Consider the following 129,835-nt stretch of genomic DNA (forward strand, 5'->3'; position numbering starts at 1 on the left):
GGACCGCTATCGGTCCACAATACATAGGGTTGCCGTGCACTACTGCTGACCGCTGCCCTATACTGCAGCAGTCCTTCAGCGGTATAGGGACTGACGCACAGTCTGCTAAACACTAACACACAACCTGCTTGGTCCACAAAAGTTTTTATAAGGACTGGTAACTTGGTATAGGGTGCTACGGTACATAGGCCTGAGTGCGTTACAGTCTGCTGTTCTGTAAGGACCGCTATCGGTCCACAATACATAGGGTTGCCGTGCACTACTGCTGACCGCTGCCCTATACTGCAGCAGTCCTTCATTGGTATAGGGACTGACGTACAGTCTGCTAATCACTAACACACAACCTGCTTGGTCCACAAAAGTTCTTATAAGGACTGGTAACTTGGTATAGGGTGCTACGGTACATAGGCCTGAGTGCGTTACAGTCTGCTGTTCTGTAAGGACCGCTATCGGTCCACAATACATAGGGTTGCCGTGCACTACTGCTGACCGCTGCCCTATACTGCAGCAGTCCTTCAGCGGTATAGGGACTGACGCACAGTCTGCTAAACACTAACACACAACCTGCTTGGTCCACAAAAGTTTTTATAAGGACTGGTAACTTGGTATAGGGTGCTACGGTACATAGGCCTGAGTGCGTTACAGTCTGCTGTTCTGTAAGGACCGCTATCGGTCCACAATACATAGGGTTGCCGTGCACTACTGCTGACCGCTGCCCTATACTGCAGCAGTCCTTCATTGGTATAGGGACTGACGTACAGTCTGCTAATCACTAACACACAACCTGCTTGGTCCACAAAAGTTCTTATAAGGACTGGTAACTTGGTATAGGGTGCTACGGTACATAGGCCTGAGTGCGTTACAGTCTGCTGTTCTGTAAGGACCGCTATCGGTCCACAATACATAGGGTTGCCGTGCACTACTGCTGACCGCTGCCCTATACTGCAGCAGTCCTTCAGCGGTATAGGGACTGACGTACAGTCTGCTAAACACTAATACACAACCTGCTTGGTCCACAAAAGTTCTTATAAGGACTGGTAACTTGGTATAGGGTGCTACGGTACATAGGCTTGAGTGCGGTACAGTCTGCTGTTCTGTAAGGACCGCTATCGGTCCACAATAGATAGGGTTGACGTGCACCACTGCTGACCGCTGCCCTATACTGCAGCAGTCCTTCAGCGGTATAGGGACTGACGTACAGTCTGCTAAACACTAATACACAACCTGCTTGGTCCACAAAAGTTCTTATAAGGACTGGTAACTTGGTATAGGGTGCTACGGTACATAGGCTTGAGTGCGGTACAGTCTGCTGTTCTGTAAGGACCGCTATAGGTCCACAATAGATAGGGTTGACGTGCACCACTGCTGACCGCTCACCTATACTGCAGCAGTCCTTCAGCGGTATAGGGACTAAGAGTTTTGTCACAGGGTCATTTAAAAAATGACATGCAGAGGAAGAGGCAGGCCCTTCCGCAGGGGTGGTAGGGGTAGGGCAGGAGCAACAGGCTTGAGCCAAAGTGGGAAGTTGCAGAAGGTGCGTTCAATTACTTTAAAGGATGCACCAGACTTGGTTGAGTGGCTCGCTCAGCCTTACTCTTCTGCACCCTCCTCATCCTCTCGATCTGCACCCTCTTCTTCACTCTCTGCTATGTGCACCCCCAAAGACACTACCACCAACAACACGACCACCACCACCACCACCACATACCTTCCGCTTGAGTCACTGGAATTATTTTCCGATCCATATCAAGAGGACATTTCTGATGCGCAGCCACTCTTGGTATTGGATCAGGAAGAGGAGGTAGCAACAAGCGCTACTCAGCAGTCTGACGCCAGTACCCAGATCAGCCCAAGGAGGAGGTTGGTCCCCGGTGTTGCTGCCTACTCTACTTATAGCGGTGGGGAAGGTGACGTTGATGATGACGTGTCTAGTGATGTCACGTGGGTGCCCACAAGAGAGGAAGAGGAGGGGAGTTCAGAGGGAGATATGGACCAGCAGATAGGGAGGAGAAGCAGCAATGACTTACATTGCACAGCAGGGACAAAGCAGACTGCAAATGTATCAGGAGCGAGTCATCGACCATGTACGGTCACATCTGGCGCTCCCAGGACACCGGCACATGGCTCCGCAGTGTGGGCTTTTTTTAACGTGTCCGCTGCTGACAATAGCGTTGCCATCTGCAATCTTTGCAGTCAACGCGTTAGTCGCGGTAAGCCCAATACTCACCTAGGGACGACCGCCTTAAGAAGGCACATGAGCAGCCATCACCGAGCCCAGTGGGAGCAACGGAACACACAAAGCCACACTGCAGGCTCTCACCGTCCAGCCTCGTCTTCTACTTCTCCTTCTCCTCTCTCCTCACAATTGTCCTCCACTCCACCTTCCATCACGCCAAGCTCACATTTTTCTGCAAAAAGGCAGGCTTCCGTGGGCCTAATGTTTGAGCGTAAAAAAATGATGACGCCGGATAACCCTCTTGCCCAACGGTTGGCGGCTGGCTTGTCAGAACTCATAGCCCGCCAACTACTGCCATATAAACTGGTGGACTCGGAGGCCTTTCGCAAATTTGTGGCCATTGGAACACCACAATGGAAGGTCCCAGGAAGGAAGTATTTCTCAGAGAAGGGCATCCCAGAGCTATATGGCCATGTTCAGCGGCAAGTGAATGTATCTCTGGCACACAGTGTCGGTGCCAAGATACATCTGACCACAGACACGTGGTCTAGCAAACACGGGCAGGGAAGGTATATCAGTTTTACTGCCCACTGGGTGAACCTTCTGACGGCCGTCAAGCATGTAACCCGTGGCACCCGTGTAGATTTGGTTTTACCGCCACGGATTGCATGCAGGCCTGACTCTTCTTCTCCTCCTCCTACTCCATCCTCCTCCCTCTCCTCCTCAGCTGCCTCCTCCTTTTCCGCTGCTAGCGTCTCTTCCACTGCACCGCCCAAGCTCCCCAGAACCTATTCCACATGCCAGGTGAGACGTTGCCATGCCGTGCTGCGTCTGTTGTGCCTGGAAGCAAAGAGCCACACTGGCCCGGCACTCCTTTCAGCTTTGCGTTCACAGGCAGATGAGTGGCTAACACCGCTCAATTTGACAGTTGGTAAAGTGGTGTGTGACAACGGTGCCAATCTGCTTAGCGCATTGAAACAGGGCAAAATCACGCACGTGCCGTGCATGGCACACGTCTTAAACTTGGTCGTGCAGCGATTCCTTGTCAAATACCCTGGGGTCCAGGACATCTTGCGGCAGGCAAGGAAAATCTCGGCCCATTTCAGAAGATCTTACACGGCCATGGCTCGCCTTGCTGACATTCAGCGGCGACACCATCTGCCGGTCAGACGTCTTATTTGCGATTGCCCGACGCGATGGAACTCAACCTTCTATATGCTTGATAGGCTGCTCCAGCAGAAACGTGCAGTTAACGTCTACCTGTATGAACTCTGCGAAAGAAACGGTTCTGGGGAGCTGGGTTTTTTTTCACCGCGCCAGTGGCTGCTCATGCGCGACACATGCAGACTTCTGCGGCCATTTGAGGAGATCACCAAACTGGTCAGTCGCAGCCATGGCGCCATCAGTGACATGGTACCTTATGCCTTCTTTCTGGAGCGTGCATTGCGTCGTGTCATTGATCAGGCTGTGGAGGAGCAGGAGCGGGAAGATGAGGAAGTCGCAATGCTGGATGAATTCCCAGGGGGGGCTACTCTATCTGAGACAAGTCAACAACAGGAGTCTGATGAGGAGTCAGAGGAGGATGGTGCCGGGGCGGATGAGCAGGAGCAAGAAGAGCATGCTTTAAACCTTTCTGGGATCCCTGTTGTGCGAGGATGGGGAGAGGAGAATGAAGAGGACGACATTATCCTGGATGATGAGCAGGAGCCAGGCCACCACACCGCTTCCACTTTAGTGCAAATGGGGGCCTTCATGCTCCAGTGTTTTAATAGGGACCCCCGTATAAAAAGCATGAGGGTCAAGGACCAGTACTGGGTGGCAACGTACTTAGACCCCCGGTACAAACACAAAATGGCGGAAATGTTACCGCCGTCGCAGAGGGCTGTCAGAATGCAGCACTTCCAGGCCTTGCTTCGAGAAATGCTGCATTCTGCTTTTGCGTGCGCTGGCAGAGGAGCAATTCCCACTCCCAGAGAAGGATTTGCGGGTACCAATCCAACAGCGCCTGCAAGAAGAGGCCGGTTTGAAGATGTGTTGGTGACTTCGGATATGAGGTCATTCTTTCAGCCGACCCATCGACAGGTGTCATCCGGATCCAGCATCAGGGAACGCCTAGACCGTCAGGTGTCCGACTACATTGGGTTAACGGCCGATGTGGACGCTCTGAGGAGTGATGAACCCCTAGACTACTGGGTGGGCAGGCTTGACCTCTGGCCAGAGCTTGCCCAATTTGCAATCGAACTGTTGGCTTGCCCCTCATCCAGTGTCCTGTCCGAAAGGACGTTCAGCGCAGCAGGGGGGATTGTGACCGATAAGCGTACTCGCCTAGCTCACCACAGTGTTAACTACCTCACATTTCTAAAAATGAATGAGGCATGGATCTCGGAGGAATTCAACACATGTGATCAGTAGACCATGTATATGTCTATAAACAATTTTTGGAATCAAGCACACAGACCTTCTTAATTCATTTGGCTCACTTCCCTGACCCAAAAAAGCACACCGTACTATATGCCCCTACCCTCCTCTTTGAAGAGGTTGAGCGGTGTCATATTTCTACTGGGGCTGCTTATTATGAGGGGTTCCCACCATCCCTGTGCTGTGCTGACTTCCTCCTGGGTGTTCTTATTATGAGGGGCTCCCACCATCCCTGTGCTGTGCTGACTTCCTCCTGGGGGTTCTTATTATGAGGGGATCACACCATCCCTGTGCTGTGCTGACTTCCTCCTGGGGCTGCTTACGGTGCTGCTGTCAGCGCTGTATGTCACGGAGCTGCTGTCAGCGCTGTATGTCACGGAGCTGCTGTCAGCGCTGTATGTCACGGAGCTGCTGTCAGCGCTGTATGTCACGGAGCTGCTGTCAGCGCTGTATGTCACGGAGCTGCTGTCAGCGCTGTATGTCACGGAGCTGCTGTCAGCGCTGTATGTCACGGAGCTGCTGTCAGCGCTGTATGTCACGGAGCTGCTGTCAGCGCTGTATGTCACGGAGCTGCTGTCAGCGCTGTATGTCACGGAGCTGCTGTCAGCGCTGTATGTCACGGTGCTGCTGTCAGCGCTGTATGTCACGGAGCTGCTGTCAGCGCTGTATGTCACGGAGCTGCTGTCAGTGCTGTATGTCACGGAGCTGCTGTCAGCGCTGTATGTCACGGAGCTGCTGTCAGCGCTGTATGTCACGGAGCTGCTGTCAGCGCTGTATGTCACGGTGCTGCTGTCAGCGCTGTATGTCACGGAGCTGCTGTCAGCGCTGTATGTCACGGAGCTGCTGTCAGCGCTGTATGTCACGGAGCTGCTGTCAGCGCTGTATGTCACGGAGCTGCTGTCAGCGCTGTATGTCACGGAGCTGCTGTCAGCGCTGTATGTCACGGTGCTGATGTCAGTGCTCTGTATTACGGTGCTGCTGTCAGTGCTCTGTATCTCCTGCACCCTCTTGTTTGCCTACCCTGGTCCCTGACCTTCCCTCTCCTCCATTGCCTTCATTAGCTCCATAGTCCTGAATTGTCAGAACAATTTCCCAAATAAAAAAAAAATGCTTGTAGTTATCGATCCCAAATTCACCTCATACATGTATTATGCTATTGTCCAGGTGGTGGGACTACGTGCTACCCCCTAATAATTACCCCGTGGCCGCAAATTCGACCTAAAGGTTTGCGAAATTCGCCTCCCATTGAAGTCAATGGAGCCCGCGGCGAACGGTCGTTTTCGCGAACGTTTGTGTCCGTTCGCGTTTCGCGTTCGCGAAACGTCCCGTCGGAAGTTCGTCCATCACTACACATGATTGGATGATAAAATCAGCAGAGCTTCTACTCATTTCAGATCTACCCCTTAGATTTAGAACGACTGCACTTCCAAGTGTACTTTCAGTGCAAAGGGGATTTGCCTTTTGTAAATAACCCCCACTATATTTCTGGCACATCAGTTATTTCTCTGTACCTGCAGCATGTTTAACCACTTGCCTACTGGGCATTTTTACCCCCTTCCTACCCAGGTCAATTTTCACCTTTCAGCGCTGTCACACTTTGAATTAAAATTGCGCAGTCATGCAACACTGTGCTCATGTGAAATTTTTATAATTAGTTTCACACAAATAGAGCTTTCTTTTGGTGGTATTTAATCACCACAGGTTTCTTTCGTTTTTGCTAAATAAACGTAAAAAAAAAATTCAAGCTAATTTTTCTCCTTCACTGATTTGTGCTGATGAGGCTGCACTAAAGGGCACTGGTCAGGAGGTACTGATGAGGATGCACTGATGGGCATTAATAGGGGGCACTGATGGGTACTGATAGCTTGGATATGTGACACTGATGCGGAGGTACTTATGGGCACTGTTGGCACTTATTGGCAGCACTGATTGGCAGGACTGGCGGGCACTGTTGGAATTGCATTGATAATCAGTGCCCTGATTATCTGTGTAGATGTCCCTTTTTACACAAGCCGGTTATTGGCTCGCCTCTCCTCACACTGACAGCGTGAGGAAAGGAGTGCTGATGACCTGCTTGTGTTTACCCCGTGATCAGCTGTGATTGGACGCAGTTGATCATGTGGCTCTTTACCCCGATCTGTGATCGGCCGTGTCCCAAGAACACAGTGATCACAGATTGCGCCTCACTGGGCAAAATCACGGGAGTCCTTCATATGACACCCTCCCAGAACTGTCCGGCCGCGCTGTAGCCATCATTCGGCTATGTACGCAGTCAGCACATGGTTAAAAGGATGAAATATGGAGAAATGTGCATGTATTAAAAAGATGTACTAAATATGTCTTTTTTTTTTTTTTTTGTAATTGACATACTCTTTCATGCTTGTGCTTTTCTTCCACTTGTTTTGGTGTCACAGAGACAGCAAGTGAGGTGAAACCTCCTCATTAGGCAGTGGATCCACCCAGCACACTTTATGTATTTATCATTAACAGGCGCTCAAAACAGTAATGACACTGTCACAATCACAGAGACATTTAGATTTAATTAATGCTTATTAAAGTGTGCAGACGGATTTCCTTCAGTTTACCCGTTAGAGTCAAAGACCACTGTGAAGTCTGACAGAATCTCTAAGGCCGCGTACACACGCGCGGACTGTTCGCCCAACTTTGTCCATCCAACAGTTTCGGCGGACAGTCCGCTCAAACTTAGCATGGACGGACATGCCCACACACGACGAACGAACAGTTTGCTGAAACCGTGCGCGATGACGTTTCGACACGTACGACGGATCGAAAATTTCGACGTCCAATACACTGCAATGCAACCTTCCGACGTGGAAATCCTTTCTGAGCATGCGCGAGACTTAGTTGGCCGAACAAGCCTACACACGAGCGAACAGTCCACTGAAACCTTGTTTCAGCGGACAGTTTTTCGGAATTTCCGTAAGACCTTGTTCGTCCAACTGTCCGCTGAAACTGTCCGCTGAACGCCCACACACGAGCGGACTGTCCGCTGAAACACTGTTCAGCGGACAAAGTTGGGCGAACAGTCCGCCCGTGTGTACGCGGCCTTACTCTTCTTTTCTTTGCCAAAAACAAATTGTAATGCTAGTCTCTAGTAATGGACACAGCAGATAGCTGGAGCTTGGAACTCAGATGCAAAGATCTCTCCACTATTCTTCCCAAGAATGAATGTAAAGTTGGTTGACAACTCAACCTACCGGCATTAATACAGACTTGACATATCAGTTTACGTGGAACAAAACAGACCCATTCCTTATGAATATTAGATGTAGTGTATGTTTATCATGGTAATGGGCATTTGTATAATGCATCTCCTTTCACTTGTTCACAAAGTACAGTAGTATGTTTGCCGTTTTTTTAAACCATGTTGATAGCTATGGTAAGAATATAGATATAATAAAATTAGGAATGTTATAACTATAGCGGTCAAACAATTGACACAAGAATAGACACATGGACATTATAATTTTTATTTTTTTGCGTTTTCACCTGCATCCAATTTGTATAACATGCTTTCAAAGGAGCCGGTTCACACATGTCCAGGACGGCCACAGTGCGGTTTGGAAAAGGGTCCTGTGCGTTTTTGTGTCTGGTTCATATGCGAATTCTGGGAATCGCACCTGTAACGGTGAACACAAATGCACTGGATTCCAGACTACAATCCGCAGCCAGACATGTGTGAACCCAGGCTTAGTGCTTCCACCAATCACCAGATGTGTTCTCATCTTGTACATGTGACCCACAAAAATGAGTCCCCTTTAAACTTCTTCTGCCACGCTATAGCTGAATGACAGCTACAGCGCAGACCTTAATTGCCAAGAGGCAGTCATGTGACATCCTACCATGCATGAACAGTCTGTGCGCCCCCGGAGGGGCATGCTCTGTAGTCACAGAATCTATGAGACTCAGAGTAGGGGGCCGTTCCCGGTACCTTACCACAAGATGAGCTGTCAGCCAATGACAGCTGATCATGTGATATAAACAGAAGCTCGGTAATCGTTTTTTTCCCCCCATAAAAACCGATCACAGGCTTCTGTCAGACGGACATCGGTACCTCATACAGAGCGCTGCGGCTTCCTCATCTGTGCCCACCAGTGCCACCTACCTTTGCCCAACAGCGCCACCTATCAATGCCCACCAGTGCTGCCAATCAATGCCCATCATTGCCTCATCATCAGTGCCACCGATCAGGGTTCCCTGTCAGTATCGCCTACCAATGACACCCATCAATGATCATCAGTGCCGCCTATCAGTGCGACCCATCAGTGCCGCTTATCAGCGCCACTTGGGTGCTGGAAAATGTTGTGTATGTGCTGGATTGCAAATTATGTTGGTAATATGGATACTGGTGGGTATGTAAGATTGCAGATCTCACTGGCAGCATGGCTACTGGAAAGTAAGCTATTAGTTTAGTTGAATGCAGATATCACTGGTGAGAAGGATACTAAAGCTGGCAATACACTGAAAAAATATATTTTTTCACCTGGCTCCTTTAAATTTTCAGATCGAAGGATGCTGGGCAGGAGGGTGCTGAAAAGGCCACCTATGGCTTTAATGTCAGCCAGATTATCGGGAACCCACCAAAATGTGCTGCTTGTGTGGTGGGAGTGAAGTGTGTGTGCAAAGGGAAGATCTTCCTAGTTTCTCCTATTGCCTATGTGTTCCCGATATCAATGGCTTAACCTTCTGTGTATGCAGGAAGTCAGTGGTTTGAATACCTCTGGGGGTTATTTACTAAAGGCAAATCCACTTTGCACTACAAGTGCAAAGTGCACTTGAAATTGCACTGAAACTGCACTTGGAAGCACAGTCGCTGCAGATCCAAGGGGGACATGCAAATATAGCACTAAGCCCCGAAGGAGCTGCTGTTTTTTTTTGGGCTTACCGTTACCCTCCGTTCTCCTTGTTGCACGTCTAGGGGATGTCCCGTGGTAAATGGCCCAGTAAATTGAGACTGACAATAGATCCACTTGAATGGATTTTATTTGCAAAACTCAGACAATTGAACAGTCTTTCAACTTGGGATCAGAGGGTTGAAGTTCAGGTACTCTTAGTGTCAAAGTCCAAAAACGTTAAAGAACTCGCTTACTTTGACTGCATCCAGATAATAGCCATTCGCAGCTGGATGATCACTCAAGTTGGACAGTCCCTCTCTCACAAGGCCTAGCAGCCAACTTGGTGCTTACTTAGGCCGCGTACACACGGGCGGATTGTCTGCCCAACTAAGTTCGTCAGACAATCCGACAGACAGTCCGTTCAACTTTTGAATGAACGGACTTGACCACACACGATGAGCAGACAGTCCGCCGAAAGCTTGCGCGATGACGTGTACGGCACGTACGACGGGACTAGAAATTCAACGTCCAATACACTGCAATGCAACCTTCGGCATGTAAATCCTTTCTGAGCATGCGCCATACTTAGTCCGTCCAACTTGCCTACACACAAGCGGACTGTCCGCTGAAACCAAGTTTGGACGGACAAAATTACGGAAATTCCGAAAGAGTTAGTCCGCCAGACTGTCCGCTGAAAAAGTCCGCTGAAGCCCACACACGAGCGGATTGTCCGCTGAAACACGGTTCAGCGGACTAAGTTGGGCAGACAATCCGCCCGTGTGTACGCGGCCTTAGGAACAAAGTCTTTGCCATAGATGTTGTTGTAGAACATGTAGGGAAACTAAACTTAAAACACTTGTAGGATACCTGGATCTTTCAGCCTGCTTGGCAATATCCACAAGATCGGATTCTCTCGGTTACTTCAGCCCTTCCAGACTCTTGTAAGAAAACCAATCCGTACATGTTGTTCTTCTAAAGAGTCCTCCCCTGGAATGTTCGAAGTACACTGGGTCTCTCCGGAACCGGAGACGGCACCCAACCACCTCAGAATCCTCCTTTAGTTTCCTTGCCTTGGGCTAGCCAACTCCAAGACATTAAAGTCAGGTGGATCCGCACCCCAGGCCATAGCCTTCCTGGGGCTGGTCAGGAGGACCAGGACCATGTAATCAGCACCTCATGCTGGACCAGAACCATGAACCACATGACATTCGCATCTTATGTACCCTCTCCTAGAAGCACAGCGGGAGCGCCACTCCCACTGGGCGGGCTCCGAGAGAGAGTAACTTAAGCGCCTGACCAAACCCCAGTTCCATGCCTGCCAGAAGAGACAGTGCCCCCTGTGGCCAGGCTGAACATCTCGCAGTCCATGATGCTGAGGCCCAATTTAGATAATTACACCCAAACCAAACTGCAGTTTAGGCAACTTTAATTTTAGAAAAACCAGCGCATGCTCTTCAGGAGCCGCCTCTACACAAGGAAAAAAAAAAACTGCATTTTAGCTTGCACATGATTGGATAATAAAATCAGCAGAGCTTCCCCTCATTTAAGATTTACCCCTCAGATTTACAGCGACTGCACTTCCAAGTGCACTTCGCACTTGTAGTTTGAACTTGTAGTGCAAAGTGGATTTGCCTTTCATAAATAGCCCCCTATGTGTACTGTCTCTCCACCTGCATTTTGCTTTATGTCTGCAGAATATGGGTGACTTCTGGAAGTGTATTACGTACTATGGATGCATAGGGTAAGGATTACACAACCCTCTTCTTCTTCTACCCTTCCTCTCCTAGAACCTCAGCATCCTTTAAATAAATTAACATTGCATTTCTCAGAACATATACATTGAGAATTTTGAAAAGTTGTTGTATTATCAAACCAAGACATACCGTTTATTCAGATTTTACAGTTGCAGAATGATCCTCTGGAACTTAAGGCTTTCATTTGTATTGATTGTGGCTTAGGTGGGTGCTGGAACCTCTCCCACAATGATTTGGTCACTGCTCACTTCTAAGGTAAGTGAAATTTTAGATTCATTCTTAACCTCCCTGGCAGTATGATTCAGTCTGGAATAAGGTGCTGAAAGCGGTACAATTATTTTGCATGGAAATCTGGCGTTTTATTTTGTAGTCCTGTAATTCTTAGGAATAACTCTCTTAAATCTCTTCAAACCAGAGTCTGGCAGACATCCTGGGTATGATAAAGTTTATAACATAATAAAGAATAATAAAAATTATTCAATAATGTAATTAAATCCTAAAACACTGAAAAAGGGACACGTTTTGGTTGCTATGGACAATCTCCAAATTTCAGACAGAAAAAACAGTATTTATAATATAAAAGTGCATACAGGGCACTGCACAGACCACTAGGGACAAAGGGGTGTGTATTTTGTAATACAGCACTGTAATCTGTAAGATTACAATGCTGTGTGTGTTTTGTGTCTTTTTACTTTTTTGAATTTTGATGCCGTTCTCCGTTCCCGTGCGCCGTAACGCCGCAGGGAACGGAGCTCGGCGGCATTCGGCACTATGAATCGAGTGGAGGACAGCTCGATCACACAGTGCGGAGGACATCGCTGGATCCAGGGGACAAGGTAAGTAACTCTCCCTGTGTCCTCCCCTGCATCCAGCGAAGCGATCCCGAGTCTGGCTCGGGGTTACCGCTCCTGCTAGTAAATTCCCAACCCGATCCAGACTCGGGATTACCTCTAGGGGGGTTAATGAGGTCCTAACCACACTGATGGTTTATAATACAGGCATACCCCACTTTTAAGTACACAATGGGGTTTATTTACTAAAGCTGGAAAGTGTAAAATCAGGCTCACTGCTGCAAAGAAACCAATGAGCTTCTAACCCCAGCTTGTTCAATTAAGTTTTGGTAATAAAACCTGGAAACTCATTGGTTTCTATGCAGAAGTGAGCCTGATTTTGCACTTTCCAGCTTTAGTAAATAAACCCCATTGTGTACTTAAAAGTGGGGTATGCCTGTATTATAAACCATCAGTGTGGTTAGGACCTCATTAAGAATGAATCTAAAGTAGTGTTGGGTAGCAAACACCTCCTGCACTTTCTGCCATACTGGCACTGAGCTATGTGAAAGGCTTCTAACATTTATTTGTGATACCATTTGGTGTCCATTGGGAAGCCAAGGGTGTTTTCACTATCTGACCTCTGCTGTATATAATGAACCATGTCGTGAGATATCAAAATATCACAAAGCCGACTCTTGGCTAGTATTTTGATAGGAGCCTAGGGACCCTTGGGTGATTATGTCTGCCACTGTATCAAGGGTGATTGAAGAAACAACTGCTGGGATCATCATGTTTCTGTGCCACATTCAGTCTTTTCTGTTTGTAAATTGCACAGTTCTTGGAGAACGTTTGCGCAGCTGTATTTATTCAGAGGTTTCATTCCCAGTGGAAGGAGATTTCTAAGGTGAGAAGGTTTTCTATTTGCACCACCACCATAGTAAACAAACAAAATAACACTGACAATTCTAAGAACAGTAGTTGTTACAGCATTGCCAAAAGGAACAGCTGGATGAATGGATGGATGGATGGATGGATGGACGAATGAGTGGATGCTGAAATATTATTACAAGCAAACCACAGTAGTCTTCTGAAGATAGGGAATTTTAGTCATTAGTTTATACATGTAAAATAGCTCTAATCAAGATTGTTCAATGCTTACGTTCTGGATTACTGCTCAGGACAAGAGACCAGTTTTAACTTTCCCTACAAATTAAGACTAGGGAATGGATGGACTTTTCCCTGAGATGAATTCACACTATTTTCATTTGCACTTCTATTTTATGGAAACATCAAACTATGAGAGCCGTACAACCTTGGCGATGAGCTCGTCTAGCGTCCCCTAATTTTTATTTGAGATATTTTGCATTCAAACTGGTTATGATGAATGGCTACATCATAAATTAAAGCGAAGTTCCGCCCTAAAGTGGAATTTCCGCTCATCGGAACCCTCCCCTCTCCATTGCCATAATTGGCATCTTTCAGGGGGGAGGGGGTACAGATACCTGTATTACCGGGTATTTACGCCACTTCCTGCGGGGCCCCCGCTGTCTGCTGGGAAAAACACGTATCCGCAGTAGGGAATCGGGAAATAAAGTCGCAAGGCTTCACTTCCTGATTCCCATGCCCAAAATGGTGGCGGCAGCACCCGAGACCCGAGTGCCAAATTGCAGTCACTTAAATCTAAGGGGTAGATCTGAAATGAGGGGAAGCTCTGCTGATTTTATCTGCAAGCTAAAATGCTGTTTTTTATTTTCCTTGCATATCCCCCTCAAATCTACAGCGACTTTACTTGAGTGCACAGTGGATTTTTCTTTAGTAAATAACCCCCATATATCTCAAAATACTCTACTATTCCTATATGCAGAGATGTTACAAAGTAGGCATAAAGTGTTGGGACCATCTACCCCCCACCGAGGAAATTTTTAAATCTTTGTTAATTTGGATTCCACCCCACCACTCCTCAAAAACTGAGACACGCCACTAAAGCACAATTAGGCCTCTTAAATGGTAATCTCCTACAGATCACTTTAGAGACCTTATTATTAAATGGGTTTCAAAAATAAGAGGATTAGTCCTCAATTCAGAATAGTGGGCAGAGCCATGCAAAAAAAATTCTTTATGCACCAAACACCCAAATGTATATTGAGAACTTCTGCTGTTTAATGCAAATATAGCCTTGTTTTATAGAGCCATTTATTCCAAACTGCACACAACTGTTTCAGGCTTGTTGGCTATCATCAGTGTATATGGGAACCATAGCTTGTATGAAGTAGGGCTTGAGATGCAACGAGGCAGTATAACTATTATCATAGTTAACCTTAAAGCAAAAAAAAATTTCCTTACATACAGAGGTGAGCACAAAGTTTATACTTGCCTGATCCTCTGGAAAACCGTGCTCTCCCACAGTTCAGCGATGGACCATTTTAAAAACCACCAAAGTACGGGGGTGCCAAACCTGTCTTGTGCGGGTCGGGTCAGGGATAAAACTAGCAGTTAACCAAATGCACAGGAAAATGTTGTTTGCCTGGAGTTCAGCTTTAAGTTCAGGACAGTTGGTAAGTGCGCTTACAGTCACCACATCACCCTCCACTCCTCCTTTAGCAGTCATATAGTCACGACATCACTCACCACCCTCTGAAGCTATATAGTCAACACATCACCACCCACGCCTTATAGCCACCATATCACCATTCCCACCTTCACCAGCAGCCTTATAGTCACCATATCACCTCCCTCTTTTTCCACAGCAACTGTATAGTCACCCCACACCCTCAGCAGCCTTAGGCCTCGTGCACACTGGACGTTAAAATAACATTATAAAAATTTACATTTTTTTCAATGTTTTTGCAATAGCATTTTTTGGCGTTTATTAGCGTTTTTGTCTGCATTATCATTTTTTTTGTTTTGAAGAAAAAAAGTTAAAAACATTTTTTTCAATGGATCAAGAACGTTAAAAGCTGGTGAGCCACGGTTTTGAGCATTTATAGACGTTTTAGTTTTGGGGGTTTTTTTACTGCTCAAAAACGCCACTGCCCAAAACTTCTGATGCCAGCCTATGTGTGCATGGACACATAGGATAACATGGAGAGTTTAATGACTGTAGAAAAAAATGTCTACAGCCAAAAACAGCTGCTGTAAAAAACTTCAAAAAACGTCCAGTGTGCATGAGGCCTCATAGTCACCATATCACCTCCTGATTTCCCCAGTAGCATTAGCTCATGCATTTGGCTGTAGACATTTTTTTTCTACAGTCATTAAACTCTCCATCATGTTATGCTATTGGGGTTATTTACTAAAGGAAAATCCACTTTGCACTGCAAGTGCACTTAAAATTGCACTGAAAGTGCACTTAGAAGTAAAGTCGCTGTAGATCCGATGGAAACATACAAGGAAAATAAAAAAACAGCATTTTAGCTTGAACATGATTGGATAATAAAATCAGCAGAGCTCCCCCTCATTTCAGATCTACCCCTCAGATTTAGAGTGACTGCACTTCCAAGTGCACTTTCATTGCAAGGTGGATTTGCCTTTCGTAAATAAACCCCTCTGTGTTCATTCAGACATAAGGCTGTTATCAGCAGTTCTGGGCAGTGGAATTTTTGAGCAGCAAAGAAAACCACAAAACTAGTGGGTTCTGATAGATGTTTTTCAGCTGCAAAACACTCATACGCTGATAAACATCGATAAACACTCAAAGGTCGCACACCAGTGTTTTTTAACGTTTTTGATCTATTGAAAAAATAATAATTTTCTTCAAAAACAAAACCGCTAAAAGACTAACGCTAAAAAACGCTATTGCAAAAACGTTGAAAAAAGTTGAAAAACTGGCTGCAAAGCTACTAATGTTTTTAGAACATTTATTTTAACGTCCAGTGTGCATGAGGCCTGATAGTCAACATATTACACACACACACACACACACACACGAACCTGTGGAACTCTGAGACAAGATGGGAGATACACATACAGTGTTTATTCACAGACCGGCAGGGCCGTATCAACTACCAGCTATCCTTCACCCCTCATAAGAGTGTCTCTGTTACTCAGAGTTTATTATCCTTCCATTTAGAGTACCCGCCAAAGATATTAAGAAAGGGAGTTTCAGGAGACGGAGGAACAGGAATCACAGCTTGCCGGTGTTCTGACTAGAAGTGTCCCCCCATCAATAGCTGGCAGCAAGGTGCCATGGGATAATTGGTCCGCAGAAATTGAAAGTGAACAAGAGCGTTAGATTGGATTGTCAAATATAACTATTGTTTGTATTGTTATTATAATATGATATTATAAAATTAAAGTGTTTGCTGAGACCATAGATTCCATGCTACCTAGCACCTTCTTGTCAGAATTCCCCCCTTGTTTTGTTATACAGTATGGAATGATTAGCATTGTGTCCTGTACTAATATATCCCGTGTATATGAAAATAATGGAAAAGGTCAAGTGTCGGCGTTCGGTCACAAATGGATCAATCTGTTCGGTCAGCACTAATATTTATGCTGGTGCATGCAGTTCCACATACAGTAGCTGCTTATATGTTCAATCAATCTTAATTTTGCAGGTCACTGCAGTCTCTAACAACCACTCCAAATTCCTCACTGTATATGTATCAAATGAAGATTTTTGGAGCCCAACTAAACTTTCAGTTTTAATCAGCTAAATACATATCCAGGAGCACCAACAAAAGGTGTTCAGTGTCTTTTCGTTTGTTTTCTTTAGAAAGCAGCCAGAGCCAATGTAGAAAAGCCTGTCCCCTGACAGCATACGTCAGAGAAGGACTCTCGCTCTCTGTGTGGAAGCTGTGATCTTCAGACATCTCAACTCTCCCGTGAGTCGTGGGAGTCTCCCACATTTGGGTGCGGGCTCCTGGGTCCCCGCAAAAGCCAGGCGATCTCCCAGCTCAGCAACACATGTGTATTGGAGCTGCATTGCCTTAGTGTGTTGGGTTGACATTTAAAATGAATGCTGATACATGTATAGTGTGTTGTGGTAACGTATTGCAGCAGAAAAGTATGTTATTACCCTAGAACTTTACATACTGTTTGTTTTATTGCATCTAGAATATATTTGCAATTTGGAAAAGCCCCCTGTACTACTTAGGTGCAATTCCAGTGTTATTTTGGTGCCAAAGAATATTAAACAAATCTTATCAAAGTTGCATGCAAGTAGCACCTCATCATCGCACTGAAAATCAGATCAAAATGGTATCTCAGCAGTGTGAACCCAGCCTAAAACACTTTTAATTATATATTTAAAGCCCCTTTCACACTGACAGATCGATCAGGTCCCTCTGTGAGTTTTTCAGGCGGACCCGAACGGATCGTCTATTGCTCTCTATGGAATGTTGGATGTCAGCTTCCGCTGACACCTGATCCGATATGGTCTGTTAAAAAAAACAGGTGGATGGGAAAACGCTCCCCATCCCTCCAGCAGATCGGAAGACAGTCGGATGGAAATAAACAAGCAGTCCATTTCCATCTGTCACCGCTTTCTGCTCATCTCCTTCTGTGCTCGTTGGATACTGAGCTGTGGAGGGGCGAGGAGCGGCCATCACAGACTCTCAGTGGCCCGCTGAGACGGGTGTCAGTCCAGGCACATGGTGGATCCAGACTTCCATTGTCGGGATGATGCAGTGCCTGGTCTGATATCTGTGACGTCAGCAGAGAGCGGACTTCAGACCGTTCTCCGCTGAAAATGGGAAGAAAAAGAGGTTCAGATCCACATCCCCAGTACAATGTGTAAAAACAAAATTCCTCAAGAATGGGACTTTGGAAGACCATGAACACTCAAAGAGTAGAAATTATATATAAAACAACACAAATGTATTACAAAGAGTAAATAACATCATACAACATGAGTAAAACTGAAACACATAATATACAGAAACAGTCCACAAATGGATAAATGGAAGAGGCCCAAACCAACTGTCAGGGAGACAGATGAAATCCGACATGTTTCAACAAGTGAGGTAAGGTTCTTCTTCAGGGAAAGGCTGATGACTTCCAGGTGAATACAAACAATCTACAATGTTAATATAGACATAATTACACATAGTATTCAAAGTATCACATATTTCGTAGACTAATCAACTTGATCATTGTCAGTAGACTTTGAACAGAAAGACATGAATATTTGTATCAGTACTGACCTCATGTGTTACGTGTTTCAAACGATGGAGATCATACGCTCAACATAGAAGAGGAGAACCGAGATGCCTAAGAGGGCATCAAGCAAGCCAGAGCAGGATGGAAATAAATAATGTCCAGGTGGAGCCCTCCAGCATCTGAGAACTACCTCCCAAAAGGGGGGTCAGAGCACTCATAGATGACAGACCAGCACGGATCTGAATGTAAGACAGAAGGATGAGAACAGGGGAGTAATATAATAGACTAATGCACAAAAGAAACTAATGCACACAGTAAAAGAACACTCATTAGCGTTAACCATATATACAGTATCAAAATACACATACCTATCCCTTTAGAGCTTGTAGATTAAATTTTTCGTAGCAAAAGTTCTTTCACAGACCCACATCACCTAAAAATGGCCACTAGTATTTAAATGAAGCTCCGCTGCAGAAGGAACCATACAGACCTCCCATACTTCAAGGTTACTACCCCCGATATGGAGGGGCTGGTTAGATAGATAACCAGCATTCAACCTAGGACCAAAAAAATCAAATATAGTGTTCATTTGTACAATGCAAGAAAATGTATCCTAGCATTATGTTACAAAGAGGGGAAAACGATCCCATCATTGTACAAAGGTGTCACAAAATATGCTGGCCCTTGATCTTACCTAGAGGGTGTCGCAGGTGCAACGATGCCCTATGTCTCCAAAGTGAAGCCAGGACCATACTAAACTGCCAGGTTTATATAAGGGCCAAGATGAAAGGAGGGGTGTGGTGAATATACTTCACCTGTGATGATCCGTCTATGATGCTCCATGGATGGCCCCCCTAAGCCGGCGGTGCACCACGCCATGCCGCCAACACAGGTGTATGTGGTCATGGTGATGTTGAGCTGCGGTGCCACCCGCCGCCACCATCCTGGAACATTGCAAATTACATCACCAAGAGCAGATGGCGCAGTGCAGTGTGCTGCGTTGTCCACCCACTAATGCAACCGGGGCTTGGAGACGCATTACCCAGGCGTCATATCTCAAACAGGCCTGGGTACGTCAGATGGGAGAGTGGGAAAAAACAGTACAGGGGGAAGCAAGGGGCATGATAGTTAAGCACTGGAGAGCTTATAATATAATACAACTGCACTCAGGAGAGAACTGAATCTAATAAATCAATATTTGTGGGTTATAGCAAAATAGACATAGACCCAACCATTGAAGCCTATAAAAAAAACTACAGGAAAAAAGAAAAAATGAAAAAAGAGAAGAAAGAAACGAAAAAGAGCAAAAGGAAAACCAATCTGCAAACCAGATATTTATTTGGATTTTTGGCACATGAGATCAGTATATGACCGTGTATATACAGTAGTTCAACTCAAAACGGTACCATTATTCACTGAAAACAATTAATTCAGTTAGTTGGAATCAAACACCCGTAACATGTATAGCAAATTTAGCAGCAGTAACATAGGTACAAAGACCAACAAATTGTTAGACATATTGGTGGGGGACACAAAAAAATGCCTATATAGCTATTTATTCATTCTCTGGACCGCCCGAGACAAATCCCTCCAAAAAAGGCTTGTAGGAAATCGTCTCATTAAGGCCCGGAAAAGTAGTGGCATTGAGTCTAAAAATCCAATGCTGGTCCTGCTGCAAAAGTTTCTTATTCCAGTCACCGCCTCTAAGGCCTGGGTGAACTTGGTCCAATATTAGGAATTTTATCTACGGGAAAAGACCGCCATGGAAAAGAGTGACATGCAGTCCCAGTGGCAGATCTGGATTGCATGATTGCATGCTATGGATATGCTGGTAAGCTCTCTGCCAAAATTCCATTTTGGTCTTATCCACATAAAAGCAAGAGCAATCACATTGGAGTAAATACACCACGCCTTGAGTGCGACAATTGGCAAAGTGTCTAGGAACAAATGGAGTTCTATTTGGAAGATCTGGCTGCGTTGAGGTGTTCATATATTGACAATACCCACATCCTCCACAGCTGAAGGTACCAGGTCTTTTACAGGGATCACTCCCACCTTGTATAAACTCACTCAAGACCAATTTGTCTCTTAGAGATCTAGCTCTCCGAAATGTGAAGGCTGGACATTCGGGTAGACAAGATCCAGCAATAGAGTGAAGTGTTAGAACGTGCTAGTATTTGTTGATAATTTTTTTTTTAACATTCCTGCTGGTTATGCTGCGTACACACGATCAAACAAGCGGGTGGAAAAGTCCGGCAAACTCAAGTCCGCCGGACAATCCCCCCGTGTGTAGCCTCCGGCATACTTTTTTGACCCGAAAGTACGGCGGACTTAGAAAGTAGTTTTGCACTCCAATCTTCCCGCCGTACTCGCATTTCGGCGGACAATACGGCCGTGTGTGTGCCAGTCCGCCGTACTTTTAAAATGAGCGGACTTTTCCCGCCCGGAGAAAAGTCCGCTCATTTCGAGAGGGTCTCCAGGTAGGCGGGGCCCGCGAAGGAGACGTCGCTGGCCCCGCCACCTGGTATGGACTTAAAGGGGAACCCCAACGCCGAAAAAAATTGGCGTGAGGGTCCCCCTGGGTCCACATCAGACCCTTCTCCGAGCACGCTACCCGGCCGGCCAGGAAAGGGGGGATGAGCGAGCGCCGCCCCCCCACCCCAAAGCACCTTGTCCCCATGTTGATGAGAACAAGGGCCTCTTCCCGACAACCCTGGCCGTTGGTTGTCGGGGTCTGCGGGCGAGGGGCTTATCGGAATCCGGGAGCCCCCTTTAATAAGGGGGCCCCCGGATACCGGCCCCCCACCCTATGTGAATGAGTATGGGGTACAATGTACCCCTACCCATTCACCTGTAAAATAAAGTACAAAAAAAACACAACACACAAGATAAAATAGTTTATTGCACAGCTCCGGGGGTCTTCCGTCTTCGGGGGTCTTCTCGCCGGACTCCTCCGCTATCTTCTTGTAGCTCTTTTGCTAGCGGAGGAGTCCGGCTTTCTTCCTCGCCGCGGCCTCTTCTTCCGACTTCGGGGGTCTTGTCCCCCCTCTTCGGTTCTTCTGCCGGGCCACCGCGCCTTCTTATAGCTCTTTTACAGGTGGTGGCCCGGTCTTCTGTCGCCGCCGCCGCCTTCTGTTCTTCTCTTCTTCTTCTTCTTCTTCTTCAGATGTTGCCTCGTCGAGTCCTCCGCTCACAATGGCTCTGACCGGGCACGCGGCGACTTATATAGGGACATCCCGGATGATGTCCCCGCCCATTATGGTGTCACAGTCCCAGAGGATGCTGGGACTGTGACATCATAATGGGCGGGGACATCATCCGGTGATGTCCCTATATAAGTCGCCGGGTGCCCGGTCAGAGCCATTGTGAGTGGAGGACTCGACAAGGCAACATCTGAAGAAGAAGAAGAAGAAGAGAAGAACAGAAGGCGGCGGCGACAGAAGACCGGGCCACCGCCTGTAAAAGAGCTATAAGAAGGCGCGGTGGCCCGGCAGAAGAACCGAAGAGGGGGACAAGACCCCCGAAGTCGGAAGAAGAGGCCGCCGCGAGGAAGAAAGCCGGACTCCTCCGCTAGCAAAAGAGCTACAAGAAGATAGCGGAGGAATCCGGCGAGAAGACCCCCGAAGACGGAAGACCACCGATGACGGAAGACCCCCGGAGCTGTGCAATAAACTATTTTATCTTGTGTGTTGTGTTTTTTTTGTACTTTATTTTACAGGTGAATGGGTAGGGGTACATTGTACCCCATACTCATTCACATAGGGTGAGGGGCCGGTATTCCGATAAGCCCCTCGCCCGCAGACCCCGACAACCAACGGCCAGGGTTGTCGGGAAGAGGCCCTTGTCCTCATCAACATGGGGACAAGGTGCTTTGGGGTGGGGGGGCCGCGCGGCCCCCCCTTCCCCAAGGCAACCCCCATGTTGAGGGCACGCGGCCTGGTACGGCTCAGGAGGGGGGGGGGCGCTCGCTCGTCCACCATTTCCTGACCGGCCGGGTAGCGTGCTCGGACAAGGGTCTGATGTGGACCTGGGGGGACCCCCACGCCGATTTTTTCCGGCGTTGGGGTTCCCCTTTAAGTCCATACCAGGTGGCGGGGCCAGTCTCTTTTCATTCGCGGGCCCCGCCTACCTGGAGACGCGCTCGAAATGAGCGGACTTTCCTCCGCGTGTGTGGGTGAGTCCGTTTATTTCAAAAGTAGGGCGGATAGTACGCTCTATTAGTCCGCTGAAAAAGTGCAGTGTGTGGGCAAGTAGCCCATTCAGAAAGTCCGACGGACAGTCTGGCGGGAAGTCCGCCAGACTAAGTCCGTCGGACAGACGGCTACGTGTGTACGCGGCTTTAGAGAAATGGGTGATGATTCTTAAATGGTTGGTATCAGGTTGATACATTTTAGTTTTGTATAATAATGCTTGCCTATTTTTGGTAGTGACTTTTTTAAAAGCTTGCTTAAAGTGGATTTAAACCCAATGTCATCCTTTCTAAACTACTGCCATAGGGGTTATCTATAAGGATATACATGCCTCCTGCATGTATCTTTACCTGTCAAATGTCTCCCCTCTGTCTGTTATGAGAACCGAAAAACTGCAGATTCTGTGGGCGGGTCTGTTGTCTGGAGCTCGGTGGGTGGAGTCGTGATGTCAGTAGACTCCCCACCCACCTCTACACTCCCCTTGTCAATGTGCATTTTTTCCTGTGTATTTCTTACACTGAACTTCTGCTATGATCTCTAACATCCAGTGAAAAGAAAGGAAAGTAACCACATGACTTCAGCACAGGGGCGGATCCAGAGTCTAGTCTCGGGAGGGGCACTGCTATAAAATATGTTTTTTTGGGGGCAATTTATATGGGAAATGGCTGGTATTTGCGCTTCAATCATTACGGCACCATGGTTGTTATGGTGTCAGGATGATTGAAGCGCATTATTTCTATTAATACATTGTAATATAAAATTAAATGGTTCATCTCACCATAATGCAGAATCAGTGGGAGCCCTGAGGATGTCACTTGCCATGTCGCCTGCCACCAAATGTGGATTGTCACTTGCCACGTCACCTGCCACACATTGCGGATTGTCACTTGCCACGTCACCTGCCACACATTGCGGATTGTCACTTGCCACGTCACCTGCCACACATTGCGGATTGTCACTTGCCACGTCGCCTGCCACCAGATGCGGATTGCCACGTAGCCTGCCACACATTGCGGATTGCCACTTGCCACGTCACCTGCCACACATTGCGGATTGTCACTTGCCACGTTGCCTGACACACATTGTGGATTGCCACTTGCCACGTCACCTGCCACACATTGGGGATTGCCACTTGCCACGTCACCTGCCACACATTGCGGATTGTCACTTGCCACGTTGCCTGCCACACATTGCGGATTGCCACTTGCCACGTTGCCTGCCACACATTGCGGATTGCCACTTGCCACGTCACCTGCCACACATTGCGGATTGTCACTTGCCACGTTGCCTGCCACACATTGCGGATTGCCACTTGCCACGTCACCTGCCACACATTGCGGATTGTCACTTGCCACGTTGCCTGCCACACATTGCGGATTGCCACTTGCCACGTAGCCTGCCACACATTGCGGATTGTCACTTGCCACGTCACCTGCCACACATTGCGGATTGCCACTTGCCACGTAGCCTGCCACACATTGCGGATTGTCACTTGCCACGTCACCTGCCACACATTGCGGATTGTCACTTGCCACGTCACCTGCCACACATTGCGGATTGTCACTTGCCACGTTGCCTGCCACACATTGCGGATTGCCACTTGCCACGTAGCCTGCCACACATTGCGGATTGTCACTTGCCACGTCACCTGCCACACATTGCGGATTGCCACTTGCCACGTCACCTGCCATACATTGCGGATTGTCGCTTGCCACATCACCTGCCACACATTGCGGATTGTCACTTGCCACGTCACCTGCCACACATTGCGGATTGTCACTTGCCAGGTCACCTGCCACACATTGCGGATTGTCACTTGCCACGTCACCTGCCACACATTGCGAATTGCCACTTGCCACGTAGTCTGCCACACATTGCGGATTGCCACTTGCCACGTAGTCTGCCACACATTGCGGATTGCCACTTGCCACGTAGTCTGCCACACATTGTGGATTGCCACTTGCCACGTAGTCTGCCACACATTGCGGATTGCCACTTGCCACGTAGTCTGCCACACATTGCGGATTGCCACTTGCCACGTAGTCTGCCACACATTGCGGATTGCCACTTGCCACGAAGCCTGCCACACATTGCGGATTGTCACCTACTGTGTCACTTTTCTGCTAAGGTGGTCTTTTGTTGGGTCCCAGAGTGAAGATAGGCAGCAGAGAGATGATGCAATCTCTCTGCTGCACACAGCTTCCTACACAGTGAGGGCAGGACTGGAGGGATGCAGGGCAGTGAGAGATGATGTCATCTCCCTGCTCCCCTGCCTGCTGGCTTCCTGATTGGCCAGCAGCCCTCCTAAGCTGGCCAGCTGCCCCCCCCCTCACCCATCCACTCAGCGCGGGTACCCGCGGAACCGACCGCGATTGGACCCGTGGAACCGGCCCGCTGGTACCCGCGGAACCGGCCGCGATTGGACCCGCGGAACCGGCCCGCTGGTACCCGCGTAACCGGCCGCGATTGGACCCGCGGAACCGGCTTTGCTGTCATCAGCTGCCAGTATTCTCGGAGGGGGCAATTGATCCGTTGCCCCCCCCTGGATCCGCCCCTGCTTCAGCATGCCCATTTATGCTGAGGTAGGGAACATCCAATCCTGGCAGAGCAGCAGAAGAAAGGAGTGGGAGGGAATTCAAAAATAATGCATGTCTCTTAGGCTAGTGCACGAGATATGTAAATCACTTGTCACTCACAGCAAGGGGGAGGATTTGACAAAGTTTTTTTTCTGTTTGTCAAGATTTATCTCGCTAACTAATAAAAGAGGATTGCTCAGAGCTGGATTAACTCTTTGTGGCAAGACTGGGCTCAAATGATAGTAAATCTTATACTCTACATTATGACATAAAAAAAAAAAAATTTGGGTTTACATCCACTTTAAGGCATTTATTAGAATACCCCCAGGCTTGCAGTCTCACTTTAAGTTTATCTGCTTCCTCTTTGAATGTAATGTCATTTGAACAGTTTTGTCTGATGCGGAGATGCTGTCCAAAAGGAATTGAATTGACCAAGCTTCTAGTATGGGAGCTAGTGGCATGTAATATGCCATTTCCTGTGGTGGGTTTACGGTAGAGACTAGTTGACAACATACCTTACTTGTCTTTGTGGATATGTATATTTAGAAACTCAATTTTAGCTGGATCACAGGACGTGGTAAAACTAAGATTTAAGGTACTGATATTAAGACGCTGCACAAAAGTATGTAGCAGCTCATTGGAGCCATTCCAAACTAGGAAAATGTTGATGACACCACAAGGTCACATGGTTGTAGAGTGAGGCCAATTCATCTAATCATACGTTCCCACTCCCCCAGGTACAGATTGGTGTAGGATGGGGAACAGCAAGTCCTCATCGCTACGCCCTGCACCTGAAGGAAGTGGGAGCCATTGAAAGTGAAATAATTATGACATAGGACGAAGCCTAGTGCATCAATGATAAAGTTGTTGAATTTACGATCAAACCGGTTCTTTTCAGATAGAACTTGTTGGATGCAGGATAGGCCCTTATCGTTTGGAATAGAGCTATAGAAGGCTGAAACATTGATGGCTGCAAGGATCGCATTTCTTGGACCCTGTAGGCCATCAATGTTTTGAAGAAGATGGATAGTGTCCCGTAAATAGCTTGGAATACTCAGAACATGAGGGCGAAGGTGACCATCCATAAATTTACTGAGTGTCACGTACCTGGTCGGAAGTCTGAAGTGACGAGGTCGGCCTCCCTTGTATCTCCAACCTGGGTCCCGCTGATGATGGAGACAGAAGGACCCAAGGGAAAGGAGGAACACGAGTGCCTGCAGATATAGCTCAGGAAAATTGCGCCAGGTGATGCGACTTTGGAGATGCAGGAAGTCGCAGCAGGTCTCAGGAACGGAACTGGGGACACCCGGATGACAGCTTGGAGCCGAACAGGAGACAGGAGCATAGTCACAGGAATAGCTGGGTTCGGAAGCAGGCAGGCAGCAAGGTACCAAATCATCAGGCAGGAGCAGGGTCAATCAGGAAGCCGAAGTCAGGAGCCAGTAGTTAGAGATAGGATCCAGAGCCAGGTCAGGACAAGCCAAGGGTTCAGCAATGGGTATCAGTCAGGGAATAGCAGGTATAACAAAGAACGGGACTGGAACAGCTGAAGATCGGTCAGCATCTGCTACAAGTCAGTGTGCCCCTTAAATAAGTCCACTGGCACCAAAAGGAGCGCGGATGCTCACCTAGGAACGCGCACATCAGCGCACACAGCGACGCGCATTGGCGCGCGCGTTTGCACACCCACGATTGACATAGTCTCTTGTGCGCATATGCGTGCGCATATGTGCCTGGAGCGCAATAGCAGTTCTCTTACACTAAGGTTCTCAATCAGAGAGCCATTGTCAGGGCTGGGCTCAGCTCTTCCTTCTCTGAGCTGGCCGCTCAGCTGTCTGCTAATTGCCAGCTCCTATCTCTTCACAGTGACTCACCTGTTGATGATATGCTGCTTGTCAGTCCTGCCTACTTAAGCTGTCCAGTCCAGATGATCTCTGCCTTTGCCTTAGTCACATCTCTAGAGATGCTCTCCTGTGTTCCTGTTAAAGCCTTGCTTGCTTGACATTCCTTCTGGCTCCAGATGCTGCTTTCTGTTCTACTATGCTGTTCTCTGGCTCCCTGACGTTTTGGATTGTCTGACTATCCATTTGGGTTCCTGAACTCTGGCTATGTTTTGACTATGTTTACTCTGTTTACCTTTTTTTATTATTATTAAACAAGTGTGATTTAATTGTACATCTGTCTCAGTCTGATTCATGGTTTCTGAGACCCATTGCCCGATATGATGGGACGACCCGATGGGTGCAACATACTCTTGTGCAGTTTAGGTAGTGCATGAAAGGTTGGTGTGTGGAAAGCGAGTGCAAATAAATTCCCATTCATTCTTGGAAATTAAAGTATGATAGAATGCAGCGTCTACTAATTTATAAAATTCTTGCTGAAATTTGTCAATTTTAGTTGTAGTAACTGGTAAGTACCAGGATTTATTATTCAAGATTTTCATACACATATGGATATACTGATTGTTATCGAGAACCATTATATTGCCCCCCGTGTTGGAGGACTTTATAGTGATTGTCGAATTACTGGATACATTTTGGAGAGTCAGTCTGCTGTTCAACTACAGAAAGATTAGAGGTCACGTCTTGTTTAATTTTAATGTTTCTGATTTAGTTAGTATTAAAGTGGAAGTAAACCCATCGATTTAAACAGTTAAAAAAAAAGGCATGCCGGGAATGCTAACTGCACATTGGCTGTGCTCTCAGCCAAACTATCAAACCATCCAATGGCTGGTGTCATAACGAATCACATGTACAGCACCATAGCAGTTGAAGATTAAACAGAGGCAAAGATGGCAGCTTCCTTGGCTGAAAACGATAGGGGAGTTTACTTCCACTTTAAGTTTAACAAATGCAAGAACATTTGGATTTAAACCCAATGCCGGAAATTTATCTGACTTCTTTTTGGCATTGAGTAGAACAGTAGATACATTAGGGGATGGAGTTTGGTTGAGCTTCTGCAATAGATGCTCAATATCTATACAATTAATAAGATCAGGATTAGGATCACTTTCTTCTAGAAGGGCAGTTAGGTTGTCTATTGCTTATATTTCTTGGGGTTTAAGTGATTTTCCCTCTTTGATGGTCTTACAGTAAAATTGTTTAAGGATAATTTTCCTTGCGAAAAGCTGAATGTCCTTTATGGCCTCAAACTTATCAATATCCTTGTTAGGACAAAAGCTTAGACCCTTAGTGAGCATGTTTGTTTCAATATCATTATGCGGATATTGTGATAAATTGACCACATTAAGTGAACTATCCTGTACCGATGATAGCCTAGATGTATTTAGGTTGGTGTATAAGGGTTGCTCCTGACCTGGTACCAAAAAAATACCTTGCGTAGAGGTAGACAGTAATGATAATTTGTGTGAAAGACCCGGGATACCAGTAGATGTGTTGGTACGAGATGCCATCACCATGTTAGGGATAGAGGTAAGAGAACCATCACCTTTGGGGTTACCTGACAGCACGTGCACACTAGAATCACCATCATATCCTGGATCCGTAAGGCCGCGTACACACGGGCGGACTGTTCGCTCAACTTTGTCCGCTGAACAGTGTTTCAGCGGACAGTCCGCCCGTGTGTGGGCTTTCAGCGGACAGTTTCAGCGGACAGTTTGACGGACAAAGTCTTTCGGAAATTCCGAAAAACTGTCCGCTGAAACTTTGTTTGAGCGAACAGTCCGCCCGTGTGTAGGCTACTTTCGAAATGAGCAAACTGTTCCCGCTCGGAGGAAAGTCTGCTCATTTCGAGCGCGTGTGAAGGTAGGCGGGGCCCGCGACGGAGACGTCGCGGGCTCCGCCGCCTGGAATGGACTTAAAGGGGAACCCCAACGCCGAAAAAAATCGGCGTGGGGGTCCCCCCAAAGTCCACAACAGACCCTTGTCCGAGCACGCTACCCGGCCGGCCAGGAAAGGGGGGCGAGCGAGCGCGCCCCCCCTCCTGAGCCGTACCAGGCCGCGTGCCCTCAACATGGGGGGTGCCTTGGGGAAGGGGGGGCCGCGCGGCCCCCCCACCCCAAAGCACCTTGTCCCCATGTTGATGAGGACAAGGGCCTCTTCCCGACAACCCTGGCCGTTGGTTGTCGGGGTCTGCGGGCGGGGGGCTTATCGGAATCCGGGAGCCCCCTTTAAGAAGGGGGCCCCCGGATACCGGCCCCCCACCCTATGTGAATGAGTATGGGGTACAATGTACCCCTACCCATTCACCTGTAAAATAAAAGTACCCAAAAAAAAAACACAACACACGAGAAAAAATATTTTATTGCACAGCTCCGGGGGTCTTCTGTCTTCGGGGGTCTTCTCGCCGGACTCCTCCGCTATCTTCGTGTAGCTCTTTTGCTAGCGGAGGAGTCCGGCTTTCTTCCTCCCCGCCGCCGGCCTCTTCTCCCGACTTCGGGGGTCTTGTCCCCCTCTTCGGTTCTTCTGCCAGGCCACCGCGCCTTCTTGTAGCTCTTTTGCAGGCGGTGGCCCGGTCTTCTGTCGCCGCCGCCTTCCGGTCTTCTGTCGCCGCTGTCGCCGTCACCGCCTTCCGTTCTTCTTCTTCTTCTTGTTCTTCTTCTTCTTCTCCAGGAGATGTTGACACGACGCTCTCTCCGGCCGGAATGCCAGAGCCGCCCTGCGCTGCCACTTATATAGTGCCAATGGGGCGGTGTCACATGGTATATGTCACATGGGTTGGTCACATGGGTTGATGTCACATGGGGACTATGACATCGTAAGGGGGCGGGGTCACCATGTGACATCAACCCATGTGACCAACCCATGTGACATATACCATGTGACACCGCCCCATTGGCACTATATAAGTGGCAGCGCAGGGCGGCTCTGGCATTCCGGCCGGAGAGAGCGTCGTGTCAACATCTCCTGGAGAAGAAGAAGAACAAGAAGAAGAAGAAGAAGAACGGAAGGCGGCGACGGCGATAGCGGCGACAGAAGACCGGGCCACCGCCTGCAAAAGAGCTACAAGAAGGCGCGGTGGCCCGGCAGAAGAACCGAAGAGGGGGACAAGACCCCCGAAGTCGGGAGAAGAGGCCGGCGGCGGGGAGGAAGAAAGCCGGACTCCTCCGCTAGCAAAAGAGCTACACGAAGATAGCGGAGGAGTCCGGCGAGAAGACCCCCGAAGACGGAAGACCCCCGGAGCTGTGCAATAAAATATTTTTTCTCGTGTGTTGTGTTTTTTTTTTGGGTACTTTTATTTTACAGGTGAATGGGTAGGGGTACATTGTACCCCATACTCATTCACATAGGGTGGGGGGCCGGTATCCGGGGGCCCCCTTCTTAAAGGGGGCTCCCGGATTCCGATAAGCCCCCCGCCCGCAGACCCCGACAACCAACGGCCAGGGTTGTCGGGAAGAGGCCCTTGTCCTCATCAACATGGGGACAAGGTGCTTTGGGGTGGGGGGGCCGCGCGGGTCTGTTGTGGACTTTGGGGGAACCCCCACGCCGATTTTTTCCGGCGTTGGGTGTCCCTTTAAGTCCATTCCAGGCGGCGGTGCCCGCGACGTCTCCTTCGCGGGCCCCGCCTACCTGTACACGCGCTCGAAATGGGCGGACTTGCCTCCGCCTTACGTGGGCGAGTCCGTTCATTTCAAAAGTTGAGCGAACTGTTTGGCAAACAGTTCGCTGAAACAGTCCGCTCAAAAAGTGCCGTGTGTGGGCAAGTCCGCTCATGCAAATTTTGAGCGGACTGTTGCGGCAACTGTTTGACGAACAAAGTTTCAGCGAACAGTCACCGCGTGTGTACGCGGCCTTAGTCTCTTTTTGGATTACTTTTCACAAGAACCACCACCTTGGGAATTCCTTTTCGTTTTGCTTGATTTTTTGAACCTAGAGGATTGGTAAGAAGAAGCAGAAAGTGATGAGATAGAAGAGGCATCTGAAAGATGAGACTCCTCATTTTAAGATTTATTATAATAGTTTGGTGGAAATATTTTCTTAGGGTATATTGGAGTCCAGACAAAAGATCTCCCCTCCCTAAAGGCCATTATGTCTCTTTGCAGTTTTTTCTCTTTTTTAATCAAAAGTTGATGATTAAAGTTTTCTAAGTGTTCACTTAGTTCTTTATCCAATTGAAAATATGCTGAATGGTCCTTATAGTGGGAGAGCAAATTGTAGATGGACTCCAGGTCCCTATCAATCTCTCTCGACCTAATGGCATATTCATCCTTTAGGAGCAGCATCATGCCATAACAGAAGATTCTGTTCTTAAAAGAAAGACTTATATTCTCCATAGTGGGGAAGATCTGAGGACGTAGTCCAAGAGTAGCATCTCCAAGCCCTGGTTGTGTCAGTGGGTGGACAACGCAGCACGTTGCGCGGTCACGTGATCAGTGGCGGTGACTGCTCTTGATGTCATTTGCAGTGTTCCGCAAAGGCATTGTCGGTAGGTGGCGCCGCAGCTTAACATCACCATGATCACATACACCTGTGTCAGCAAAGTGGCGTGATGCACTACTGTAAAACAGAAAACTAATAAAAAACACAAATTATCCACAAAAAAAGTGAAATAAAATAAAATGAAATAAAAATAATTTTGCAGCTGCTGTATAAAAGTGCTAAGACTTCAAAAATTGCTATACCAGTGAAAACAGCGCTAGCAATGGTAACTACATAAATATACTCAAAAATAAATATCCATCATGATCGTGCCTAAAGTATCCTCATATGTGCAAATGATAAAAAATATATAGTGTCCATCGAAATTAGTTAAATAAATAAAGTGTGCAACAGGCTAAACGTGCAACATAATAAGTGCAAATGATAAAAAAATATATTTATAGTGTCCATCAAAATTAGTTAAATTAATAAAGTGTCCAACATACTGAACGTGCAACACAATAAATCCCCTTCTTGGGCTGAACTCACCACCCAGGCAACCGGAGCTGATTAGGCAAATATATGAACTGATGAGATTCCAAAAACCAACAAATGCACACCGGATTGCAGAGGGATTTTCATATAAGTGTTCCACTGATAAGAAAAAAGGCTAGATATGGTGAAATATTGCAAAACTTCTTTGAAAGAACTGCGCATAAAGCGCTACTTACAGGATGCAATGGAAAATCGAACATTCAGAGAAAAACTTCCACGACCGCCGATCAGCTAGCGTGCGTTCCACGGAAACAGGAAATGGCGTCAATGGCTAGACTGTAGACCGTAAATTACGTTGACGCATTTCGCCCCTCCTCCAGGGTGTCATCACAGCCATCATGTAAATAGGATCAAGAAAGGATATAGACATCATAGTTTGTCTAATAATTTTAGATTATTTCATGGGCGTGTTCCTAGTGTTCTAACATTCTGTGGGATCAATAGAGTGGAGGAACATTGGAGAGGTTCCAATCTTAAAAAAATCGATCCCTCAGAATGAAACACAATGGATCCATAGATTGTGTACTTTAAGTCCCCAAGGTATCAACATTGATCTTGATTTAAATTGCTTCCTGTCTAATTGGTAATACTTGTAATAGTAATATTAATTCAGATTTAAATTGATCCTGTCCAATTGACAATAATTTAATTTCCTCACCATTTCAGGAATATTTTTTTATTTTTATATTTATTTTTATATTTATTTTTATTTTTATTCTATTTTTATATTATTTTATTTTTATTATATTTATATTTTTTATTTTATTTTATTATTTTTAAGATTCCTGACATGATGAGTTTGTTTACACGTAAGATAATAGTAAATATAGTATAGTAAACCAAGTCCTGATATTATTAAATTGTCTGATATTTTTTTATATATTTTTTATAAATATTTTTTCATTGTTGCTCATGTATTTTATTTCAAATATTTAAAATATGCAAAAACGGATGTTTGTTACCCTTTCTTTGTCAAATAAAGTTTTACATAATGCAATGCAAACCAACATGATGATGATGCAGGATATAGAGTGATATTACTTCCTCTAATCATGATTGGCGTTTGCTCCACCTTGTTTAGGAGGAGTCTTTTACGTGTAATTTGTATAAATGTCACTCTCTATTGACTGGAAGTGATGTCTGTGATGACGCCCTGGAGCAGGGGCAAAACACGCCAACGTAATTTCCGGTCTACAGTCTAGCCATTGATGCCATTTCTGCCTCCGTGGAATGCACACTAGCTGAGCAGTGATCGCGGAAGTTTGCTATGAATGTTTGATTTTCCATTGCATCCTGTAAGTAGCGTTTTATGCGCAGTTCTTTCAAAGAAGTTTTGCAATATTTTACCATCCACCATTAGGGCTCCACCTGGACATGATTTATTTCCATCCTGGGGTGGAGCTTTAGAATGTGACGACGTCACGAATCAGCTGGCTGGCTTGTTTGAAGCGCTTTCTATACCGCTCTTGTTTGGATGTCAGTGCTATTGAGAAGTAAACCACTTTTTAACCAGTTCCCGACTGGCGCACGCTGATGTATGTCGGCAGAATGGCACGGGCAGGCATATTGGCGTACAGGTACGTCCATTTTTATATGCCGCCCTGCCATCGCATGCGCGCCGGTGGCGGTGCGCTCACATGCCGGTCGGGACCCCCGTGAGTCCAGTCGCGGGTCCCGTGGCCTCGATCGGATACCCGCGCTCGTCTCACGGGGAGGCTGAACTGGGAGATGCCGTTGTAAACAGCATTTCTCCATTCTGCCTAGCAACAAGTGACGCTGATCTCTGCTCCATGTGATTGGAGCAGAGATCAGTGTTCACTAAAACAAAGCCCAGCCCCCCACAGTTAGTAACCCGCCCCTAGGAACACTTAACCCCTACACTGCCACCCCCTGGTTAACCCCTTCACTGCCAGTGTCATTTACACAGGAATAACTGCATTTGTATAGCAGTGATTGCTGTATAAATGACAAGGGTCCCAAAAATGTGTCAAAAATGTCCGATGTGTCCGCCATAATGTTGCAGTCACAATAAAAATCGCTGATCACCGCCATTACTAGTAAAAAAAAAAATATTAACAAAAATGCCATAAAACTGTCCCCTATTTTGTAAACGCTATAACTTTTGCGCAAACCAATCCATTAATCGCTTATTGCAATTTTTTTTACCAAAAATATGTAGAAGAATATGTATCGGCCTAAACTGAGGGAAAAAAAATTTTCTTTATATATTTTTGGGGGATATTTATTATAACAAAAAGTAAAAAATAATGTGTTTTTTTCAAAATTGTCGCTATATTTTTGTTTATAGCGCAAAAAATAAAAACTGCAGGGGTGATCAAATACCACCAAAAGAAAGCTCTATTTGTGGGAAAAAAAGGACGTCAATTTTGTTTGGGAGCCACGTCGCACGACCGCGCATTTGCCAGTTTAAAGCGACACAGTGGCAAATCACAAAAAGTGGTCTGGTCTTAAAGCGGAGGTCCACCCTAAAATGGACCTCCGCTCATCGGAATCCCCCCCCCTCCGGCGCCACAATCGGCACCTTTCAGGGGGGAGGGGGGTGCAGTTACCTGGATAATCCAGGTAACTGCACCCACTTCCGGGCTAGCTCTCTGCGGAACGGGCGTAGGTTACGCCCCCGTTCCGCAAGCGCCCGCCCCCTTCAGCAAGTGCCCCGCTGCCTGCTGGGAAACACACAGCTCCCAGAGGCAGCGGGGACCGTCCGGATTGCGCCGCGCGGCTCGCACATGCGCAGTAGGGAACCGGGAAATGAAGCCGAAAGGCTCCATTTCCTGATTCCCATACCCAAGATGGCGGCGGGACCCGGCAGCCGAGCGAGCGATCGGCTTCGGGTGCTGACATCGCGGGCGCGCTGGACAGGTAAGTGTCACTATTTAAAAGTCAGCAGCTGCAGTATTTGTAGCTGCTGGCTTTTTAAAAAAAAAAAAAAAACGCGGAGTCCCGGTGGACTCCCGCTTTAAGCCAGCAAAATGGTCCGGTCTGAAAGTAGTTAAAATAGTACTGCACCATGAAGCCTTTCTCTTCTATCTAATGATACACCTTTGCTTGGAGTGTTTTCCCTTTGGAGGATCCGGAGACCAGTATCGCAATGGTTTGGAGGAGGATTTCTGTCACTGCTGATTGCTTCATCTGCTGACGATTCCAATCCTTGTGTGTGCCCATATGATCTTTATAACTTGAGATCCACCTGATCTGGTAAGCGGTGCTGTTTGCTTTTAAGCATTGATGAACAGAATATCGTCCTTTCCAAAAGTTTTCCTCATGAAGTTTTGGATATAACACTCATAACATTTTGTGGACTACTAAATGAGAATGCTCTTTCTTTTTTTCAGATATCGCTACTAATTGTTTAAAAACACAGTCATATTGTTACATTGTTGCATCGTTTGGCATTGTTTGGTAACATTTATTCACTTTCACTTTCTTGGTTTGGACATTTTTCACAGTAGTTTTTGGACTATAAAAATATAGGATATGTTTCACTGTATGATATTTAGTGTTTAACCCTATAACTTAATTTTTGGTACTTTTTTTTCATTGATCATATTAATATTTACATTTTTTGGTTGCGCATTTTTCACTTTTCTTACTTATTTCCATCCTGCTCTGGCTTGCTTGACGCCCTCTTAGGTGTCTCTTTTCTCCTCTTCTATGTTGAGCGTATGATCTCCATCGTTTGAAACACGTAACACATGTTACACATGAGGTCAGTACTGATCTGATACCAATATTTATGTCTTTCTGTTCTGTCTACTGACAATGACCAAGTTGATTAGTCTTCTAAATATGTGATAATTTGAATTCTATGTGTAATTGTGTCTATATTAACATTGTAGATTGTTTATATTCACCTGGAAGTCCTCAGCCCATTCCTTTTCCCTGAAGAAGACCCTTACCTCAATTGTTGAAACGTGTTGGATTTCATCTGTCTCCCTGACAGTTGGTTTAGGCCTCTTTATCCATTTGTGGACTGTTTCTGTATATCATGTGTTTCAGTTTTACTCATGTGTATGATATAATAAATAATACATTTGTAATAAATTTGTATTGCTACACTTTACAAAGTGCACAGTCTATTTGCCTTAAAGTGTTTGTTAACCCACAGGGTTAACTTTACATTATCCTCTTTGTTGATTCATCCAATGTCTCCCCTGTGACTGCTTTATTAAAAATGCAGCTATATACCTTGTTTACTGATTGCAGATCGGCGATCACGTGACATGCCGCCTCTCTCTTCTCTCGGCCTACAGCTCTCTGCTCACAGAGCTATGAAAACCGAGCGATTGGCGGTGTTCGATCTCTCGGTTCTCAGTATAGAGGCGCCGGGGGACAGATGCAGCATTGGACCGATGTTGCGTTGAGTTGCCAAAGAGCTTGATTTCGGTCTCATCTGACCACAACACTTTCACCCAGTTCTCCTCTGAATCATTCAGATGTTCATTAGAAAACTTCAGACGGGCCCGTACATGTGCTTTTTGAGCACGGGGACCTTGTTTGACGCTGCAGGATTTCAGTCCTTAATTGTTTTCTTAGTGACTATGGTCCCAGCTGCCTTGCGATCAGTGACAAAATTCTCCCGAGTAGTTCTGGGCTGATTGCTCACCGTTCTCATGATCATTGATACTCCACGAGCTGAGATCTTGCATGGAACCCCAGACCGATGGAGATTCACAGTTATTTTGTGTTTCTTCCACTTGCGAATATTCACACCAACTGTTGTTGCCCTCTCACCAAGCTGCTTGGCGATGGTCTTGTAGCCCATTCCAGTCTTGTGTAGGTCTACAATCTTATCCCTGTCCTTTATTAAAAAAAAAAGAAAAAAAAAAGGTTCCAGCGGTGGTAATCCACTGTTGCTATCCAGCGACGGATGATCATCTCTCTGGGGTCCCAAGTCCCCAGTGACGTATGGGTGACCCCGCCCCCCCTCTGATGTAATGGAAACCTGAGGGATCTGGGGGTCCCCTTGTTAAAGAAGGCTTCCAGATTCTGATAAGCCCCCCGCCCGTAGACCACCACAACCACCGGCCAGGGTTGTGGGGATGAGGCCCTTGTCCTCATCAACATGGGGACAATGTTGAGGGCATGTGGCCTGGTACGGTTCAGGAGGGGGGGCGCTCTCTCATCCAGCCAGGTTGCGTGCTCGGATAAAGGGTCTGGTATGGATTTTTAGGGGGGACTCCACGCCATTTTTTAAAAAAAATTGTCATGGAGTTCCCCTAAAATCCATACCAGACCTGAAGGGTATGGTATGGATATTTGGGGGGAATCCCACATCATATTGTTTTACAATTTGACGTGGGGCTCCCCTTAATATCCATACCAGACCTGAAGGGACTGGCAATTGAATTTGGGGGAACCCCACGCTTTTTTTTTTTTTTTTTAATCAGTAACTTTCAATGACTGTTCTCTGTATTACGGGCAGCCGACAATTCATTATAGCTGCGAGTGATTTTAAATGACTTTTTTCCTGCAGAAATGACACTTTGTGCAGGGACAGTTCTAAGCATGGGAAACATGCGCCCCTTCACAGGCATACTATACACACCCCCCAGGTATGAAATTTAAAGGAATATTACACTTTTATTGTTTCACTTTAAGCATTATTAAAATCACTGCTCCTGAAAAAACGGCAGTTTTTAAAACTTTTTTTTGCATTGATACATGAGGCAGGAACCAGGTCCCCAAACACTTTTTATGACAATAACTTGCATATAAGCCTTTAAAATTAGCTCTCTTGGATTCCTTTTTTATCGGTGAGAGCTGGCCAATCCAAGATTGCGGATACTTTTTGGGGATCCATCATGATTCCCTAAGTGGAGATAATTAACCCAAAAAATTGGATGCTCTGCTGTTCAAAGTCGCACTTCTCAGCTTTGGCGTAGAGTCTGAGAAGTACACTCTTGACATGACCTTGGTGTATCTCTAATGAGATGGAAAATATCAAAATGTCGTCCCAGTATGCGACAATGATGTCAAGGAAGTCTCTGAAGATATTGTTGACAACGTTTTGAAAAGTGACTGGTGCTTTCCATAGGCCGAACGGCATGACCAGATACTCATAGTGACCAAAGCGGGTATGAAAGGCAGTCTTCCACTCATCGCCTTCCCTGATCCAGACTAGGTTATAGGTTCCTCCTAAGTCAAGTTTGGTAAATACCCTAGCAGACTTGAGTCTCTGAAAGAGTTCGGGAACTAAGGGCAGGGGGTAGTGGTTCTTTACTGTGATCTTATTTATGTCACAGTAATCCACACATGGCCTCAGGGACTGGTCTTTTTTTCCACAAAAAATATACCTGCTCCTGCCAGTGAAGTTGAGGGGCAAATGAACTCTTTCTGTAGGTTCTCTTCAATATAGTCCTTTAGAACCTCTAACTCACGCTCAGACGTGGGAAAGATAAGTCCGAAGGGAATTTCTGCCCCCGGAAGAAGTTCAATGGGGACAGTCATATGGTCTGTGTGGTGGAAGGTTATCTGCACCCCGTTTACTGAACACATCCAGGAATTCATGGTAGCATTTAGGGACTACTTGACACAGTTTGGTATGCGATTCCAAACATAATAAAGAAGCAGGAGGTTGAGGCAGTGCTGCACAGCACTGTTTCTGACAGTAAGGTGAAAGGAACTCTATTCTTCCAGATTCCCAGTTAATATGTGGGTTGTGGGCCTGCAACCAAGGGAGGCCCAAGATGACAGGGAAAAGAGGTTACGAAATCGCATCCAAGAAAAGTAGTTCCTGGTGGTTAGTATTGGTAATAGTTAGAAGTGGGGGAATCTCTTTGGTCACAAGTCCTGATTTAATGCAGGCTCGGTCTGCCAGGAACAAGGTGAGCCCTTGGTTCTTAGGTTGTAGTGGGATGTGCTGCTGGGCCAGATCTAGGACAGATCAATGAAAAAACTGCAAGGTCACGAATCAATGATTGCAGTCACCGTCACGGTTCTTCCCGGAAGCTGGAATTAGATAGGAAAGACTATGGGAGCTGAATTGGCAGGTATGTTGGGTTGTTTAGCTGAAGAAAGTGAGAGGCATCTACGTAGCTTAACCAGGCAGGTGTGTACATAGTAACCAGACATCCAACAGTAGAGACAGAGGTTGTTCATCCATCTACGTTGGCATTCTTTGGGGGTTAGTGATGGGCGGATCAAGCCCAACTACCTTGGTTCAGGTGCCTCTGGAACAAGCGCAGCAGGCCTGGGTGCTTTGAGTAACATCCATGTTGGTCTGAACTGCTGCAAGGATCTCTCAGATCTACGCTCGCATAACACTTCCATAATTGGCAATCGATTTGTATCCATAGCGCAATCAAAGTCTCTAGTGTGTTTGGTACACCTACCCAGGCCAGCTAATCCTTAAGTTCCCATGGGAGACCCAAATGAAACCAGTGACGCAGGGCTGCATCATTCCAGTCGGTGTCTGCACGCCGTCTGAAATCCGTGATGTAATCTTCGACTGGTCTGCGACCTTGCTGAAGGGAATGCAAAGCAGATTCAGCAGTGGTGGTTTGTTGCATGTCATTGTACAGCTGTGACATGGCTGTAAAAAATAGTTGCAGGGTATTTAACTGTGTGTTGTCTACTTCCAGTAGCCCAGGACTGTGGTTCTCCTTGGAACAGGGAAATGGTAAATCCCACCTTTGTAGCTTCTAAAGAAAATGTCCTTGGCTGAAGAGCAAAGTAGAGCTGACAGGCATTGAAAAAGGCTCTAAACTTGCTATGGTCACGGAGAACCACTCGGGGACTGTAACTCGAGGTTCGGGGTAGCATCATTACTGGAGAGCTGGCAGAGACCCCAGTGGATATAGCAGGCACAGGTGTGGTGGAGGATGCAGCAGGTGTAGTCAATACCTGAATGCAGCACTCCAGCTGAGTATAGCCTTCCTGCAGGGATGTCACCGCCTGGGAGAGTGAGGCAAGATGCTGGGAGATTACCTCCAAGGGAGAGGATCCTCCTGCAGGCTCAGTCATTGCTGTTTGGTACTGTGACGTACCTGGTTTGTGAGCCTGAAATGTAGAGGAGAGCCTCTCTTACCACACCGGCTTGTGGGCCATTGAGGTTGAGACAGTAGCCACAAAAGCACGGTGATGTAGGATTGCCTAGGATCAGTCCAGTATTCAGTATGGCTCCCAGGTTGGGAGGGACATTGGGGGCAATAATAACTGGTATCTCTTATAACTCCTCCTCTGCTGCATACACGACTATCACAGACTTTGGGCTGCAGGAGAACCATGGCCTGGGGAACTCTGTGTTATAATGTGTTCTTAAGTTATCCAGAGCTGGTCACTAATTGCTTGTGGCTTCTTATGCAAGTTAGTCCAAGGCCTGTCTAAGTAGGTCATTGTTATTATAGTAGGACTAGCTCTACTGTGTAAGGTGACCTTTGTCTGAGGTAATGGGAGTAGCCCTTATCTGATGGTTTGCTGTATAAATTCAGTGTGTTTCTAAAAATAAAGCAATTCATTTTCTGGTGTACTCCAAGACTGGTGCTGTCTGGTCCTTGGGGTTTCTATAGCCAAATCCATTAGTCTTGTGGTCCAGGACTTGGGAAGCAGTTTCTTGGTGGAAATACCCAACAGGGTGTCCGGAGTCTGTCGCATTTGGTTGGCAGCGGTGAGATGCTTTCTTGTGCCTGGAACATCCAAACCACCAATGGGATCTTGTCACAGATGGATCTTTGCTACTCCAGCCTTAAGCTGAGCACACTCAAGGATCTGCTGGAATCAAGGGGACAGAACGCCAGCAACAAGTCAAAGGCAACTCTAATTGCCAAGCTGATGGAGAGTGACCAGGCCAGTGATCAAAGCAGAGGGCCAGCTATGGAGGGGTCCAGGATGGCTGAGCTCCAGCGAGAGATCCAGTGGCGGTTGTCGCTATACAGCACCACTCCCCCCCAAAAGGTGATCACCCAGATAATTGCAGACATGACACGTCTGAAAATGCTTGAGGTTCAGGAGATCGGGGGTACTGTAGCTGCAGAACGGGGTAGCCGCAAGAAACTTCCCTACGCAGCTTTTCGACCCTTCCAGGATGGGGTGGAGGAAATCAACAGTTACCTTCATGTCTTCGAGACCCAGTGCGATCTCCAGGAAATTGACGAAGCTGGCTGGGTCACCATTCTCACCAGCAAGCTGTCTGGTTGAGCACTGGATGATTTTGAAGCCATACCTGGGGAAGACAAAAAAGACTAGGAGCGAGTCAAGGAGCGACTGCTGGCAAGATATGCAATCACCCCCGAAGTTCATAGGTGCAAATTTTGCAGCCTACAATGGAAAGAGGGCCAGCCCTATACGGTATGGGCTCATCAGATGTCCCGATCGGTAGATGTATGGTTCTCTGGCTGTCAGGCAACTACCTTAGCAGATGCTGCCTAACTGATCCTACTGGAACAATTTTACAACCAATCCCCTAGTGAAGTCTGCCAGTGGGTCCAAGACTAAAAGCCCTTGATGGTAGACAAAGCAGCAGAACTAGCTGACTAGTATATGGATACCCGGAGATCCCACCAACTGGAGCCTCTCTGCATCTCCAGACCACCTACAGCACCTGCCCATATCCATATCCAGCCATCCGCCCAGCAGTCAGTCATCCTCCCTGCAATGGCCCGGCCGACTATACCCATCAAGGAGACCAGGCCTTGCTGTTATGGGTTTAATCAAATGGGACAACTGTCACCGAAATGTCAATGTCACTTCATGGAACCTTGCTGCCTCTGGCTCATCCCAAGCGGCTGCTCATCACCTGGAAGCCACCTCACCATCTACCTCAACTGACTGAGGTGAAGAGGAATTTTGGCTACTCCATGAGGTGAACCCGATACAAGCTGCTGCCAATGACAATTGCAGGCATCACCGTCAGGCCGTATGGGTGAATGGGCGACCCGCTCAAGGACTCAGGGACAGCGGAGCTACTATTACTTTGGTGCAACCCAGGATGGACTTGGAAAACCAGAGGTCCCTAGCTGTGCAAGTGGCTGGAGGCAAAGTTTTACGCATCCCTACTGCCCAAGTGCATATGGATTGGGGCTCGGGATACAAAGATGTTCTACTTGGAAATGATTTGGGACATCTTTCCTCATCTTTCCATATGGATTTATCCCTATAAGCCTTCCCTTTGACCACCCGCATAGCAGATATGACATTCCCCTAGCTGGTCACTTTGGAGTGACCAAAACTGTTCTCTGTTTGACTCAGCTATTCTTCTGGCCAGGGATAACTGGGGATATTAGACAGTATTGCCGTACCTGTGATACTTGTCAGCATGTGGGAAAGAAGGGTGACCGATCTAAAGCTCCTTTGTATCCCCTACCGATCATAGCTGAGCCCTTTAGCTGGATAGCCGTAGACCTGGTAGGACCATTACCCTGACCCAATCCCTCTGGGAAGAGATATATCTTGATGGTGGTGGATTATTCTATTCGTTACCCGGAGGCAGTTCCTCTGACAAACATCCACGCAGAGACAGTAGGGGAGGCCCTGCTCCAAATCTTTGCCAGGGTGGGTTTCCCTCAGGAGATTATCTCAGACCAAGGGACTCAGTTTACTGCGGACCTAACCCAGCAGTTGTGGAAGCTCTGTGGAATTAAGCCTAAACACAGCTTTCCCTACCCCCCCAGACTAATGACCTATGTGAGCGATTCGATTGAACGCTAAAGCAATTGCTGCGGACGTTCGCAACTTGTCACCAGGATTGGGAGAAATTTCTGCGGCACCTCCTGTTCACTTACAGGGAAGTGCCGCAGGAATCTACGGGGTTCTCCCCATTTGAGTTTTTGTATGGGAGACGGGTGAGGGGGGCACTAGATCTACTTAGAGCCTATTGGGAAGGAGGTGTAGGGGCTGAAGAGATCTCTGTGGTAGGGTACGTAGTTGCGCTCGGGGACTGGCTGAAGGAACTCCCGGGCACCGTCCGGGAAAACCTTCAGACCACACAGGGGTGGCAGAAGTGGTGGTATGATCGTACCACCCAGAATCACACCTTGGCTGTAGGGCATAAAGTTCTTACCCTCAATCCTACCAAGTCAGACAAATTACAGGCCTCTTGGCAGCAAATATGTGACACTACCTACTTGGTAGCTAAGTGCTCAGATGAAAAAGTCCGGCAGACCTTCCATGTGAACATGGTCAAAGCATACCAAGAGAGGCCTGAGGAGATTGCTGCCATATGTGTTCCAGCCGGGGAAGATTCAAAGAACCATCCCCTGCCAGAGCTACTGGTGAGAGATGGGGACAGAGCAGGTGTAGAGACAGTTAGGATAGACGTGCAGCTAGGGCTGGAGTAGCAGGACCAGGCCAGGCTGGTCCTTAGGCAGCATCAGGACATTTTTTCCACCAAGCCTGGATACACTACTATGACAGTGCACCAAGTGGAAACCCCAGGACCCAGGTACCTGAGTCAGTGAGAGAGGGTATGAGGCAGGAGATAAAGGACATGCTCGATGGAGGAGTCATCGAGCCCTCCAAGAGCCCCTGGGCATTCCCAGTAGTGTTAGTGCCAAATGGTACAACCCGCTTCTGTGTAGATTACCGCTGACTAAACAACTGCACAACGACTGACGCCAACCCCATGCCCCAGGACGATGAACTGTTAGACCGCATTTCCTAACTAACCTTGACCTATGCAAAGAGTACTGGCAGATTCCTCTGGACCCGGAATCTGTATCGAAGTCAGCATTCATCACTCCTTTTGGCTTGTGCCAGTCTAAGTCATGCCATTTGGAATGAAGAATGCTCCGGCGACGTTCCTGAGGATGGTAGATCAACTCGATGGCCTTCAGGATTATGCCTGTGCATACCTGAATGACATTGCAATCTACAGCGATACCTGGGAGGAACATCTATTCCACCTGGGTACTGTGTTAGACCACATTGGTACTAATGGCAGTACTGATGGCGAGCCTGTGTGGTCGTACAAATGGCGGTACCGATGGCGATACCAATGGCGGTACTGGTGGCAGGCCTGTGTGATAGACCCAGATGGACTGTGATAGATGGTAACAGGTTCTCTTTATTGGGGAGGGGGGGGGGCATGTTGTGCACAGTAAAATGTAAAAATACACTATTCAAGACATACCCTTTTTACTCACTGATCCCTGCCTGCTCTCTCCTCACACAATCGGTGTGTCGTGAGAGCAGGAATCAGATAGTAACCACTCTGATATTTACATTTGTGTCACTCTGTCCCAGATTGCCATGCTGCCCATACCTTCAAGGGGGCACGCGCTAGGGGCCTATACTGTAGAACGTCATATGACGCCCAGTCAGGATAACGCAACCACCCCCCAGCCGTCATTCTGCTATAGGCCAGGCGGGAAGTGGTTAAGGTTAAACTGCTTGTCCTTCAATTATGTGGCTCCATGTGCTCTTACACTCCCTGGAACTGATTTGTTTTTTCCTATGCTGGACTCACCATTGAGGTATTTGTAAATCTCTATCATGTCCCCTCTCAAGCGTGAGAATAAATTTAGTGCTTGCAGCCGTTCCTTGTAATTGAGGTTCTCCAATCCCTTTTTTAATTTTTTTGCCCTTCTTTGGGTGCTTGGATACAGCACTCTGTGAACAGCCAGCTTATTTTGCAGTGACCTTTTGTGACTTACCATCTGTGTGGAAGGTGTCAATGAATGTCTTCTGGACATGTTGCCAGCCTTCTTCCCCATGATTGTGCAACCTACTGAACCAGACTGAGAGACCATTTAAAGTGGTTGTTAAAAACACTAACTAAAAAAAACAAAAACAAAAAAAAAACTGCAAGACAAAGGCATAATGAGCTAGTATGCACAGCATACTAACTCATTATGAATTACTTACCTTACCTTAGATCGAAGCCCCCATACACCGCTCCAGCCGGCGATATCTCTCCAGAAGTTACTTCCAGGTATCGCGGGCTCCATGATATTTTAAGAATTTAGCAATGCACCTATGTAGACATGCACACGCATATGCATGTGTGTTTAAGCTTTGGGGTGCACACTCTAATGCAATAGGCTGCGCACACCTATGAATCCTGGGAGTTTTCCAGTTAGGCTTCATGAGGTACCTGAATGGCCTACAGCTATAGCAAGGTCATTCATCATTTTTGGCTCCCGCTGCCTCAGCAAAGCCTATGAGAAGGGGGAGGGAGCCACTACAGACGGGCACAGCACTGGATAGAGGTCTCAGGTAAGTATAAGGGGGTTTAGGGGCAAAACACGTACTGAAACATTTTTACCTTATTTCAGGGAATGCATTAAGCATTATGGTAAACAATGTTTAGGCTTTAGAACCACTTTAACCACTTCCAGACTACCCGCCGTCATTATACGTCGGTACTTTGGCGTTGAATACATATATAGCAGATAGCTGTCATAAACCGGTATTTTCTTAAATGGCAGGCGGTCTGCTTTAAGATAAAAGTGGCCTCCACGACGAATAAAAAGTTAAATAAATAAGAAAAAAAAATCTAAAGCGCACTGTCCCCACGTGCTTGCACGCAGAAACGAACGGATACATAAGACGCGCCCGCATATGTAAATGGTGTTCAAACCACATATGTGAGGTATCACTGTGATCGTTAGAGCAAGAGCAATAATTCTAGGAAAAGACCTCCCCTGTAACTCAAAACTGGTAACCTGTAGAAATTTTTAAACGTCGCGTTGCGGGTGCAATTTTGAAGCATGACATGTTGGGTATCAATTTACTCGGCGTAACATTATCTTTAACAATATAAAAAAAATTGGGCTAACTTTACAGTTTTCTTATTTTTTTAATTCAACCTAAGTGTATTTTGTCCAACAAATATTGCGTTTGTAAGACCGCTGCACAAATACGGTGTGACATAAAGTATGGCAACCAGGGCCAGCCCAAGACATTGTGCTGCCTGGGACCAAGAATAAAATTTTGCCCCCCCCCCAAAAAAAAATCACGCCCACCAAAAAGGCCCCCATATCCATTATTTTATATCATGACACTTAAAGCTAAATTTAAATGTATCAGGAAGTCAGATTTACATGCAACAGTGGTGGTGGTGGTGATGGGGGGGCTCTGTCCAATGCAGCTCTGGTGGTGGAGGGGTTCAGACAGAGGCAGATGTGGTGGGGGTGTTTCATTCAGAGGCAGTGGTGGTGGTGGTGGGGGTTTAGTCAGAGGTAGTGGTGGGTGGGGGGTTTAGGCAGAGGTAGTGGTTGTGGGGGGGGTTTCAGACAGAGGCAGATGTGGTGGTGGGGATGGGATCAATGGCGCTGGCATTTACTTGCTTTCAGTGTCAGTCGTGCCTCCAGCGATGTCTTTTCCAACACATGGTCTCCGCTCACAGCAAAACACTCTTCTCCTTCACATTGTTGGCTGTCAGCTCGACATCTGACTTTCTCCTGCAGTTTCTGCCTCTTGTGCAGATGTGGCATTTGCCTGTAGCAATGGGAGGGCAGCCGCAGAGAGGATGAGCGGGCAGTCCACTGTGTGGGTATGTCAGAGAGTGCTCTGCCACGGCTGGACTGGGACAAAAATATGGCCCTGGACTTCATCCAGACCGGCCCACTTTACTCCAAACACCTGGTGTAAGGCCGCGTACACACGGGCGGACTGTTCGCCCAACTTTGTCCGCTGAACAGTGTTTCAGCGGACAGTCCGCTCGTGTGTGGGCTTCAGCGGACAGTTTCAGCGGACAGTCTGACGAACAAAGTTTTTCGGAATTTCCGTAAGACTGTCCGCTGAAACTTGGTTTGAGCGGACAGTCCGCTCGTGTGTAGGCTTGTTCGAGAAACTAAGTCTCGCGCATGCTCAGAAAGAATTTACACGGCGAAGGTTGCATTGCAGTGTATTGGACTTTGAATCTCTCGTCCCGTCGTACGTGCCGTTCACGTCATCGCGCAAGTTTTCAGCGGACTGTTCGTTCGTCGTGTGTGGTCAAGTCCGTGCATGCTAATTTTGAACGGACTGTTTGTCAAACTGTTTGACAAACCTAGTTGGGCGGACAGTCCGCCCGTGTGTACGCGGCCTTAGCGTTTCAAACATCCCGGCACCATGGTTGTTATGGTGTCAGGATGACTGAAGTGCATTATTTCTATTATTACATTGTAATATAAAATTAAATTGTTCACCATAATGCTGAATCAGTGGCAGCCCATAGCGTGTCACTTGCCACTGTCGCCTGCCACCAGATGCAGTGTGTCACTTGTCACGTCACTTGTCAGCAGTTGCAGCGTGTCTCTTGCCACTGTCTCCTGCCATCAGATGCAACTTGTCACGTTACTTGTCCGCAGACACAGTGTGTCACTTGCCATGTCACTTGTCTGGGGATGCGGTGTGCCACTTGCCATGTCACTTGTCAGCAGGTGCAGTGTCACTTGACACGTCACTTGTCAGCAGATGCGTGTCACTTACCGCTTCACTTGTCAGCAGATGCTTGTCACTTGCCATACCACTTGTCAGTAGATGCTTGTCACTTGCCACGTCACTTGTCAGCAGCTGCAGCTTGTCACTTGCCACGTCACTTTTCAACAGATGCAGCTTGTCACTTGCCACGTCACTTTTCAACAGATGCGGCTTGTCACTTGCCATGTCACTTGTTAGCAGATGCATTGTTTCATTTGCTACATCACTATTCTGCAGCTGCATGTTACTTGCCACTGTCTCCTGCCACCAGATGCAACTTGTCACGTCACTTGTCAGCAGATGCAGTGTGTTACTTACGACGTCATTTGTCAGCAGATGCAACTTGTCACTTGCCACGTCACTTGTCAGCAGATGCATGTCACTTGCCACATCACATGTGAGAAGATGTAGTGTGTCACTTGCCACTGTCTCCTGCCACCAGATTCAGCTTGTCACTTGCAACGTCACTTGTCAGCAGATGCGTGTCACTTGCCGCCTCACTTGTCAGCAGTTGTGTGTTACTTGCCATGTCACTTGTCAGCAGATGCGTGTCACTTGCCAGCAGATGTGTGTTACTTGCCACTTCACTTGTCAACAGATGTGCATCACTTTCCATGTCACTTGTCAGCAGATGCATCTTATCACTTGCCATGTCACTAGTGAGCAGATGCAGTGAGTCATTTTCCACGTCACTTGCTTGCAGCGTGTCACTTGCCACTGTCTCCTGCCATCAGATGCAACTTGCCATGTCACTTGTCAGTGGATGCAGTGTGTCACTTGCCACATCACTTTTCAGCAGATGCAGTGTGTCACTTGCCACTGTCTCCTGCCACCAAATGCAGCTTGTCACCTGCCACGTCACTTGTCAGCAGATGCGTTCACTTGCCACGCCACTTTTCAACAGATGCAGCTTGTCCCTTGCCACTGTCTCCTGCCACCAGATGTAACTTGTCACGTCACTTGTAAGCAGATGCAGCTTGTCAATTGCCATGTCACTTGTTAGCAGATGCAGCTTGTCACTTGCCACATCACTTGTTAGCAAATGCAGTGTGTCACTTACCACGTCACTTGTCAGCATATGCAGCTTGTCACTTGCTATGTCTCCTGCCACCAGATCGAAGGGGGCCCCGTCAGGTAGGATGTATGGGGCTCCATGATTTCTAACAGTGCCCCTGATGCACACTTTAGTAGCTGTCAGGTCCGGACCAAGAAGGGACTCTGTGGACAGGGGAGGAGAGAGAGATACACTGCGCCTGCTCCGCTGCTTATTTCAAGGGAACCGATCGGGCTTGTGTACTCCTACTTCCTGGTAGCAGTGGAATGCACGATGGGGCAGATGTGATGTCATCAGCCGGAAATGATGCAAGACATGGGAGGCGACGCAGCCATCATTTCCGGCTGGTGACATCACGTCTGCCCCATCGTGCGTTCCAGTCACCACAAAGTGGGGGTACACAAGCCCGATCAGTCCCCGTGAAATAAGCAGAAAAGCGGGCGAAACGAGCTGGCTGGCGGGTGGGAGTTTACTGCCCCTCTGAATGTGCCACCCGGGACCAATGGTCCCACTGGGTCCCATGGTAGGGCCGGTCCTGATTGCAACGACCGCTATTTTATTCTCTAGTGCAGGGATATGCAATTAGCGGACCTCCAGCTGTTTCAGAACTACAAATCCCATGAGGCATATGAAGAGTCTGACAGCCACAGGCATGGCACCCAGAGGCAGAGGCATGATGGGAGTTGTAGTTTTGCAATAGCTGGAGGGCCGCTAATTGCATATCCCTGCTCTAGGGTGTTTGAAAAAATATATATAAAATGTTTGGGGTTTCTAAGTAATTTTCTAGCAAAAAAATGATTTTAACTTGTAAACACCAAGTATAAAAAATAGGCCTTGTCCTTGTCCCTAAAACCCTCATGGTTTTTCACCTTAATGCATGCTATGCATTAAGGTGAAAAACCTTCTCTCATGCTGCACCCCCCCCAGAGCCCCCGTTTTACTTACCTGAACCCGGTCTTTTTCACCCCGGGGATGAGCACACCAGCTCTAGCTGGTGTTTTGTGTCCTGATTGGATAGATTGATAGCAGCACAGCCATTGGCTCCCGCTGCTGTCAATCAAATACAATGATACGGGCTCCGGGTGGCGGGGTGGAGTCCGGCATTCGTGTCTGTGGAGAGCGCTTCTCCTAGGGGGTTATCTGATGCGGGGAGAGCCCAAGAGCCGCCGGGGGACCCCAGAAGAGGATGTTGGGGGCCACTCTGTGCAAAAAGAGCTGCACAGTGGACGTAAGTATAACATGTTTGTTATTAAAAAACAAAAAAAAAAATGATCCTTTACAATCACTTTAAAGGGGCTGCAAACCCTCATGCTTTTTCACCTATGTATCCTATGCATTAAGGTGCAAAAACTTCTGTCACTGACCGCCCCCCCCAGCCCCCCCGTTTTACTCCCCTTAGTGCTGTATTCCCCCACCGGAGACTTGCTCTACCCCTCTCCCCGTTGTCTTGACACTTGATTGGATAGATTGAGAGCAAAGCAGCCATTTACTCCCGCTGCTGTCAATCAAATCCAATGATGTAGTGCCGGGAGGCGGGGCCTAGTGCTACATCCGGCATCTATGGATGTAAATGCTGGACTTGGGAGTGTGCCCCCAAGGTGACCCCCCTGGGGAGCGCTTCTTCTAGGGGGTTATACGATACGGGGAGGAGCTACCAATGCCACGGAGGACCCCAGAAGAAGAGGATCAGGGCCACTCTGTGCAAAACGAACTGCACAGGGGAGGTAAGTATAGCATAAAGCAGGGATCTGCAATTAGCGGACCTCCAGCTACAAAAAACTACAAATCTCATCATGCCCCTGCCTCTGGGTGTCATGCTTGTGGCTATCAGAGTCTTGCTATGCCTTATGGGAATTGTAGTTCTGCAACAGCTGGAGGTCCGCTAATTGCATATCCCTGGTATATAGTGTAGTTGCCACCTGTCCAGGATTCAACTGGACAGTTTGGGTTTGGAATCATTTGTCTGGGTTTCAGACTGCCTGAAACTCGGACACATTATTCAGACTGGACTATGGCTTCCCAGCAGGGTTGCAGGCTGCAGTTGTCTAAGCTAAGAGTGTCTGTTACACTTTCTTTCATGCTGTCCAAAGCCAGCTTTAACTACCCCCCCTCCCCAAACACACACACAGACGGGAGAGGAGAGAGGGCTTGATCTGCATCTCTTCCCCCAACCCCTCCCCCTCTGTGTCTGCCCACACTCCAATCCCCGGCACTGTGCCTCAGAAAAGAAAAGTGGGAGCTGGAAACTTGAAGTCCAGCAGCCTCAGATACATCTGGATGAGAGGTGTTGACTGCCAAGGCGTGAGTGAGCTCACCATCCATCCCTGTCTGTAACTGAAGTCTCCCCCCTTCTCTCTCCTGCCTCTGAGTGGGTACACTAAAGTAAATCAGGGTTCTTAGAGCACCCCTTACATCAGAGTTCCTCTTTACACCAGAGGCCACAGTGTTTACCCTTACATCAGATTCCTATCCATACATCAGAGTTCTCAGTGTTCACCCTCCTTAAATCAGAGCATCCCTTATGTGAGAGTCCCCAGAGTTCTCCCTTACATCGGAGCCTGCAGAGTCCCCCCTTACAATAAAAGGGGACTCTTTGGACTCTGATGTAGAGAGGAACTCTGTGGACTCTGGTGTAAAGGGAGACTCTGTGGATTCTGATGTAAAGGGTGACTCTGTGAACTCTGATGTAAAGGGGGACTCTGTGGACTATGATGTAAAGGAGAACTATGTGGACTATGATGTAAAGGGGAACTCTTGTTATTAAAGAGGCGTTCCCCTTAAAAAAAAAATTTAAAGTCAGCAGCTACAAATACTGCAGCTGCTGACTTCTAATAATCAGACACTTACCTGTCCCAGGGTCCAGCAATGCGGGGGAACGAAGCCCCGCGCAGTGAATGGCCGCGCAGTCAGGGGTCAAGTCCTGGGAAAAAAAGTGTGGGAACTCCCACCCAAGATCCATTCCCCCACCAAAAAAAAAAAAAAAAAAAAAAAAAAGTACGCTCATATGCATATATACTTCACAGAAAATACAGTACAACATTTATTGTAAAGTGCCAGTTTACAAAAACAAAATAACGTGTCAAACAAAACAATCAACACAATGGGTGATGATCTTTCCCTCGCAGGGAATTTCTACCACAAATACACCCTGTTCCAAATTCTGTTACACAGCCCATTAGAAAATATCCCACAAACAGGAATAAGTATTGGCAGAGTATTGAAGAGTATTGGCAGGGTATTGCAGAGTATTGATAGGGTATTGCAGAGTATTGGCAGGGTATGTATTGAAGAGTATTGGCAGAGTATTGCAGAGCATCGGCAGGGTATGTATTGGCAGGGTATTGCAGAGTATTGATAGGGTATTGCAGAGTATTGGCAGGGTATTGCAGAGTATTGATAGGGTAGTGCAGAGTATTGGCAGGGTATTGCAGAGTATTGGCAGGGTATGTATTGGCAGGGTATTGCAGAGTATTGATAGGGTATTGCAGAGTATTGGCAGGGTATTGCAGAGTATTGGCACAGTATTGCAGAGTATTGATAGGTTATTGCAGAGTATTGGCAGGGTATGTATTGTAGAGTATTGGCAGAGTATTGTAGAGTATTGGCAGGGTATGTATTGGCAGGGTATTGCAGAGTATTGGCAGGGTATGTATTGCAGAGTATTGATAGGGTGTGTATTGTAGAGTATTGATAGGGTATTGCATAGTATTGGCAGGGTATTGCAGACTATTGGCAGGGTATTGCAGACTATTGGCAGGGTATTGCAGAGTATTGGCAGGGTATTGCAGAGTATTGGCAGGGTATGTATTGCAGAGTATTGGCAGGGTATTGCAGAGTATTGATAGGGTATTTACTGCAGAGTATTGGCAGGGTATTGCAGAGTATTGATAGGGTATGTATTGCAGAGTATTGGCAGGGTATTGCAGAGTATTGATAGGGTATGTATTGCAGAGTATTGGCAGGGTATTGCAGAGTATTGGCAGGGTATGTATTGCAGAGTATTGGCAGGATATTGAAGAGTATTGGAAGAATATTGAAGAGTATTGATAGGGTATTGCAGGGTGTGTATTGGCAGAGTATTGGCAGGGTATTGCAGAGTATTGGCAGGGTATTGCAGAGTATTGATAGGGTATGTATTGCAGAGTATTGGCAGGGTATTGCAGAGTATTGGCGGGGTATGTATTGCAGAGTATTGGCAGGATATTGAAGAGTATTGGAAGAATATTGAAGAGTATTGATAGGGTATTGCAGGGTGTGTATTGGCAGAGTATTGGCAGGGTATTGCAGAGTATTGGCAGGGTATGTATTGCAGAGTATTGGCAGAGTATTGCAGAGTATTGACAGGGTATTGCAGAGTATTGGCAGGGTATTTATTGGCAGAGTATTGGCAGGGTATTGCAGAGTATTGATAGGGTATTGCAGGGTGTGTATTAGCAGAGTATTGGCAGGGTATTGCAGAGTATTGGCACAGTATTGCAGAGTATTGATGGGGTATTGCAGAGTATTGGCAGGGTATTGCAGAGTATTGGCAGGGTATTGAAGAGTATTGGCAGAGTATTGGCAGAGTATTGGCAGAGTATTGAAGAGTATTGGCAGGGTATTGCAGAGTATTGGCAGAGTATTGCAGAGTATTGACAGGGTATTGCAGAGTATTGGCAGGGTATTTATTGGCAGAGTATTGGCAGGGTATTGCAGAGTATTGCAGAGTATTGGCACAGTATTGCAGAGTATTGATAGGGTATTGCAGAGTATTGGCAGGGTGTTGCAGAGTATTGGCAGGATATTGAAGAGTATTGGCAGGGTATTGCAGAGTATTGGCAGGGTATGTATTGGCAGGGTATTGCAGAGTATTGGCAGGGTATTGCAGAGTATTGATAGGGTACTGCAGAGTATTGGCAGGGTATTGCAGAGTATTGGCAGGGTATTGCAGAGTATTGATACTGATAGGGTATTGCAGAATATTGATAGGGTATTGCAGAGTATTGGCAGGGTATTGCAGAGTATTGATAGGGTAGTGCAGAGTATTGATAGGGTAGTGCAGAGTATTGATAGGGTAGTGCAGAGTATTGGCAGGGTATTGCAGAGTATTGATAGGGTAGTGCAGAGTATTGGCAGGGTATTGCAGAGTATTGATACTGATAGGGTATTGCAGAGTATTGATAGGGTATTGCAGAGTATTGGCAGGGTATTGCAGAGTATTGGTGGGGTATTGCAGAGTATTGGCGGGGTATTGCAGAGTATTGATAGGGTAGTGCAGAGTATTGATAGGGTAGTGCAGAGTATTGATAGGGTAGTGCAGAGTATTGGCAGGGTATTGCAGAGTATTGATACTGATAGGGTATTGCAGAGTATTGATAGGGTATTGCAGAGTATTGGCAGGGTATTGCAGAGTATTGATAGGGTACTGCAGAGTATTGGCAGGGTATTGCAGAGTATTGGCAGGGTATGTATTGCAGAGTATTGGCGGGGTATTGCAGAGTATTGGCGGGGTATTACAGAGTATTGGCGGGGTATTGATAGGGTAGTGCAGAGTATTGATAGGGTATTGCAGAGTATTGGCAGGGTATTGCAGAGTATTGATACTGATAGGGTATTGCAGAGTATTGATAGGGTATTGCAGAGTATTGGCAGGGTATTGCAGAGTATTGATAGGGTATTGCAGAGTATTGGCAGGGTATTGCAGAGTATTGATACTGATAGGGTATTGCAGAGTATTGATGAGTATTGGCAGGGTATTGCAGAGTATTGATGAGTATTGGCAGGGTATTGCAGAGTATTGATGAGTATTGGCAGGGTATTGCAGAGTATGGATGAGTATTGGCAGGGTATTGCAGAGTATGGATGAGTATTGGCAATTTGGCAGGGTATTGCAGAATGCAACTTACACACTAGTGACTGACCTCCTGGTATTTATTCTCTTCCCTTCTGTTCTGGGGGGAGAAGAAGTAAACTTGAAAAGTGCAGCGGCTGTGGCAACAGGAGGCACTGGGTAGAGGGGAGCGGGAGGACAGTCCGGCGCGCAGCGTGTGTCACACTGACTGACGGTCTCGCGCCAGTGCGTGCCCACGTGCACGGCCGAAGTCATGTGACCGGTTGCTAGATGCGGAGTGGCCCCTGCCTAGCAACCAGTCACTCGGCGGCTGAGGAGCGGCGCGGACTACGCGCTGCATAGCCTCAGCCCGGCTCAGACAGCTAATGGGAACGGCGTTCCCGCTGTGGAAATAGTACGGGAACGCCTTTCCCATGCGTTCCCGCAGCACTCGAGCCCTGCGCGCAGTCATCTGGGACCTGTCACGTGCGCGGTTCCCAGATGACTGACAGGAGGGAGGGGGCAGAGCTGAGTCCTTCCTGTGCCGAGGGGAAGTGATGTCACCAGCCCAGGCACTAAAGGAGGCAGACTACGAGGGACCCCCCTAGCAACAGCCATTTAGAGGCGAGTTTAAAAAAAAATTCTAATTTTTTTTTTTTCTGTGGAACACCACTTTAAGTTCATATGATTAGAAATTTTATTTATTAACAAAATATATGTATAGTTTATACAAAATATATATATATATATATATATATATTGCTGTGCACCACAGAAGTGTTAGGGTTTGACTTGAAGAAAAGGTGGCAACCCTAGGTAAGTATGACAGGTTATTTAAAAAAACAAAGCCCTACTATCACTTTTGCTTTATTCTCGTTCTTTCATTAATAGGAGATGTTTATACAATGTAAGAAAACGATGTATCCTGGGACTGTCCCTGGCGGGAAGCTCCAGCGATGAAGTGACGGGGTCTAAACAAAAAAAGTGCTGCAGAACATTCTAGGACCCACTCTGGCTTTAAGGGGCGTGGCTACCACCTTGGCAAGCCGTGGGACGGAGGAGGCGTGGTTCGAGGCCGGATTGCGGCGCGTCATTGTGCCTAAGCGCTGTCTCCCGGCGTGCATTGCGCACGCTGCAGTTAGGCCACGTCCCCGGGCCACGTAGCTCGGCTCTCGCCATTTTAACGGATTGAAGTGAGCGGCTGCAGCGTCAGAGGCAGTCTCCGCGGCCCCGGGTCACCTGTGCCCTGTCTTCTCCCCCTGCTCACCCGCCTCTCCGCACACCATGAACGTGTTCCGACTCACCGGGGACTTGTCCCATCTGGCAGCCATCATCATTCTGCTGCTGAAGATCTGGAAGAGCCGATCCTGTGCCGGTAAGTGGTGCCATTGGAGGAAACGCCGGGCAATGCCCTCATGGGGCCAAACTTTCCTGTACCCTCAGACCTACCTACAGGACCACTTCCACCTCTGATCACTTACCTGCAATGGGAAGTATTCCAGGACGCAGGATACCCCATTCCTTCTATTCTCCATGGGGACCCCTCCACACACCTCCATTGATCGTGTCTGACAGACTTTGCCAGTGTGCTGGGACTTGTAGTTCTCCACGGCCAGTCAGATCCCTGCTCTGTACAGTCTATAGATCTGCCCATACACTATCCAGTGTGATTGTACAATCTCCTCCTTTAGTATCCATACCTGAGCATCTTTCTGCAGGACATTTTTAGTTATTATATTTTTTAGCTTGAGTAGTTTTACTTTAGCCAATAGAAATCCAGTTACTAGGCAGAGGAGAGGCAAGCAATTGCATGGGGGGGAAAAAAAGAATCTTCAGTTCTTTTTCATGCTGTTCATGTCAAAGAATACACAAGATTGCCCCAATGAAGCCCACATACTTCTCAAGTGATGAGCTTTAAGCTGTGCGATGCTCAGGTGTTTGATGGGCATTGATGAGTTCAGGTGTGAATGGGGTCTGTAATTTGAGGACCGACCCGAACAACCCATTCCATTTAGATCGCACAGGTGTTTGCATTTTGTGGTTGGTGTATATACACTCCACAATCTGTACAATCTTCTTTAGACTAAGGCCATACACATTTGGAGGGAGCGACCTAGTCCCCAACTTCTTTTGATTGGGAAGGTTTGTGTGCAATCAGCATATGATTGCTGATCAGTGTAGTCTGTCTGCTGACTGTCAGAATACAGTAGCACCGTGGTGAGGATTCCTCCATCCACCTGGAATGTGGGGGTTGGAAGAACTTTATTTATATTTATTTTTTTTAATCAAAAAATTGAATTCTGTATGGCCAGCTTTACCATTAACTTTGCAAGGGCCTGCTTGATCTGATAGAAATGAAATGGGTTCTTTTGGTGGGTCTTCCCTAAAGGAGATTGTACTATCAGATTGCATAGTGTATGGGCAGCTTAAAGCTTACTGTACTCATTGTGTGTCAGATCTCCCTGTTGATTTACCAACAGCTATCCAGTGCAAGGGCCTAATTGATTGTCAGGTGCTCATATTACATTGTAGTCAGATTGCAACATGTATGGCGACCCTTACTCTTTGGTTATCAGTGATGTATTAGATAAGAGGTAGGGGCTGATCACATAGCAAAGTGAGTGAGGTGAAGCTGTGTTCACTTTGCATACCCAATTGTGGTAGAGAAACTTTTTTTTTTTTTTTATCTCCTCTGCACTTGCAAGTGACCCCCAACCCTCGCACTCCTCTAGTAGTAAGCATGCAGTAGATGTCTAGATGCTCACATATACAATATATGAATGCACAGCATTTCTGGCTGTAGCTATCAGCAGGGGAGTCCGTTAAGTGAACTGAAAGATGCTTGGGACAAACATGGCTCTATTTTTAGGTAGACAAAGAAATCAAATAGTGTCAGATTTGATGGACCTTTTCTGCCATTATGTGTTCCTGAACATTCTGATTGCAGAGCTAAATACAAGTGTTAATAGTGTGTGGCTTTTTTTATTTTTTTATATTATGATGTGCTGCTTGGGTGGAAGTAGTGTGTGTGTGTGTGTGTGTGTGTGATCTCTATATAAAGAAATGCCTTTACTCAGTGATATGAATGGCCAGTGGTGTGCAGGCAGTGTTGTGCACGCTCATCACTTTGAGCTGGAAGTCAATGAATCAGTGCTACACTAAGTGATAGGCTCTGGACTGTGTGTGTGGATCTGACGTGGCAGCCGGCTGTAAGGCGTGGTGAGCCTGTAATCCATGGAATGCCGTTATTACATGTCGGATGCAGATGATTGGAATAGTTAGTGGGATCATTCTCACAGCCCTCCTCTCCTCCCGGATGTCACCAGACGTGTGCCACAGCCATCTGGGACAATGTTGGTTTTTGGATGACTGAGCTAATAGTGAGGAGGATACAGCCACATCATCATCATAATCATCCCTGGGGCTCTACCTGCTGCAGAGTCACCTACAATCCAATCCTCTTCACTCTGATCACATGAAATGTTTTCACATTGTAGATAATGTGGTCTTTGTTTTATTTCCTTTTTAAAGATCTAGCAGTAACATTAAATACAGTGCTAGCTATTTTGGAGATGATTTTATGAAATATTTTTTAATTGCACTTTTTTTTTTTTCAATGTATGTGATGTAGGACAGTGGTTTAGTTTACTGAGTTTTTTTTATTTTCTAATGAATGTATATTCTCCCATGATAGCAGGCTTTAGGATGCATTCTGTGGTGTGGTCACTTCCACTGAACTGTAATTGTTCAAAAAAGGAAAAAAAAGTATTTCCTCTTTTGCAGTCAGTTTTAAAGTGGAAGTAAACCCATCGATTTCCAGCACATTGGTTGTTCTCTCAACCAAACTGTCCAACCATCCAATGGCTGGTGTCGTAACTGATCACGTGTGAAGCACAATGGCAGTTGACGATCAGACCAAGATGGCAGCTTCCTTGGCTGAAAATGTTAGGAGGGTTTACTTCAATTTTAAGGTTCTCTCCCACGATATGTTGTGCTCCCATTCACACAGCATACATTTAAAGGAAATAAAATATTTTACATTTCTAGTTTCTTTGGGGTAGAATTATACATGCTACTCTATAAGCAACTCATGTTTAGAGTAGCATGTAATATGCAATTATTGCATACTTTTAAAGAGTTTGGTTTAGAAGTCCGAAAATATTTTTTTGACTTGTGCACTGTAAATATAGATCCACTCTAATGATGTGTGTAGGATGCAGAGTTATGTACAGCTTTGATGTTCACTTATCTGTAAAAGTGCAGTCAGTGACACGGGTTACATTTCTGGAGGACTCGGATCACAGCAGAAGACTCGCACTGCAGTTCCCCCGTTAAATGAACATCTTGCACTCTTCAGTTAGGAGCCAGGTGTGTGTATATGTATATATATATATGTGTGTGTGTGTGTGTATGTGTATATATATATATATATATATATATATATATATATATATATATATATATATATATATATATATATATAAAAATTTGTCAGCTCCCAGGGTAAGGCCAGTCATTTTCACCCCCTAACCCTAAGGGATCTTTCACATGGGACGGATCCATGATGATCCGCCCCGGGGACATCCGCTTGCTCAGTGGGAATCTCTGTCAATCCCCTGCTGAGCAGGAAGATGATAGGTCTGTCTCTGCACACTGTGCAGGGACAGACCTGTCAGAGCGCTGCTCTTTCCTATGGGAGATCGGATGATGACGGTCTGCAGAGGCCTTCATCCCCCGGTCCGCAGACGGATGGAAAAGTAGGTTTTTACCTCCGTCGCGCTTTTTCGGAGTGGTTCAGATGTCAGCGGACATATCACCACTGACATCCGACGCTCCATAGAGGTCTAAGGAGCATCCGTTCAGGTCCACCTAAAAAAAAAAACAAAAAAAAAAACTGACAGGTGGACCTGCTCGGATAGTTCGTCTGAAAGAGGCCTAATTAACAACAGAGCACCCAGTCAATAACTCCAATGTAATGCTGTTACGCAGGGGTTGACAAATTTGCTTTGAATTTAGGAGCCAGTTAAAAAAGTTAGGAGCCAGTTTTTTTTTTTCAGCTCCCGGGGTAAGGCCACTCATTTTCACCCCCTATCCCTAACTCACAATGGAGCACCCAGTCAATAACTCCATTGAAACGCTGTTACATCAGGGGTATGGGCTGACCAGAAAGAGTAAGGGTGGCACTGGTTGCCACTGGAAGGCACGTGGAACTGCCAGATGGCACTGGCAGGTGACACTGGTTTGGAACTGGCAGGTGACACTATTGGCTATGGCAGGTGGCCCTGGTTGGCGGTGGCAGGTGGCACTGGTTGGTTGCAGGTGGTATTGATTGAAGGTGGCACTGGCAGGTTTCACACGGAGCACTCTGTTACTGAAATGTAACAGAGGAGCTGGCGGGACCCTGCCGGGGTGTGAAACTGACAAGCAACAGAGGTGGATATGTCAGATTTCAGGTGTTTGATAGCTTGCTGGGTCCCGCGCCCACCCCGGCCGGGTCCCGCCCACCCCGACATCAGGCTGACAGATCCTCCTCTCTCCATTGCGTGTCAGTTTCACACACAGCGCGGTGCTGCAGAGTGTGAAGGAGGGAGGAGGACGGCAGTCAGTGTTAATGCTGCTGCATGTCTGGGGCATCGATAGTGAGTCGGCTGGTGGCAGCTTAGGTGCCAGGTCGCGATTTTTGTTCGCCTTGGCGACCTGGCGCCTGGGGTTTGTCGAGCCCTGCTGTTACGTCAGGATTATGGGCTGAGCAGAAAGAATAAGGCTGGCAACAGATGGGACTGGATGGCTCTGGCATGTGCCGGACCGGTGGCACTGGTTGGTGGTGGCACTGGCAGGTTTCACACTGAGCACTCAGTAACTGTGAAACTGACAAGTAACGGGAGGTGTCAGACTTGAGCTTAATGTCGGGGGTGGGCGAGACCCAGCAGCTATCAAACACCAGCCAATGATTGGGCTGCTTAAGAAAAGGGGTGGGACCACACGTAGCGGCCCGCCCAGATCCCAATGGCTGGTGTTTTGATAGCTGCCGGGTCCTGCCCACCCCTGACATCAAGCTCAAATCTGACAGAATCTCCTCTCTCCTGTTGTCAGAAAAGGGAGGACGACGGCGGTCAATGTTGATGCATTGCATGTCTGGGGCATCGGGAGTTATAGTGAGTGGGCTGGTGGCAGCCTAAGTGCCAAGGTGCAATTTCTGGTCGCCATGGCGGCCTGGGGTTTGTCGAGCCCTGCCCTAGGCCATCGAATCCTGCTATATCCTTTTCTCCCTCCTGTTCTTTTGCCCATTCCGAGCCACCATACTTTTTATTTAAGGATCTTCCAGGACATTAATAATTTGTTTGTCAGCTATCCAGAAAGAGAGTGCGCAGGGCCAGATCGAGGCTCTGTCTTAATGGACACAGAGCTATGGTTCAACCTGCTTTCTGTGAGGCACTCAATAGGAGGGAGGACCGGAGAAGAGGAGGATCTGGGCTTACCTGCTCTGTTGTAGTGGTTTTGCAGAGAAGTATAACTTGTTTATTTTTAAGGGGGGGATTTTAGTATCGTGGACTTTACTTTTTTTTTTTTTTCTTTTTTTTTTTCCCCAAATACCTTGACGGCTGAGTTGTCCTACAAAATTTTTTATTTGAAAGACATCTGTGCGGGTTCATGCAGATGTCTATTGAAATTTCACCCCCGAAGTCACCAAAAGTAGTGTAGGAACCACTTTTGGGAATCGGTGCGGCATCACAAAGTAAACTTTGCCAGCAATTGGCTCTGATTTGACGTGGGGGGGGGGGGGGGGGTGTGCGCATGGGTGGCCTCCAAGTGAATCCAGTCCAGTGTTGCCTTAGACAGCTGCTCTAAGGCAGCCTTTCTCCACCTTTTCAACACAGAGGAACCCTTGAAATAGTTTTCTGGTCTCGGGGAACCCCTGCTAAAAATGATAAATCTACAATTCATGATACATTAGTGTGATGGTCAGTGGGAAGAATGGTCCTTACACTTGTGGTCATTGGGAAGAATTACCTCCTTACAGATGGCTAAAAAGATCAATGGGATCTTGGGAATAGTGGGAAATTATCAGAGGCAGACATTGCCCAATGCTGAAGGAACCCCTAGCAACCTCTGGAGGAACCCTGGTTGAGAATCACTGGTCTAAGGGCTCTGGGTCCCATTCCATTTTCTTTTCTTTCTTTCCTTCCTCCAAGTGCTACAATCTAGGGTTACTTGAGGCACTCTCATTCGTCCGGTTATCAGGTCCTAGTTTGAAAGTCAAGTAGTTATTTAACAAGAGAGGAAAACTCTTTAGGAGCATTTTTAGGCTGATGAGGTGATTGAGGCACGCCATTTGTCCTTTAGGTAAATACATGCCATTTGTTTTGCCATCGCACCTTTGCAGTAGTTATGCTAAGAGGTTGTTGGGTTTGTTTCTCGTGTGTGTGTGTGTGTGTGTGTGTGTGTGTGTGTGTGTGTGTGTGTGTGTTTTTTAATTGCAGCCAAAGGAAGGCAAAGTGAGTTTTTACAAATGCACAACTTACTAAAGATTGCTAGAGAACTGGGACTAGCTGTTATGGTGATACTTTAGCTTTATTTTAGGGCTGTTACTGATCAAAAATGTTGTGTTCGATTAATCAAAATTATTATTTTTTTTTTTTAATCGACTAATTTCGATTAATTTTAACCCACATACAGATCCAACTACTTTTAGCTGATCTCCTTGCATTGCAACTCTGCATATGTCATTGGTAAATGTGGTATACACTATATATAATCACCTGACACTACTTAGTTTTTACAATCCATGACTTAACTTCACAGTTCACACAAACGTTTTAAATTCAAACTGTAGCACTGATGTAAGTAATTTATTTTTATTTTCTCATATCGTCTTCCAGGACAGCCTTTGAGATATAGGGCTCCTCCCTCCGGGACAGGAAACACGTCAAGCCAATTAAATAAAAGGTGTGGTCCTCCAGGCCCTCCTCAGTTTTTGTGTTTCCTGCCGGACGGGAAGGAGCACGTCTTGGAACTGGTAAGGGGAGCTCCTTCTCAGGGGTTTTACCTGGGGAGAGCGCCTTGATGGACCTGGCCCTTAGCACCCCTCGGTCCGAACGAAGGGAGGAGAGGGTAGCTTTCAGTCCCCGCTGCCATTTAAACGTTCGGAGAGAACGGGACCCCGATACGCGGCAATCTCCCCCTCGGAGCGCTAACCGCTCGTACCTGTCGGTCGGAGGCGGCGGGAGACGTTCGCTCTACCGACCGGCGTTCGGGTACTGTGAGCGGTACGTTCGTAAGAACGCACGGCGTCGGGGCGGAGTTTTTGCGCTCTGGCGTACGGAAGTGGGAGAGACGCACTTCCGCCGGATTCGCGTCATCAGGGGGCGCCGCAGGACCCGTTCCAGTCCTTTGGGCGCGGCGGTGTGACTACAGGGTTGCCTGGAGCAGTGTGAAGGCTCAGAGAGACTGAGTGATACACAGGAACCATGGAGAGTGCGGTTGTGCAGGTGGACTCCGGTTCAACAGGCTCCAGTACCTCTCAGGTAAGCTTGGTGAGGGCAGACCAGGACTTACACTGGGGGGTGGGGGGTCACTCTGACCCGTAGCACCTTCCCGGGGTGGAGAACCTGCTGGTGAAGGGGGGCACTTCCTAAACAGACCCTAGAAGCACAGTGGTGTGGTCAGGGGTGGTATTTTAATGGGACCCTGTTTTTCTTTGTTTTTAGGTTAAACAGGACAGAGCCCAGATACCTTTACCCAGAAGGAAATGTGCCGTGTGTGGGGCTAAGTTAGGCACCGGTTGGGAGAAGCCGCTTTGCCCAGATTGTGTCAGTAGCCTGGTAAAAGAGGACTCGGTGGCAGCTTGTCACAATGTTTTAACATCCGTAAAGGATGAGATTGCATCCACCTTCCAATCTTTTAAAAACATGATGGATAGGATGCAGGGTCCTTCTGTCTCTTTACCCAGAGCCGTGAGTATGCCTTCCTTATCCGAACCAAGTCAGGAGGAGGAGGTGGATAGGGAGAGGTTATCCAGGTCATTAGCCTCCTCTAGGACAGAGTCTACTTCAGAATCTGAGGGGGAGGAAGAGGCCATTAGATCAGCCAGATACAAGCTGTCTTTGGATGATGTGGGTGACCTCCTCAAGGCTATATATGACACCTTAGAGATCAGAGAAGAACAGGTCCAGCTTTCAAAACACGACATGATGTATCAAGGGTCGAGTGTAATGAAAGACAGGGTATTCCCCGTCCATAAGTCGCTAGTGGAGGCGATTCTGCTGGAGTGGGAACAACCGGAAAAAAGGCCATTTTTTTCAGGTAGCCTTAGAAGGAGGTTCCCTTTTGAATCGGATGCGGTGCATCCCTGGAACAAGGTTCCCAAATTAGACGCTCCCTTGGCTAAGGTCTCTAAGAAGACAGATTTGGCCTTTGATGATATGGGTTCACTCAGGGACCCTATGGATAAGAGGGGAGATCTGCTGCTCAAGAGAGCCTGGGATGCCTCTTCCATCGGGCTTAAACCGGCCCTAGCAGCTACCTGTGTGGCCAGAAACTTGGAGTGTTGGCTTACACAGTTACAATCACATATTTCTGCAGGTACTTCTAGGCAACAGCTGTTGAAGTCCTTTCCGCTACTGTTTAAAGCGGTGGGCTTTTTAGCGGATGCCTCGGCAGAATCAGTCAAACTGGCTGCTAGATCAGCAGCACTAGTGAACGCTGCCAGAAGGGCCGTTTGGCTTAAGACCTGGTCAGGAGACACAGCTTCAAAACTAAAGTTGTGTGGATTACCCTTTTCAGGGGACCATTTGTTTGGGCCCGGCCTGCAAGAGGCGTTAGAGCGCACGCAGGATAGGAAGAAAGCTTTCCCAGAAAGGAAAAAGAGACCTGAAGGGAAACGCCTTTTTCGAAGCCCCAGGCAGCAAAACCTGCAGGAAAGGGAGGTTCGCCCCAAAAAGCATTGGACGGGTCACAAGGGAAGAGGCAGAGGAGGTATCTTATTCAATCCTCCTCAACCCTCCCCTAAAACCCAGTGACTCCTGCGTCCCGGTGGGAGGAAGACTGGGGAAGTTCCTCCCACAGTGGGAAGCTTCAACCGAAAGTCCGTTCATTCGAGATCTTGTAAGGAACGGCTACAGGTTGGAGTTTGGTTCAGTTCCCCTCCCGAACTTTCAAGTAACAAGGTTACCAAGGGACCAAGAGAAAGCAGAGGCTTTGGCTCTTCTTCTGGGGGATCTGGTGGACCAAGAAGTAATGGTGCAGGTACCTCAGGAGGAGCGAGGCTTGGGGGTTTACTCCCACGTATTCGTGGTAAAGAAACCTTCGGGGAAGTTCAGGTTAATACTGAATCTCCGTCCCCTGAACAGATTTATAAAATACAAGCGGTTCCGGATGGAGTCAATCTTCTCGGTAACCAAATTCCTGTTTCAGGGCTGTCACATGGCCACAGTGGATCTCAGGGATGCATATTTGCATATCCCGATTCATCCGGAATCTCAGAGATTTCTCAGGTTGGCGGTGAGGTTGAACACGGGGGTGTTACACCTCCAGTTTCGAGCTCTCCCCTTCGGGCTTTCAGCCTCACCAAGAGTCTTTACAAAAGTTCTGGCAGAGGCACTGGCCCCATTAAGGCTCAAGGCTATAACAGTGATCCCATATCTGGACGATCTACTGTTCATAGCCCAGTCGGCCCAACAGCTGCAGAGGGACATACAGGAGGCCTTGGTTTTCCTGCGCTCACTGGGGTGGCTGATAAACCAGGAAAAATCCCAGCTGACCCCCTCACAGGAGGTCCTGTATTTAGGATACAGGATTTCTTCAGTGGAAATGAGAGTATTTCTTCCGGAGGAGAAGATCGGCAAGCTAGAGCAGGCGGTAGCCCAGCTTCAATCTGGTCGGGAAGCCCAGATCAGGGAGGTGATGAGAGTCCTAGGGTTGATGACATCATGCTTTCCAGCGGTGGCCTGGGCAAGACATCATCAGCGTCCTTTACAAAGACTCATGCTCCGTTATTGGGATGGCAGGCAGGAGAGCCTGGATCAGGTTATGCCCCTATCCTCGGCAGTCAGGAGGTCTCTTTGGTGGTGGCGGGCCCAGGTCAACCTAGACAGGGGTCTTCCCTGGTCCCCACAAGCTACGGTGGTGGTCACGACCGATGCCAGTGCGCTGGGTTGGGGTGCCCACCTAGAGGGAACCTTAGCCCAGGGTTCCTGGTCGAACCTAGAGACAGGTCGTTCCTCAAACCAGAAGGAACTTCTGGCAGTCTGGAAAGCTATAGAAACATTCCAGTCCCGGTTACATGGCAGGGATCTGCAAGTTCGCTCAGACAATGTGACAGCAGTAGCCTACCTGAACAAGCAAGGGGGAACCAGAAGCCCTGCACTGCAGGTAATTGCGGACAAAATCTTCTGCTGGGCAGAGAAGAATTTGTCCTCAATATCAGCCATTCACCTAAAGGGAACCCAGAATTTCCTGGCCGACTTTCTCAGTCGCCAGAAGATAGGTCAGGACGAGTGGGCCCTCAACAAGGAAGTGTTCGAGGAGATCGTGTCATGCTGGGGAAGGCCAGAAATAGACCTATTTGCAACAGAAGGCAACAGGAAGGTGACACAATTTTTTTTTTTCGGTTCACCCACAGGATCGGGCCAGGGGGATAGACGCCCTTGCCAATCCATGGATGTTTGGCCTGTGTTACGCCTTTCCTCCCGTAAGGATGGTGGCGGAGGTTCTGCAGAAGTTCCGTTCGGAAACTACGGACCTCATTTTAGTAGCTCCTTTTTGGCCAAGGAGACCCTGGTTTGCCAGCATAAAGAGATTGGCCGTACATCCTCCGCTGTTTCTACCAGTCAGGGAGGACTTACTTTCCCAGGGGCCGATCCTGTGCCCTCAGATAGAGAGGCTCAAGCTTGCGGCCTGGTATCTGAGGAACAAATCTTAAGGTCACAGGGTTTCTCAGAGAGAGTGATTAGGACCTTGTTAGAATGCCGTAAACCTGTTACTAGGGCAATTTACGCCAAGGTAGGAAAGAGGTTTAATTCCTGGTTGCGAGAACAGGGGATTGCAAGTCCCGGGGTCCCGGCAGTCCTAGATTTTCTACAGGCAGGGGTAGAACTGGGCCTATCTATCAGCACTCTAAAGGTACAGGTGGCGGCCTTAAGTGTTTTCCTTCAGTCCTCCCTTCAGCAGAATCCATTTGTCAGGAACTTCTTCAAGGCTCTATCTAGATCCAGGCCTGTGAGAATGAAGTCCTGTCCTACTTGGGATTTGGCCTTGGTTCTTAGAGCTCTGACCCAAGATCCATTTGAACCATTAGAGGGGGCTTCACTTAAGTGGATTGTACTAAAGACTGTATTGTTGATAGCGATCACGTCAGCTAGAAGGGTCAGTGATCTACAAGCGCTCTCGGTCAGAGAGCCATTTCTGTTAATCTTAGAGGACAGGGTAGTACTTAAGACTGATCCTAGTTTTCTTCCTAAAGTGGTGTCCACTTTTCATAGGACACAGGATATTATTTTGCCAACTTTTTTCTCAACCTCAGACAAGGATGAGGCGAGATCTTTAAGTTTGTTAGACGTCAGAAGTCTATTGATTTTTTTTAGAAGCCACTAAGGTCTTCAGGAAGTCAGACTCACTTTTTGTTAATTTTTCGGGCGCCCGCAAGGGCTGCAAGGCGTCCAAAGCGTCTATCGCCAGGTGGATACGAATGGCGATAGTTAAAGCCTATGAGTTAGAGGGGAAGCAGGCACCCTTAGTTAAGGCACACTCTACAAGGGCGGTTTCCGCATCATGGGCAGAGAGGGCTGGAGCCTCTCCGGAGGAGATCTGCAAAGCAGCAACGTGGTCCAGCTACTCAACGTTCGCAAGACATTACCATCTGGATTTATGGTCTGATAAAGAGCAGACTTTTGGACGTAAGGTCCTCCAGGCAGTGGTCCCGCCCTGACAAGGTGAGCTCCTTGCTTATCATCTCAAATGCTGTCCTGGAAGACGATATGAGAAAACCGGAGTTAGACTTACCGGTAACTCTTTTTCTAGGAGTCTTCCAGGACAGCCTGGCTTCCCACCCAAAGTTGGTTAAATTGGACTAAGTGGTGAGGATGTGTATTAACATGATTGTTAGTGTGTTATGTCTTTCAGAGCCTCCCGGCGGTTCTTGGAGTAAAACTGAGGAGGGCCTGGAGGACCACACCTTTTATTTAATTGGCTTGACGTGTTTCCTGTCCCGGAGGGAGGAGCCCTATATCTCAAAGGCTGTCCTGGAAGACTCCTAGAAAAAGAGTTACCGGTAAGTCTAACTCCGGTTTTTTTTCCCCACAGTAGCGTGACAATCCCTCCACCTCCGGTCTAACAAATCACTCTCACCTTATGGCATGGACCCCTGTGCAAACAGGTGGTCATGCATGCGGGTATCAAAAGGGTTAACACGGGCCATAAACTTCTCTCACAATCTCAGGTCGTGGGTAGAAAGAAAAGATCAGTGCTCACCGCTTAAGAATAAGATAAATTTTTTACTACTCACATAAAGATGATAAAAACGCAGCATGTAAAGCCGACAATCGTGTTAGTTCCTTAGGGCAGCAGCGGGGGGGGGGGGGGGGGGGGGGCGTCATGCGTAGCTCCTCCCCCATACACGGTACGTTCAATCAGAAACTTCAACGTCACCGGACTCCTCCCCCCCTTCCCTTCGTTAGCAGAAGGAGGCACTTGGCGGAACTCCCTGAAGACCCGGGAAGTCGGCGGAGTGGTGAGTACCGGTCAAAAGAATTTTGATTGATCAAAAAAATTAACGATTAATCTTTAATTTTCACAGCCCTACTTTATTTTTATTTTGCCAATGACCTGGAACAAGGAATTGTTTTCACTTGGCTGCTTACGTCATGACTCAACATATTGACACAAGACACCACAATTCAACAAATGTTTGATTTTTTTTTTTTTTTTTTTTTAACTATTTTGATATAGTAAATTCTGGGATAACTGGTGAGCCCATCACATGAGAAGGTAATGTAGATCGCCATGTACCTAGCTGTACAGATTCGCTGCCTTATTCAGTGAACAATGCAAGGATAAAAGTACTAAGTGAGTAATGTGCTCTATGCTTGGCATTTGGCTTCTTGTGCTGTTTAGTGAATTAAAGTGGTTGTAAACCCTTACAAACCACTTTGACCTACAGGTAAGCCTAGATTAAGGCTTACCTGTAGGTCCAAGAAATATCTCCTAAACCTATACGGTTTAGAAGATATTTGCCCGAAGACAGGCAGCGCATGCGTCGTACACAGCGGCGCACTGAGCGCGGCATTTCCGCTGCTGCGCGTGTAGGCTCCCGTGCGCATGCGCGGGAGTGACGTCATCGCGGCTCCGCCAAATGACAGCGGCGGAGCTGCGAGACCCCACCGAAAAGATGGATGTGCCAGACTACACGGGACAGCGGTGACATCGCTGGGTCCTGTGTCAGGTAAGTGACACATAATGGCCTACTATGCAATGCATAGTAGTCCACTATGCTTTACCTTTGCAGGGAATGATAGAGGAAGTAAACCCATCAGGGTTTACTTCCTCTTTAAGACCGCTGGCGGCCTTTACTTTTGGAGCATTTTGTAGGTATGTCTTCTGCACCTAACGAGCGTGGCAAATAAAGTGGTTTTAAAGGCTCAAGGTTTTTGTTTTTTACCTTCATGCGTTTTATGCATGAGGGTCAAAAAGACCTTGTGTTCAGCACCCCCCATGCCTTCTGCCTTATCTTGATCCACCAATGTTCTCGGCTCTGGGGACCCTCCTTCCTATTGGCGATGTCTCCCGCTGCTGTCAATCGCAGCCTATGAGGAAAAAGCAGGGGCGAGCCATGCTCTTTATCTGAATGGCCAGACAGAGCAGCGGCTCGTTAGCGAGCCTGCTTGGGTGCCCCATAGTAAGCTGTTTGCTCTGAGGGCACTTGGCGGGGGGGGGGGCAGGGCCAGGAGCTGCAGCGGGGGACCTGAGAGCATGAGGATCTGGGCTGCTCTGTGCCAAACCACTCTCAAACATGTTTTTACCTACCTGCTTTGTGCAATGGTTTTGCACAGAGAAGCTGTTCTCGGGTCCTACGCCGGTGCTTCTGTCTCCACCCTCCTGTTGGGTGGACCTATAGTAAGCAGCTTGCTGTGGTTGTATCCATTCACACATGGAGCCATGGCTCGGCCCCACCCTTTGTCTCCTGATTAGCTCCCGTTGCTGCCAAAAGCCAATCGGGAATGTGAGCCCTAGAGAGGCAAGGCTCTCGTGGACATCCCTGGATGGAGAGGGATCTCTGGTAAGTATAATGGGGGGGGTGCCTGCTGCGTACAGGTTTTTTACCTTCATGCGTGAAGATTAAAAACCTTTTGCATTTACAACCACTTTAACCCCTTCACGCTGACTGTATGCAGATATTAGGCCTTGGCTTGAAGGGTTGTACCGTTTCTTTAACCACTTGACCACTGGGCACTTAAACACCCTTAATAACCAGACCAATTTTCAGCTTTCTGTGCGCTCACATTTTGAATGACAATTACTCAGTCATGCAACACTGGACCTATATGAAATTTTTGTCCTTTTTTTTCACACAAATGGAGCTTTCTTTTGGTGGTGTTTAATCACCGCTCGGTTTTTTATTTTTTGTGCTATAAAAGAAAAAATACAGAAAATTCTGTAAAAAAAAATTATTTTTCTTTGTTTCTGTTATAAAATTTAGCAGATTAGTAATTTTTTTCTTCATAAATTTTGGCCAAAATGTATACTACTACATATCTTTGGTAAAAATAAGTACAAATTGGTGGATATTATTTGGTCTTTGTGAAAGTTATAGAGTCCACAAGCTATGGTGCCAATATTTGAAAATTGATCACACCTGAAGTACTGACGGCCTATTTCAATTCTTGAGACCCTAACATGCCAGAAAAGTACAAATACCCCCCAAATGACCCCTTTTTGGAAAGAAGACATTCCAAGGTATTTAGTAAGAGGCATGATGAGTTTTTTGAAGTTGTCGTTTTTTCCCACAATTCTTTGCAAAATCAAGATTTTTTTTTTCACAAAATTGTCATATTATCAGTTTATTTCTCGCACAGCATATGCATACCACAAATTACACCCCAAAACACATTCTGCTATTACTCCCGAGTACGGCGATACCACATGTGTGAGACTTTTACACAGTGTGGCCACATACAGAGGCCCAACATGCATGGAGCGCCATCAGGCATTCTGGAGCACCCAGGCCAAGTCTGACATTTCTCTCATACACGTAAAAATCATCATTTATTTGCTAGAAAATTACATAGAACCCCAAAACATTATATATGTTTTTTTTAGCAAAGACCCTGGAGAATACAATGGTGGTCGTTGCAACTTTTTATCTCGCACGGTATTTGCGCAGCAATTTTTCGAATGCTTTTTTTTTGGCAAAAAAACAGTTTTGTGCTTAAAAAAAAAAAAAAAACACAGTAAAGTTAGCCCAATTTTTGCATAATGTGAAAGATGAAGTTACGCTGAGTAAATGGATACCTAACATGTCACTCTTCAAAATTGCACAGGCTCGTGGAATGGCGGCAAACGTCGCTACTTAAAAATCCCCATAGGCGTCGATAAATTTTTTTTTTTTTTACTGGTTATATGTTTTGAGTTACAGAGGAGGTCTAGGGCTAGAATTATTGCTCTCGCTCTAACGTTCGCAGCGATACCACACATGTGAAGTTTCGCTGTGATCGTTTGAGTGAGAGCAATAATTTTAGCACAAGACCTCTGTAAATCTAAACTGGTAACCTATGGAGATTAAGTGAGATATATATTTTAACGCGTAAGCAACAGATGCCAGAAGACTTGGGCATGAAAGGGTTAATATCACTTTAATGCAAAAAAAAAAAAATTAACAATGGTCATTTTGATTGGCAATCATGCTGCTAGTGTAATGTGGACTCTCGGATCCCAGTGGATAACGCTGTATTAGCTGCTGTTTCAGCAATCCTGTTCTCTGGGTGCTCTAGCAAAAAACTAAACATAAATGCAGGATCCTCAAGGTCATCTTTAAAAAAAAAAAAATAATAATAATAATGGCTTCTGTCTTTTTAGATGGAATAGTGAAGCATGGAATTCTGAAAGGATTTTATTGCCTGTGGAGTGATTTCCTGTCCTGGTAATAACATGATCACAACTCCCATGCATGAAAACAAAATGTACTATACACTACAGCAGGGGAAGGCAAACTCTGCCCTCCAGCTGTTTTGAAACTACAAGACCCTGACAATCAGACATGACTCCTAGAGGCATGATGGGATTTGTAGTTTCATCACAGCTGGAGGGCTGAGGTTGACGACCCCTGCACTACAGTATAGGATTGATTCCTGATGAGCTAGCTAAAATTTGCTTTATGTAGGGCCCTGTCGGCCCCCTCCTGCCCGACATTCTTAGTTTGGAAGATCGAAGTTGCTGGGTGGAAAGTTGTCACCTGAACAGTGGCTGCATCCAGTCAGGTGAAGACGCTGGTCAGGTATTTTTACAGTTGGCGGGCAATCTGTCTAAATACAATAGCCGCTGAGGGAAATTCATCCAACAGTTTGAACAACATTTTATATGTATTTTTGCTTTGTCTTTCCTATCCAATAAAAAACAAAGAAAATGTATCTTCTATTGCTTTATTCAGTAGCTCTTCTTTATAATTCTTCTGTATAAAATCAATGTTCAGGTTGTTTACAGGCAGTATTTAGTGTGTGAAATTCCTAGTATAATGTTTAGTAGACATGTGCACACTTAAATATTTTGTTTTGGAATTTCGTCTTCATCCAAAAAACAAATTTATTTAGTTACTCCTGAAATTTTGTTTTTTATTTATTTTATTAAAAAATGCATTCGTCTGAAAATCTGCAATAATTAAGGTTGAATCTGTCATTGAAGGCTTATTCTGTTGAATGTTCTAGGAAGATTCCACAGAGCAGATCAACTGTAAGATGCCGGAATCGTACATTTCTGGATGAATGTTCCGCCTATAAGCTAGTTAGTAGAATTCTAATGTTGTATGACACTAATAGTAATTTATTATCACTAGTCAACCAACATTAGAATTCTTCTATAGCCTATGGGTGGAACATTTGACCATAAATGTCCACGTCAAATCTTTTCTCTGTCGGATAATCTTGGACTAATAGTTAGGCACATTCAACCTTTTTGCTATTGTCTCTATAATGTCAAATCTTTTCCCTCTGTGTAGAATGATCTTGGACTAATAGAGCTAAGGTTAGGCACATTTGACCACCGGTTCGAGGGACACAGATTTCTATTGTCGGCATCATGTCGACTCTCCTATCTTTATCGAACTGTTGTCGCATGAAAAAGTATTCATTTGTCAGATCTTTTAGTTTTTGGATTCTGCACGTTCGTTATCGTTTGTTAAAACGATAACGAAAATACCCAAAATGCATTTGGATGAAAACTAATGCCCATGTCTAATGTTTAGTACGTGATTCATACATTTTTACATAGGTTGGGTTTTGTAAGGATGTTGGATATGTAACGAATGGTAGAAAAATTTTGTCTTTAGATAGTCCAGTAATTTTTTTTTTTTTTTTTTACATTATTGCAAAGCCCAGTAGAGAGTTCTTAAAACAGAAGCTACTTATATGGTTCATTTCCATAGAATTCTAAGATGCATAAAAAATCATGCTTTGTTGCGTCTGTGCAGCATACTCCAGACTTTTCTGCACTTGAATACTGCGCTCACTCCATATCACTAATTATTACATTACTTTGTTACATAGAAGTTATTCATTTTTCATACTCCCAAATTCCACTCTATTTTGGGGATTTAGTAAGACATGCAATGGTTTATAAAGGTTCTTCTGTTTTGTTTTTTCACACCAATCGAGTCAGGCATTTGGTTCCTTTTTACCCCACTTTACCATAACCTTTTTGTTTTAAAATCTGGCTCTTGACATTAGCTTTTTTTAAAAAAAATATATATTTTTATATTTTTGTATAGGTATTTCTGGAAAGAGTCAGCTTCTGTTTGCACTGGTGTTTACCACTCGGTACCTTGATCTCTTCACTTCGTTCATTTCACTCTACAACACTTTTATGAAGGTAAGATGCTTTGCAGTGAAAAGGGATTAGACCTGGAACTGACATTTAAAGGAAACCTGTATCTAGAGTAATATGGATGTTGCAATTGCTGACCACCTTTTTATAAATGCTAATTGTCTGATGTCTACTTTGACTTTTGCTCTGGGTGTGGTCAGAGTAAAGTCTGCACAGCGGATTTACATACTTGTTCCAGGTCTTTAACTTGGAAAAGAGTGTTTTTGAAAATACTGATTTGAGGTCTTCTCTTTTCATGCAGACTTCCTCCAAAACTACCATGTATTGCTATCTCAGGACTAAGAATTTAATATCGGATGATTTTCCTGTCTGTAGATTAGAGCATGGGTTCCCCGTGCAGTCTTTTTTTTTTTTTTTTTTGGATTTTCACTATTTTAATTTTTATTTAGACGCCTTTCAGAACACTCAAGGTCACCTTACAAAAAATAGCAGCAAAGTAAATAAAATATACATGATCATTAAATTTATGAAAACAAATCAATGACTTCAGAGTATGCTAGCTTAAAAAGATGTTTGAAGATGGATAGGAAATCTTTTGCGGATGTCAAGTAGCAGGGAGTTGTAAAGTCGGTTGGTAGAGCAGCTAAAGGCTCTCAGTCCCATATTGGTCGGGTGGATGGAACATTCAGATAAATGGAAGATGACCTGAGAGTGGTAATATGCAGAAGATCAGAGGAGTGATGAAAAAAATACATGTCCCTGTGCGGCCCCCCCAATTGAAGTCTATGGGACAGAAATTGCATTATACTGCACTAAAAGAAGCGTTTGCACCTTTTTCAAAAATCGCACTGCACCATAATGTCAACAGGACACCAAAGAGAATGTGATCTCCATTGCTATGCATCGCAATGTGATTGCAGATGCAGGAGAAACTGCAGTAGTGTGAACTGGACCTTCATGGTGACTCTATTATACAGTATGTAGAAGTAAGTTCGAGCAGTTTAGAGCCTTCCAGCTTCTGATATTCGGACAGTTTTTCCAGTTTGAAACAAAAAAATGTTTTGGGGCATACCGTCCCTACCCCTATTCACTTAAAAATTTGTTGAAGGGAATATGTCCAATAGCTCCCCCAAACCCCCCCCCAAGGAATCACAACCAATATTGAGGATGGGCCTTAGTCCTTTTGTAACAGCTTAGAAACACACGACTGTTTTTTCACGGGAGGGATGGCCTGCTGCCAAGCTTTTACTTCCTTGGTAGATGAGGGGAGAAGGCTGATTTCAGTGCTTCTATTATGAACATTGAATATTTCTCTACAAGTCTTATGGCTAAAGAAGCTTGTGAGGGCTTTTTTTTTTTTTTATTTATTTTTTTAATGGTACATTGTCTGGCCACAGATGCACTATAGTTGCCATTAAAAATGGCTAATGGGTATGCACACTGAAAAAAAAAAAAAAAAAAGTATGTGTGTGTGCAATATTCTGAAATTGTTCAACCACTTTAGTTGGAGCTATTCAGGTTGGTGAAGCTCTGCCCATCTTGAATTCTGAGACCCTGCCCTATCGTGTTGCTGACCTTGCCAATTAACCCACCTAGTTGCAAAATGTTCTCCCCCGCTCTTAGTACCACTTTGCCAGCTTTTTCTTGCCCTGTCCCAACTTTCTTGATGTGCTACTGCCATTGATATGTTTGAAGTTTGCAAGCCATTGTATTCTGTTTTTATGTAGATTTTACACAGCGTGACAATTTTATTTATTTTTATAATTTTTTTATTTTTTTTTAGGGTTATAAATGGAGTTATAGGAGGAAAGACATTTATGTAACAAAATACTTTACTCAAGAACAAGGTGTTTGCTATTAGCATCACTGTTACATGCCTAACCGGAGTTGTATTATAATCAGACCTGTCTTTTCATGTGTCAGATTCAGTCTCTTCTCCCCATTATGAAGAATTGTAGACAAAATAAATGACCTCTGCATTAAAACTCTGCAACTTTATTTGAAATTTACACTTGTAATGTTGCAGTCTCTAGGCCTCATGTTCACTGCTGCTGGTAAACAAATGTTTAGGAGCGTTTTTTTTTTTTTGGTTTGTTTTTTTATGCAAAAAAAGTTGAGATGTTCAGAGGTATTTAATGCCAAATGCCTGTAACAGCTTGTAATCGCAGCTAAACATGGTAACTTGCGTTTAGCAGCGTTTCGTTTGCAGTCCTTTGTTAAAATGGGGGGGGGGGGGGGGACGCTACTAGGTGCAAACGCTGCTAAATGAACATTTTTAGAAGCCGGTTTCTAGCTGTCAAGTTGAATCGTTCAGGAGAGGTTAAACAATGTCCTGTGTACATGAAGCCTTACTCCTCATCTGCTTTCAAGAACTACTCAATAAGGTCTTATGATATTAGACAGAATGGTAATAAGGAAGTACACATTTTAGTCCAGTTATATTCATTATGTTTAGACACCTGTGTTTTCTACTGCATTGTTTTCAGGTAATAAAATAAATTCCACCCCCCCCCCCAGTAATGTTTTTATGTAGATTTTACACAGCGTGAAATTATGCTCCATAGGATGCCTGGAGCATAATCCTGGAACATAGGCAAGCTCTGAAATAAGCTGTATACGCAGTAGGTGATGAGCACTTACAGCTGATGGTTTAATATTACTTTTAAAGTAAGTTTTCACTTTTAATAAGAATGTTTGCTCAAGACTCCTGGTATGGCATCATGAAGGAACCTTTCCAAAAATGCTCATTATACATTTAGTAGCCATATTCTCCAGTGTTCCAATTGTGTTTTAATGCTTATGCGATATTATGGCTTACACAGGTGAAAATGGTTTTTCAGTGGAATTATGCTTCAATGACTTGACCTTGATCAATGGGGGCTTTTTATTGTACTCTTGGAGTGCTTGAAACCAGGGTTGATTTTAAATCGCTAGTAAAAAGGCTTTATTTAAATCATAATTTTTAAAGCACAACTGTCATCTTCGTCCCACAGCGACTCCTCCCCTGGCCCGCTGTTGACTCACTGACAGTCCCATTCGCTTTAATGGGGCGGCTGGTGATGTGACTGACACAACAAGGTGAGGGATATGACGGGCATCTCTCACCTTGGCAAGTGAGTGGATACCAGCTAACAGGCACTGCCATGATGGACCTGAAATGATAGATGCTCTTTAAATGTAGGGACTCATTCTTGCTGGTAGTTAGAATCTTTAATATTTGCAAACAAAATAAAGGTTTCCTATTTTAGAATAAGCTTTCAGGTTAGAAAAACAGCGATATCCGAGCAATTTCAATCGTACAGTTTGTAGTGTACATAGATTTGCGAAAAAGGGGATAAAGGCATATTCCTAAACGTTGGTTTCATGTTTACGGTGAAATTGTGTCAATGTAGTGAATGTTATCTCAGCTGTAACTATTGCTACATAACTAAGCTCCATTTCATGCTGAATAAACTAAATGCTTAATATATCTTAAATAGAAAACTATCTTTAGATTTATTACGTTAAAAGCATTTTATTAGCATTATTAAAATTTGATTAAAAAGAATTCTGATTTGTAAATCCAAAAACTTATTTTATTTTTTATCCACTCTGCTTGAAACAGAGATCCCCCTTTTTGCTTACTATAAAAAGTCTGTCTGGTGGGTCCAAAATGCTATTTAACTTGCAGCTGCCACTCCAACTGTATGATTAAAAGTTCCAGTGTACTCAGTTTAGCTCTTGATAATGTTGGCATCTTATTTAATTTTGGAGATGAATGTCTGTCTTTGAGAGCCAAATCCCTCTGTGCCTTGATACTGTCAAATGTGTCATGACTGGGTCAGATATACAGATATTTCTAAATGTCCTATTTAACTGAGAGTCCATATTGAAGTTAATGTTTCATTCAAACCTCAAATATTTTACAACGGTAAATTTCAAGTCCTAGTGCAGGGGTGCCCAACCAGTGGCCCGCGGAGCCATCTGATGTGGCCCGCGACCTCCTGCTCTGGGATATAATAGAATGAATACTGTTATTAAAGGTCAGTTTATTACTAAAATCGGTGTCTATATGGGCATATCTTTTCTGCAGTGGTTACTGGGCTGCTTTCAAACTGATCCACAGGTGCAGAGCAATTTACCTGCGGGTTACCTGCACTGAGCCATAGACTTCTATTATTACCTGCAAGTTTGAGCTGTCTGAAAGTGCACCAAACCTGCAGAATATAATGAAGTATTTTGCAAACTGAAGGAAAGCCAAAGGTACACTGCGTTGCGGTTTACCCGCACCACGTGTGCATCAGTGTGAAAGCAGCCTTGGACCCCTTTCACATGGTCAGTCCGACCAATTGGACCCTCCATTCATTTCTAAGTACCTCCAATACGATCCACTAAAAAGTATCATGGGCTGCATCCGTGTCCACTCTCAAAATGTAGAGTGGACACAGACATGCCATCCACCCACTCCACTCATTGTGGCCCGCGACTGGTTACCAAGGTGCTTAAGGCTGCTTTCACACTGGGGCGGTATTCAGGCGTTACAGCGCTAAAAATAGCGCCTGTGTAACGCCTGAAAAAAACCGGCCCCTTTAACTCCAGTGTGAAAGCCAGAGGGCTTTCACACTGGAGCGATGCGCTGGCAGGACGGCGAAAAAAGTCCTGCTAGCCGCATTTTTGCAGCGGTGGAGGAGCGGTGTATTCACCGCTCCTGAACCGCTCCTACCCATTGAAATCAATGGGACACCGCGGCAATACCGCCGGCAAAGCGCTGCTGCAGCGGCGCTTTGCGGGCGGCTTTAACCCCCTTTCGGCCGCTAGCGGGGGTTAAAACCACCCCGCTAGCGCCCGCACACCGCCGCTAAAACGACGGTAAAGCGCCGCTAAAAATAGCGGCACTTTACCGCCGACGCCGCTCCCGCTGCAGTGTGAAAGCAGCTTAAGTGGCCCTTGTTCTTCAAAAGGTTGGGCACCCCTGTCCTAGTGTAAAGGAAAAGTTGCCATACACACACCTACTGCCTTTTTTTGTATCTATATCTACATACCTTTTTATTTTTTTTCCTTCCCACTCCCTTAACCACTTGCCGACCGCCTCACGCCGATGTACGTCGGCAGAATGGCACGGGCAGGCATAAGCACGTACATGTACGTGATTTGCCTCCCGCGGGTCGGGGGCCCGATCGGGCCCCCGCCCGGTGCCTGCGGCGGTCGGTTTTCGTTCGGGAGCGATCCCGGACGAGGGGACGGCCATTCATTCATGGCCACCCCCTCGCGATCGCTCCCGACGAATGAAAATCCCCCGTGACATCACTTCCTCTCCTGTAATGTAAACACAGGAGAGGAAGTGATGTATTCTCTCCTCGTGTCGGTCTTTTTCGTTCCGGCACCGAGGAGAGCGGATCGGTGAGTTGCACCTAACACTACACTAACAGTAGAACACGCCAGGCACACTTTTCACCCCCCTGATCACCCCCCAATCACCCCTGCCCCCCCCAGTCACAGTGACACCAAGTGCATTTTTTTTTTTTTTTTTTTTTTTTTTTTTTTTTTTTTGCATTGGTGTCATTTGTGACTGTAATAACTGTTAGGGCAGTTAGGGCTAGCCCCCTTTAGCTCTAGGGTGCCCCCCTAACCCCCCCAATAAAGGTTTAACCCCGTGATCACCCCCCGTCGCCAGTGTCACTAATAAGCGATTTTTTTCTGATCGCTGTATTAGTGTCACAGGTGACGCTAGATAGGCAGGTAAGTATTTGGGTTCGCCGCAGCTTTTTATAGCGTCAGGGACCCCCCATATACTACCGCATAGCCCCCTGATTGCCCCCCAGTTAACCCTTTCACCAGTGATCACCATATAACTGTTACAGGTGACGCTGGTTGGTTAGTTATATTTTTTTGTTTCAGGGCACCCGCCATTTATTACCTAATAAAGGTTTAACCCCCTGATCACCCGGCGGGTGATATAAGTTTTTTAGGGTCAGATAAGGCCTGCGTCGCCCCAGCGTCAGGTTAGTGCCAGTACCGCTAACACCCACGCGCAAAGCATACACCTCCCTTAGTAATATAGTATCTGATCAGATATATATTAGCGTTGCCAGCATTTTAGGTTTCCCAAAACGCATTGTTAGCGGGATCAGCCCAGATACCCGCTAGCACCTGCGTTTAGCCCCTCCGCCAAGCCCAGCCCAGCCCACCCAAGTGCAGTATCGATCGATCACTGTCACTTACAAAACACAACACACATAACTGCAGCGTTCGCAGAGTCAGGCTTGATCCCTGCGATCGCTAACAGTTTTTTTTGTAGCGTTTTGAAACAGTCGCTGACAGGCTAGGTGCTTTTTTACCTGTGAGTCTCACTAGTGTACCCCTAAATTTAGAGCCCAAAATGGCAAAGCGAAGGTACACTAGTGATGAGGCCTACACGTTTCTGAGCATGACAGATAGTGAAGAGGACGTCACTCATCTGTCAGATTCAGGCTCAGAATACGATCCTGTAGAGGACAGCGGCTCCATGACAGATAGCTCTGACGACGGAGATGAGGCCGCTGTTAAGAACAGGTGTGCCCAATCCCGTATGTATTCTGTTGTTGAGGTGCAGGAACCGCAGGTCACTCGTATGGAGCAGAGACGTACTAGAGCCGCTCAACCTTCTGGTGAACTGGCAAGCACCAGCGGCCTAGTACACCCTGGACCTACATCCAGCACTGCAGTAACACGTGGTGACGTGGCGAGTCCCATAAGTGCAGTTCAAGCTGGCGAGGTGGCAAGCACAAGTAGTGTCCCGCTGCCACCAAGAAGAAGACAAAGACAGGCCCGTCGTACCCATAGTGCCCTTCCTGCAGAATTCGCCAATCCTATTTGGGTGCCCACCACTTCTGCAGAACCCGTACTTCCCCCATTCACTGGCCAACCTGGCATTAACGTGGAAACAGTTGATTTTACGACACTTGACTTTTACTCACTGTTTTTCACCGAAGATCTCTTTAGATCTATTGTGGACCAAACCAATTTGTACGCTGCTCAACACATCGCCACTATTCCCCAGTCCGCCCTTGCCAGACAATGGAAACCAGTTACGGTTTCCGAATTTAAAATCTTTCTGGGCCTCTCCCTCAACATGGGCATAACCAAAAAGAGTGAGTTGCGGTCATATTGGTCCATTGACCCAATTCACCATATGCGCGTGTTCTCTGCTTCCATGTCCAGGGCACGATACGAGATGATTTTGCGGTTCATGCACTTCAGCGACAATGAACTCTGTCGTCCTCGTGGAGACCCTGAGTATGATCGGCTCTACAAAATTCGGCCCCTCATAAACCACTTCAACCAACGTTTTGCAGCCTTGTTTACTCCCGATCAAGTTGTCTGCGTTGATGAGTCCCTGATTAAATTTTCTGGTCGCTTGTCCTTCAAACAATACGTCCCCAACAAGCGTTCCAGATACGGGGTCAAGATGTATAAGCTCTGTGACAGGGCCACAGGCTATACACGTAGTTTCATGGTTTATGAGGGAAGAGATAGTCACGTAGAGCCGGAGAACTGCCCTGATTACATAGGAAGCGCTGGCAAGATAGTGTGGGACTTGGTGTCACCCTTATTCGGAAAGGGGTACCACTTGTACGTGGACAATTATTACACAAGCGTGCCACTCTTTAGTCACTTGTTTGATCAGCAGATTGGAGCATGTGGCACCGTGCGACCTAATCGCCGGGGCTTTCCCCAGCGGCTTGTAGAGTCCCGTCTTAGGCTGGGGGAGAGAGCCTGCTTGCGCAGTAATAATTTGCTCGCTATGAAGTGGAGGGATAATAAGAATGTTTTCGTTCTTACCTCCCTTCATGCAGACACGACGGTCCAAATTTCTACGGCGACTGGTGTTGTGGAGAAACCCCTCTGTGTCCACAAATATAACCTTAACATGGGAGGGGTGGACCTCAATGACCAGTTGTTGGCGCCGTATCTAGTTGCCCGTAAGTCCAGACGCTGGTACAAAAAAGTGTCTGTTTATTTATTCCAATTGGCTATACTGAATGCTTATGTACTACACAAAGCTTCAGGACGGACTGGATCCTTCCTCAAATTCCAGGAGGATATCGTCAGAGCCCTTCTGTATCCAGACGGTGCTCCACCTCACCTTCCCCTACCAGATGCAGTAAGCCGGCTGCATGAGAGGCATTATTCTTATGTCATCCCGAGTACCCCTACCCAACGAGCCCCCCAAAAAAGATGTCGTGTCTGTAGCAAGCGCGGATTTAGGCGTGACACCCGTTCTTATTGTCCCCGCTGTCCTGACAATCCTGGTCTTTGTCAGGGTGAGTGTTTTGAACGCTACCATGAACTAGTTGAGTATTAGCGCAGGGTACAGCATTGCACAAGCTAGGCACACGTTCACAGGGTCTCCCAAGATGCCATCACATTTTGAGAGACCCAAACCGCTGGAACCGTTACAACAGAAAAAGTGTTAAAGTTACAAAAAAAAGTGTTAAAAAAAAAAAAAAAAAAAAAGTAAAAAAACCAAAAAAACCAAAAAAAATATAAAATAAAAAAACCAAAAATAGTTGTCGTTTTATTGTTCTCTCTCGCTCTCTATTCTCTCTCTATTGTTCTGCTCCTTTGTACTGTATTCTATTCTGCAATGTTTTATTGTTAACCATTTTTTGTTTTCAGGTACGCCATTCAGCTGTAGCGTGGATTTATTTATCTTGACAGCAACAGCGTTTGCTCCCACGATATGTAAAGCCACGACTCCAGCGCTGTCGGAGGTGATTTCACCACCACAGTTAAAAAAGAGCATATATGCCGAAGCATGGGGGCATAAGGGGTGGAGGATCGATTTTGCTCCTAATGCCGCGTACATACAGTCAAAATTCCGACGGAGGGCTTGCCCGTGGAAAAGTTTGAATGTATGTACGCGGCATAACTTTTTTGCGGGAGGATGCCCCCATGCTTCGGCATATATATATTTTAGGCACAGATTGTGTTAAATGTGTTATTTTTTGCGATTTTTTTTGTATTTGCTTTGCAGGTATGGTAAGTCCTACTGTTATACTGTAATGTTACTTTGTTTTATTGTTAACCATCATTTGCTTAGCAGGTACGCCATTCTGCTGCAGAGCGGATTTATTTATCTTGACAGCAACAGCGTTTGCTCCCACGATACATAAAGCCGCGACTCCAGCACTGTCGGGGGTGATTTCACCACCACAGTTAAAAAAGAGCATATATGCCGAAGCATGGGGGCATACGGGGTGGAGGAACGATCTGCTCCTACCTTTTGCGGGAGGATGCCCCCATGCTTCGGCATATATAAATGGTGCATGTATGCCCACCATTAGAAAGTGGGTGGATGAAGGGTGGTATCTAATGGTGGGCATGCCCACCGATCAATATTTTTTTTTCGTTCAGCCCACAGGCTGCATGAAAAAAAAAATACAATATATGCCCAACCAGTTCCAGCAACATACTGGTATGTTGCGGGACTTTGAGTGCTTATACCAGAATGATGCCTGCAGGTTTAGGTATCATCTTGGTATCATTCTTTTCAGCCAGCGGTCGGCTTTTATGTAAAAGCAATCCTAGTGGCTAATTAGCCTCTAGACTACTTTTACAAGCAGTGGGAGGGAATGTCCCCCCCCCCGCACCATCTTCCATGGTTTTCTCAGGCTCTCCTGTCCCAACAGGGAACCTGAGAATGCAGCCGGTGGTTCCGCCAGCTGACCATAGAGCTGATCAGAGACCAGAATGGCTCCAATCATCTCTATGGCCTAAGACACCGGAAGCTACGAGCATTTCATGACTTAGATTTTGCGGGATGTAAACAGCGCCATTGGGAAATTGGGAAAGCATTTTATCACACCGATCTTGGTGTGGTCAGATGCTTTGAGGACAGAGGAGAGATCTAGGGTCTGATAGACCCTAATTTTTTTAAAAAAGAGTACCTGTCACTACCTATTGCAATCATAGGGGATATTTATATTCCCTGAGATAACAATAAAAATCATAAAAAAATATATATAAATGAAAGGAACAGTTTAAAAAAAAAATAAAAAAGCAAAATAAATAATAAAAAAAAAAAAAAAAAAAAAAACCACCCCTGTCCCCCCCTGCTAAGGCGCAACGCGGAACACAAGCGTTGGTCTGGTGGCATATGTAAACAGCAATTGCACCATGCATGTGAGGTATCACCGCGAAGGTCAGATCGAGGGTACTAATTTTAGCAGTAGACCTCCTCCGTAAATCTAAAGTGGTCACCTGTAAAGGCATTTAAAGGCTTTTAAAAATGTACGTAGTTTGTCGCCGCTGCACGTTTCTGCGCAATTTTAAAGCATGTCGTGTTTGGTATCCATGTACTCGGCCTAAGATCATATTTTTTATTTCATCAAACATTTGGGCAATATAGTGATTTTTAGTGCATTAAAATAAAAAAAAGTGTGTTTTTTCCCCAAAAAATGCGTTTGAAAAATCGCCGCGCAAATACCGTGTGAAAAAAAAATATGAAACACCCACCATTTTAATCGGTAGGGCTTTTGCTTTAAAAAAACACTACATGTTTGGGGGTTCAAAGTAATTTTCTTGCAAAAAAAAATATTTTTTCATGTAAACAAAAAGTGTCAGAAAGGGCTTTTTCTTCAAGTGGTTAGAAGAGTGGGTGATGTGTGACATAAGCTTCTAAATGTTGTGCATAAAATGCCAGGACAGTTCAAAACCCCCCCAAATGACCCCATTTTAGAAAGTAGACACCCCAAGCTATTTGCTGAGAGGCAGGTCGAGTCCATGGAATATTTTATATTTTGACAAAAGTTGTGGAAAAAATACATTATTATTATTTTTTTTTTTTTTTTTGCACAAAGTTGTCATTAAATGATATATTGCTCAAACATGCCATGGTTATATGTAAAATTACACCCCAAAATACATTCTGTTGCTTCTCCTGAGTACGGGGATACCACAAGTGTGAGACCTTTTGGGAGCCTAACCGCGTACGGTACCCCAAAATCCAAGCACCACCTTCAGGATTTCTAAGGGTGTAAATTTTAGATTTCATTCCTCACTGCCTATCACAGTTTCGGAGGCCATGGAATGCCCAGATAGCACAAAATCCCCCCAAGTGACCCCATTTTGGAAAGGAGACACCCCAAGCTATTTGCCGAGAGGTATGGTTAGTATTTTGCAGACCTTCATTTTTGTCACAAAGTTTTGAAAATTGAAAAAAAGAAAAAAAATATACATTATTTTTTTTTTTCTTCATTTTCAAAAACAAATGAGAGCTGCAAAATACTCACCATGCCTCTCGGCAAATAGCTTGGGGTGTCTACTTTCCAAAATGGGGTCATTTTGGGGGGTTTTGTGCTATTTTGGCATTTTATGGCCTTCAAAACTGTGATAGGTAGTGAGGTGTAAAATCCAAAATTTACACCCTTAGAAATCCTGAAGGCGGTTCTTGGTTTTCGGGGCCCCGTACGCGACTAGGCTCCCAAAAAGTCCCACACATGTGGTATCCCCGTACTCAGGAGAAGCAGCAGAATTTATTTTGGGGTGTCATTTCACATATGTCCCTGGCATGTGTGAGCAATATATCATTTAGTGACAACTTTGTGAAAAAAAAATAAAAGTTTGTAATTTTCCCGCAACTTGTGGCAAAATATAAAATATTCCATGGACTCAACATGCCTCTCAGCAAATAGCTTGGGGTGTCTACTTTCTAAAATGGGGTCATTTGTGGGGGTTTTGTGCCATCTTGGCATTTTATGGCCTTCAAAACTGTAATAGGTAGTGAGGCATGAAATCAAAGATTTACGCCCTTAGAAAGCCTGAAGGCGGTTCTTGGCTTTTGGGGCCCCGTACGCACCTAGGCTCCCAAAAAATCCCACACATGTGGTATCCCCGTACTCAGGAGAAGCAGCAGAATTTATTTTGGGGTGTCATTTTACATATGCCCATGGCATGCATGAGCAATATATCATTTAGTGACAACTTTGTGAAAAAAAAAATAAAAAAAAAAAAGTTTGTAAATTTCCCGCAACTTGCGGCAAAATATAAAATATTCCATGGACTCAACATGCCTCTCAGCAAATAGCTTGGGGTGTCTACTTTCTAAAATGGGGTCATTTGTGGGGGTTTTGTGCCATCTTGGCATTTTATGGCCTTCAAAACTGTAATAGGTAGTGAGGCGTGAAATTAAAAATTTACGGCCTTAGAAAGCCTGAAGGCGGTGCTTGGTTTTCGGGGCCCCGTACGCGGCTAGGCTCCCAAAAAATCCCACACATGTGGTATCCCCGTACTCAGGAGAAGCAGCAGAATTTATTTTGGGGTGTAATTTCACATATGCCCATAGCATGTGTAAGCAATATATCATTTAGTGACAACTTTGTGAAAAATTTATAAAGTTTGTCATTTTCCCGCAACTTGTGGCAAAATATAAAATATTCCATGGACTCAACATGCCTCTCAGCAAATAGCTTGGGGTGTCTACTTTCTAAAATGGGGTCATTTGTGGGGGTTTTGTGCCATCTTGGCATTTTATGGCCTTCAAAACTGTGATAGGTAGTGAGGAGTAAAATGACATATGTATGCCCTTAGAAATCCTGAAGGCGGTGCTTGGCTTTCGGGGCCCCGTACGCGGCTAGGCTTCCAAAAAGTCGACCACATGTGGTATCCCCGTACTCAGGAGAAGCAGCAGAATGTATTTTGGGGTACAATTCCACATATAACCATGGCATGTGTGAGCAATATATCATTTAGTGACAACTTTGTGTAAAAAAAAAAAAAATTTTTTTTTTTGTCATTATTCAATCGCTTGCGGCAAAAAAATAAAATATTCAATGGGCTCAACATGCCTCTTATCAATTTCCTTAGGGTGTCTACTTTCCAAAATGGGGTCATTTGGGGGGGTTTTGTACTGCCCTGCCATTTTAGCACCTCAAGAAATGAGATAGGCAGTCATAAAATAAAAGCTGCGTAAATTCCAGAAAATGTACCTTAGTTTGTAGATGTGACAACTTTTGCGCAAACCAATAAATATACAATTATTGACTTTTTTTTTACCAAAGACATGTGGCTGAATACATTTTGGCCTAAATGTATGACTAAAATTGAGTTTATTGGATTTTTCTAATAACAAAAAGTAGAAAATATCATTTTTTTTCAAAATTTGCGGTCTTTTTACGTTTATATCGCAAAAAATAAAAATCGCAGAGTCAGTCAAATACCTTTAAAAGAAAGCTCTATTTGTGGGAAGAAAAGGACGCAAATTTCGTTTGGGTACAACATTGCATGACCGCGCAATTACCAGTTAAAGCAGCGCAGTGCCAAAGTGTAAAAAGACCTCTGGTCATTTACCAGCAAAATGGTCCGGTCTGAAAGTGGTTAACTTATTTCACCTCAGAAAGTAGGGGGAGGTATTGCATCTTTAAAACACAACTATTGGCTGTTAAGTATATATTTCAGAGCATGTTACACATTACATCCATAATTCAGATGTAATGTGTACCATGCTGCTCATGTGGCCACGTTATTCACAGCAATCTATGAATGAGAACTACAATTGCAGTCATCCATTGCAGCTGACTGCTTGTAGTACTTTGTGCACTGAGGGAGCTGATGCGTGCTCTCCTAGTTCATTCACAGTCAGTCCATATCAGAGGTACAGCCTGAAAGCTTCAGGGCTTGTCTGCATGCTCTTGACATTGTACCCCTGATCCACCAATCATGGGTGCTATGTTTTGCCGACTCCTGCCAGAAAAAATTCAACTTTTTTTTTTATTTTTTTTATTTTTTTTTTTTTCTATGAAAATATATGGCCAAAGTGAACATGGCCTTTTAAATGTACCCATGCCAGAGTGGATACAAATGTACCAGGCTCTAAGTGTGAGGAGGAAGGGCAAGCAGTAAAAATTAAAGTGACACTTTCTAAGCAGCTTATAAACCTTGTGAACTTTCTGCACATAGTTTGAAGTGCTTTATTCCTCCCCTGAGGAGCAAAATAGTGGCAGGCCATAAGAGACCCAGGTTGGAAATATTTTAATGAAGTTCTCTGCCTATGGGTAAAGCAGGTAATATGTTTTAAATAAATAAAAGAATTTGAGTAGTTCTCCAACACTGTGATTAACCTATTTAACCTAAAATTTGGTTCCGATATCGCTGTTTTACTAACCTGACAGCTTATTCTAAATGGGAAACCTTCATTTTGTTTGCAAATATTAAACATTCTACCTACCAGCAAAAATGAGTCCTTACATTTAAAGAGTGCCTGTCAGCAGGCATCCACTCACCTTGTTGCTGCTGCTTTATCAGCTTTCCCAATTAAAGTGAATGGTACTGTCGGTGAGTCAACGGCAGGTCAGAGGCACTGCTGTGTGGGACAGGTGCTCTTTAACCACTTCAATACCAGGCACTTATGCACCTTCCTGCCCAACCCAATATTCAGCTTTCTGCCCTGTCGCTGTTTAAATGATTATTGCGCGGTCATGCTACACTGTACCCAAACAGAATTTTTTTATAATTTTGTTCCCACAAATAGATCTTTCTTTTGGTGGTATTTTATCACCTCTGCAGTTTATTTTTTGCTAAACAAATTAAAGACTGAAAATTTAGAAAAATACGTTTTTGCTTTTTGTTATAAAAATTTTGTAAATTGGTTTTTTTTTTTTCTTTTTTTTTCTTCCTCTACTAAGGCGGCACTGACGGGCACTGGTAGGCGGCACTCATGGGTGGCACTGAAAGGCTACAAAGATGGGTACTTATGGGGGGCATTGATATGTGGCACTGATGGGCATCTCTGGTGACACTGGTAGATATTGAGTGGGCACTTATTTGGCAGCTGCCTTGGCACTGATTGGCATTTCCCTGGTGGTCTTGGAGGTAGTCCTGTGTGGATGGCCATACTGGTGGTCCTGGGTGGCATCATGGTGGTCCTGGGCAGGATCTCCGCGGTGGGGCTGTGCTGATAAACGATCAGCACAGAACTACCCCCCCCCCCCCCACGTCAGACGCGAGTGAGGAAAAGCTGATCAACGTCTCTTCCTGTTTTACATCGTGATCAGCCGTGATTGGACATGGCGGATCACATGGTAAAGAGCCTCTGGGTAACTGTGTCAGACTGACTCACCACACCACCGATCGATACGCGCTGTGGCTGTTATCCTGAATGATGCCATATGACTCGCCGTCAGGATAACCGAACCACTGCCCGGCCATCATTCTGCTATATCCCGGGCAGGAAGTGGTTGAAAATCATATTAGTGAGTTAATTTAGGCCACTTTCACACTGACGTTTTACAGGTGTTTTAGTGCTAAATGGTGCTTGCAAAGCGCATGTTAAGCACCTCTCCTGTCACTCCAGTGTGAAAGCCTGAGTGATTTCACACTAGGGCAGTGTGCTTGCAGGACGGAAAAAAAGTCCTGCAAGCGGCATCTTTGGGGTGGTTTAGGAGCAGTGAATACACCGCTCCCAAACTACCCCTGCCATTGCACTTCAGCAGCGGTGCTTTGCGGGTTCTTTAACCCTTTTTTTGGCCACCTCTTCAGTGTGAAAGCAGCCTTAAATCAAGCTTTTTTTTTTTTTTTTTTTTTTTTTTTTTTTTTTTTATATAAATCAAATCTACCCTGACGCATGCATTGGGGTCCCCCTGGCACTGCATGGATCAAGTGCTTGTTTGGCTAGGGAGGGGTAAGAGAAATGGGTAGGAATACCTTATTTCATTATAAGTAATGCTAAAGGCAATTTCTATTTTTATTTAAAAGTTTTATATATTTGCCTGCTCTGTGCAATGGTTTTGCAGCGTGGCCCTGAACCTCCTCTTTTGGAGTCCTCGGCCTAAGTCTTGGTTCCTCTTCCCGAATGTGACCAGCTGAGAAAGGAAAGCTGTACCAGCAGTTTGGTAAAATGAATGTGCAAAGCTAAAAAAAAAACATCCATAATCTAAACAGATGAACGGAATCCGTTCCCCCATCTGTCTGGCAGCTCCATTGCCAGTTGGGTGTAAATGGAAAGGCGGTCTGTTTACTTGTGACCGCCCATAGAGAACAGCCTGTGCCTGCTCTGCACGAACAGACATGGACCAGCCACCCGTCTGCTCAGAGGGGATCAGTAGATGGATTCCTCGCTGAGCAGGCAGGCTCCAACGGAGCACGGCCTGTGTGCAAGTTGCCTAAGGATGAAGGAAATCCAACCAAAGCTAGCTTCTCTATCGCAACTCATCAGTTTGATCCAGGAATATAATATTGAAGATCCCTTCTTAATCATTGTCTAGCTTAGAGTGCATTTTGCATAGAACTTTTGCTTTCCATGTGGCCCTTACATATTGCTGTCTCTCTTTTCAGCTGATCTACATTGGGTGTGCATATGCAACAGTTTATCTCATATACATGAAGTTCAAGGCTACTTACGATGGAAATCATGACACATTCAGAGTGGAATTTCTCATCGTTCCTGTTGGTGGATTGTCCGTCCTTGTCAATCATGACTTCTCTCCCCTTGAGGTACTGTCTGCTTTATGCTATTGGTGGTATTGGTAACAACATTTTATTTTCAGTATTGGAAATCTGCTTAATATGAATTGTGCTGATAAAGATTTATAAGGGTTACAACCTGTCTTAACCTAGGACTATACACCAAACAAGCCTCCCTCCCTGCATATATATGTATAAAAACCAAAGAGGGGGGGGAGAAATGGGACTTGAGGTATGTATGTATCATTCTAAGATGTAGCTGTCTTTTATTTTGTCTAGATCCTATGGACCTTTTCTATTTACCTGGAGTCTGTGGCCATCCTGCCCCAACTCTTCATGATTAGTAAAACGGGTGAAGCGGAGACTATCACTACTCATTACTTGTTCTTCTTGGGCTTGTACCGTGCCTTGTATCTCTTCAACTGGATTTGGCGCTACACTTTTGAAGGCTTCTTTGACCTCATTGCCATTGTTGCAGGCGTGGTACAGACCATTCTGTACTGTGACTTCTTTTACTTGTATGTTACAAAAGGTAAGTGCAGCAGGTTTTCTTCCCACTTCTTCCATTAATTTTTTATTTCTTTTCTCTTGTTAATGCGAATTAACATGTTTTAACAATAGTTTTTTGTCTTCTGATTTTTGGATCTCTGCTGGTACAATTGAGTGCTGGTTGTCTTAAGCTCATTGGCTTGCTGGTGTTTTTTTTTTTTTTTTTTTTTTTTTTTTTGGTGAAGCTTCATTTGGGGTGGGGGGCGCAGACTCTAGCTCTCTACATCAAGGATAGATGGCTAGGGAGAACCTCAAGTTAGGCCCAGTTGTAATTTTTAGAGAGCATTGGCTACCTGGCTCTTGCAATTAGTCCAGCCCTGCTCTAGATGAACAGTAATCTTTGCAGATGTCACCTAAGGGTGGGTAGTCAGTGACCACCTTCAAAAATGCCACCTGCCCAGTATTGTCTGGCTTCAGTAATACAGTCCTCTGTATGGGCCCAGCTCCCCTTGGGATGTATCGGACACATGTGCAGATGTGTTGAATGGTTCAACATGGATTTTCCACACGTGGAAGAACAGTAAATGTTTGGGTTTTCCATAATAGCCTGTCTTTCTGCATGCACAGAAAAAAATGCACACTCAGGAACCTGGTCATATAGGAGCAGCGGTGGACAGCCATGCAATGCAGTGTGTAAGACAGAGCCATGGATAGTTTTAAGCGCTGCAGGAATTCTGTGCTGAGTTTAGCTGTTTCACCTCTCCACTTCCAGGACCGTGTTCAATGGAGTAGCGCTGATAAATAAGACTGTACACGCAACAGCTTCTATGGTGGAGCTCACTTGAAGCCGTGGGAGTCTGCTGTGTATCCAAGTTCCTGGTTACCAAGGCAATGTGTTTCCAGGGGTGTCCCCTTTGTCAAGCCTCTGAGCTATGTCATGGAGACCCACTGCAGGTGTGGTTGTCTTCAATTCATTTTCCATCTGACAGTGGTCATGGAGCAGGTGAAACGCACAGCATTCACCTGAGGACAAGAATTAATGTTGGCTTCACCAGGTGCATTTAAAGGATGGGGGGGGGGAGCTGGAAAGAGTACTAATGCAGTGACCACATCTACCAATTGGTGGTAAGCTGCCATTTTATAAAGTTGTTACTGGGTTTAGCTAACATTTGCCATTTTTATTAAGTTTAAATCAAATTCTAAAACAGAACCAATGGTGCTCAATGTTAAGATTATCCAGCTAATTTTTCTTATTTATTTTTTTTTCCCTTTCTTTACAGTACTAAAGGGGAAGAAGCTGAGTTTGCCAGCATAAGTGCCAAAGATTTGGACCAGCAGCTGTCCTCCACACCGTTTGGACAGAACAATTCTTTGAGCGAAGGCATAGGATGTGTGATGCAGAGTCAAATACACTACTTTTTATATGCAGCACGGCCTACTTTGCTGCCGGAGAGGCCCAGAATAAAGTGGCATGATGGCCCCTCCAACAGCAAATTGGCTTCTCAAGATGACTCTGCCCAACCAGCTGATTTGATTTATGCATCTTGCCTTCCTTGTTTTTTATGATGTATAAAGATTTTTTTACATAAAAAAAAGTATACTGTAATAATAGATCCAGTGCGCAGTTTCAGTTCCGTAGCTGTGAAAGTGAAATTTTGGTGAGTTCACAACTATGTTAAAATGCAAGGCCCCCCCCCCCTCCAAAGTACTGGCTTAGTTTTTCAAAAGTTGTTAATTTTTTATATTTTTGGTTGTTTGATGGTCGTAGTCTTCTGATGCAAAAAAAATTCCAATATCCAAGTCATTCCACTATTAATTTATTCCATTTCTTCTGACATCAACACATCTGTCAAGGACTAATTTTCCAGTGCTTTTCCATTTAAGTCACCTTGATTAAATATTTTTGCAAATAAAAGCATATGGATCACCGAGTGATGTCAGCATGTTGCAGTGCTTCTGACCGCTAATGGTTTTTTTTTCTTGGGTTCCCCCCCCCCCGGTTTCACCTAAAAGAGTCACAAATGAGAACAAAGTGCCATTACCTAGCTAAACTGTACTTTTCATTAAAATAATTTTTTATTTTTTTTCCTTTTAAGCAGTTTTGATCCTTTTTACAACTGTCCAGTTTAAGTGACACATAGGAAGTTAATGCTGGTGGATAATGGTGCAGGCACTATGTTCTGGATCAGGTTCTGTCTGTGTGCATTGTACCCCTCTTCTAATGCAGCAGGAGTGGCTGACCTCTCACTTTTTGACTGGGGGTCTCCTCTGAATAGTTTCTCAGCACAAAGTAGCCAGTCTTGAGGGCTGGTACTCTTTAAATTGAACCATGCAGTACATTCTTTGTTGATGAAATTTGATATGACATATCAGTGGGTTGAAGTAAAATTGTTATGTTAAACAACATGAGGGTTTTTTTCTTTTTTTTTATATTTTTTTTTCTTCCCAATGTCACTGCTTATTTCATGGTCTTAATCTTTACCCCTTGCACTTTTTAGAGTTCTTCTTTTAATAAAACCATCGCAGCAACAACATTAGAAGTTTACACTTTCACAAATCCTAAGGTTTTGTTTTTTATGTATGATTTTATATAGTGCCAACAGTTTACACATTCCTTTACAACATGATGGCAGACATCACAATACAGTTTATTACAGTATGAATCAGAGGGCCCTACTCATTAGAGCTTGCATTCTAAAAGTGAAGGTCAAGAGATACAAAAGCTAACTGGTGAATGAGCTGATGGAGTAAATAAAAGTACAGTTGGGTAGGGGCAGGATGGGCTTCTCTGAAGAGAAGGGTTTTCTGGGTTTGTCTAAAAGGTGGACAGAGTAGGAGATAGTTGGACAGATTGGTGTAGGGATTTCCAGACTATGGAGGCTTGGGAGAAGTCCTGGAGGTGACAAGGGAGCTAGATGGCAGGATATCTTTGGAGGAATGAAGAGAATGATTAGGTTAGTGTTTTGAGACTAGGGTAGTGATGTAGCTAGGGGATGTGGATGGCTTTATAAGTTGTTAGGATCTTGAATTTATTTGTTGGGTGAGCAGAAGCCAGTGGGGAATTTACTGGCTGCAAAAAAAAGAAGAAAAAAACACACTGCCAAAAACAGCAGATGTAAAAATGTCCAGTGTGCATGAGCCCAAAAGTAATTTCTTTATGCTTCCTTGTTCCTCTATCAGAATTAATTACTTTTATCAATTCTGGACCTTTTTAACAGCTGTAGAGAGAAGACTGTTCTGATAAATGGGTACAACTTTGTAGTAGAGGGATTTGTTTCATCTGTTTATCTCTGGATATATGTAGTGGTTTACACAACCACTTTAAAGCAATATTAAACTAAAAACCAAAATTGCAGCATACCAATCGCTGGATGTAGTGGCTGTATTCATTTTCTTTTTCTAGGGTTATTCTGTTTTTGTCTTATGATCTAGCCAGTAACATGCCTGTATTAGGCTGGGTTCAAATATAAGTGAATTGGATGCAGGATTCATTTGCATGGCATGACTCCTACTGAAGTTGGTTCACACATGTGGCTGTGGTGCAGATTGAAGTAAGGTCCTGTGCAGGTGTGAATTCAGCCAAAGATTTGGACCCAAACCAGGGAATAGAACAAAAATATTAGAGCACACATGCAAGGCTTTTTTAAAACGCCTAGATGTTTTAAAAAAAATTAACAAAAAATATGGGGATTTGGTCACCATATTGCTATATGGTGCTTAAGCCCACTTACTCCGCCAAAGTACCCCATGATTAGTGGATCCTACACTATCCATGGATCGGGAGCTCCTGCTTCTCTGAACCATTGGAGCCATACTCCTCTATATGGGAGATCATTAGGTCTTCACCCATGACATAGGTGGTCACTGAGAGGTAATTACTTGAGGGAGTGGGGTGCTCCACCCCCAAAAGGATTTGTTCAGAATCCATACAATAGACAAACAAGCCTCGCTGGAGGTAAATGTCAGTTTTGCATGTGTGCGCTATATTTTTGTTCTGTTGTATGGTCACCATCTTCAGGCTGGTTTTTTGGGTGTGCGCCCCCCCCCCCCCCAAATATCTTGTCTGTTTAAACCAGGGACTAGACACGCACTGGACCCCAGGCATAAACTTGTGGCTGCACATATGTAAACCTGGCCTTAGGGTAACTACACTCTGGATGGAGGAGCAAACCGCTTTAGACAGTAGCTTTGTCAGTCTAGGGGGATGTAGTGCCAGATTTACACAGTGCATTAATCTACACTCAGTACCCCATAATGATGTGACCCTAAGTATTCAGACCCTCTGCAACAGCGCTTGTAATTTTAGGTTAGGTGCTTCCCATTTCTCTTGATCGTTGCTGAGATGGTTCTATACTTTGATTGGAATCCACCTGTTGCAAATTAAATTGGTTGGACATGATTTGGAAAGGCATAGACACATCTCTTACAGCTGCCAATGCATCCTGCATACAGAGCAAGAGCCATGAGGTCAAAGACACTGCCTGCAGAGCTCAAACACAATTATTGCAAGGCATAGATCTGGGGAGGGCTACTAATAAAAAAATAAAAAATAAATTCCACTGAAGAATTGCAAGAGCACAGTGACCTCATAATCCTCAAATGGAAGTTTAACACAACTAGGACTCTTCCAAGAGTATAGTTGCCGGGCCAAACCAAGCAATTGGGGAAGAAGAACCTTTAGTAAGAGTGACCAAGAACCTGATGGCTAATGTAACAGAGATCCGGTGTGGAGATGGGACAGTTCCAGTATGGCAACCATCACTGCAGCCCTCCCCTGATTTTGGCTTGATGGCAGAGTGGCTAGACAGGAGCCTCTCTTCAGTGCAAAACACATGAAAACCCATTTGGAGTTTGCAAAAAGCATCTGAAGGGCTCTATGAGCAACAAGATTGTCTCTGGTCCAATGAAACCAAGATTGAACTGTTTGGCCTCAAGTCTAAACGATATGTCTGGTGGAAACCAGGCACCACTTATTCCCTGCCCAATACCATCCTAACAGTGAAGCATGGTGGTAGCATCATCATGCTGTGGAGGTTATGTTCAGGAGCAGGGACTGAGAGACTGGTCAGGGTTGAGGGAAACCTGAATGGAGCAAAGTACCAGCCAGAACCCTGACTTGAACCCTATTAAACATCTCTGGAGAGATCTGACAATGGCTGTCTAAGCTTTAGAGAATTTGAAAAGAATGGCAGAAATACCCCAAAAGACTCAAGGCTGTAATCGCTGCCAAAGGTGCTTGAATACCTAAGTACATGTGATAGTGCTTTTTTTTTTATTTTTCCCCTCCCTCTCTTCAATAAATTCAGACATTCCTAAAATTCGGTTTTCGCTTTGTTATTATGAGGTACAGAGTGTAGATTCATGAGAAAAGAAAATGAATTTAAACAGCTGTAGTATCAGGTTGCAACATAACAAAATTGAAAAAAGTGAATGGGATCTGAATACTTTATGAATGCACTGTAAATACACCAACAATTTGAAGCCAAACTCCAGCTATTACTTTATAAGCCGTAACAGCAATTTTTCCTACAAATAAAGCCCATCAATGCTATAAGGTCAGATATTCCACCTCATTTCTTCCTTGTGTTAAACAGTGTGGCAGACCTGACACTAGCATATTAAAGGAGTTGTAAAGTCTAATGCCCCATACACACGGACATTCCGACAACAAAATCCGTCCGATTTTTTCTGACGGATTTTTGCCCGAAACTAGACGGTCACACAAAGTTGTCAGAAAATCAGATTGTTCAGAACGAGGCAACGTTTGTAATGTACTACGGGACTATGTACAGGGCAATAGCCAATAGCTTTCGTCTACAATTTTTTTTCTGAGCATGCGTGGCACTTCGGAATTCTCTACACACGATCGGAAAAAGTCTGATCTGACTTTTTCCGTCGGAATGTCCGACCGTGTGTATGGGGCAATAGTCTGGATTCACACTATTCCTGCATGCAGCTCACAGCAGGGGTATGGTGTGTCCTCGTTCACAGTTGCAGGTCCGATTTCAGCCCTGAAATGGACCAAAAGACGCACAGAACCCCTGTGCAAATTCGCACTGGAGCCAGAGCGGAGATATGTGAACTGGCTCCATAGAGAGCCAGTCACAATCTCCTACCATGCAAATTGAATGCAGAGAAATTTGCATCAAATTCGCATAGGTGTAAACCCAGCCTGAAGGTTTTTCACCTTAATGCATTAAGGTGAAAAACCTTCTGTGCTGCAGCTGCCCCCCCAAGAGCCACTCTTTTTCTTACCTAAACCCGATCGTTCCAGCGTCGTGACGAGCCCAGCAGCTCCAACCGCTGTCTCGGGCCCTCATTGGATAGAGTGATAGCAGTGGGAGCCTCCTACTGCTGTCATTTAAATCTAGTGGCATGGGGGAGTGGGGCCGAGTCCTGTTGTCTGTGTCAATGGACACGACAGCAGGACTCGGGAGCTTGCCTGCATGGAAACCGGCTCTCCGTGGGGGCACTCGAGGTGGAGGAGCCAGGAGCACCGCAGGGGGACCCCAGAAAAGGAGGATCAGGGTTGCTCTGTGCAAAACTCTTGCACAGAGCAGTTAAGTAAGACATCTTTGTTATTTAAAAAAAAAAAAAAAAACCTTTACAATCACTTTAAAATATCAATCTTAGTTAGTTCAGTTTTTGGTGGATATTGGGAAGTGACCCCACCTAATGGTGTTGTATACCTTTCGAAGACTTCAGCTCTGCATGAGGATTCCACTCAATTTGTTGGATGCTTATATTACATCATGGATAATATAACAAGAAAAGCAAGAACATCCAAAGCAACACAAGTTTGTTAATCCAAAATGTATTTACTTATGGTCAACTGAGCATAAAATTACAGACAGGTCAAAATTTTAATGGACCCATCAGCATATTTATACTAATCTGCCCACAGTGATAGGATGGCCTCATTTTTGGAGAGGTCCTTCAGAAACACCACTTCATTAGTGTTATTCTGTCTGGGATTTTATCAGTGTATTCAGATGGAATGTGTAAAAATCAACTTTACATTTAAATGTTTGATTTCCTGTGGAAACGCATCTCAGCACCTAGAGTTTCCTGGACTCGCTGTTTGTGCGTTTTTTTTTCTGCCTCTAAATGCTCCTGCTTCTTCTAAATGCCTATGTGTGCATAGGCACATAGGCTAAAATGGAGGGGCGTTTAGAGGCAGAAAAAAAACCTCAGACACTCCTAAAAGGCTCATTGTTCATGAGGCCTAGGAAGTGCGAGAAATATTCTAATAGGGACATCTGTTTTAAAGACAACAGGAATTCCCCTCCTTTTGAGAGATTTCCTTAAATTGGAACTTTAGTCAGAAAGTGAAGTCTTGCTGGATCACTTCAGCCTGGCCCTTTTTGCAGGTGTTACATTAAAAATAAGTGCCAATACTGTTTAACCACTTCAGCCCCGAAAGGATTTACCCCTTAATGACAAGGCCATTTTTTGCAATACGGCACTGTGACGCTGTCCCAAATAAAAGTGCTGACCTTTTTTTCCTCACGGACAAATCTGACCCTAAGTGACACTTTTTTGATACCAGTGTCACCAATACAGTGATCAGTGCTAAAAAAAAAATGCACTGATCACTATGACACTGGCAGGGAAGGGGTTAACACTAGGGGGCGATCAAGGGATTAAATGTGTTCCCTGCTAGTGTTTTCTAACTGTGTGGGGGAAGTATTGATAGGAAGAACACAGAGATTGCTGTTCCTTATTACTGGGAACAGAAGATCTCAGTGTACTTCCCTGACAGAACGGGGATCTGCCTTGTTTACATAGGCAGATCCCCGTTCTGCCTCTCTGTGGAGCGATCGCAGGTGGCTGTCAGACATTGGATACGCTGGACCCGCGGATTGGCTACAGTGGGCACAGTATCTTGTGCACGAAACAACATACAGGTATATATGCAGTGGGCAGTCTCTAAGTGGTTAAAATCCAGTAATACACTGTCTCACACTGCTCTGCACATGCTCACTTGCCCTCTTTTTTTTCAGCACTGTGCTGAATTTGTGGAGGTTGATCTGACAACAGTATAAAGATTAAGATTGAATATGTTTTTAATAACAAAATTTGAAAATGACAGAGAGTCATTCATAATAAATAAGTGCAATTGCACATAAACAAGATAAAAAGAAAACACTGTGCAAAGTATAAGAATAAACATACAAAGAAACGTAGGAAGATATTGCCCTAAGACCCCTTTCACACTGGGGTGTTTTTCAGGTGCTTTAGCGTTAAAAAAAGTGCATGTAAAACGCCTGAAAGAAGCCTCATCTGCAATCCCAATGTGAAAGCCAGAGTGCTTTCTCACTGAGACCCCTTTCATACTATGGCGTTTTTCAGGCGCTTTAGCGTTAAAATAAGCGCCTGAAAGAAGCCTCAACTGCAATCCCAATGTGAAAGCTCGAGTGCATTCACACTGAGGCTCTGCACTGGTAGGGCGTCAAAAAAAGTCCTGCAAGCAGCGTCTTTGCAGTGCTTTTGGAGTGGTGAATACACCGCTCCTAAAGTGCCCCTTCCCATTGAAATCAATGGGAAACGCCTGAAAGGCGCCTGCAAAGCACTTTTGGCAGCAGTGCTTTGTGGGCGCTTTTAACCCTTTATTTGGCTGCTAGCAGTGGTTAAAAGCGTCCCAATATCGCTTGAAAAACGCTGGTAAAGCGCTGCTACTTTACGAGCATTTTTCAGGTGCTGACATTGTGAAAGGGCTCTTAAAGCACTTGGGCTTTCACATTGGGATTGCAGATGAGGCTTCTTTCAAGCGCTTTACATTCGCTTTTTTTAACGCCAAAGTGTCTGAAAAACGCACCAGTGTGAAAGGGGTCTTAGAGCAGTCAAAGGTGTATACCAAAAAAAGCTAAGCTAGGTGACCTGTAAACATTGCATATTCGTGGTATAAGTGAGAGGGTAAAATAGAGAAGTGTAGCAAGCTTAAAGAAAGGGAAAGAGGGAACATAGAAATAGAGGGAAAAAATAATACTGGAGATTAGTTCACTCTGTGTGTAAAACTACAGAGAGTACAAGAGGGAGAGAAGTAGAACTATTGACGAATTCTACTCCAGTTTCTCTGAAGAGGAATAATGCATCCATATGTACCAAGCGTTGGTAAATTTCTCCCACATATTGAGCTTTTTAGCTTGCATCTCCTCTATAAACATAATATTATTCATTTTGTTTACTTAGGAAGATAGGGGTGGGGTGGCAGTATCCTTCCGATATTTGCATATTAATTGCCTAGCTGCGGAGAGGAAGAATTTTATTCAGCTGGATTAATCGTTTTGGAATTTAATTGTGCCTGGGAGAATGGACAAAAAAAGCTAGAGAGGGAGAGGGGTGAAAGGTTTATCGTAGATCTCCACATAGATCTAGAAGATCTGCAACCAAAAGAGACGGATAGTGTTACACTCCTACTATATGTGTAGATAAGTTCCTCTCGCCTTATGGCATTGCCAACATGTGTCCGCGGATGATGGCAAAATCCAATTGATGGTGATCGGATCTCGATACCATCTAGATATTAGCTTGTAATTTTTTTCTTGAATGTAATCTGAAATAGAACATTTGTGGGTAAAGAGCAATGCCTTGTGCCAATTATCTGACCTAAAATCCCAGCTTCCTGGACCATAGTTTAGTGAAGGTGGGAAGTGAATTGTGGGTGTGAGCCAGTATGAGTTTGTGTATCGCTGATAGAGTGTGGCAGGGGACCTCAGGTAAAAGACACAAATGTTCAAATTCTAACAGAGGTCTATGAATCCGACTCGAGGTATGTTTTACAATAAGTAGATAAGTGGAATTTCATCAGCCAATTTATTGTAGAGGATGTAGCTGCAGGGTGGGCTATGCAGGACCCAAAGGACGCGTGTACAAATGAGCATGCTATTGGCCAGGTGGCTCGGTCTTAGGATCCAAAAGTTGACGTCCCTCTACTGTCAGGAAGGGCTATATTGTCGAATAGTGGGGTTAATCGACTTGGGTCAGTGGAAAGCAAGTAACTACCTCTCCTACAGTACCAAACTTGAAGGGTTGTCACTGGTAGAGGAATAAGCATTGCCAAGGATTTATATGTGGATTCCTAGCCCCATAGTAGAGCTTGGAGGTCCACAGGAACAGGAGGCTTTGTAAAGGGGTGGGGAAACCGTTCCAGAAGGTGAGAGACCATTGCAAAGGTATGATATATCTCAAAATCTGGGAGTACCGTTCCACCCTCAGATTTCGGGTAGTAGAGGAGTTTATGTTTCAGTCTGGAATAGCCACCGCACCAAATGAACCGAATCGCTAAAGAGCGGAGAGTATGGAAAAAGGCAGAAGGGAGTGCTATGGGTAAAGCCTGAAATAATTATAGTAATTTGGGGAGTATATACATCTTTAATATATTGATACAACGAACCAGAAAGATTGAATATCATGCCGTGCTTCCGTCAACCATCTGATTTTTGTGAGGAGTGGGCTACAGTTAAGAGCATATAGGTCTAGTGTGCGTGCCAAGATGGCGGTACCCAAGTAAGTAATTGCTCTGGGTTGCCAATGAAACTGAAAATTGGATTGAAGAGTGAAGAGAGTGGTGTGTTGTATAGAGATATATCAAACAGATGGTACAGCGCTCTAACTAAAATAAAATAATTTCTAACGTAATAAAATTAATTAAAAGTCCAAAATAGCTTATGTGTCAAAAAATCCACGTGAGAAATCTTCAGTGGTATACAGTCAGATCATGCATAAAGGGGACCGCCACCAATGGTAGAATTGGCTGCTCACCTCATCGTATGGACCCTTTAAATTATAGAGGGTCACATGCTCTTAATACCAACGAATGCTTATCAACTCGTCCAATTGCTGTATTCCTCCTCACAGATAATATCCGACCGGTTCACAATCGAAGATACAGCTTTCTCCCACTCAGAGTCAAATCAACTGAGAAGTTCTTGGAGTACCCACATTGGATAGTTGTATGGCAGTAGTCACATTTCCTCAAACCATATGGATAGAAAGAAAAGCCATAGTGCTCTCCATAGAAAAATGTTTAAATGATGAATATACATAAAAAACACACTTCCAATAACAAAGCTTCATACGATCGTTAAAATGAACAGTGACCGCGGGTGATGTCACGTGATCTCTGTCCATACGTTACGTCCCTATGGGCGGGACTTCATCAGCAGACACGGAAATGACGCGACACCCAATGTATAAATAGACAATAAGGGGTTCCTATAGTAACGGCTCATCCAATCGCGCCGCTCATCCGAACGTAAATGCGCTTAATGGTGAGCACGACGTGACGGACGACCTCTCCATGTTTACGAGAATTTACCATGGTAACAACTGTCACGTCGTTCGAATCAAATGCGAAACTACACGATAACAGCCATGACCCTCAGGACAGCCTTTGTGAATTTAAACAAACGTTACCATGTTAACGGCTCATCCCATCATGCCTTTCAGCACGATGCAATCGAGCACAACAACGAAAGTAATTTAAAAAAAGGATCATATCCATATTTGTAAACATTGCCATGGCAAACGAATTTAATATTCAAAAGCAATTAAGAATATTAAAATGTGTATAATACACATATATCAACGTGACATCACTTGCGGCCAATCAAATACAAATTAAATTGTACTAAAAGTACAATAAAAACTAACAATAAAATCTTCGATCAGTAATAAAACAATTAATATCGAAATCGACATTCAGTCCACCAGGAATTAATACCTTGGTCTCATGTATCCAGTAGGATTCCTTACAGCTTAACTGGCGGATAAAATTACCCCCCCTCCAATGTTTTGTGACCCTCCCAATCCCCCAAAACTTTAGGCCCTTAGGGTTTTGCTGATGGAATTTTTTGAAGTGTCGAGACACATTGTGGGTTTTCAAACCTTTTTTAATGTTATCAACGTGTTCTGCTAAACGCATGTATAGGTCTAGAAGTGCGTCCTATGTATTGTAACCCACATTCGTACTCTAACATGTAAACCACCCCAGTCGTTTCACATGTAGTCAATTGCCGAATATCGTATTCCCTATTAGTTGCAGAGGCCAGAAACTTCTTCCGTTTCTTAATGTTGACTTTAGAATGCTTACAGGACCTACACCGCCCACAAGCGTAGAACCCCCCCAGGAAAGAGAACATTTGGTTCTCTGACGGAATAGGGGGGTTAAGAATGCTGGGGGCAAGACGGTCTCTCAAAGTAGGAGCTTTTTTATAAATGAACTGTGGACAGGCAGGTAGAAACAGGTCCCAGAATTTTGTCCTGCTTTAAAATTGACCAATGTTTTTTATGTTGGACATTGTAATCTAAAATCACTCTAAAATTTTGCTCACTATTATTAGTCTCCCTAGGTTGACTAGAGACTAAAGTAGTTCTATCAATCTGTTTGACATTTTCGAATTCAGCCTTCAAGACAGACCTATCATATCCCTTTTGTTCAAATCTGGAGATTAACACTTCGGATTGAGATATGTAATCCTCACTCCTTGTACAATTACGATGTAACCTAATAAATTGTCCCCTGGGGATGTTGATTGGTGATGGCAACCCCCCAGGGGAATATAAGCATTATGATCGGTAGGTTTAAAATGATTAACCAACCTGAAGTTACCCAAATCTTTGTTAATCTCCAGATCCAAAAAGACTATGTGATCTTGACTAACATTCCTTGTAAGCGAAATATTCCTATTATTGTAATCCAATGACTGAATAAAACTGTCAAGTGACGATCTAGTACCATCCCAAATCAAAATAAGATTGTCTATAAATCTACGGTAACACACTAGTTCAGGGGGGCGAGGTTTAAAAACTGCCTCTTCCTCCCAGTGGGCCATAAATAAGTTGCCCACGCTGGGAGCAAAACGGGTTCCCATCGCAATCCCTCTTGTCTGTAAATAAAACTCCTTGCCTGTCAGTACTAGAATCCCTTTAGGACCCAGCACAACTCACCTGACACAGCCTGTGTCTGGGAAACAACAGTGATTGGCCTGCTCACGTTTAAATCACCTGTATCAGCATTCAGTCAGCGCTCGTGTTAGAGTTCACTTGTGTTTGATCCAGCTGATATTTGCTCTGTGACTTTCGTGTTTGACCCGGCTTGTTTGACCCTCCGTACTTGCTTCTGATTCTGTACCGTTTGGATTCTGATCTACCTGTGTATGACCCAGCTTGCCTAGACTACGCTTTGCCTGATTCTACTAGTACCCTCATCTGCAGCAGTGAACCACAAGGTCCAGCAATCATCTATCCTCATCTACAGCAGTGAACTACAAGGTCCAGCAATCATCTATCCTCACCTACAGCAGTGAACTACAAGGTCCAGCAATCATCTACCTTCGTCTGCAGCGGTGTACTACAAGTCTCAGCTGACCTGCTCTGCTTAGACCTGCTCATGGTATGTGCTTTGAACTCTTTGTATAATCAGCACACCTGAACTGTTACTTGTTATCTGCACCTAGCCTGACATTAACACGAGCCAATACATAAAGGGAAACCTATCATGAATCCTGAACAGGCTCAGTTGTTTGCACAAGAACTTTGCTGTTTATCACATCAAGTTCAGGAAATGGCCACAGAGCTCACCAAGGTGCAATCTCCTTCTACTACCACCATTACTAAAACTCCATCTGAACCTAAAATTCCTTTGCCCGACCGGTTTTCTGGTGACCGTAAAGCGTTTTGCAACTTTAAAAACAGCTGCAAATTATATTTCAAGTTGAGGCCATCCTCGTCTGGCCATGAAACTCAGAGGGTTCAAATCATTATCTCTCTGCTACAGGGTGACCCCCAGGCTTGGGCCTTTAACCTGGAACCTAACCATCCAGCCTTACTAACAGTAGATGCCTTCTTTGAAGCCCTTGGGTTGCTATATGATGATCCAGATCGTGCTGCTACTGCAGAATCGACCCTGCGTAACTTAAAACAAGGAACTACCACAGCTGAAATGTATTGCTCAGAGTTTCGCAGGTGGGCCCCGGAATCTGGCTGGAATGATGCAGCTCTCCGCAGCCAGTTTAGAATTGGCCTTTCAGATGCGATTAAAGACGCTCTGGTCAACTTCTCCTACCCAGCCTCACTGGAGGAGGCTATGTGTCTAGCTATTAGAATTGACCGCCGCCAGCGAGAGAGGAGGCGAGAACAAACAATGGCTGTGGCAAACTGTATACCTTCCTTACCACCTGATTATTCCATCTCCAGTGCCAAATCTGAGGAAGAACCTATGCAGTTAGGCTCCACCCGGTTATCTGCCCAGGAACACAAACGCAGGCGTAATATGGGACTCTGCTTATACTGTGGCCTCAAGGGTCATATGCTCCGTTCGTGCCCTACACGTCCGTGAAACGCCAGGACCTAGGTGATTGCGGGGAGGTCACCTTAGGTCTACTCTCATCTCCCCAGGGGGATAATCGCATACTTTTACCCGCTGTCATTCACTTTGGGACAGGGGCTCATGAACTGCTGGCCTTGGTGGATTCTGGAGCAGCTGAGAATTTTATTGATAGAACTCTGATCACCTCTTTGTCCCTGGAAACTCATGCTCTAGATTGTCCAGTCCGCCTGATCTCTGTGGATAATCGGCCTCTCTCACAAGACCTGGTGCTCAAATCCACCAACCCTTTCCAGTTACAAGTAGGGGCTTTGCATTGGGAGAAGATTTCTTGTCTTGTCATTGACTCTCCATCCACTCCTTTGATCCTAGGCCTTCCTTGGCTTCAGAAGCACAACCCTGTAATTGACTGGCCAACAAGAGATATTCTGGCTTGGTCCAATCAGTGTAAAAAGAGCTGCATCCAACACCTTGTTCGACTTGATACCTGTCAAGTGGGAATAGAACAGATTCCACTTTGTTATAAGGACTTTCGGGATGTGTTTTCTAAAGGAATTGCTGACACTTTACCTCCTCATCGCAGTTATGATTGTCCCATTGACCTCTTGCCTGACACTACACCTCCTCGAGGGAGAGTCTTTCCACTGTCTGAACCAGAGAATCTTGCTTTGCAAGAATACATCCAGGAAAACCTAGCTAAGGGTTTCATCCGTCCCTCCACTTCTCCCGCAGGAGCAGGATGCTTCTTTGTCCCGAAGAAGGATGGAGGACTGCGACTTTGTGTTGATTACAGAGGTCTAAATAAAATAACCATTCCCAATCGGTATCCTCTCCCTCTCATCACAGAGTTGTTCTCTCAAATCCAGGGAGCCAAAATCTTCTCCAAACTGGATTTAAGGGGAGCCTATAATCTGGTGCGAATCCGTGCAGGCGATGAATGGAAGACGGCCTTTAACACCAAGGATGGTCATTACGAATGTCTTGTCATGCCTTTCGGCCTCAGGAATGCACCAGCCGTCTTTCAGAACTTCATGAATGACATTTTCCGTGACATGATGGGTCGCTTCATGCTTGTTTATTTAGACGATATTTTGATTTACTCTCCCAATCTTGAAACACATCAGAAGCATGTCTGCTCGGTATTAGCCCGACTAAAGACTCACTCCCTTTTTGTAAAGCCTGAAAAATGTATTTTCCATGTTAAACAAGTACCTTTCCTGGGCTACCTAATTTCTGACACAGGCCTCACCATGGACCCAGCCAAAGTTCAAGCCATTCTAGACTGGGCACCACCTTCAGACCTGAAGGCAGTTCAACGCTTCCTGGGCTTTGCAAATTTCTATCGAAAATTCATTAAGAACTTTGCCACCATTGCACATCCCATCACCTCTCTCACCAGGAAGACTCCTAGTACATTTAAATGGACTACTGAAGCCCAGGCAGCCTTCACCCAGTTAAAGAAAGCCTTTACCTCTGCACCAATTCTACGCCATCCTGTTCCTGAGCTACCTTTTATTGTAGAGGTAGATGCATCTGAAGTAGGAGTGGGGGCGCTTTTGTCACAAAAAGATCCTGTAAGCGCTGCCATCCACCCTTGTGCCTTCTTGTCCCGTAAATATTCCCCAGCAGAACGCAATTACGATATAGGCAACAGAGAACTTTTAGCCATAAAGCTAGCTTTAGAGGAGTGGAGACATTGGCTGGAGGGAGCTCGCTATCCATTCATAGTTCTGACTGACCACAAAAACCTTGAATATATCCGTTCTGCTAAAAGACTGAACTCGCGTCAAGCCAGGTGGTCATTGTTCTTCTCCAGATTTGACTTTACAATTTCTTATTTACCAGGTCCAAAAAACATTAAGGCCGATGCCTTGTCTCGTAGTTTTTTATCAGAGTCTCCTCCTCCGCTTCCTCCTCAACCCATTATCTCTGAGGATAGGATTTTGGCTTTTACCCAGACTGACATCTCTGAGGCCTTGTTACCAGCACAGGCTGAAGCCCCTCCCTCCACTCCCCCTGGTATGCTCTTTGTGCCCCTGGCTCTTCGTTTGCAGGTATTGCAACAAGTACATGCATCAAAACCCGCAGCACATCCAGGGTTTAGACAAACTTTTGAGATTGTCTCTCGCAACCTCTGGTGGCCATCGCTTAGGCAGGATGTGTTAGCCTTCGTCCAGGCCTGTGAAGTTTGCGCCAGAAGCAAGAGCAGTACCTCTAAGCCCCCCGGTCTCCTTCGTCCTCTACCAATACCTACCTGTCCCTGGACCCATTTATCTATGGACTTTATCACAGACTTGCCTCTGTCCCAGGGATGTTCCACGATCTGGGTGGTGGTAGACAGGTTCAGTAAGATGGCCCACTTTGTTCCGCTTCCGAAGCTTCCATCTGCTAAAGAACTGGCATCTTTATTCATTAAGCACATTTTCAGGCTCCATGGGGCACCAGTTAACATTGTCTCTGACCGTGGCTCTCAGTTCATAGCCCAGTTTTGGAAGGCCCTTTGCTCTCAGCTGGGGATTAAATTATCATATTCTTCAGCATATCATCCTGAGACTAATGGCCAAACAGAGGACTAATCAGACTCTAGAGAAGATGGTACGTTGTCTGATGGCCAAAGATGAGGTGGAGTGGGTCAACATCCTTCCATGGGCAGAGTTTGCCTTTAATAATTGTGCCAGCACATCTACAGGGACCTCTCCTTTCTTTTGTGTTTACGGGTTGCATCCTCGTGTGTGCTCCTTTGATCTTCCGCCCTCTGATGTTCCAGATGCCAACACCACTATTGAACATTTCTCCAAAATCTGGTCCGATGTAAATCATGCTATTTCCCGCTCTGTGCAGGCTTTTAAGAAAACTGCTGACAAGAAGCGCTTAAAGGCTCCAGAATATAAAGTTGGTGACAAAGTGTGGTTATCATCTCGGAATCTGTCCCTGCATGTTCCATCTAAAAAGCTTGGCCCAAAATTCATCGGGCCTTATGAAATCTCGGAGATTGTTAATCCTGTGTCCTACAGATTAAAACTTTCCCCATCCATGCGCATTCCAAATGTCTTTCATGTTTCATTGTTGAAACCTGTTCATTCCAGCCTCCTAGTAAATGAACCAGAACCTGTGGATATGTTGGACAGTCAAGAATATGAAGTGGCATTTATTCTTGATTCCAGACGAGTGCGCAATTCCTTACAATATCTTGTTCATTGGAAAGGGTTCGGTCCAGAGGATCGATCTTGGGTACCAGCTCGTGATCTTCATGCTGACCGACTTAAGAAGAAGTTCCATCTCCGTTATCCAAGTAAGCCTGGGGGTGCAGGAGCAACCCCTCGAGAAAGGGGGGGTACTGTCAGTACTAGAATCCCTTTAGGACCCAGCACAACTCACCTGACACAGCCTGTGTCTGGGAAACAACAGTGATTGGCCTGCTCACGTTTAAATCACCTGTATCAGCATTCAGTCAGCGCTCGTGTTAGAGTTCACTCGTGTTTGATCCAGCTGATATTTGCTCTGTGACTTTCGTGTTTGACCCGGCTTGTTTGACCCTCCGTACTTGCTTCTGATTCTGTACCGTTTGGATTCTGATCTACCTGTGTATGACCCAGCTTGCCTAGACTACGCTTTGCCTGATTCTACTAGTACCCTCATCTGCAGCAGTGAACCACAAGGTCCAGCAATCATCTATCCTCATCTACAGCAGTGAACTACAAGGTCCAGCAATCATCTATCCTCACCTACAGCAGTGAACTACAAGGTCCAGCAATCATCTACCTTCGTCTGCAGCGGTGTACTACAAGTCTCAGCTGACCTGCTCTGCTTAGACCTGCTCATGGTATGTGCTTTGAACTCTTTGTATAATCAGCACACCTGAACTGTTACTTGTTATCTGCACCTAGCCTGACATTGCCATACCAAAAATAATTTCGGCTCAGGCAAAAGTTTAAACAAGTCAGCAAAAATTCCTAATGTCTACATGACAATGCTGACGATGACAAGGCCCACTCGACTGAGGTCATAGCATCATCATGCCCTATAATGGTGTATAGCGAGTCTACATCGGCTGTCACCAAGATACTAGAGGGGGAACACCCCCAATTCCTCCAAAATTTGTATAATATATTTAGCATCTTTTAAGTATGCCAGAGTATTCACCACTAGAGGCTGAAGAAAGAAGTCAATGTATTGACCCAATCTAACAGATACGGAATTGATTCCGTTCACTATAGGCCTCCCTGGGGGATTGGTACTGTCTTTATGGATTTTGGGGAGGAAATATATTATACGAGTTCTACAAAACAAAGGGTCAAGATATGCTGCTTCCTTTTTGGATAAGATCCTTTGATCTTTTCCGTCTTCTATAATGGAATGCAGTTCATCTTTATATGTTAACATAGGGTCTCTATTTAGGATTTGTATGTGTCCTCATCATTTAGTAGTCGGGACATCTCCCTTTGATAATACTCCTTACTTAAAATTACCAAACCACCCCCTTTATCTGCGGGCCTTATGACAATCTCTTTGCATGCTTCCAAAGACTTCATACCTCGCTTAATATTTTGAGGATCCATAATTTTCTTAACCCTTAATTCTTCAAGATCTTTTGTGACCATATTTTTGAATACTTCCATATATTTATTCTCCACATTTGGAGGTTTAACCACTTGCCGACCGCCGCACGACGATGTACGTCCATTTTTTGAAGAGGGATATCTCGGTAACGGCAGCAGCTGCTGCCACAACCGAGGTGTCCATCTCTTCAGGCGGCGGTCGGCTGTACGATAACGGTGGTCTCTGCGGCGGATTCGAAGCGAGATCACCACTATCGGCGGCGGGAGAGGTGCCACCCCCCCTCCCGCCGCCCTCCCGCACCTTCCGCCGCTTACCGGAGCCGTCGGTAGCGGCGGAGGCGATCGGGTCCTTCTGTCGGCTGGGCATAGAGACAAGTGAGGCTAAGATGGCCCCCACTCGTCTCTATACCATAGGAGGGCGGAAGCGACGTCAAAACGTCACTTCCGCCCATACCTCTTAAAGGTATATTTTTATTTTTAAATGTCAGATTTTTTTTTTTTTTTTTTTTTTTTTTTTTTGCATTTTAGCCCAAATATGAGATCTGAGGACCTTTTGACCCCAGATCTCATATTTAAGAGGACCTGTCATGCTTTTTTCTATTACAAGGAATGTTTACATTCCTTGTAATAGGAATAAAAGTGATCCATTTTATTTTATTTTTTTTAAAAAGTGTAAAAATAAATAAAATAAATTAAAATAAATAAGAAAAAAAAAAAAATTTAAAAACACCCCGATACGACGAGCTTGCGCACAGAAGCGAGCGCATACGTGAGTAGCGCCCGCATATGAAAACGGTGGTCAAACCACACATGTGAGGTATCGCCGCGATCGGTAGAGCGAGAGCAATAATTCTAGCCCTAGACCTCCTCTGTAACGCAAAAAATGCAACCTGTAGAATTTTTTAAATGTCGCTTATGGAGATTTTTGAGGCTAAAAGTTTGACGCCATTCCACGAGCGGGCGCAATTTTGAAGCGTGACATGTTGGGTATCAATTTACTCGGCATACCATTATCTTTCACAGTATAAAAAAAAATTGGGCTAATTTTACTGTTGTCTTATTTTTTTATTCAAAAAAGTGAATTTTTTCCAAAAAAAGTGCGCTTCTAAGACCGCTGCGCAAATACGGTGTGAAAAAAAGTATTTCAATGACCGCCATTTTATTCTCTAGGGTGTTAGAAAAAAAACAATATAAAATGTTTGGGGGTTCTAAGTAATTTTCTAGCAAAAAAAACTGTTTTAAACATGGAAACACCAAGTCCGAAAAAGAGGCCTGGTCCTTAAGTGGTTAAAAATGGACTTGTTACCTAAATTAGAATGGTCACCCCCAACCCGTGTGGGACCTACACGTGAATTGGACAAAAATATTTTTTTATGTTCAAGGTCCTAACATATTTCTGAAGGCTCACATTTGTCTGGAATTTATTAAAATTTTTTACAGGTGCAAATTTCTGGCCTCTATCCAATACTTTTATTTCATCAGTTTTTAATGCTATACATACCTATTGGGGTTTGGGCCTTTTGTAGTCGCCTACCCCCTCGTTTTCCTCTCTTTCTTTTCGTTTCCTGAGAGTACTCGCACTGGGTGGAGTGTGAGGAGGAGGTTGTCTCCACCATTCCCCTACATTGGGTCTGTATACTGGAGGAACTTGCTCCTGCCTACTGTGAAAATCCTCTCCTCCATAGGGTGCCAGATTAGCTAATGGTGCATATTTGTTATAGGTGGGTATTGGTCTTTCAGGGGGAAAATAAGGTCTCCCTCCTCTCTGCTGGCTTCCTCCTTCCCCATACTGGTTATTCATCCTCCAATCATTAGATTGATTTACATAATGAGGAGAGGGTGGGTAGTGATTATCCCTCATTGGCCATGATGGGCGATCCCTCCTCTCCCTCTTCCTCGTTTGTTTTTACCCCTCCTACCATTCCCCTGAGCATAATTGTCCAATAATTTGGAAAGCGTATTTTGGTCAAGGAAGCAGGGGATATAGAGGACTTACCCGAAGAGGAGCCAGGGCGTGGGATCAAGGTAGTGTTGAGGTCCCCTCCAAAAATTAGGTTTGTAGTGCCAAAGAACTCCAAACTGGACATCACCGAGCAGAGGAAACGCAGCTGATCTTGGTTGGGAGAGTACACATTAGCAATAAGAAAGATTCATTGCATATAGGCCAATTTCAAGAAGATATACCTTCCTTGGGGTCAATAAAGAAGTCTATTATGTGAGGTGTAAAGGAGCGGTGGAAGGTTATGGAGGCCCTGCTAGATCTAGCAGAGGGGTTGGTACTGTGAAACCAGGTGGGATATTGTTTATGAAGTAAGCAGGGGAATTTATTAGAGCGGAAATGGGTTTCTTGCAATAAAAGAATTTGGGTGTGAATTTTGTGAACATGATATAGGATCTGTCTACGTTTTTAAGGGGTATTAGAGTCTCTACAATTCAAGCAGGATGTTTTACAGGTAAATTGGGGAACCTATCTTGCAAGTGTAGTGGTATAAAATAGATTGTACTGGATGAGAGAACTCATGACCATATAGGAGTACCAGGGAAGCCAAAGTAAGGTTAAAAGAGAAGAAAGGAGAGATGACAGTAGTCTAAGAAGAACATAAAGCAATAGTACAGTCCACATAGATGGATCAGTCAATCTACAAATCACTGGGCCAGAGAGAGCATCAGAGCACTTTACATTGCTCTGCAGCAATAAATTCCAAACCACCTGAGGCAACATTGGAATGGCCATCAAATATATGGGAGGGCGCCGTGGACAAAAGAAATAACAAATAGAACCATGGCCAAAAAGGTAATTTGTAGAACACTATAATAAACATTACAACCAGAGCCACTATGGGCACTGAGGACTAGGGATGGCCGAACGGTTCGCCCGGCGGTCGTTTCGTGGCGAATTTTGGCTGTTCGCGGTCCGCCCGATCGGCGGACTATTGCCGCTGTTCGCCCCGCGGACTTCCGTGTTTACTGTGTAAAAGAACTTTGACCTATGATGACACATCCATCATGTGGTACAGGACAGCCAATTGAGACATTACAGCACATGGACACTTGGACATTCCCCCTAACTTATAAATAGACCCAATCCGGCGGCCATTTTACATTCTTTCTACTGTCACTATAGGGAGAGGTTGCTGTGTGGAGCAGGGAGAGAATGCAGTGGCCCAAATCGCTAGCTATTAGGTCCACAAAAGTTATTTTAAGGACTGGTATGGTATAGGTGTTATGTGTAGTTCAGGATATAGGTTTGAGGCACTGCTATTCAAGTCATTGTTGCAGCAGCCTGTCTTTTGTCAGTGTAGAGAGAGGGACAGGACGCTGTGTGCAGCAGGGACAGTCAGTTTAATCATTAGCTGTTACTATTGGGTCCACAAAAGTCCTTTTCAGGACTGGTATGGTAAACTAGTACAGGATATAGTTTTGAGTGCTATTCAAGTTATTGTTGCAGCAGCCTGTGTTTTGTCAGTTTAAATAGGGACAAGCAGGAAGCTGTGTGTGGCAGTGAGGGACAGTCAGTTTAATCAGTAGCTGTTACTATTAGGTCCACAAAGGTTCTTTTCAGGACTGGTATAGTAATAGGCTTGTACACGTATAATATTCTTTCTTCCAAATATAGAAAGAATATTATACTTGACTGCTGCCCTTCTGCTGCAGCAGTCCTTTATCAGTATAGGGACTGAGGTACAGTCTGCTAATCACAACCTACTAGTTCCACAAAGGTCCTTATAAGGACTGGTAAGGTATAGTGTACTACAGTACATAGGGTTGAGTGAGGTACAGTCTGCTATTCCTTAAGGACTGGTATAGGTCCACAATATATAGGGTTGAGGTGCACTACTGCTGACTGCTGCCCTATTCTTCAGCAGTCCTTTATCAGTATAGGGACTGAGAGTTTTGTCACAGGGTCATTAAAAAAATGACAGGCAGAGGAAGAGGCAGGCCCTTCCACAGGGGTGGTAGGGGTAGGGCAGAAGAAACAGGCTTGAGCCAAAGTGGGAAGTTGCAGAAGGTGCATTCAATTACTTTAAAGGACGCACCAGACTTGGTTGAGTGGCTCACTCAGCCTTACTCTTCTGCACCCTCCTCATCCTCTCGATCTGCACCCTCTTCTTCACTCTCTGCTATGTGCACCCCCAAAGACACTACCACCAACAACATCACAACCACCACCACATACCTTCCGCTTGAGTCACAGGACTTATTTTCCGATCCATATCAAGACATTTCTGATGCGCAGCCACTCTTGGCATTGGATCAGGAAGAGGAGATAGCAACAACCGCCACTCAGCAGTCTGACGACAGTACCCAGATCAGCCCAAGGAGGAGGTTGGTCCCCGGTGTTGCTGCCTACTCCGAGATCTCTACTTATAGCGGTGGGGAAGGCGACGTTGATGATGACGTGTCTAGTGATGTCACGTGGGTGCCCACAAGAGAGGAAGAGGAGGGGAGTTCAGAGGGAGATATGGACCAGCAGATAGGGAGGAGAAGCAGGAATAACTTACATTGCACAGGAGGGACAAAGCAGACTGCTAATGTATCAGGAGCGAGTCATCGACCATGTACGGTCACATCTGGCGCTCCCAGGACGCCGGCACACGGCTCCGCAGTGTGGGCTTTTTTTAACGTGTCCGCTGCTGACAATAGTGTTGCCATCTGCAATCTTTGCAGTCAACGCATTAGTCGCGGTAAGCCCAACACTCACCTAGGGATGACCGCCTTAAGAAGGCACATGAGCAGCCATCACCGAGCCCAGTGGGAGTAACGGAACATACAAAGCCACACTCCAGGCTCTCACCGTCTAGCCTCGTCTTCTACTTCTCCTTCTCCTCTCTCCTGACAATTGTCCTCCACTCCACCTTCCATCACGCCAAGCTCACGTTTTTCTGCAAAAAGGCAGGCTTCCTTGGGCCTAATGTTTGAGCATAAAAAAATGATGACGCCGGATAACCCTCTGGCCCAACGGTTGATGGCTGGCTTGTCAGAACTGATAGCCCGCCAACTACTGCCATATAAACTGGTGGACTCGGAGGCCTTTCGAAAATTTGTGGCCATTGGAACACCACAATGGAAGGTCCCAGGAAGGAAGTATTTCTCAGAGAAGGGCATCCCAGAGCTATATGGCCATGTTCAGCGGCAAGTGAATGTATCTCTGGCACACAGTGTCGGTGCCAAGATACATCTGACCACAGACATGTGGTCTAGCAAACACGGGCAGGGAAGGTATATCACTTTTACTGCCCACTGGGTGAACCTTCTGACGGCCGTCAAGCATGTAACCCGTGGCACCCGTGTAGATTTGGTTTTTCCGCCACGGATTGCATGCAGGCCTGGCTCTTCTTCTCCTCCTCCTCCTACTCCATCCTCCTCCCTCTCCTCCTCGGCTGACTCCTCCTTTTCCGCTGCTAGCGTCTCACAGTTGGTAAAGTGGTGTGTGACAACGGTGCCAATCTGCTTAGCGCATTGAAACAGGGCAAAATTACGCACGTGCCATGCATGGCACACGTCTTAAACTTGGTCGTGCAGCGATTCGTTGTCAAATACCCTGGGGTCCAGGACATCTTGCGGCAGGCAAGGAAAATCTCGGCCCATTTCAGAAGATCTTACACGGCCATGGCTCACCTTGCTGACATTCAGCGGCGACACAATCTGCCGGTCAGACGTCTTATTTGCGATTGCCCGACGCGATGGAACTCAACCTTCTATATGCTTGATAGGCTGCTCCAGCAGAAACGTGCAGTTAACGTCTACCTGTATGAACTCTGCGGCAGAACAGGTTCTGGGGAGCTGGGTTTTTTTTCACCGCGCCAGTGGCTGCTCATGCGCGACGCATGCAGACTTTTGCGGCCATTTGAGGAGATCACCAAACTGGTCAGTCGCAGCCATGGCGCCATCAGTGACATGGTACCTTATGCCTTCTTTATGGAGCGTGCATTGCGTCGTGTCATTGATCAAGCTGTGGAGGAGCAGGAGCGGGAAGATGAGGAAGTCGCAATGCTGGATGAATTCCCAGGGGGGGCTACTCTATCTGAGACAAGTGAACAACAGGAGTCTGAAGAGGAGTCAGAGGAGGATGGTGCCGGGGCGGATGGGGAGGAGCAAGAAGAACATGCTTTAAACCTTTCTGGGATCCCTGTTGTTGTGCGTGGATGGGGAGAGGAGAATGAAGAGGACGACATTATCCTGGATGATGAGCACGAGCCAGGCCACCACACCGCTTCCAGTTTAGTGCAAATGGGGGCCTTCATGCTCCAGTGTTTTAATAGGGACCCCCGTATAAAAAGCATAAGGGTCAAGGACCAGTACTGGGTGGCAACGTACTTAGTCCCCCGGTACAAACACAAAATGGCGGAAATGTTACCGCCGTCACAGAGGGCTGTCAGAATGGAGCACTTCCAGGCCTTGCTTCAAGAAATGCTGCATTCTGCTTTTGCATGCGCTGGCAGAGGAGCAATTTCCACTCCCAGAGAAGGAGTTGCGGGTACCAATCTAACAGTGCCTGCAAGAAGAGGCCGGTTTGAAGATGTGTTGGTGACTTAGGATATGAGGTCATTCTTTCAGCCGACCCATCGACAGGTGTCATCCGGATCCAGCATCAGGGAACGCCTAGACCGTCAGGTGTCCTACTACATCGGGTTAACGGCCGATGTGGACGCTCTGAGGAGTGATGAACCCCTGGACTACTGGGTGGGCAGGCTTGACCTCTGGCCAGAGCTTGCCCAATTTGCAATCGAACTGTTGGCTTGCCCCTCGCCCAGTGTCCTGTCCGAAAGGACGTTCAGCGCAGCAGGGGGATCGTGACCGATAAGCGTACTCGCCTAGCTCACGACAGTGTTAACTACCTCACATTTCTAAAAATTAATGAGGCATGGATCTCGGAGGAATTCAACACATGTGACCAGTAGACCATGTATATGTCTATAAACGATTCTTTTAATCGAGCACACCATACTATATGCCCGTACCCTCCTGTTTGAAGAGCTTGAGCGGTGTCATATTTCTAGTGGAGCTGCTTATTATGAGGGGCTCCCATCATCCCTGTGCTGTGCTGAATTCCTCCTGGGGCTGCTTATTATGAGGGGCTCCCACCATCCCTGTGCTGTGCTGACTTCCTCCTGGGGCTATACCTCTGCTGTGCATATTATGAGGGGCTCCCACCATCCCTGTGCTATGCTCATTATGAGGGGCTCCCACCATCCCTGTGCTATGCTGACTTCCTCCTGGGGCTGCTTACGGTGCAGGTGTCAGTGCTGTATATCACGATGCTGGTGTCAGTGCTGTATATCACGGTGCTGGTGTCAGTGCTTTATGTCACGCTGCTGATGTCAGTGCTCTCTATCATGGTGCTGGTGTCAGTGCTGTATATCACGGTGCTGCTGTCAGTGCTTTATGTCACGCTGCTGATGTCAGTGCTCTCTATCACGGTGCTGGTGTCAGATCACTCTATCACGGTGCAGGTGTCATTGCTGTATGTCACGCTGCTGATGTCAGTGCTCTCTATCATGGTGCTGGTGTCAGTGCTGTATATCACGGTGCTGGTGTCAGTGCTTTATGTCACGCTGCTGATGTCAGTGCTCTCTATCACGGTGCTGGTGTCAGATCACTCTATCACGGTGCAGGTGTCATTGCTGTATGTCACGCTGCTGATGTCAGTGCTCTCTATCACGGTGCTGGTGTCAGATCACTCTATCACGGTGCAGGTGTCATTGCTGTATGTCACGCTGCTGGTGATTAGACATATATCTCAGCCTGGACCAAGCACTTCAATTGCCAGTGTTTCCACAACACCTGTCTTACCACTCCATGAGCTAGGCCACCCTGCCCTGACAGCCTAAAGATTAAAAGTGAAACTAAATCAATTTTAAAAAAACACTGTGACAAAAAAAAAACATGATTAAGCTCCAAGGAGCGGGAAAAACGCATTGTGGGCGGGGCCAGGCTGGAGTCACTCCATGCACATAAGTCGGCTTCATGATGTGCGACTTAAGAATCTTTTTCTTTGGTTTTAAAAAACAGTTACATTCCTGGTATACCTGCTGTTCAGAGTGTATCGTGTCTGGGGGACCCCCTTGCCATTTTTAAAAAAAAATGTTCGTGGGGTTCCCCTTAATATCCATACCAGACCTTAATATCTAGCAGATGCCTTTCCTCTACTGCTTTTGGATATGAAGTTCCAAGGGATACTGTTGTCAGAGAATCTCACTGGGACAGCAAGCATACCGTACCTGGTTGGCCCACAGTCCTTGAATTTACCTTAGACATATATCTCAGCCTGGACCAAGCACTTCAGTTGCCAGTGTTCCCACAACACCTGTCCTAGAATGGACAGGAAATTAGGATGGAAGGATTGGAAGAATTGAGTTATCCTCCGGCAATGGTTAAATCCTGGAAAGGTTCCAGAAAAGACGTCAAATGCTATTTACTCTGAAGTCTGGAGCAGGTTCACAGTCTTTGTAGCCGAGTGGAATTTCAGACCTCACAGCCCAGAGGTTGCCCAGTTATCTTTTGTTCACACGGGTCTGGATTTGGGGCACAGTCTCAGTTCCGTAAGGGCTCAAATTTTATCCAGGTCTAAGGACACCAGAAACAAAATTGTAGACCTGCACCAGGCTGGGAATACTGAATCTGCAATAGGCAAGCAGCTTGGTGTGAAGAAATCAACTGTGGGAGCAATAATTAGAAAATGGAAGACATACAAGACCACTGATAATCTCCCTCAATCTGGGGCACCACGCAAGATCTCACCCCATGGGGTCAAAATGATCACAAGAACGGTGAGCAAAAATCCCAGAACCACACGGGGGACCTAGTGAAAGACCTGCAGAGAGCTGGGACCAACGTAACAAAGGCTACTATCAGTAACACACTACGCCACCAGGGACTCAGATCCTGCAGTGCCAGACGTGTCCCCCTGCTTAAGCCAGTACATGTCTGGGCCCGTCTGAGGTTTGCTAGAGAGCATTTGGATGATCCATAAGAGGATTGGGAGAATGTCATATGGTCAGGTGAAACCAAAGTAGAACTGTGTGGTAGAAACACAACTTGTCGTGTTTGGAGGAGAGAGAATGCTGAGTTGCAACCAAAGAACACCATACCTACTGTGAAGCATGGGGGTGGCAACATCAAGCTTTGGGGCTGTTTCTCTGCAAAGGGAACAGGACGACTGATCCATGTACATGAAAGAATGAATGGTGCCATGTTTTGAGTGCAAACCTCCTCCCATCAGCAAGGGCATTGAAGATGAAACATAGCTGGGTCTTTCAGCATGACAACGATCCCAAACACACCGCCCGGGCAACAAAGGAGTGGCTTCGTAGGAAGCATTTCAAGGTCCTGGAGTGGCCTAGCCAGTCTGCAGATCTCAACCCCATAGAAAACCTTTGGAGGGAGTTGAAAGTCCATGTTGCCCAGCGACAGCCCCAAAACATCACTGCTCTAGAGGAGATCTTCATAGAGGAATGGGCCAACATACCAGCAACAGTGTGTGACAACCTTGTGAAGACTCACAGAAAATGTTCGACCTCTGTCATTGCCAACAAAGGATATATAACAAAGTATTAAGATGAACTTTTGATATTGACCAAATACTTACCTATGATGACAATTACATGTCTCTCTCATCTTTTTAACCACTTGACCACTGGGCACTTAAACACCCTTAATAACCAGACCAATTTTCAGCTTTCGGTGCTCTCACATTTTGAATGACAATTACTCAGTCATGCAACACTGGACCTATATGAAATTTTTGTCCTTTTTTTCACACAAATGGAGCTTTCTTTTGGTGGTATTTAATCACCGCTCGTTTTTTTATTTTTTGTGCTATAAAAGAAAAAATACAGAAAATTCTGTAAAAAAATGATTTTTTCTTTGTTTCTGTTATAAAATTTAGCAGATTAGTAATTTTTTCTTCATAAATTTTGGCCAAAATTTATACTACTACATATCTTTGGTAAAAATAAGTACAAATTGGTGGATATTATTTGGTCTTTGTGAACGTTATAGAGTCCACAAGCTATGGTGCCAATATCTGAAAATTGATCACACCTGAAGTACTGACGGCCTATTTCAATTCTTGAGACCCTAACAAGCCATAAAATTACAAATACCCCCCAAATGACCCCTTTTTGGAAAGAAGACATTCCAAGGTATTTAGTAAGAGGTATGATGAGTTTTTTGAAGTTGTAATTTTTTCCCACAATTCTTTGCAAAATCAAGATTTTTTTTACTTTTTTTTCACAAAAAATTGTCATATTATCAGTTTATTTCTCACACAGAGCATATGCATACAACAAATTACACCCCAAAACACATTCTGCTATTACTCCCGAGTACGGCGATACCACATGTGTGAGACTTTTACACAGTGTGGCCACATACAGAGGCCCAACATGCAGGGAGCGCCATCAGGCGTTCTGGAGCACCCAGGACAATTCTGACATTTCTCTCCTACATGTAAAAATTATCATTTATTTTCTAGAAAATTACATAGAATCCCAAAACATTATATATGTTTTTTTAGCAAACACCCTGGAGAATACAATGGTGGTCGTTGCAACTTTTTATCTCGCACGGTATTTGCGCAGCAATTTTTCGAATTATTTTTTTTGGAAAAAAAACTGTTTTGTGCTTAAAAAAAAAACACAGTAAAGTTAGCCCAGTTTTTGCATAATGTGAAAGATGAAGTTACGCTGAGTAAATAGATACCTAACATGTCACTCTTCAAAATTGCACACGCTCGTGGAATGGCGCCAAACGTCGCTACTTAAAAATCCCCATAGGCGACAATTTTTTTTTTTTTACTGGTTATATGTTTTGAGTTACAGAGGAGGTCTAGGGCTAGAATTATTGCTCTCGCTCTAACGTTCGCAGCGATACCTCACATGTGTGGTTTGGACACCGTTTTCATATGTGGGCGGGACTTACGTATGCGTTCGCTTCTGCATGCGAGCACATGGGGACAGGGGCGCTTTAAAAAAAAATTTTTTATTTATTTTAGTTTGACTTTTTTTTCCCCAAAAATACATTTTTTGATCACTTTTATTCCTAATGTAAACATCCCTTGTAATAGGAATATGGCATGACAGGTCTTCTTTACAGTGATATATGGGGTCAATAAGACCCCACATCTCACCTCTAAGCTGGGAAGCCTGAAAAAAAAAAAAAAAAAAGATTCTGGCTTTGATCGTATTGGCGAGTCGGTAGAAGCACCGGAGGGCGGCGGGGGGTGTCTATGGCTGGGTATTGCAGGGTATCCCCGACTATGGCTGGGTATTTCAGAGTATGGCGTTGCAGAGTATTGCGTTGCAGAGCATTGCAGGATATTGGCGGGTGTTGCAGAGCATTGCAGAGTGTTGCAGGGTATTGGCGGGTGTTGCCGAGCATTGTAGAGTGTTGCAGGGTATTGGCGGGTGTTGCAGAGCATTGCAGAGTGTTGCAGGGTATTGGCGGGTGTTGCAGAGCATTGCAGAGTGTTGCAGGGTATTGGTGGGTGTTGCAGAGTGTTGCAGGGTATTGGCGGGTGTTGCAGAGCATTGCAGAGTGTTGCAGGGTATTGACGGGTGTTGCAGAGTGTTGCAGGGTATTGGCGGGTGTTGCAGAGTGTTGCAGGGTATTGGCGGGTGTTGCAGAGCGTTGCAGAGTGTTGCAGGGTATTGGCGGGTGTTGCAGAGCTTGGCAGAGTGTTGCAGGGTATTGCAGTGTTGCAGGGTATTGCAGAGTGTTGCAGGGTATTGCAGAGTAATGCAGAGTATTGCACAGTAATGCAGATTGCACAGTATTGCACAGTATTGCACAGTATTGCACAGTAATGCAGAGTAATGCAGAGTATTGCAGAGTATTGGCAGGAAATTGAGGGGTTAATTTTCGGTGAGCAGCGATGTGGGCACTGCAGATGCAACCCACATCGCTGCTGACACCGATCTCTTCCCCCTCCGCTGTTCCGTTCGGTACAGAGAGGGGGAGGGAGGAACCGGCGTCATAACATAAACGCCGGCATAACAAACGCCGGTTTGTTTACAAGTGATCACTCCGTCATTTGACGGAGCGATCACGTGGTAAATGACCGCGATGAGTGGCCGTTTACCGTGATCCGGGACCCGGCAGTCACGGATGCTCTCAAGTGCGCGCCCCAGGGGGCGCGCAAGAGCGGAATTCTGGGAGGACGTCATATGACGGCCTCCCAGAGTTAAACAACCGCCCTGTAGCCGTCATTCGACTATGGGCCGGTTGTTAAGTGGTTAAAGTGGTTCTGCACCTAAAAAAAAATTATTAAAAGCCAGCAGCTACTAATATTGCAGCTGCTGACTTTTAATAAAATCACACTTACCTGTCCCAGGGTCCAGCGATGTCGTCATCTGTCAGGGAATCGGGAAGTGAAACATTGCGGCTTCACTGCCCGGTTCCCTACTGCGCATGCGCGAGTTGCGCTGCGCGTCTCTTCTGGTCCCCCGCTGTGTCCTGGGAACTGTGTGTTTCCCAGAACACAACGGGCGGGGTGTCTGCGGGGGTCTGCGGCGGTCTGCCCGGAAGTGGGTGCAGATACCTGGATTATCCAGGTAACTGCACCCCCCTTCCCCCTGAAAGGTGCCGATTTGGGCACCGGAGGGGGGGAGGGATCAGATGAGCAAAACTTCCCCTTTAGGGTGAAGAACTGCTTTAAGTGGGAGAACTTATTATTTAAATCTTGCTAGTTGCTTAAAGGCCTATTTGATGGATTACTTTTTGACTCTTAAACTTTCTTTTGATAGCGGGCGACTTTCTCCTGTATGGTTCAGGATGAACGCAGGACTAAACTAGGACTAGGGCTTGTTTTATAGGCCCAAGTCAAAAATATACTATATTATTAATATCATTATTTCTAAAAATTGGATCACTGTGTCTGTGATTTGATTTTGCAACCACTAGATGGCGGTGTTTCTTTTTATGCGTGGAATGCTGGTGAAAAACAAAAGTGAAATATATGGTTATCTTTGTCCACTCAGGCCTTTGTAAGTATTGTGTATGAACATTCATCTCAGGGGTGGATGCTCAAGGATATCTATAAAGAATGAAGTATAATTAATCTAGTATAGCACTGATCATAACAGGAAAAGGCAAATTTGGCAGTCCTAGGGTGCCCACGTGTCCCGGATTGCCCAGGACTGTCTCGCAATTGCCATCTCTGTCCCTGGTCCCGGGCACCTTCATTCCAGGACAATACAGTGTCCCGGAATGAAACTGAGGTCACATCCACCACCTACTAACTAGTAATTACATTTGCCTACAGTTCTGGAACTTGTTGCTAGGGCAGGTCCGCCTGGCGTCTAGCAACCGGTGACACCACAGACTCTCAATTTCTCAGACAGTAAGGCCGGAAGCAAAGCCCGCATTTAGTGCTGCACTGCTGTCTCCACCCTCCTCGGCGCCTCCTCCTTCTCCGGCACCCAGCAGCAAACAGAGGGAGTGACAGCAGCAGGGACTGGTCATCTGGTGTCTGTTCTGTGTGCTGCTGCTGGATCAGATCGATGGCTACCCGAGTGCCTGACTTCTCCTCCTTTAGCCCACAGCCTGACTCACTGTCTGAGGGACCAGAGGGAATATTGGAACTTGGAAGGTGAGGGGAAAAAAGTAATGCAGAAGAAAGTGACAGTCACACAAGTGGACACTAGACAGTAATGAAGGTGACACAGGGAAACATGGGTGGCAAGTGACACAGCTGTGTGAGGCAAGTGGCATACTGCATCTGGTGGCAAGCAATGGGTGGCAAATGGCACACTGTATCTGGTGGCAAGCTATGGGTGGCACATGGCACACTGCATCTGGTGGCAAGCTATGGGTGGCAAATGGCACACTGAATCTGGTGGCAAGCTATGTGTGGCAAGCGGCACATTGCATCTGGTGGCAAGCTACGGGTGGCAAGTGGCACACTGCATCTGGTGGCAGGATACGGTGGCAAGTGGCACACTGCATATGGTGGCAGGATACAGGTGGCAAGTGGTACACTGCATCTGGTGGCAGGATACAGTGGCAAGTGGCACACTGCATCTGGTGGCAGGCTATGGGTGGCAAGTAGCACACTGCATCTGGACTACAGGTGGCAAGTGGCACACTGCAACTGGTGGCAGACTATGGGTGGCAAGTGGCACACTGCATCTGGTGGCAGGCAACGGGTGGCAAGTGGCACACTGCATCTGGTGGCAGGCTATGGGTGACAAATGGCACACTATATGGTGGCAGGCTATGGGTGGCAAGTGGCACATTGCATCTAGTGGCAGACTACGGGTGGAAAGTGGCACGCTGCATCTGGTGGCAGGCTACGGGTGGCAAATGGCACACTGTATATGGTGGCAGGCTATGGGTGGCAAGTAGCACACTGCATCTGGACTACAGGTGGCAAGTGGCACACTGCAACTGGTGGCAGACTATGGGTGGCAAGTGGCACACTGCATCTGGTGGCAGGCAACGGGTGGCAAGTGGCACACTGCATCTGGTGGCAGGCTATGGATGACAAATGGCACACTATATGGTGGCAGGCTATGGGTGGCAAGTGGCACACTGCATCTAGTGGCAGACTACGGGTGGAAAGTGGCACGCTGCATCTGGTGCCAGCCATAATTGATTCTGGAGAGTGCAGCTGCTTTCTGGATGCCTCACTCGCTACCAGAATAAACATCCCTCTTGTCCTCAAGAACCAAAGTCTCCAGGTACAAATCTGTTGGAAAAGTAAAGAGGTCTCCTTCCCTTCTCAGTATTGCTCCCAACACTGCTTCCGACCTACTCCGGCTTCTTGCTCCATGTTGGCACCTATACCTGACAGTCTAAAACATGTGCCTCCTACTTACCTAGAATTCAGGGACGTCTTTGATAAACAGCAGGCTGACCGTCTACCACCCCACCAGTCCTACGACTGACCCATTGATCTTTTGCCAGGCTCTGAAATCCCTTTTAGCCGTATCTTCCCGCTATCGGAAACTGAACTAAAAGCTCTCAAAGCTTACATCGACGGAAACCTGGAGAAGGGGTTTATTCGTCCATCCTCATCACCGGCTGGAGCTGGTATTCTCTTTGTAGAAAAGAAGGACGGCTCACTAAGACCTTGTATTGACTATAGAGAGCTGAACAAGATCACCATCAAAAACAGGTACCCGCTTCCTCTCATCCCAGAATTGTTCCAGCGTTTCAGATCCGCCCAAATCTTTTCTAAATTAGATCTCCGCGGGGCCTACAACCTGGAAAACCGCCTTCAGATCCAGATTCGGGCATTATGAGTACCTGGTGATGCCTTTCGGGCTCTGCAACGCCCCAGCAACCTTTCAGCACCTGGTAAATGAAATTTTTCGGGAATATCTTGATGACTGCTTAGTAGTATACTTGGATGATATCCTTATCTTTTGCGCTACCTTGGAACTCCATCAAGTACACATTAAGCAAGTTCTCGCAATCCTCAGAAAGCACAAACTTTACCTTAAAGCAGAGAAGTGCGAGTTTGAAAAAACAACAGTACAGTTTTTGGGGTTCATCATTTCCACCAATGGGGTCGCCATGGACCCCAAAAGGTCAAAGCCATCCAGGAATGGCCAGCTCCCGTGGACAAAAAAGGGGTCCAACGATTCATCTGTCGCTCCAATTTCTATCGGAGATTCATTGCCGGATTCTCGTCTATTGTAGCTCCTATTACCCAGCTGACACGCCAGCACTGTCGTTTCTACTGGCCCCCAGAGGCTGTGTGAATCCCTGGAAATTAAAGTGTGCCTCTCTTCTGCATACCACCCTCAGAGTAATGGCCAGACGGAGAGGACTAACCAAACCTTGGAGCAAGACCGCATTGCTTCTGTACAATCAAACTTTCTAAAAATACAGGAGACTATGCAAAAGGCCCAGGATGGGTACAGCAAATACTACAATAAAGGTAGGAAGGAAAATCCAGCTTTTAAAATTGATGAAGAGGTCTGGCTGTCATCTGCTAACCTTAAATTGCCTATTCCATCACAAAAACTGGGGCCTAAATTCATTGGTTCTTTCAGAATCAAGAGGATGGTTAACCCCATAGCTTTTGACCTTGATCTACCCAAATCCTATAAAATACGCCCAGCCTTTCATGCATCCCTTCTGAAACCTGTTGTGCCTAGCCCCTTTCCGGACAGAGAGAAGCCACCTCCTCCACCAGTTCTTATTGATGGTGAAACCGAGTTCGAAGTAGAGAAGATCCTGAGTTGCAGGAAGGTGGGCAGACAACTCCAGTATCTGATTAAGTGAAAGGGGTATCCCGCTGAGGATAACTCATGGGAACCCTCTAAGAATCTACACTCCCCACGCCTGATCCAGGCGTTCCACCAAGCTCATCCAGAGTTGATGTCTAGTTTGGGTGTCCAGAGGCCACCCCTCGGGGGGGGAGGGGGGCACTGTCAGGGGTTCAGGCCATCCAGGCACCTCAGCCGCTTCCCTACGTGTATGCGCGGTGGAACAGCGCTCCGGCGCATGCGCATTTGCGATCCGGCGCACGCTGCTTATCTCCTGGACTTGACCCTCAGCTTGTTTTACAGACTCCACTTCTCTCCAGTGTTTGACCCTCTGCCTGTGACCAGGACTTGCTTGTGCCTCCCTAAGACACCTTACCTGAGGCTGTGCCTGTATCTAGGACTGTCAGTGTTTGACCCCCAGCCGGGCGTTCCGCCCTCTACAGCTACCAGCCAGCTGCTACACAAGGTGTCCATCTCTACCGGATCTTCACGCAAGGCTTCCCCTGCCACCTGGGTTGCCTGTGCCTCTTTGTGCCATTTGCTGGCCAATTTTGAAAAAATACTGCTGTAATAAATATCCCCCAAAAATACATAAGAATTTTTTTTTTTCCCTCAGTTTAGGCCAATACATATTCTTCTACATATTTTTGGTAAAAAAAAATCGCAATAAGCGATTATTGATTGGTCTGCCCAAAATTTATAGCGTTAACAAAATAGGGGATAGAACATAAAACACTTACTTACCTGGAAAACATATTGAAAAACAATCAACTACCTTGTAAGGTTGCAATCATAACAAATCAATTGCAAGAATATAACAAAATAACTCATTGAACAAAGTGCAAGATAAATTGTACATTCTACTCCTCCTGAGTATTATGATACTACATGTGTGGGACTTTTTCACAGCCTGACCACTTAGAGAGGCCCAACATGCAGGGAGCGCCATCACGTGTTCTAGGAGCATAAATTACACATCTAACTTCTTGACTACCTATTACAATTTTGAAGGCCCTGGAGCACCAGGACAATGACACGTGACACTGATGTGGCATTGATGACACGTGACACTGATGTGGCACTGATGACAGATGGCACTAATACGTGGCACTGATGACACCTGACACTGATGACAGATGACACTAATACGTGGCACTGATGACATGTGACACTGATGACAGATGGCACTAATACCTGACACTGATGACACATGACACTGATAACAGATGGCACATGGCACTGGGGACAGATGGCACTAGGGACAGGTGGCACTGGGGACAGGTGGCACTGATGACACATGACACTGATGACAGATGGCACTTATACGTGGCAGTGGCACTGACAGATGGCACTTATACGTGGCACGCGGGACAGATGGCACTGGGGACAGGTGGCACTGATGACACATGACACTGATGACAGATAGCACTTATACGTGGCAGTGGCACTGATGACAGATGGCACTTATACTTGGCACTGGGGACAGGTGGCACTGGCAGCACTTTATTTTCCACTTTTTTTCTTACTCACAACAAGCTGCATGTCGCTCTCCCTCCTCACAGGCTGTCTCTGTGTGAGGGGGAGAGCCGGCAATGAGAGATGATCTCATGGACACTCAGATCAGTGCTAAATGGCCACTGTGATTGGCCATTTAGCGTGATCTGTGATTGGCTGTGTCCAAGGGATGGCACTGGGGACAGATGGCACTGGAGACAGGTGGCACTGATGACATGTGACACTGACAGATGGCACTTATACATGGCAGTGGCACTGATGACAGATGGCACTTATACGTGGCACTGGGGACAGGTGGTACTGATGACACGTGACACTGATGACAGATGGCACTTATACGTGGTAGTGGCACTGACAGATGGCACTTATACGTGGCACTGGGGACAGGTGGCACTGGGGACAGATGGCACTGATGACACGTGACACTGATGACAGATGGCACTTATACTTTGCACTGGGGATAGATGGCACTGGGGACAGGTGGCACTAGGGACTGGGGACAGTTGGCACTGATGACACGTGACACTGATGACAGATGGCACTTATACGTAGCACTGGGGATAGGTAGCACTAGGGACAGGTGGCCCTGGGGACAGATGGCACTGGGGACAGGTGGCACCGATGACATGTGACAATGATGACAGATGGCACTTATACGTGGCAGTGGCACTGACAGATGGCACTTATACGTGGCACTGGGGACAGGTGGCACTGATGACACGTGACACTGATGACAGATGGCACTTATATGTGGCAGTGGCACTGATGACAGATGGCACTTATACGTGGCACTGGGGATAGATGCACTGGGCACTGGTGGCACTGCGGATAGGTGGCACTGATGACACGTGACACTGATGACAGATGGCACTGGGGACAGGTGGCACTGGGGACAGATTATCATGGCATTAGTGACAGCACTTTATTTTGCACAGTTTTTTTTTTTTACTCAGGAGCTGAGCTGCATGTCGCTCTCCCTCCTCACAGGCTGTCTCTGTGAGGGGGAGAGCCTGCGACAAGAGATGATCTCATGAGATCATCTCTAATTGGACACTCAGATCAGTGCTAAATGGCCGCTGTGATTAGCCATTTAGCATGATCTGTGATTGGCTGTGCATCGGGGAAGTAAACAAGAGGAGGACGTCCAGGGACGCCCTGCCAGCAATTGTCGTCCGCGCTGTAGCCTGCTATAGCGCGGACGCCTATTGTAAACAATTAACAGGCAGGGCTCGCGGGGCCCCCTATTAGACGGGGCCCATGGGCTTGAGCCCCGTCAAGCCCTATGGAAAGTCCGGCCCTCCTGATGGAGTTATTGCAAACACATTTTCAAAGGCTTTTTTTTTCTAGTGATATCAAAAATAATATTATTATGTTTTTTTATGCAAGTTACCACAACACAATTATCCCGTAGTTTATAAGATGAAGGATAAAACTATGTTGGTGTCCCTTGTCAATTTTACATTGTATTTTTATAAATGTAACTGCCTACTCCCAAACTGTCATTTGAAGTAAAACACATAGCCAAGTATTTATCTCCACAATTTTATTATTGTGCATTAAAAAAATAAAAATAAAATTAGACATGCCATCTACCAATAGAACTTAACCAAAAAGTGCATTCTATGCTTCCAAAAATATAGAAAATATACCAAATCAAATAATTATTCAACCAAAAAATAAATAAAATGTCAAAGCAATAACTCCAAGGCCAATGATAAATAACATGTTATCTCCTCCGATTCCGCAACATGTCTGGTTGAGGAACGACTGTTCAGAAACAAACTGAAAAGCGCTAAATAAAAAATGCGAAATGAAAACCGCAAAAAGAAAAGCATGAATCAACACTCAACAAACTTTGCAGGGCATCACTGATTTTTAATGTGCCATAGAGGTACTAGTCAGTGCCAATTTGTGGGCACAGATTGGCATATGTTGGGCATTCATTTTCACATGTGGATGGCCATGGGGGATGTACCTGCCCATCCACATTTTAGGTGCTTCCCTGGTGGTCCTGGCGGCTTCCCTGGTGGTCCAGTCTGGGCATCTAAGGGGGGGGGGGGGCTGCACTGAGAAACAATCAGCGCTGACCCCCCCTGTCAGGAGAGCTGCCGATCGGCTCTCCTCTACTTACGTCTGTCAGATGCAAGTGAGGAAAAGCCAATCACCGGCTCTTCCTGTTTACATCATGATCAGCCGTGATTGGACACGGCTGATCACGTGGTAAAGAGCCTCCGTCGGAGGCTCTTTACTGAGATCGGTGTAGCGGTGTGTCATACTGACACACCGCACCACCGATCGCCGCGATGCGGCCCCAGCGGGCTCGCAGAAGCTGTTATCCTGCAGAACGTCATATGACGACCAGTCAGGATAACTGAACCACCGCCTGGCCAGTGTAAAGAAGAACAAGGAGTCCTGGAAGTGATGGTTTGGCCCCCACAGAGCCCTGATTTCATTTTCATGGAGAAGGATCTGAGGCAGCCTACATCCACAGAAGATCTGCGGTTGGTTCTCCAAGACGTTTGGAAAAACCTACCTAATTCCTCTCTACTTTATCCAAAACAACAAAAAAGGTTTTTTCTTTAGTGATACTTTAACCACTTCCGGACTGCCGCACGCTGATATTCAGCCTTAATTTGACAGGGGATATCATTATGGCAGCAGCTAGCTGCCATAACCCTGGTATCCTCTTGTTCGGCCGGCGGTCCGCTTCAAGAGAAAAGTGGTCTCTGCAGCGGATTCGCCACTTGATCACTTTTATCGGCGGTGGGAGAGGGGACCCCCTTCCGCCACGCTACGGTGCCCTCTGCCACTTACCGGAGCCATCGGCAGCGGCGGAGGCGATCAGATGTTCCTCCTTTCTTAGCATGGAGAAGAGTGAGGGGAAGATGGCCCCCACCTGTCTCCATGACATTGCAGGGCAGAAGCGACGTCCAAACGTCACTTCCGCCCATAGCTCTTAAAGGGACATTTAAAAAAAAAAAAAAATTTTAAATGACAATTTTTTTTATTGCATTTTAGTGTAAATATGAGATCTGAGGTCTTTTTGACCCCAGGTCTCATATTTAAGAGGTCCCGTCCTGCTTATTTTCTATTACAAGGGGCGGTTACATTCCTTGTAATATTAATAAAAGTGACATTTTTTTTAAAAAAACTGTGTAAAAGTAAAAAATAAAAGGTAAAATAAATAATACTAATAAAAAAAGTTTTAATGCCCCGCCCCACTGAGCTTGTGTGCAGAAGCGAACGCATACATGAGTAGCGCCCGCATATGAAAACATGTGAGGTATCGCCACGATCGGTAGAGCGAGAGCAATATTTCTAGCCCCAGACTTCCTCTGTAACTC

At 45.8% G+C, this 129,835-nt stretch overlaps 1 protein-coding gene and 1 long non-coding RNA gene across 2 annotated transcripts; one reads left to right on the forward strand and one right to left on the reverse strand.

Moving 5' to 3' along the window:
• Positions 1 to 17,891: 17,891 nt before the first annotated feature.
• LOC143925503 (uncharacterized) lies at positions 17,892 to 31,800 on the reverse strand. Its single transcript, XR_013262014.1, has 4 exons — positions 31,709 to 31,800; positions 18,445 to 18,633; positions 18,121 to 18,315; positions 17,892 to 17,993 (listed from the first exon to the last, which is right to left on the reverse strand). It is a non-coding gene; the product is annotated as an uncharacterized LOC143925503 (long non-coding RNA).
• A 23,265-nt stretch (positions 31,801 to 55,065) lies between these two features.
• KDELR2 (KDEL endoplasmic reticulum protein retention receptor 2) lies at positions 55,066 to 91,338 on the forward strand. The gene is made up of 5 exons (XM_077449012.1): positions 55,066 to 55,312; positions 72,908 to 73,008; positions 89,254 to 89,412; positions 89,662 to 89,914; positions 91,152 to 91,338. Exons 1-5 carry the CDS (start codon positions 55,222 to 55,224, stop codon positions 91,184 to 91,186), a joined length of 639 nt encoding a protein of 212 aa, XP_077305138.1. The 5' UTR covers positions 55,066 to 55,221; the 3' UTR covers positions 91,187 to 91,338.
• Positions 91,339 to 129,835: the final 38,497 nt, after the last annotated feature.

Source organism: Lithobates pipiens, unplaced genomic scaffold (assembly GCF_037356315.1).
Source record: "Lithobates pipiens isolate NorthernLeopardFrog02 unplaced genomic scaffold, aLitPip1_a1.2 Scaffold_22, whole genome shotgun sequence".
NCBI lineage: Eukaryota > Metazoa > Chordata > Amphibia > Anura > Ranidae > Lithobates > Lithobates pipiens.

Bases quoted from the DNA above. Each gene is read 5' to 3' on its own strand.
- KDELR2 (XM_077449012.1), top strand. From the start codon at position 55,222: ATGAACGTGTTCCGACTCACCGGGGACTTGTCCCATCTGGCAGCCATC. The intron at 73,009-89,253 runs GTAAGATGCTTT...CTCTCTTTTCAG, and splicing joins TCTACAACACTTTTATGAAG to CTGATCTACATTGGGTGTGC. The intron at 89,915-91,151 runs GTAAGTGCAGCA...CTTTCTTTACAG, and splicing joins TTACTTGTATGTTACAAAAG to TACTAAAGGGGAAGAAGCTG.